The sequence below is a fragment of the Bidens hawaiensis genome, unplaced genomic scaffold (genome assembly GCF_021521415.1).
Source record: "Bidens hawaiensis isolate Kalapana, Puna unplaced genomic scaffold, B.hawaiensis_p1.1 tig00001433_1, whole genome shotgun sequence".
Lineage (NCBI taxonomy): Eukaryota > Viridiplantae > Streptophyta > Magnoliopsida > Asterales > Asteraceae > Bidens > Bidens hawaiensis.
In genome coordinates, this window is record NW_027491080.1 from 258,911 (window position 1) to 403,089 (window position 144,179).

At 35.4% G+C, this 144,179-nt stretch overlaps 9 protein-coding genes and 3 pseudogenes across 11 annotated transcripts; 5 read left to right on the forward strand and 7 right to left on the reverse strand.

Moving 5' to 3' along the window:
* Positions 1–23,463: 23,463 nt before the first annotated feature.
* Positions 23,464–26,612, forward strand: LOC143576082 (heat shock cognate 70 kDa protein 2-like). Its single transcript, XM_077060276.1, has 2 exons — positions 23,464–23,709; positions 24,758–26,612. The coding sequence occupies exons 1-2, from the start codon at positions 23,496–23,498 to the stop codon at positions 26,485–26,487; spliced, it is 1,944 nt and encodes a 647-aa protein (XP_076916391.1). The 5' UTR covers positions 23,464–23,495; the 3' UTR covers positions 26,488–26,612.
* A 7,999-nt stretch (positions 26,613–34,611) lies between these two features.
* LOC143576003 (uncharacterized) lies at positions 34,612–36,589 on the reverse strand (annotated as a pseudogene). The gene is made up of 3 exons (XR_013142873.1): positions 36,271–36,589; positions 34,745–35,320; positions 34,612–34,699 (listed from the first exon to the last, which is right to left on the reverse strand). The product of XR_013142873.1 is annotated as an uncharacterized LOC143576003 (transcript).
* Positions 36,590–40,902: 4,313 nt separating this feature from the next.
* LOC143576015 (protein FAR1-RELATED SEQUENCE 5-like) lies at positions 40,903–44,003 on the forward strand. The gene is made up of 3 exons (XM_077060224.1): positions 40,903–40,935; positions 42,165–42,226; positions 43,022–44,003. Exons 1-3 carry the CDS (start codon positions 40,903–40,905, stop codon positions 44,001–44,003), a joined length of 1,077 nt encoding a protein of 358 aa, XP_076916339.1.
* Positions 44,004–46,488: 2,485 nt separating this feature from the next.
* On the forward strand, positions 46,489–47,269 carry LOC143575869 (osmotin-like protein). The gene is given in 2 exon segments (XM_077060129.1): positions 46,489–46,771; positions 46,774–47,269. Coding segments are annotated over 2 exon segments (714 nt in total). The 5' UTR covers positions 46,489–46,503; the 3' UTR covers positions 47,220–47,269.
* A 10,591-nt stretch (positions 47,270–57,860) lies between these two features.
* Positions 57,861–58,492, reverse strand: LOC143575879 (uncharacterized). Its single transcript, XM_077060135.1, has 3 exons — positions 58,364–58,492; positions 58,090–58,252; positions 57,861–58,017 (listed from the first exon to the last, which is right to left on the reverse strand). Exons 1-3 carry the CDS (start codon positions 58,486–58,488, stop codon positions 57,889–57,891), a joined length of 417 nt encoding a protein of 138 aa, XP_076916250.1. The 5' UTR covers positions 58,489–58,492; the 3' UTR covers positions 57,861–57,888.
* A 1,935-nt stretch (positions 58,493–60,427) lies between these two features.
* On the reverse strand, positions 60,428–60,856 carry LOC143576023 (uncharacterized). Its single transcript, XM_077060232.1, has one exon. It carries the CDS (start codon positions 60,854–60,856, stop codon positions 60,428–60,430), a length of 429 nt encoding a protein of 142 aa, XP_076916347.1.
* A 4,293-nt stretch (positions 60,857–65,149) lies between these two features.
* LOC143575887 (uncharacterized) lies at positions 65,150–67,823 on the forward strand. The gene has a single exon (XM_077060143.1). The coding sequence runs from the start codon at positions 65,150–65,152 to the stop codon at positions 67,808–67,810; it is 2,661 nt and encodes an 886-aa protein (XP_076916258.1). The 3' UTR covers positions 67,811–67,823.
* A 6,799-nt stretch (positions 67,824–74,622) lies between these two features.
* On the reverse strand, positions 74,623–75,107 carry LOC143575907 (putative histone H2A.1; annotated as a pseudogene). The gene is made up of 2 exons (XR_013142856.1): positions 74,918–75,107; positions 74,623–74,844 (listed from the first exon to the last, which is right to left on the reverse strand). The product of XR_013142856.1 is annotated as a putative histone H2A.1 (transcript).
* Positions 75,108–81,469: 6,362 nt separating this feature from the next.
* LOC143575924 (putative histone H2B.1) lies at positions 81,470–120,762 on the reverse strand (annotated as a pseudogene).
* Positions 86,548–90,653, reverse strand: LOC143575914 (premnaspirodiene oxygenase-like). Its single transcript, XM_077060157.1, has 2 exons — positions 89,766–90,653; positions 86,548–87,186 (listed from the first exon to the last, which is right to left on the reverse strand). Exons 1-2 carry the CDS (start codon positions 90,651–90,653, stop codon positions 86,572–86,574), a joined length of 1,503 nt encoding a protein of 500 aa, XP_076916272.1. The 3' UTR covers positions 86,548–86,571.
* A 12,133-nt stretch (positions 120,763–132,895) lies between the features above and the next one.
* Positions 132,896–135,864, forward strand: LOC143575935 (ras-related protein RABE1c-like). Its single transcript, XM_077060169.1, has 8 exons — positions 132,896–132,980; positions 133,514–133,586; positions 133,677–133,777; positions 134,567–134,632; positions 134,720–134,817; positions 134,913–134,975; positions 135,046–135,138; positions 135,623–135,864. The coding sequence occupies exons 1-8, from the start codon at positions 132,908–132,910 to the stop codon at positions 135,704–135,706; spliced, it is 651 nt and encodes a 216-aa protein (XP_076916284.1). The 5' UTR covers positions 132,896–132,907; the 3' UTR covers positions 135,707–135,864.
* Positions 135,865–136,106: 242 nt separating this feature from the next.
* Positions 136,107–137,887, reverse strand: LOC143575946 (uncharacterized). The gene is made up of 4 exons (XM_077060179.1): positions 137,056–137,887; positions 136,909–136,974; positions 136,289–136,487; positions 136,107–136,207 (listed from the first exon to the last, which is right to left on the reverse strand). Exons 1-4 carry the CDS (start codon positions 137,857–137,859, stop codon positions 136,143–136,145), a joined length of 1,134 nt encoding a protein of 377 aa, XP_076916294.1. The 5' UTR covers positions 137,860–137,887; the 3' UTR covers positions 136,107–136,142.
* Positions 137,888–144,179: the final 6,292 nt, after the last annotated feature.

Below are 144,179 nucleotides of genomic sequence, written 5' to 3' on the forward strand. Positions count from 1 at the left end.
GTTAATATGAATCAAAACATCTATATTAATAAACGAAATTATTTTTATGGCAGCTTTATTTCAAAAGCTTAGATAACTCATTTGGATGTCAACCAAAATGGATTGCATGACCACATTTAAAAAGCCAGAGACGCTTGTGTTGTTCGTATGTTGTTATGTATGAATCAAAATATATACTTTTAAATTACGTGCTTCTATTTTTTAAACAACTAGGATGCTATTTTTAATATTTTGTAATTTTAAAGTAATCTTAAAAAAAACAACCTATACGAACCAAACAGACTCTATATGAGTCGTGTAGCCCTATACGGCTCGTATAAGGGCTATACGATACAAATAAATAAAAACCGACACTCAAAAATGACTTGACTCTAAACCCATGTAAGTCGTATAGACCCTATATGACTCGTATAGGCTCTCCCAGTGTTTGAATAACCTCCTTGGTGTTTGAAAGATGGAGGACTGCAATGAGATATATTTTTTATCTGTGGAACTTTAACAACGTGGATGCATGCTGAACATTGGGAGAAGGTTCGTGCGCTGTTAGAATCTAATTCCCCCTTATCAATTATCATCTGACATTTTACATATGACTACCTTTCACTTTTTCTTTTCTCTTTTCTTCACAACTCTTTTATTATTTTTTTTCATTTAGCTACAACATGAATCTTCTTTACTCTCTTATTTTAGTTTTGCTTCCTAAAAACAAATCATTTTTAGGCTTTACCTTCTGCCTATTTTAAGGTATTGGTTTGTTAAACTAAAAACGAAATAATGGCATAGTATGCTCTTATTTTCTTAATTCGAAGCCCATATTATACTATTAGATAGGTGTCCGTGCAATACGATATGTAATTAACACCACACATAAGTTGATGATTACTAAATGAAATTATTTTACAATAAATTAAATAAATTGCTACGTTACAGGTATAACCTGTATAAAAAAGATAACCAAAATCGCATGGAAAAAATATATAAAAAAAAAGTAATTTTTAATATAAAAAAACACAAATTAGATTACATGCATGTCAAGTATTCATTATCCATTGATTAAATTTTAGCAAAATACAGTAATGTTTGAAAGAAAAATTATAAAATTAAAGATAAAAAACAAAACTATAAAATTTTTAACCAAATAGTCTTTGGCCTATTGGTATAAGGTGTTGGATAAAGATTTGTCGCTCTAAATAATGAGGTAACATGCTCCATATGTGAACAAAATGAAAACAATGCCGTTCAAAAAATAAAGAAAACATACTCTAATTTTTATTACCGCTAAGTAAACTTGAATGTCATGTAGTAGAAGATGATCGTAAAGATTATATAATTCTAATTTCTAAATATAATTCTCGTAAAGATTATATAATTCTAACTATAATTCTAAGTATGAGTAAAGTTTACACTAATTATTACTAAATAAGTATAAAGAAGTACATATATCATTTATTATTTATAATTTATTTCTTAGTGCGTCACCCATGTAGCTTCCTTCCCAAATATTTCAACGAACATTTGTTTTTACTAAAACACTCGATTTATATGTTATTCATATTTTAATAGCCTAGTGTAATTGGATATTCTCACAAGGTGGCACCTATAAAAAAACTAAATATCACAATTCAACATAATTTTATTTTTTTTAAATCAAAAAATATAGTAATCTCATAGTAAATCAAAGAAAATAAAATGTTTGTTTTTATCATGTAATTTTTTTGTAGATATACATTAACGTATGAAATAGTTATGATTGTTTAAAAATCACAGGAGTAGTTGGTTACGATTAAGGGGAAAATGTAAAAGGTTGTAAAATTGATGGGGGCAAATATGTAAATTTGTTCAAAAGACATTTTTAACTCTAGAAATTAATTAGCACATGCATTGGGTGTTGTGTGTTGAACGCTCATACTTATAATACTTAAAGCTTTAGAGGTTTTTGCCTATGTTATTATGTATATTATATAGATATAAATAGCACTACTACTACTTTGGGGCGAAACTTGGACGAGTTCGTCGGAGGGCTTAAATTTTAAGTTGAAAACATGTAAATTTACACTACGTATAAGGTAAATTTACACCACTGTGCAAAGAAAATGGGGTGGGCCCACCCCAAACCCTCATTAAACTTCGCCCCTGCTATTACTACTAACATTAAGGGTGTTGATGAGTCAAACCTGACAATAACCAAAAAGTTTAACAGAAACTTGAACACAACTTAGAATTAAAAACTTCGTCAGGCGCCTGTGTACTTGAGGTTGGCATAAACGCGATTTGTCTAATTTTTTTTCTTGCGTAACTTTAAAACTTGATTCTCATTTCTAACTTTTAATTGGGAAAATACTCAGGAGCTGCTCTATAAGGTTAGCAGGGGTAGCATTCGTTAGCCCTCAACTTTTCGTTGGTAGTGTAAAAAAAAATTTTATGTCAATTTTTGTATTTCGTTACCCTGAAAAAATATAATGTTACCCATATTTATTTAAAGTCCAACAAAATTAAAAATTCAAACTAATTAAAGGCTATATTAATTAAAGCCCAATAACCCATTAACCCTATTTGTATATGTTCATCATTATTATAGTTTAATTTTGTTTCAGCAGGTCGGGGTCAAGGCTCTGATGGTGCAGGCAACATGCGAGGAGAGTTTAATGGATTAAAGCTTTGATTTGAGAGATAATCCATCAGCACGTTACGTTATTACATACATTGTTTTGCTCATCAACGTCAGTTTGTAATTGTGGTTGTTGCAAAAAAAAAAGAAAACTTACCGGTGTCAAAGAACATAATGAATTTCTTGACATTGTTGTTAATACGGTTTGTGCTTCTTGAAAAAGAAAAGATATGATGTTGGGGGTAAGAGAGAGAGAGTGAAAAAAGAAATTCTATCCTTGTGAAAATAAGACAGAAAAAAGATTAAATCAAGAGATTTCCCTTGTACGAGCCGAAGACACACGATAGGGTTCTCATCATAGAACAATCATAAGTTTGTTAAAATTATTCCCGGAAGTTGTTGAGGTATTTGATTTTATTAAAAATGATGTGGAGAGCGTGTAACAATGATCTAATGCGAAAGGTATTCTATCATATTTTAAGAGTCTTAAATTTGTGTTTTATATATACTTGTTGGACGATATTTTAGGCCTCATAATGCTCTATCAAAACATCTTCAAAAAAATGAGTCAAGACTTATTAAAAGTGTTTGTTAAAGTAAAAGAAAAGGATATAATAGTTTGATTTCAAGTTTTCAAAAACCGAAGAGGATAAATTTATAACCCATGTGTTTAAACTTATTTATTATCTTCTTTCTGTTTTTGTTTCGTTTACATTGTATAAAATACGATAAAAAAAATTTTGACAGTTACCCCTAAAATGTTGGTCTAGATCCGTACCGAAAATACTTAACCAACTTAATAAACACCTTTTGATTTATAAAACAAACGGATCAACCCTGAACCCATTAATGTTTACCCAACCCACCTATTTAACTAAATGTGTTAAGTGTGCTTGACACTTCGACCAAAAACTTATCCAAAGTTCCAAACCCATATGAACCAAAACCAAATCCATAAAGTTCGTGTTGGGCACTTGGTGGGCACTATCATAATTTCAGACACCTATATTGTACCATTTGGTTATGTACTTAACTAAGGTTTAGTGTGTTGTTAGTTTTCGACTTTAGGAGTTTAGGTGGGCCAGAACTGTCAAGAAGGCAGGAAGGCCTGATAGGCAGAAACTTAGTTTAACTTTTAACAAACATAAATTTAGGCCTAGGAGATCTGTAATGATAAGTCCATTAAAAGCCTATGCAAACTGGGCCAAATTGCGAATCTGCGATTAGTCATAGTAGGCTACTGTTACGTAAACTGTTAGGTCCGGCCCAGACAGTGTGAACGAAAAAAACACGGTTTGGGCTTAGGGTAACAACTAAGAAGGACGTGTTCTGGGCCCAAGCTTTGCACTATTTTTCCCTCTTTATTATTTTGATTTTAGTAATAACTAATTATTGAATTAAAATCTTAAATTTCTGTTTTTTCAATTAAGGACCCGTGGACCAAATCAAGTAGCCACCCAATTTAAAACTAGAAGTTGTTTCTTTATTACATAGAGAAGGGTTAGTTTCAAATAAGAAGTTTGATTTTCCTAAGAAGACTAGGAATGAGGGTATTTTAGACACTTTAATCTCAAAACCCACTAAAATTAATTTCAAAAATCCACTTACATAAAACCCAATTGCATCTTCACTCATCTCCTACAACCATCACCACTCCACCGCCCACCGCCACCACCTCGCCGGAAAAGTCCGAAAAAATAAAATGGAAAACACCATGAAAAACACTATGAAAAAAAACACAATAAAAAACACAATTGTATGACACAGTGTAAAAAAACACAATGGAAAAAACACAATGAAAAAAAAAACACAATGATGTATAACACAATTTTGTAAAACACAATTCGGTAAAACACAATTTGTAAAAAACCCACTAATTTTTTTTTTAATTTTTATATTACAATATGGTACTCATATAAAAGATAAAAAGACACTCGTTATTATGATGAATTTGTTTTTCAATAAAAACATCGTATAAAAAAGTTATGGACGTTTAAAAATAATAGGGGAATTTGACATGTGTCTTGCATGTGGAGAGAGAAAGTCAACAAATGTGTTATTCCTTTTATACCCTTCCCCTTATGTTCATACTTGATTTCCCCCTAAACTAATCTCAACCCTTCATGTTTAAAATAAATGGACAATATCACTTCTTATCATTCCTACAAAAAGTATACTTTCTATTATAACCTAACCCATATAGAGAAAAAAAAGTTACAGAAAACGTCTCTAAAATAACTAAAAGACATTTAAAGAAACCCTTTTATAGTATAGATCTATTATAATATATACAATTTCGAAATGTCTCTAAAATAACTAAAAGTCGTTTATTTAAAACCTCAAATCTATCTACTTATTCTAATAAAGTAAAATAAATATGGATATTTGTCATGTTTTGGTTAATTCTCACAATTTTTTTCCTCCAAAACTAATATACCCTAATATATGTAATAAATCAATAATGATTCACTTTCCTTTTACACTATATTTTTATAATATCTATATATTTTTATTAATATAAATATCCACATATTATTTTACTATATATTTTAAAATACTTTGTGAATTTCAAAAATCAACAACAAATCATGTTTCTCAAATGAAAATTGTTTCGGGTTTTTTGTGAAACTTAAATTTGATTTTATGGGTCAAAAGTTGGTAAAATGATTGTTTGGTACAAGTTAACTGTATTTAGGTTAAAATTTGTAATTGGTCAAAAATGAAAATTTTGAGTATTTTTAAAAGTTTGAGAATGCAATATAGATTTATCGTCAAATTTGTTATGGGTTCAAAGTGTTGACTTTAAAATGTCAAAAGTATGAAAGTTAGAAGTTTAAACATGATTCGGGTTTCAAATTTATTTTTAAGAGCATTTTTTGAAATAATCAAAAGGTTCGGGATTTGGCAAACTAACTATTTTTCCCTCAACTATTAAAATATAAGAAAATATTGCGAGCACTTTCGATGTGTCACCCCCATGCCTATCAATGCTTCTAACTTTTATCAAATTTGAAATATTTATGTCAACATTAATTTTTCCTTCAATGGTGATCATAACGTTGTATGGGAAGCATGTCATGCAAAACTATGCTGAAATGAATATTCACAAAATTGAATGGGTTAACATGTTATTTTTTATGTTGTCATTATGACAAAGTCGAGAAGCCCTCTGAAACTTATCAAAATCTTTTTTATGTTGTAGCTCAGAAAAACATAGCTCTTGAAGAACATCCATTGTTACAATTTAATGTTTTACTTTCCTTTGATGGGTGGTAAATTGATAAATATATCAATAAAAGTAACGCTCCTTTTGTATTTAGGCTGAGTGGTTAGAACTACTATCGTATGAGAAGCTTTATTTCCGAAATTGGTTCATAACCAAAAGTCTTTCAATTATACATATATGACACCGAGAATGAATTTTTCAATAGAAAGAAGCATTCTCGGGTACGTTTTTGCACGGGCATTTTTTTTATTAAGTTTATTTAAAAAAATCATTTTGTGATATATATAAATAAACTCAATTTATGTACACATTGTATAGATACAAGCATAGATGTAATACATTTTTTTTTCATATACGCTATGTAATTGTTTTTTTACTTATAATTTTATAATTTGAATTATCTCGTGTATGACACGGACTCTAAAACTAGTATAGTATATATGTTAAAAATATACAATTTCAAAAATGGCAAAGATAAATGTTTCATATTTAGTTTTCCTGTTTTATAATGTTTGACGTTTGGTTGTGTTTGTGCATAATGGAATTTTTTGGAGTTTTAAATATATATTTTTATTTATAAGAGAAGTGAATAAATAGAAATTTCACTTATAATTGTTACTTTATGATTTGGAATATACGAAATATTCCAGCTATCAGCATCAACATTAATTCTTAATGTTTCAAATTGTATAGAAACTTGGAAAATGCTGTAGATAAGGAAATAAAACAATTCAGGTACAGAGAAAGAAATTGAAAAGCTCATTGAGCTAGTTATATAAGCATCAAAATCCAAAACTCAAGCTAATCATCCCTCCTCGCTTCCATCCCAGCATGTCCGCGATTCTCTCAACAATCTCCTCCCTCTCCCACAAAACACCAAGGAGGGCACACTTCTCAAATTATGGTTGAAATGTGCTTAATAACGTTATTGGGAATGTTTTGATAGATTTCACCGTGGAGTACTGATTAACATATAGTTTAAAGCAAGTTATAACTTTTAATGCATGATCAAGCATCAGGTTTAATACTTAATGTCATGTTCATTGAAGAAAATTATAAGATGTTATTTTGCTGCGCATGTTTATTGAATAGGCATCCTTAATGTCATGTTGATGATAGGTGAAGGGCATAGGTAACCATGATATATATGAATGACTGAATTTCAGTCACCCAGGTCTCTTTATAGCAAACTCTCTATTCAGCAGAGTATAGAGGAAGTAACATGTAACATTTAGGAAAAATCCATATTTATTTTGTACTAAAGTTGTCAACTTTGAAAATTTAAGGAGTAAAATCTCAAAAACTAGTAATAGGAAAAATGAGATAAGGAAAAATTAAGCATATTATATTAAGGAAACAAGAAAAATCCATCCCCCATGGAAATGTGGAATAAAGTGAAAGCATTCCACATGGGTATAAATAACAAAAAGATACTCTCATCCCACAAGGAAACAAACAAAGAAATGGAAGCTCTTTATAAAGAAGCAAGTTTCCATAGAAATGTTTTAATGTGGCTAACCACTCTCCATAGTCCTAGGCGGAGGGTGCGAAGCACCCGAGGCGCACGGACACGAACACGGACTCTGGTGATGGCGTAATGTGGCGTTTTGATGGCGTATTTGGAGCATCTTCGCGATACGCGAAGAAGCAAAACCAGACATCTTCGCGATACGCGAACTGACATTTCTGCATGCGTGACACGTGGCAGCACCTGGTGACACGTGGCAACCCTACTGATGACTCAGCGAAGCTAGTGCACCTTCGCGATACGCGAAGCAGCAAAATTTCAGCTGTAAATAGAGGGGTGTTCGGCACATTCCAACTCACACCAACCAATTCACTTTTCATACGTTTTGCATTGTTTTGCGTGCCGACCTCGAAAGGCGTACTGACCTCGTGAAGCCTGCCAAGCTCCGAAGCTCTGACGGTGTAAGCTCTATTACGCGATATAGAGTAGAAGTGCCGCTCGATCAATCATAAGCATTAAACTCCAAATACCCGTACGAGACAGAGGTTCTTATTAAGTTATTATTTTAATAGCTTAGACCATAGTCGGGAGGTATAGCCCAAACCTTTATCACTGTTAAATATAATATAGCTTTTTATAAGCAAAAATGTTATGGTTAATTATAGTTTCTTCATGATTAAGAAACGTAATCATTTTCATGCAAAAGGTATAATTAAATAGTATTTCTTAATGATTAAGAAATATACTATTCATTCACAGATTATAGACAAAGTAATGTTTCTTCCTGAAGAAGAAACCTGATATATAATTAATAAATAAACAAAGGGACTAAAGGTCCACATGTTTTGTACAAACAGACGATTTGTCAAGGTTACAGCTATACAAAACATACTACGGGGTCTGAAGCTAGATCATTGATCTAGACATTTATATAAATGTTATACTCGTACGATAGGTCCGAGATAACAGCCAATCAATCAAACAGAAAGCTAAAAACAGAAACAGGAATCAGTAACAGAAACTGATTTACAGACAGGGGTCAGTAACCGAAACTGATCAAATATACAGGAATCAGTGTCAGAAACTGATTACAATCATAAAAGGTGAATACACCCTAAACTTTTACAACTCTTTTAGAGTCTGAACTGTTTACATAGGATTTACGAATCCTTAAAACTTTGTGTTACAATAATGAGAAATGGGCATACTCAAATTAAGAGTATACATGTGTCTGGATCCATGCATATCATCAAACATGCCTCTGGTGGTCTACAGGACTGATCAGAGAAATAATATTGTGTATATGATTAATTGTACACGTACTTAGGGTAATTGTAACCCAATTGAGTTGGGTGCCTAATGAGTATTGTCACAAAGGTATTATTATTGATTCACACACTGGTATTATTGAGTCAGCGTCATTCATCGGCTGTGTGCTGACGTATTTTTCCCCCATATTTCAGGGAAAACTGTAAAGAATAGAACTGACAGGCAAGACTGGATAGAAGATTGGAGACAAAGTCATTAGAGGTGATCTGATGACTCAGATATTTTATTCAGAATATTATAAAGAATAATATTTTCAAAAGATATGTATTTAAATTTTCAAACGGGTGTTCAACTCCCAAAATTTCAATATAATAATGTTTTTCTGAAAAGACTTCCGCTGATATGATATTTTACAATATCCAAACGGGTATTCTAAACCGACATTTTATAAATAAATAATATATTTTAAAGACTTCCGCTAATAACCCGCAACTCTGATATATTTTCAAAACAGATACCAACTAACGGGCGTCGCACCCAGGCCCTGAGTCAGGGTGTGACAGTAATAATTGCCTCTTTATTACCGATTAAGATTAGGTCCTAAGAACACACAAATATGTACATGATGCAAAGAATCACGTTTGAAGACAAATAAAGATGTGTCCGTCTCGTTGTAAGAGAACCCCTTCTCAATAAGAAAAACAATTTGACAATGAAACCAAGCACGCGATGCTTGTTTAAGACCAAACAACGGTTTGTGCAATTTACGCACTTGATGAGAAAAATGAGATTCAACAAATCCTAGTGGTTACTCCGTATAAATAGTCTTATTTAGACGTCCATGCAAAAATGCATTTTTGACTTCTAGTTGATGAAATTTCTTGTTATTGACGACTAATGAAGGAACAATGCATATCGTTGTAGCCTTATCCATCAGACTATTTGTGATGCAAAGTGAATAGTTTCTCATGTAGAGCTAATATACATTTAGGAATTTAGGCTGCAGTTTTAAAAGCCTTAGGATCATGTGAGGCAAATAGAGTACTTGTAAGAAACGTTAGATATGAATAAACCGATGTAGTAAGTAGATGTAGAATCTCCAAGAAAACTTGTATGGGACATTAGTGATGGATCTATTGAAGATATAACGCCGGGAATAAGAAATGATAATTTATCAAAATGAGCACGTCGAGTGACATAAATCATTTTTGTTGTTAGATCAAGGAAACGCTACCCCTTGTAACTGAAAACTATAACCAACGAAGATACATGGAAGACTTCTTGGTGCAAGTTTGTTACTTGCATAATCTCTAAGATAAGGATAAATTTGACAACCAAGAGTTTTAAGATTGTTATATTTCGACATATAAGGAAAAAAACAATTCAATCGGGCAGCTTTCGTTCTCCTTTGCACTGCTCAATCTTCCTTTTCTAATTGAAAATAGCAAGCCACTTTGCCCAAAAGTGTTTTGGCAATTTATTAATAATGTAAACTGTGGGGCTGAAAGCATCAACCCGGTCGGATGGTGGAACACAGGCATTAAAGAGCATTGCAAGCCCCAATTTAACAATACTGCGATGCTTTATTTCAGCTCATCCATTTTGCTGAGGTATATATGGGGAAAACTAATGAAAGGTGTTATTCTCTTCAAGTAATTTTCTTACATTGACAAATTTTGTACCACCAACACTTTGAATAACTTAATCTTTATGGAGAATCGTGTTTAAACAAAATACATAAAAACCTTCAACGCATAATAGAACCCAGATTTTGCTTTTAACGGCAGAACCAAGTAAACCTTTAATAGCCATTGGTAAAAAGTAAAAAACCACATAATAATAAGGTTTGTTGGTTGTTATTAATTCAAATTATCATCTTTTGGTCGTTTGCGGTCCCAACTAACGAATTGGCTTCTAATGGTCCCATCTTTTAACATATTTGTTCATAACGGTTCGCGACTAACAGAACGTCGTTACTTGCAAGGTGCCGGAAAAATGCTGTTAGCCGGAAAAAGTCACATTTTTTGCCGAAAAACTCAACATGAGCACCACTAAACATCGTGACCACCACCAACTGACTCACCACCAACCAAACACCACCACTTGAGCGTCACCAACCAATTCCGACAATGGTTCTAGAGTTCTGACGACCTCAGTAATTGAGTTTTTTACTAGAAAAAGTTTTCTGAAGGTCCGATTCAATGTTACAAATATGTTTAGGACGAAAATGCCAAGTTTTCTAAAAAATGTCAGTTTTCCAGCCAAAAACGTTTTTCCAGCGACCTGCAATTAACGACTTTAGAATTCTGCTAGTCGCGAGCTGTTGCAAATATAACAAAAGGTGGAATCGTTGCTAACCAATTTATTAGTTGGAACCGCCAGCGGCCAAAAGATGACGGTTGGAATTAATAAAAACCAGCTTATCTAATAATCATGATAATGCTCAACCGAGGCCAGAAGTGTTGAACCCCACAATAAGTGATATTCTTTCGATAAGTGACAATAAGAACAAATAATTGGTTTAGGCAAAACAGAAGTAACAGATAAACAACTACGTTTATTCAATAGATTTAATAATATCAAAAATCAGTATGCCTTAAACGTTTATGCCAAAGTTCAAAAGAAGAATGTGCACCTGATTGATAACCCGCCACCATAGCCTAATGCCAACCATGTAAATCATATAGCCCCTTTTCACATTTGCCTTGAACAAATACTATTTGAAGAAACACTAACCGGACCCCGGGCAGATTACGGATAACCTGGGGGTTAGATAGATGTTTCCCACGAGGGGTTAGACCCGGTAAAGATGGTTCTTCTGATAACCTGCAAAACAGACACCGTGAGCTTGTCACTGAGAAGGGGGGGAGGTTCCTCCGTGTGACCACCCTCCGGCGTGAGAATCAGACTAGATTGCTCTTTAAATATAAATGTATATTAAGAGATTGCTAGAGCAGATATCAGGTATAATATGATAAGATATGTTAAGATGAGATGATCATACCATTTGTGGTATTTATAGCCGAAGGTAGGTTTCCAAGGAGGTGTGGCCGGCTGCAATAGTATTCCTGTTCAACCAACAGTGGCCTACGCACATGCCCTGCTGGTAGTTGGTGGGTAGGCAGCGGCTGATAGTGACCAGGCCTGCTGTGTACTATTCCTTTTCCACCAACTGCCGGCTATGCACGTGGTATGTCAGTAGTTGGTGAGTAGGCAGCGGCTAATAGTGATACAGTACAGGAGCATGCTGCTCGCCATACTGTTGTCAATAAGCTGTCGTATCTTTAGTCAGATCTTTTGCCCATACCTCGTCAGGTACAGTACAGAAGATCTTCCCGTATCGTACGGACTGGCTTATTTGGGAGGGAGTATTCCCCCTCCCGCCCTTGTGCGGGATTGTTCCCGGCTTTGCTCATTCCTTCAGGTGACACTGAGTGATTGAGAGCTAAGTGCCTTGTGCGTGTAGCCTTGCTGCGCGGGTGGCCTTCCCTGATGGCTTGTATCCGAAGCTGCGGGAACAGGCGGAGTCCTTCACCATTGGGAGGCATTTCCTGCGGGAACAGCTTGCGTACTGCGCGTAAGGACGTCACGTCTCTGAGCATGGTGGGTCCTGCGGATCCAGTTGGTTTCTGCGCAGACGTCCCTCTTCAAGGTGAGTCTTGCGGGTCCAACTGGGCTCTGCTGGGACCTACCTCTCTGAGCATGGGGGGACTTGAAGAGGTAGGTCCCAGCAGAGCCCAGTTGGACCCGCAAGACTCACCTTGAAGAGGGACGTCTGCGCAGAAACCAACTGGATCCGCAGGACCCACCATGCTCAGAGACGTGACGTCCTTACGCGCAGTACGCAAGCTGTTCCCGCAGGAAATGCCTCCCAATGGTGAAGGACTCCGCCTGTTCCCGCGGCTTCGGATACAAGCCATCAGGGAAGGCCACCCGCGCAGCAAGGCTACACGCACAAGGCACTTAGCTCTCAATCACCCAGTGTCACCTGAAGGAATGAGCAAAGCCGGGAACAATCCCGCACAAGGGCGGGAGGGGGAATACTCCCGCCCAAATAAGCCAGTCCGTACGATACGGGAAGATCTTCTGTACTGTACCTGACGAGGTATGGGCAAAAGATCTGACTAAAGATACGACAGCTTATTGACAACAGTATGGCGAGCAGCATGCTCCTGTACTGTATCACTATTAGCCGCTGCCTACTCACCAACTACTGCCATACCACGTGCATAGCCGGCAGTTGGTGGAAAAGGAATAGTACACAGCAGGCCTGGTCACTATCAGCCGCTGCCTACCCACCAACTACCAGCAGGGCACGTGCGTAGGCCACTGTTGGTTGAACAGGAATACTATTGCAGCCGGCCACACCTCCTTGGAAACCTACCTTCGGCTATAAATACCACAAATGGTATGATCATCTCATCTTAACATATCTTATCATATTATACCTGATATCTGCTCTAGCAATCTCTTAATATACATTTATATTTAAAGAGCAATCTAGTCTGATTCTCACGCCGGAGGGTGGTCACAAGGAGGAACCCCCCCCCCTTCTCAGTGACAAGCTCACGGTGTCTGTTTTGCAGGTTATCAGAAGAACCATTTTTACCGGGTCTAACCCCTCGTGGGAAACATCTATCTAACCCCCAGGTTATCCGTAATCTGCCCGGGGTCCGGTTAGTGTTTCTTCATTGGCGCCATCCGTGCATAAAGCTAGAACTTCATTTTTCTCCAGTTTTTTCAAACTTCTGGAAAGATGGTTAAAGAAACTCCGGTAACCACAACCCCAGCTACTGGGGGGAATACTGGCTACACAGTCTTTACGAACACTACCCCGGTTACCCAAGCCGGGGCAAGTGAAGTAAATTTTACGAACACTACCCCAGTTACCCAAGCTGGGGCAAGTGCAGTAAATAATCGCTCACTGGGATTCACCGATACCCAGTTAGAGAAACGAACAAGACTCCCCCGCCAAACACTCGATGAAGTTAAGGCATGGGCGGAGGCACGTCAGAAGGAATTCCAAGCTGAGTTGGACGAACGCTTGCGTTCCGTCCAACAGGCTGACGAATTCGAAGAATACTTGGACGATGACTCGGAGGAATCCGACTCCGACGCGAACCCTCGCCATAGGGCAAAAGGGAAGCGTAAGGAAACGGACTCCCAACCGAGAAGGCATTTTGGAGAAGCCTTCAAACCAAAAAACACAGGTGGAAGTCCACGTGACTTCTCCAAAACATTCAGACCAAACGTTGCAAATGCGGGAACGTCCAAATTTGCAAGGGACATTGCAGAAGCAATTGCCCCAAAAAGTGCCAAACAAATGTCCAGCATAGGCACATATGATGGTATATCCGACCCAGATGATCATTTGAACAGATTCATAGCGGGGGCAACCGTCAGTAGTTGGACGGAACCTACGTGGTGTTACATGTTCCAAATGACGCTTGTCGGGGCTGCTAGAGCGTGGTTCGATCGTCTACCGGTCAACCACATCTACGACTGGGCAGACTTCCAACAGAAGTTTAGCCAACACTTCAGCCAGCAAAGAAAGTATACCGAGGAGCAATGGACAATCCTCAAATGCATTCGAGAGGAAGATGAATCTTTGCTAGACTTCATCACTCGCTTCAACTCGAAGAAGCTAAGTCTGGGTAACATTAGCGAAGATCTTGTTCGCGCTGCTTTTATTCAGGGCGCGAACGACCCAGAGCTCATCCGCACCTTAACGGGTAAAGATGGCATGCCATCCACATGGGATGCCATCATGACAGCAGCTAAACGCTTTGCGGAAACGAAGAAGCAACTGGGTAGAGATCTCCCACAGAGCACAAACCTCTACACCCAGAAAACAAGAGAAGACAACGTCCTTACCGCCCGATTAAACAAAAAGCGGAAGCTAGGCATTTGGCAGTCAAGGGTAAACTTTGACACCTCATCCGGCTTGCAGCATCGGTTAGGCGGAAGGGGTAACGTACAGTCGAACCAGAACTCCAGATGGACGCCGCTCACCAAAAGCGTCACCGAGATATTCGCTACTGAGGAGCTCCCATGGCCAAAGCCTCCAATAATCCGACATCGTCCCAATGCCGATCGGAGCAAATACTGTGACTTTCACAGGACAAAAGGCCACAACACTGAAGAATGCACAGACGTAAAAGACATGGTCGAAGCATTTGTCAGAGATGGGACGCTCGCGCACCTCGTGGCGCAATGAACGCTGAGCAGGCTGATGCGTGTAGAACCCCAGCTGGGGAAAACACGAATAAAATTGCAGCTTCAATATGGAGACTACATGCTGCGTAAAGAACGAGATCCCGAACCAGGTATCGGCTCGATGGCACTCCCATCCCAACATGTAAGGGAGCTTAATTACACAGTTTGCATGTAAATCAATTCCAAATTTGTAAAGAAAAGGCCCAGAGCCACTTCTAATGGAAATGATTCTCCTTAGAACATCGACGCTGATGATTTTACATTTATACTTTTAACACTGATGCCGGTTTTCACCGCATACATAAGTGTGAGTCGTTGCGTGGGGAAGGCGGCAAAACCTGCATAAACCCAAAAAATGGCAAACCTTCACGCAGGTCAGTTGAAGGGGAAAAGTTCAGTCATCCCACTAAATGAAAGTGCCGGTCTATCCGCATGAATCATGATAGAGGAAACTGAACACTAACCTATTAACAACCGCGCGTCGAACGGTTAATTTATTCAACACGGATATGCCGGTTTTCACCGCATAAATACGTGGGAAGTCGTTGCGTGGGGAAGGCGGCAAAACCCGCATAAACCCAAAAAACGGCAAACCTTCACGCAGGTCAGTTGAAGGGGAAAAGTTCAGTCATCCCACTAAATGAAAGTGCCGGTCTATCCGCATGAATCATGAGAGGAAACTGAACACTAACCTATTGACAAAAGGATGAGGAAAACCTACACGCAGGTCAGATATAGGTAAAGTTTAGCCATCCTACTAAGTGCAAGTGACGGTCATACCCGCACAATCACGAAAGAGGAAGCAAAACTTCACACCTATTATCTACCACGTTCAAAGGTTAACTTATCCTCAAAAAAGATGAGGAAAACCTCCACGCAGGTCGGATATAGGTAAAGTTTAGCCATCCTACTAAGTGCAAATGACGGTCATACCCGCACAATCACGAAAGAGGAAGCAAAACTTCAACCCATTATCTACCACGTTCAAAGGTTAACTTATTCTACACTTGGAAAATTGCTAATTTAAACTAAAGTATGCAAGTCATATAACGTTTATAAAGCAAGGAATCCAAAGAAAGTAGCGGTCTTACCCGCACAAAGATTTATATTTCACAATGATTCATTACAAGAATGGCCGGGTAACTACCCGCCTACAAGAAAGTAAATCTATACAAGCTAAATCTATCCTAGCAGTGGGAAGGGATCTTCAGGATCAGGCTTCAGGGCCACTTCCACTTGGACCAGCACCAACAGTAGAGCGTGGCAGTTCAAGGAAAGCTTTAAGGATAGCTAGCCCATCATCAGCAGCAGCAACTTGGTTCACCTTCTCCACTACCGGATGCGGGAAGGCGGCATACTGATTCACTGCTTGGTCGTAAACAGCTTCAGTATCAACATTGTACAAAGGGAAGTTGGAAGGCGGGATGCCTTTCTCAACGAACCCTAGACCAAGCAGGAAGCCGGCCTTTTCCCCATCCTCGTGAGAAGCGTTGAGGACTGCGCTCATAGCATCGTCATAAGACGTCTCTGAGAAGACCCGATGCACAACCTACAAGAAAATATACAAGTATCAGAACCTTTTCTATTTACAAAGAAAAGCGTAAAGACATGAAAAACATACCTGAGACAACGCTTCTCGAATAAGCCATTCCTTGGCAACCAGAGCTTCTTGGAGGGCAGCTTGAGCTTCGTTACGGGCGCGTTCGGCTTCACTCTTGTTGAGGTTGGCAAGCAACACTTCTTTAGCCGCAGCCTCTTCGACGCCCTTTAGCTTCCGCTCAGTATGGTCAAGCACCCCCCTCTGGTCCAAGATCTCCTGGAGCTTTTTGGCGTCTTCCATCGCCAAGGCATCATGAGCTTGCTGGAGAGCCTCTAATTTGGCTTTAAGCTCTTCATTCTCCACGCGTAGAGGCTCAGCAACAGCTTCAGCCTTGGTGGCCCTCTCGGTTGCGTTCCTTACAGTTTCCTTAGCCAGCCGAAGCTGTTCATTAACAGCTTGGGCAGCCTTGGAACGGGCCTCGAGCCGAGCCTGAACTTCAACCTCGAGGGCCATGAAGGCCTTCTCCTTTCCCGCAGCCACTGCGGAAAGCCTTTGGTTCTCCTCCCGGACAGCCCGCGCCTGAGCCACTTCTTTAATGCGAGCTGCTTTTAACTTGTCGTTTTCACGACAAAGCAGCTCGACGCGCGGCTGCATCCGGGCCAGGAGAACCCGAAGCTCATTGGTTAGCCTACCCTCCTGGTAGCTAGCCATGGCTTCCCCCAACGCACCACTGGGAGCAGCGTGACGAGCCCATTCCACGCACTCCACAGGGGTGCGAAGGGTTGTTCCTCGGCGAATGTTCCATCGTGGAACATACACTTCATTGGAATCCGACACTGCAAAAAACATAAAGCAGTTAGGAAAAGATGATAAAAAAATATATATAAAATGGGCCAAAAGAACCCTACGCACCTGTAGGGTCAATAACAGGCCGATAGCCGCCAAACCCATCACCTGAACCCAACGGAAATCCATCCAAGAGGTCAGGCAGATGGGAAGGAGGCAGAGGTTGGCGATAAGCCCCATGCATACCTAAAGGTTCGGCCGTCGTTGCCGATGACGGAGGCATGGTAGAAGCCGCCGCGGTCGCAGCCGCGGAATCCGCAGCAAAAGTAACCGCCGGCTCGGTGAAAGATGCGGTAAAAATAGCACTCACAGCCGGCGGTGACGTCATCACAGCTGGAACAGTCGGCTCAAAGGAGTGAGCAACTGAACCAGCGGAAGCAGGCGCAGGCGCCTGGGTCGTCGCCTCAGGTAGGCTGACCAAGCCTACCGTCATGGGCGGAGTACTCTGCGCTCCACCCTGGAATGCGTCAACATCCACGCCTGCACAAAGAAGAAAAGTGTTAATGATAGAAAACTATGAAGTTAAAGACAGGAAGTTTGTACTTACGGGTTTTCTTGAGCCTGAAAGTGCGGACGGGCGGGGATGAACCCGATGGAGCCGGCCTCTTCACGCCGGTCACCATTGTCATCCTGGGCTCTTTGGTGACAGTTGTCACAGCCTCCGGAATGGTGGTCTTATCACCACCGGGATTCCCCGCCACCTCTTCGCTCTCGGTCTCCGAATCAGACCGAGGCGCCGGATCGGCAGTGGAGGCCACCTTCTCCTTCCCCTTCCCCTTCCCGCCGGCAGCCTTCTTCTTCCGCACCAACGGAGGACCATCTGCGGATTCCTCATCAGAACATACGATTAGAGGAATTCCAGCAGAGGTTTCAACATTGAGGGGTCGAGGGTCGAATAGCGCCTTACCTGGCCGCCTGGCGCTAAGGATCTCGTGGCCTAACGGGTAGACCTCCACGAACCGATCCGTCGTTTGTTCTAGGATGGGCAACTCGTTCTCGTCTAGAGCGCGAGTACCCATCCGAGCGGGACCGTCAGCCTCCCGCGGGTACATGAGCGACTGCAAGTCGTTCCCCTCTGAAATAAACAGGAAAGAAGTTAGAAGAAATTCTAAATCAACAAAGGGAAACAGAGCATACCGTAAGGAACAGAGTTCGAACCGTATTCAAGGACGATTGGGATCTTTTGCGCATCCGCAGCCTTCCACACCCGGCTCATCCCCAGCATCACCATCCCGGACTCCGCAAACCGGTAAACCGGAGATTGGACTCGGGATATCTTCGAAAACCATTCCGCCTCCTCGTAGTTGGAGGCGTGAAGGCTGGGAAGTGCTTGCCCGTTCTTGAATTTCATGGCAAGGGGGATGGCGCGAGCGGAGATGTAGAAGAACTCCCGCTTCCACGAGCGAAGACTGCGCTCGGTTGCGCAAATCTTCAAACCCTTAATCCGGGTTATCAACGTATACCACCCCTGGATGCACCTCCAAGTGTAGAAGGTCATCAGGCGGTCAACATAGGGCTCAATGCCCAGAATCCGGCACACCCACTCGAAGTGGCGAACCTTGGCAATCGCCATCGGGTGCACCTCAGTCAGGTGCACACCGTGCCTCTCAAGGACACGGTAAACAAACTTTGTCAATGGGAACCTAAGATTCCCATAAACAAAGAATGCAGCATATACCCCGATCTTGCCTCTGGGGGCATCGTACACCGTCTGATGGGGTTCAGGAAACTCAGGCTCGAGAGACTCGAGCATGAACTTCCTGACGACGTACCGATACAGATCGACAGGCAGAGCACACTGGAACTCGCCAGCAGTACTCTTGTCATCGGCTGTAGATTCGAGATCACGAGACGACATCTTGCAAAAAGAAAGAAGAAAACGATTTCAAGAGAATGCTCGACTGAAAGATGAGTATTCGCCGGAAATTGTTCTGAAGATGAAGAGAAGAGTGAAAGTGTGGATTACAAAGAACCATCTCCCCCTTTATATACTAATCGCAATTAATGCGATGAATTTAATGCGGAAGAGAGAGAAATCAAAGGTGCAATGAAACTATGACACGTGGCAAAAAGCAAGCTGGCAACAGCTGTTGAAAGGACGCGTACCATTAATTTCGAGGCCACGCGCCCGAAAAATCGCGCCCACGCGCCTGAAAAAGCGTCTGGAATGACCATGTACTGTCACGTCACCATAACTTCCTGCACGTCCTGACACAGTCAGAAGAAACCGTCGCACGACGTTTCAGAGGTTTGGACTGTTCTTATCCTTTCACCAACTCTTCGAATTTCAAAATTCAAAAAGATTCAAAAGTAAGCGGGAAAATACCCCTTACCTTGGCAACCAAGTAACCGTAAGACGGATGCGGGTACAGTGTTAAGGCAAAACCCTTCACATACCTAGCACCCGCAGGGAATTGAAGCCAAGAATAACTTGGCAACCAAGTAACCGTAAGACGGATGCGGGTACAGTGTTAAGGCAAAACCCTTCACATACCTAGCACCCGCAGGGAATTGAAGCCAAGAATAACTTGGCAACCAAGTAACCGTAAGACGGATGCGGGTACAGTGTTAAGGCAAAACCCTTCACATACCTAGCACCCGCAGGGAATTGAAGCCAAGAATACCTTGGCAATCAAGTAACCGTAAGACGGATGCGGGTACAGTGTTAAGGCAAAACCCTTCACATACCTAGCACCCGCAGGGAATTGAAGCCAAGAATAACTTGGCAACCAAGTAACCGTAAGACGGATGCGGGTACAGTGTTAAGGCAAAACCCTTCACATACCTAGCACCCGCAGGGAATTGAAGCCAAGAATACCTTGGCAATCAAGTAACCGTAAGACGGATGCGGGTACAGTGTTAAGGCAAAACCCTTCACATACCTAGCACCCGCAGGGAATTGAAGCCAAGAATACCTCGGCAACCAAGTAACTATAAGACGGGTGCGGGTACAGTGTTAAGGCAAAACCCTTCACATACCTAGCACCCGCAGGGAATTGACGCCAGGAATACCTTGGAAGTAAAGTAACCGTAAGACGAGCGCAGGTACAGTGTCAAGGCAAAACCCTTCACATACCTAGCGCTCCGCTGGGAATTGAAACCAAGAAGGATCTTCTGGGCAATGCTTGCGGAAACGGAAATAACATCCCCGCATAGCGGGAACGTCGAGAACTACATTGTTTGAAGCTCCAGGATTGAATTGGTGGTTTTAACATAATTGATCACTATGTTCAAAACTACCAAAACCTCATGGAGAATCCACACAAGTGGGACTCAACGCTCCTGACTTGCGAGGAGGTTACAGACCTACCCGCATCATACCCAAAGATCAAGCAGGAAACTCGGGAATTCCTGCAAGTGACAAGGACTTCCGCGGGAAGAATCCCCATGGAAAACCTTAAAAAACCCTTTTCAAAACCCTTTGCTTAAGTCCAAAAGTTCACCTCACTTTATTAAACACTCATGAGAAGAACATTGGACTGGGGGGACTTGAAGAGGTAGGTCCCAGCAGAGCCCAGTTGGACCCGCAAGACTCACCTTGAAGAGGGACGTCTGCGCAGAAACCAACTGGATCCGCAGGACCCACCATGCTCAGAGACGTGACGTCCTTACGCGCAGTACGCAAGCTGTTCCCGCAGGAAATGCCTCCCAATGGTGAAGGACTCCGCATGTTCCCGCCGCTTCGGATACAAGCCATCAGGGAAGGCCACCCGCGCAGCAAGGCTACACGCACAAGGCACTTAGCTCTCAATCACCCAGTGTCACCTGAAGGAATGAGCAAAGCCGGGAACAATCCCGCACAAGGGCGGGAGGGGGAATACTCCCGCCCAAATAAGCCAGTCCGTACGATACGGGAAGATCTTCTGTACTGTACCTGACGAGGTATGGGCAAAAGATCTGACTAAAGATACGACAGCTTATTGACAACAGTATGGCGAGCAGCATGCTCCTGTACTGTATCACTATTAGCCGCTGCCTACTCACAAACTACTGCCATACCACGTGCATAGCCGGCAGTTGGTGGAAAAGGAATAGTACACAGCAGGCCTGGTCACTATCAGCCGCTGCCTACCCACCAACTACCAGCAGGGCACGTGCGTAGGCCACTGTTGGTTGAACAGGAATACTATTGCAGCCGGCCACACCTCCTTGGAAACCTACCTTCGGCTATAAATACCACAAATGGTATGATCATCTCATCTTAACATATCTTATCATATTATACCTGATATCTGCTCTAGCAATCTCTTAATATACATTTATATTTAAAGAGAAATCTAGTCTGATTCTCACGCCGGAGGGTGGTCACAAGGAGGAACCCCCCCTTCTCAGTGACAAGCTCACGGTGTCTGTTTTGCAGGTTATCAGAAGAACCATCTTTACCGGGTCTAACCCCTCGTGGGAAACATCTATCTAACCCCCAGGTTATCCGTAATCTGCCCGGGGTCCGGTTAGTGTTTTCTTCACTATTTTTATTACTCGATTCTAAATATAAAAAATGGTTGAGAAAAGAGACTATCAACCGAATTATCACTTGTAAGCTTGCTAATCCATAACAAATTCTCTATGACACTAGGAGTAATAAAAAATTCACGCAACTGAGTATCATTAGTAACTATAGAGTGACTCATGTTAGAAATAGAGAGAACATTATCATTTCCAAAAGTGACGTTATTGTTGCTCATAAATGGATATGCATGAGAGAGATTATTTGATGAAGCTGTTAAATGATAAGTGGCACCAAAATCAGCATACCAATCAGGATATCTCGAGTTGACATGACATTATGCATGAAAGGCTTAAGCCAAATTAGCATTGGCGCCTGAAGGCAAAGACTTTGTAACATAACTTACGATATTAGGCCAATGATTAACATAATGGACGTGCTAGCAACACAACTGACAGTGATGTGAACATCGGCCGGGCTTTGATAAGAAAGAGGAATCGTTTGATTCTTTCATATAATAAATAGTTTTTGAAGGAGAATTTAATGGTGTTAATTTGTTGAATAACAACTACATGAAGGGTTCCATCGATTGATGTAGAAGTTGCCATAGTTGATTAGGATTAGAAGAATAAGAAGAAAAACATGTGAAGAATGTCGACAATTGGCAATTGACGAGAAGGAGAGAGGAGCGGCGTACTATGGGCTCGTGTCAGAAGGAATTTTTAAGTACTGGAGTAAATGGTTGATACCATGTGAACATTGAACTCTCTTCATTTGAACCTTTTTTTTTTTACAAAATAATTCGTGTTAATTCGAACCTATTTTATTACAAAAAGGAAATAACAATTTATAATTTGTACCACACAAATATTTAGTTAACCTTAGCATCTATCATCCATGTCATAAAATACAGTTCTACAAAATAATTCGTCTTAATTCGAACCTATTTTGTTCATAACTTGTATCGATCACATACGTTTTGTTCTATCATCCAAACTCGTTCGACCTGCCTAGTTACCCAGATTAGTAAGAAATAATATTTCTAAAAGACCATAATTCAACAAGTAATTTTGAATCTTAGTTAATGGTGAGTTTCAAGTTAATAAAAGAGATGAAACTCCCAATCTTTAAAGGCCATTTATTACAATATATCCTTTTTTTTGTGTGTATAACAACGAATCATTAAAATGTGCTATTGGCTACATTTCATCACATCGGGATAAACGTGTCTTCCGATCAGGGGTAAACCCTCACATAAGGTTAGCACCCGTGGACACTCGGCCGAAGGCACGACTGTGCAGTGAGATAAAAACTCGTTCAGTTCAAGGATCCAACTAGTAAACGCCACCTGCTTGTCTAATCTCCCATCATCACCTGGTACCGCCAAAACTAAATGATGTGGGTAAAATCAAACCTGAGTCATATGAAACACCAAGTTTCTTCCTTACCACAACAAATATTTATACAACAATTAAAAACACAATATTAAAGTTTTAATTTCACATAAACAGTTACAAAATAAATTACTTGTTCTTTTTTTCTTTTGATTAATTTAGCTTTTTTCTTCTTCCACAATAAAAAAACAAATTAAATAAATAAATAAGAAAAAAGAAAAAAGCTTACGCTCCCACAAATTAGGTTTAAAAGGAGCCGCGATTGACCAAAGAAAAACAAGCTCTCCCTCCATCAATAAAATCCAGCCGTCCATTTAACTTATTAGAACCAATCTGAACGGTTGAAGAACATTCTAGAACCCAAATACCCCTCTTCCCACACTCCATATAAACCACCTCTTCCTCCTATTCTTAACCCCTCACGCCTCTCTCTCAAACCCTAATTACGCCGAGAGAGAATAATAACCAACACAACACAGCAATGGCCGGCAAAGGTGAAGGTCCAGCTATCGGTATCGATCTCGGTACCACATACTCTTGCGTTGGTGTATGGCAACACGACCGTGTTGAGATCATTGCCAATGACCAAGGGAACAGGACCACCCCGTCTTACGTGGCGTTTACTGACTCCGAGCGGTTGATTGGTGATGCCGCCAAGAATCAGGTCGCCATGAACCCTATCAACACCGTTTTCGGTAAGTTTTATACGATTTTTATGCTGTTTTTATTATAGATCTGAGTTTTATATGCTTATAGATCTGCGTTTTATATGCTTAATAAGTTTAGATATTGCTAGTTTGATTTTTAGTTGTATGTTGCTGTTAGACCTTTTAACATGCGGCCTGTATTCGTTTATTTTAGTGTAAATGCATCATTAACTGTTGATTTTGCTAAACTTCGATGCTTATGCGTCTAGTAATTATAGATCTGAATCAAATTAGTTGCCTATTGACGGATCTGAATATAGGAGGTTAAACGTGATGCTTTAGATTTAACATGTAGGAGATATTTTGATTGTAAGCTATAGTTTGAATATGTATTGAACCTATTCTTTGTATCTGAGTGTTTATATTTGCTTCTGTTGATCGTTAGTTATCAGAAGTTAGCTTGCTTGTGAGAATAAGTTTTATGTATTGAATTTAGTTTATTAGAACGCTTATTTTTGCACCTGCTGGTTGTTAGTAATGAGATGTTTGCTTACTTGTATTGAAGGCTGTGTTTGTTTTTACTGAATATATGCTTAGATTTGAATGCTTGTTTCTGCATTCATAAGTTTGTTTGTATATTGGTTGTAGTGTTTGTGCTTGTTGAATGTTTGTTTAGATTTGAATGCCTCAGCTTGTTTTTTTTAACATAAATCTTTAGGTGTATTAAAAGTTTTGTATGCTCTTATTGAATGTATCATTAGATCTGACTGCTTAGTTTTGTTATTGTTTGCTAGTAGTAAGACTGCTTAGTTTTGTTATTGCTTGATTAGTAGTAATAATCAGTTAGCTTGCATTTGAGCATAAGCCGTTTTATAGTGAAACTAGTGTGTGTGGTTGTTGCAACTTGTTGGGGTGTGTTTATTTTAACACCTGTTGATTAGTATATCGATTAACTTGTTTGTAACTTGTGTGCATAATGGTTTTCTATCTAAATATAGATCTTAATATATAATCGATTAACTTGTGTATAACTTGTTCCTGTAGGTTTTATAATATAAATCTGAACTTGTGCTAACTATGTTGATTACGTTTACAGATGCCAAGCGTCTTATTGGAAGAAGATTTTCTGACGCTTCAGTCCAAAGCGACATCAAATTGTGGCCGTTCAAGGTTCTATCAGGACCTGCTGAAAAGCCTATGATTTCTGTCAACTACAAGGGCGAAGAGAAAACTTTTGCTGCCGAAGAAATCTCATCTATGGTTCTTATTAAGATGAAGGAAATTGCTGAAGCCTTCCTTGGTACCACCGTTAAGAACGCAGTTGTCACAGTCCCTGCTTATTTCAACGACTCACAAAGACAAGCCACAAAGGATGCCGGTGTTATTTCTGGTCTTAATGTTATGCGTATTATCAACGAGCCAACTGCTGCTGCCATTGCTTACGGTCTTGACAAGAAGGCCTCAAGCGTTGGTGAGAAGAATGTGCTTATCTTTGATCTCGGTGGTGGTACTTTTGATGTGTCTTTGTTGACCATTGAAGAGGGTATCTTTGAAGTCAAGGCTACTGCTGGTGACACTCATCTTGGTGGTGAAGATTTTGACAACAGAATGGTTAACCACTTTGTTCAAGAGTTCAAGAGGAAGCACAAGAAAGATATTACTGGAAACCCGAGAGCCTTGAGAAGGTTGAGGACATCTTGTGAAAGGGCAAAGAGAACCCTCTCATCAACTGCTCAAACCACCATTGAGATTGACTCGTTGTACGAGGGTGTTGACTTCTACTCTACCATCACCCGTGCCAGATTTGAGGAGCTCAACATGGATCTATTCAGAAAGTGTATGGAGCCTGTTGAGAAGTGTTTGAGAGACGCCAAGATGGACAAGAGCTCAATCCATGATGTTGTGCTTGTTGGTGGTTCTACCCGTATCCCGAAGGTGCAACAATTGCTTCAAGATTTCTTTAATGGTAAGGAGCTTTGCAAGAGCATCAACCCTGATGAGGCTGTCGCTTACGGTGCCGCTGTCCAAGCCGCCATCTTGAGCGGTGAGGGTAACGAGAAGGTGCAAGACTTGCTTCTTTTGGATGTCACTCCATTGTCCCTTGGTCTTGAAACCGCTGGAGGTGTGATGACTGTTCTTATCCCAAGAAACACCACCATCCCGACCAAGAAGGAGCAAGTTTTCTCCACCTATTCTGACAACCAGCCCGGTGTGTTGATCCAGGTGTACGAGGGTGAAAGAACCCGAACCCGTGACAACAACTTGTTGGGTAAGTTTGAACTCTCCGGGATCCCACCGGCTCCCCGTGGTGTCCCTCAGATTACTGTCTGCTTCGACATCGATGCAAACGGTATCTTAAACGTCTCAGCTGAAGACAAGACAACTGGACAGAAGAACAAGATTACCATCACAAACGACAAGGGTAGACTCTCAAAGGAGGAGATTGAAAAGATGGTTCAAGAGGCTGAGAAATATAAGTCTGAGGACGAGGAGCACAAGAAGAAGGTTGAGGCCAAGAACGCTTTGGAAAACTATGCCTACAACATGAGGAACACGGTCAAGGATGAGAAGATCGGTGAGAAGTTGACTCCGGGTGACAAGAAGAAGATTGAGGACGCCATTGATGAGGCGATTTCATGGTTGGACAGCAACCAATTGGCTGAGGCTGATGAGTTTGAGGACAAGATGAAGGAGCTCGAGAATGTGTGCAACCCGATTATTGCCAAGATGTACCAGGGTGGAGCAGGTGATGCGGGTGCGGGCATGGATGATGAGCCAGCTCATTCAAGTGGCGGTGCTGGACCCAAGATTGAGGAAGTCGACTAAATGTTGTGATGCTGTTGGTTGGTTTATCTGTTTTTTTATGGTTTATTTTGTTTGAGCAAGTGTGCTCGTGATACATTGTTATGTTAGTTGGCCCTGTTTTTATGGGGTGAATTTTGTTTGGCTTTTGGATTTTATGAATTTTCTCTTTTATGTTATTTTGTGGGTTTTGTTTTTTTCTCGAACAAGCAGGATAAGGGCTGATTGACATATTGTCACTTGGGTCTTGCTACAGTTTTCCTAATGGAAAACTTTGTAAGGAAACAAGGTTCGAACAACTTGGCAAATACGTGTCTATCTACATGCGGACGTTTTAATTTGGCCTGTTTAGTCTAGATACCAAGGCTAGGTAAAAGGCTTGTATCAGAATTATGCTAAAAGGCTAGGTAATAAAGCTTTTGATTATATCTTAAAGCCGAGCCAATAAACTGCAAACCTGTTTGACGCTAAATAAAGCATGCCAACTTCCATTATGATAAAAACATACAAGACTTTAGTATACAAATTTTATGATTAGGTTTTTACATGATACTAACACCTCAATTTTATAACATTTTATGTGTTACTAGTTAATAAGTATTGTTTTATGTGTTACCTAATTATTTTAGTGTTACTTGTTCATAAGTATTATTTTATAACATGATACTAACACCTCAATTTTATAACATTAAGTAATAATAATAATAATAAATATTACCTTAATTACATGATACCATAGCTTTGCTATTGGTGGGATATACTGAGTACGATGATGATGATGATGACCTTAATTACATGATACTAACACCTCAATTTTATAACATTAAGTAATAATAATAATAAATATTACCTTAATTATTTGTGTTACTAGTTAATAAGTATTGTTTTATGTGTTACCTAATTATTTTATGTGTTACTTGTTCATAAGTATTATTTTATGTTTAAGAAAGAGATTAAAAGAAAAGAAGGTTCTGTATGTCAGTGGCTTGAATCATTGCATGGTAATAGTTTCATAAACAGTTTAACTCTTTAATTTAAAATTCAAACTACATAATATTATAAACACACATGCTCCGGTTTACAACTTAAGTTTACAATTGTAGTTGTTAAGTTGAGATGGTTTGAACGTAATACATTGTATTTTTATGTATTGCATAAAAATAATCAAAATTAGTGGCAGAGGAAAACAAGGTGACTATGTACCTATCGATTAGTATATCACATTCAAATTAATAGATACATATAAATTATGTGGTTTTCAATAATAATAGGTATTATTGTTTATAAAACAAAAGTATGTATATATGTGTGTTTTAGTTTGTTCACATGTCTTCATGTAACACTCTATTAGAAAAACAAATTGGTTAGTCAAAGTATGATGACAAAAGAATCCAAAAACCTAACGTGAAAACTCAAAATAAATGGAACGAGTATTTGAATATGAGAGTAGGCATGAGACTAGGTTAATAAGATTTCATGGGTTTAGGGTGGGTATTAGCCTATTAGGTGATACCCGCATGATTACCTAACATGTTTACTTAAATATATTATCATTTTACACAATTTAAAAGGTACAATAAATAGTTCTTTGACTTACTAGAAACTCAAAATTATTAAAATTATAAAACTATTAGAATTGTAGTTGAATATTCAATACCCTAAACTGTATTGCTATGAGATGGGTTCAAGAACACGAATGAGATACAGTTATATAAACAAATGTGAGAAACGGATTATCATAACTTGTCTTATATTCGACCTGTTGGCATCCTTATGACATTAAGTCCCTTTTGTTGCATCCTTGGTCCTGTTTCATATTTATTGATAGTTTGAAACCAAGTTGTCAAACATATTTAAATGTGACATTTTATTATTGTGCAGTATGGACCAACAAATTTATTAGCTGCTGTGGCCCAAGACGGCTAACTCTATTCCTCTTAGGCCCAAAATTATTTAATGCTAAGTTCCTTGGGGCCTTGGGCTCATGATCATATAATACAAGTGCACCAGTGACCTGCAGTCTGCACTACCACTTGACCAGGGTCTGGACTCTTGCGTACCGCGTACTTCGTTGGCTGATGACCATTTTTTAATAGGAATTTTCTTTACATTAAAAAAGTTCAATTGTTATTGTATTATTTCAAAATTAAAGTATTAATGAAGGATTTAAGCTAGGCCTTGTACAAGGTTGTTAGTTTGGATTCATAGTCCATCCGGGTTTTCGTCCAACCGTGTGTTTCGCCAGAGAGTTCTGCTCTTGTAACGGCATAATGACTGTCAAGTGACAGCTAGCGGTATGGTTTCCCGTGGGAACACCCAAGCCAAACTTTGAAGCCACCATGGACCTGGTTAAGACAATATAGTCTCGTCAGAGTGGGCATCGGGCTCTCTAAAGAGAGTGCGGGAACCTAAATACAAGAAAGTCCCCGCTCTAAAAAAAAATTAGACATGAATTTTTGTACAATTGCTTAGCGGCATAACAGGATTTTTCCAAACCGGACATGACAAGTGACCGAATGATGTTATAAATAAGATAAATTATGAAAAGAAGATTTTAAAGTAAAAAAAAATGAAATCTGGACCCAATAATAACTCTTCAATTTAAATGCAAATGGTTCGGAAAGGCATAACCAATGCGACTAAGTACCTAGTTTTAGATATGGCCGGTACGACACTGAGATGATCTGAAACAATAATGTTTTGTTATAGTTAATTTTAAATGGCATAACGTACTACACGATGTAAACAATATATATTGGTCATTAAAAGAACCACCTATTCATTACCTCACAAAAATAGTTCAAATTTTTTCAAGTGTGAAGTTACTTTAAGTAAAAATTAAAAAGAAGAGTGATACAAAATGCAAAGAGTAATTACATTTGAACTTTCTTAACATTCGAAAAATTCAATTTAATAAGTTTTTTTGATTAATTAAAAATGTATATTAATGTTATTTCTTGAAATTATAAATACCCGAGTGGTGCCGCGTCCTCCCTTGGATGACCACATTGTGGACCATACACCATGGTTGGAACCCCACCTCACGCCACCCACAACAACCGTGAAACGTCCTTCACCTTGCACCACCCATAACCACCAATCACCTTCCATGGTAGAAGAAAACGGAATGTTAACACTTGTTTGGCCTTTTAAGGCTTTAATCGGTTGCACAATATGATGCAGTTTGAAATGATATTATTTCAGTTTTATTTATTAATAAGTTATGAACTATTATTAGTGCATTTCAAATTAAAAGATAATGAATTGTTAGCTGGTAAAAAACAAATATATGTTGCTCAAAAATAAACAAGAATAGCGTCAAAAAATATAGAACAACACATGTGCTCACAATTAAAGTAATTATGACAAGACTTCATATAGAGTAACATGTTCCATAGAATGGCTTGGATTATTAAGAGCATGTTTGGGATTGAGTTTGAAAAACGCTTATTGGCTCATTGGTGTTTTTAAAAAGCCAATAAATTAAAATGTGTTTGGCAATCACAAAAAGCTTTTTTATTTTAGCTTTTTGAAAGGGTTGAAAAACATTTTTCCAAAAACCCTAAATCCTGGCTTTTTAAAATGACTTTTTAAAAAAGCCAATAAACATTTTTCAAACTCAATCCCAAACATGCCCTAAATAATAATGCACACAACATTAGAATTAAACTAGGATCTAAACATATGACAAGAGGTATTGTTACTAACTAAGAGCATTCCCAACCCATTTTCTACCCTATATCCATATATATCATATAATTACACTAATAATCACTATTTTTTTCCCTCTCTCTTGTTTAATTAAATAATACTTTTTATACCTTTATCATTATCTTTTCTCTTTCCTCAACTCACAACCACTTTTGAAAAATATTAAAAAATTATACGGTATGAACAGTAAATCTCTAAATTTAACTTTCCCCTACAACATTATCTCTATCCTCTACTCACAACCACTCATAACCATACCATATAATTTACAAATCCCACTCACAAAAATATAGAGAATGGGCTGAGAATGCTCTAACATGGTTGAAAAATATAACCGTTTAAATAATACTCAACCAAAACAACATTTTCTCTTTTGTTGTTATTGTTTGTAAAATAATAATAATAATAACAATGATAAATAAATAACATGTAATTTTATTCAACTTTATTGGTTAGTGGGATATTTGCATTTTGTAGATCTCATATATTGGTAACGATCTAAAGGTTAACAAAATAATTAGTCGTTGTAACGGGATGCAAAAATAGAAAGAGGATTATTGGATCAATACTAAGGTTGGCGTGTTGCTGCATTATGAAAGCACAGAATAACGGAATTTCCAATAACAAAGAGGCGAGACGTAGAGCATACGATCCATCTCACACTAAGTATAAATGATGTAACTTTCAATTTTCATAATTTCTACACGTAAAAGTGCAAATTGTTTGTAGGTCTTTTTGACATTTTGTTCATAGGTCTTTTTGGCATTTTGCTTTAAAACTTTGTTTATATATATTACAGAAAATTCAAGGTGTTATGTTTAAAAATATTTGTGTTTAATTGAATAGTGGGCTCGTCAACCCTTGAAGTTAGAATAAATAACAAGAAAATTTATTTTATAAAATCGACCAGCTAACTCATTTACGACCTGCTTCATCAATTCAGTATAATGTGTTTACAACTCCCAACATGTTTTACAAACCATCATTCAGTTTACAAGCCGTCATCCCATTTGACTTGTTTACGTAATAAAAAACAACGGTTGAGTGTTTTAAAATGAATTATATTATCGTATCCTTCAACTAGTTAATACAAAACATATCAACCTGTTAACCCGGTATGATTATCATCTGTAGGGAAAGGAAGATAGATTTGAAGGAGAATGGATTTTGGACACACCTAAGTCACCGCACATTGCTATTGTTCCATGAGATACTATCAATGTTTTAGTAGAGTCCATATGAATCATAATTGACAATGCCTTTGCACTAGATCGGTTTTGACAGAGAAAATTTTAGGTTATCTGTAGGAACTTTTAAGGAGGTTCATAGGAATCATAATTGACAATAATATTTCAAATGGCTTTTGCTATAAATGATTTTTTACGGTATATTTATCTGTTTCAGAATAATATAATGTGTAAATGTACAAGTGTTCATACTTCATACTCCTAAAGTGCTTTCTGCCTACTATCCCATTATTTATTCATACAAGTTACTTCCACTATTGAAGGTTCAAACTTTAAGGGTAAGTTGCCTGCACCCATCGAAATAAATAAATAATATAACTTACGAATTGGCCCATGCCAATTTTTTTATTTTTATTTTTACTTTTTATAGATATTAAAATATAAGCGTTACCTGACTATTATATTTATTTAATATAATACTTATTGTTGTCTTTTAACTGTTATCCACCCATTCAGTTTTCAACTTCTAGAAAATAATTTTAGTAATTTTAAAAAGAAATGGAAGCTATATAGGTACTTAGCTGTGTAGCAAAAAGGAAATTAGTAAACAATTAGTTGTATATTGGAAGAAGTTAATACCTACCATGCTGACATAAGTAAACCATGATCGTGAATTACAATTTGAAAGACCGAAACATGAATTAATCACAAATTGAGTTACATTCTATGTTTGTGTTTTTCATATAAAAAGTTAACATTTCATAAACAAAAAAACCGTTCTAACAAAGCATTTTATATTTGTGATGATCATATGAACTGACGTTAATTCAGATGGTATTTGATGTCTATATCAAAACACTGAACAAACTTGGCTAACGTAAACAAAATAATAACCGATTGTCTAAGCTAACAATATTTAGATGAGACTAATGACATTAGATTAATAGTTTTCTTTAGGCTGAGTCTCTCAGATCAGGTCATCAATGGTTTGGCCGTGTGCTACCCCTGAATACACATGTTTAAATTCTTTTTAGAAGCATTTAATGAAATGAATACAAATTTGCAAAACTCATAAAAATTTCATATCGATAACAATCATGTCATTCATAATTTTTTTTTAATTATTCTTAGATAGTCTAACTCTAGCCTTTAGTAGTTATTCAGTGATTTGCATTTTCCGGGTCTTCCTCACAGAAAGAGCAGATGGTCGTGTTGACCGGAATGTTTCTAAAAGCAAGAACTTCCCGAGTCGGTATCCGGTCCATCTCAGCTTTCCACATAAAAATATTTATTTTTTTGGAACCCAATTGTTCCATCCCATTACAAATTAACCATTCAAACCAAAAGTATTAAACAAAACCTTTTTCATAGACGCCACCGAAAAATCTCCCGAAGAGTCAGCGGTCCAAACCCATTTCTCTAGTTGATCCGAAAGATTTACATGTTGTAGTAAATTTTTTAAATCAACTAATTCATTTCTTTCATCCCCACTCAAAGACTTTCTTTTCCATTTCCACTTCCAAGAACGAATCCTCTCATCAAAGCAATCCACAACATAACAATTTTTATAGCCCACATTTGCAAAAAGGTTTGGAAAAGCATCCTTGAGAGGTTCTAATATCAACCACGTGTCAATCCAGAACCTTATTCTTCTACCATTACCAAGATTACCTTTAACAAGATTACCAAGTTTTAGACTTGAAATAGCCAAATGGTTCTCCAACTTTGCAATTGCCTTCCAAACCCCGGTGAAGCGCTTAGCATGAGGAATAATTGGCCAAGATCTAATTGAGCTATGAATTGACATGATCACTTTTCGCCATAAGGAATCCTCTTCGAGTTTATATCGCCAATACCATTTTGATAATAAAGCAATGTTTGAGTCTCGGAGAGGAGATAGACCAAGACCACCAGCTTCAATTGGCGTAGTAACCCGGTCCCAACTTACCCAACATATCTTATTTCTGCCCGAGTTACAACCCTAAAAAAAATTCCTCCTTTTTGGTTCGAGTTGGTCAATGATCTTTTGTGGAGCTCTATATAAAGAAAAGAAATACGTAGGTAGAGATTTCATTACCGATTTTAAGAGAGTAAGCCTTCCACCTACAGAAAGCGAGGTTGATTTCCGTTTTCGCATTTGGCAGTATATTGACTCTTGGTGTAAGATCCCTCCCATTTTCGCATTCGTGGTTCGTGATCTTCTTACAATTCATAAAACAGCTCCTCTTTGCAACATAAAGAAAAAGGTTCTACAAGGTATTATTATGACTACATGTTGGTGCATATGGAAAGTAAGGAACCAAACTATCTTTGAAAATAAGGAGAGCTCGGTTGATAAGGTGATTGATGACGTTAAATCTTTGGCGTTTCTTTGGATAAAGAACAGATTGTCGTTCAAAAACTTATCTTGGAGAGAGTGGTGTTTCTAAGTGTTTCCTTTTGTTGTGTTGTATTGTCAACCTTAGCTTCTTGCTAGTTTGGTTTGTTTAATGAAAGTTGCCGTTCAAAAAAAATAGTTATTTAGTATATGGTGGTTGGTACCAACGTTGTTCAAACAAATATTATTTGTAGATTGGTACAAACATGGAAATTTCCAATGGGGACTTTATACCCATTTCCATCATAAGTTCTTTTGTATAATAATAATAAACATGTCTATTTCAACAAATAAGTTTATAGCCTATAATAGAAGATTATATGTTAAAATATTAAAAACCATTATATTTTTTAAATTATGCAATTTTAATTAACTTAAAAGATTTTAATAGCTCGTCACAAAGCAAAATTCCAAACATCATGCTCGAGGCCATTTGTCACAAATATTTAGGTGACCAGATGGGTTTCAGTGTTATTTGTAAATTGAATTATTAATACAAATATGAATTGTAACTAGAATACAGATTTGAATTAAAAAATTCAAACCCGAATTGGCTCTGAGTGCTTGCTCGATTAAAATAATATATTAAAAACCCGGACACAAACTCGTAGTTGAATATGATGCTAATCTAATTTCGGTTTTTTAAATTCGATTGTAACATTAAAACCCTAATGTTGTTCACATGATCACACATCTATGCTTTTGGTTAAGACAGATTTCAAATAAACTCTATGCTTCAATGATTTCTTTGAACAAATAACAAAAGCAAGTCCTACCAAGTACCATCTCATTTAAATTCATATGTTACACCAAAAGTTAAAAAAAAAAAACAAATAACCAAAAAAATTAATCTTTTTTTCTTTTTCTAGTTACAAACCGTCATGCAATTCTCAATTTGATGGAGAAAAAGCCAATGGAAGTACCTGTGAAGGTGTAGACATTTGATGATGATGAATCCTACCTTCACTTTTCGCCTTATTATCTTTCTCCTCTATTTTCATTGAACAATCTGCCATTGCATCTTGATTCTTCTTTAATTGCATCAATCTTTTCAACAACTTCTCCTCTGCATCCCTCAAGAACTTGAATGTGGGAGGTGGTGAGGATCTAATCTTGTTAATATCAAACTCATTAGCCTCATAACAATCAAACAATGGGTTCAAATAACCTTCCAAGTTGGAAGTCTTTAAAGGGTGATGGTGAAGATATTGGTGTTTCTGGTTGGCAAAGAAGCTCACTTAAACTCATTGATCTTGAACCACCTTTTCTACTTTCTAACTCCAAATCCTCCTTTGTTTCTTCATTGATTGTAAAAAGAAACCTTGGTGGCCCACACAAATTATGAAGCCTCATGAGTTCAAGATCCAAACTTTCTTCTCCAAAACCCTTAGTTGGCAAATCTTTTGAGGTGGGCTCTTGTTGTTTTTCAATATTATTAATCCCATCTTCACAATTTTGCAAATCTTCTTGGTGGGCTTGTGGGTTTCTTGAAGAATTATGGTTCTTGAAACAAGAAAGATGAGTAAGGGTAAGGGTATATTTGGAATAAGAAGTAGAAGATGATGAATCTTGGTTTTCAATATCTTCTCACGGATGGCGCCAATGAAGAAGCGTGGATCTACTCACTGGTAGCAGATCTACTTTCCTCGGGTTTTGATTGTACTATTTCACCGATGGTTCTTCTGGATCTGTGTTCTTCCACCTACAAAATGAACAACGCCGTTAACTTACCCCTCAGAAAGGGACAGAGGGGTCCTCTTTGGGGTAACCCTCCGGCGTGAGAATAAGTATATGGTGGAGAAGATAATAATGTGAGAGTAAGGGAATCTCAAGAGTATTGCTTAATAGCTGAATACTGTATGATTGTGAGACTGTGTGTTTGTCTGTAACTGACTGTGAGTGAATGTAATTCAATATGATTGAATGTGATATCACTGCCTGTAACTGTCAATGATTGAGTATGAATGTGTCCATCAAAGTGGAGTTGATGCTGTATTTATAGTGATAGGGTTTCCACTGATTGGGCTCAACCTCGTTGGCCTCCTCCAATCGCACTGCGCCACGTGTCCTCTGGGACACCTGGCGCTTTCTCGTTGGTTGTAATCGCGTGGTAGCACATGTGTCATGCTGAGTTGTTGACCTTTCATTTGGCAGCTGTCAACATCAGCATATTCTTACTCCTTAAAAAGATGCCTTCTGGAAGGTTGTCTGACGTGCACAATCAAGGTTGCCCTAATCCTGATTTGGATAAGGACGAGGTCGATTATGTGCATGTGTGATATGCGCCAATCCTGAGGATGCGCGAGGTCTTCTATTTATTCTCACGCGCAGATATTTCATGCGCAGATGTGATATGCGCGAGCATGTGATATGCGCCGCGCGCTGATGCGCCGCGAGCATATGTGTGCCTGGGCATATGATGCCTGAGCATGTTTTGTATGCGCCATGCGCATAGGTTTTGGCTTTGTGCCTTCATAATTTCTTTATCTTGTGGGTTGACCCGCCTTGCTCGGTGTTGAGGCGGGTACATACCTCTTCAGAAGATAACAAACCTCAGCAACAGAAGCTATGAGTACAAACCCAAAGAGAAGACTCAAGCGAATTGCTAAGCCACTAAAAGATGCCATTGTTTTTACCCTCCAAAAAGATTGAACTTTTTTTCAAGATTTTTGAAACTAAACTGAAACATATGAGGTAAACTCATAAGAAACTTAATAATGGGTTTTTGGATTTCTAATTTGTTAAGGAAATCCCATTACTAAAATTATAAAATTTAGAATCTTTTTTAATTTATAAAAACTAGAAAGAGCCAAGGAAGGTGACCTTTCACCCGTAGTTCACATGCGCAGAAAACAAGTGAAACCATAAAAGAAGAAGCTTTGATAGATACCCTTTTTTTGAAGTAAAAGACTTTGGCTGAAAAAAGAAAATAATAAAAAAAGAGGGTTGTTTAAGGATGAAAATTTATATTTTTTTTGGCTTTATTGAAATTAAATGGTAAAAGGAAATTGGAAAAGATTTGAAGAAATAAGCAAATTCTTTATTTTTTGGCTTATAAATTGGAATTGAATTGTAATAAAAGGAATTGGAATATATTTGATTAAAAAAGATTAAAATTCCATATTTTTTTGGCTTTTAAAATTGAATCTGAATGTAAATACCAAATTTAAAATATTTGAAGGGTGAGAGGAGAAAAGAATTAGAAGAAGTAGAAGGGGATTTAAATTTATTAAAAAAAAAGATTTGGCAAATGTGGGTGACAGAGCTCACATGGACCGGCAAAATTGTATTGTAGTAGGTAAAAATAATGATAATTTTGGAGGCAAATATTTACCAAAAATGAAACTGGAAATTAAATATATGGAAAAGAAAACGGACAAAGGAATATATTAATTTCAAATTTTGGATTGTTTGTTAATTTGGAAGTTGGCAAATGTTTGGGTGGATGGTATATTTGTGTCTACATGGTAGGGTTAGTTATTTGTTTTTATATTCATTATTCCATGAAAAAGATTTGTAAAAAAGTGACATGATGTTTATTGACATGTTCAAACAAAACATTTTTACGTAGTGTACCAAGAATTTCAAATTTTATGTGACTATTTAAACACTAATATCAAATACATGAACTGATGTAGAGTATTTTATTTTAAGGTGATTTTTATATTATAAAATTTAGTTTTTATATGATGTGTAATTCAATCACCCGATATAACTTTATATGATGTCTGAAAAAACTTTAATGATGTATAATTCAATCACTCAAAGGAGAGACGATTATTCAGCAAGGTTAGGTGCATTGAGCATTCTCAGCTAGTCCTTCATCCCCATCTCTATAATTATACTATATAATACATCTCTTTCTACAGTTTAATTAAATAATATTTTTTTTATACTTTTATCATTACAGTTTTCTCTCTCCATCCTGTAATTTACAAAAAATCACTACATTTTCTCCAAATTTACAAAAAATCACTACATTTTCTCTACCCACCCTATAATTTACACTCACAACCCACCCTATAATTTACAAATTCCCCTCACAAAATCATAAGGGATGGGTTGAGAATGCTCAGTATTCATAGAGGCGTGTGAACCGAACTTGATTGACACATAAAAATAAATAAATAAATAAACCTGATTAAAGATTGAGTTGGTTTAGTCTTGGCCGAGACCGGCAATATTTCAAGGATATTCTTACATAATAAATGTATATCAAATGATACAATGGATCGTCACGGACAACTAATAATAACAAATTTTCTTTTGGAATTAATATTACTTTTAGACTGAAGCAGTATCGAACCATACTTTGAGTAATCGAAATCGAACCAATATCTACGTACACACATAATTCAATCTAGTCTCATATCAAGCGTCTGGTATTTACTGGTTATTACTCAACCTCAGCAGCAATAATAAAAATAATTTATATTTTAAATAGGTATATTGATTTTTATTAATCCTAACTATCGCCTTTTGGTTATTGTCGGTCCCAACTAACGAATTGGTTGCTGACGACTCTCACTTTTAACGTATTTGTTACCAACGGTCCGTGACTAACATAATCCTAACGCCATTAGTTGCAGGTCGCCGGAAAAACGTTTTTGGCTGTAAAACTCAACATTTTTATCCTAAGCATCTTTGTAACTTTGTATCGGACCTTTAATAACATTTTTCTAGTAAAAGCCCCAATTATTGAGGTCACCGGAACCTTTGAACCATAGTCGGAATCGATTGGTAGTGCTCAAGTGGTGGTGGTTGGTTGGTGGTGAGTCAATTAACGGTGGTGGCAGTGATCGGATGCTGTTTTCTAGAAAAAAAAATGCGACTTTTCCGACAAAAACGTTTTTTCCGGCAACCTGCAACTAACGATGTTAGTTTTCCGTTAGTCACGGACCGTTGGGAACAAAATACGTTAAAAGTTGGGGCCGCCAGCAACCAATTCATTAGTTGAGACCGACATCGACTAAAAAGAGAATCAAACCAATATACGTTTTAAATATTACAACCTTTTGGGTGTTATTTTAATGGGTATGTGCTATTGATTGATAATTTGGGGGGTGTTTGGGATTGCTTATTTTTACCAACTTATAACTTATTAACTTTAGTAAAAGATGTTTGGGATTGCTTATATTATGAGAGGAAAAGTTTCATAAGTTACACTGTTGTAACTTATTAACTTAATGAAAATTTATAAGGAGGTAAAATATGGAATCCCAAACACCCACTTGATATACAACTTCATGCAATGACGAAATACCCTCATAATTAAACCAAAGCCCAACGTGTTAAAACTAATTTTAGCGAGCGCAAGTTGAAGTTGGCCCATTCTAGTTAAGCCTACCAACTAGAAGGTTCTATACATGGTCTAAACAGCTATCTTGAGTAGAGGTGTACAAATAAGTTTTTGGCCCAATTTGGTTATGGTTAGATCAAACGCGGTCAACGTCAGGTTTTGGCTTTACCTGGTTCAGATGACTTGGAACCGGTTTACAAGGGGAGAAGGAACAATTCGGTTTCAAACCGATTCGGGTCTTAAAACAGTTTGTATGCAATTTAGTTTGGGCTTAAACGGTTAACATAAATTTTCTTAACCCGATTTCAATCCAACAGGTCGGTTTCCAACCTGCTCTTTTCACCTCTTATTAATACGAGCTCAATTGTAGTCCACTACCTTTTTTAACGTGTTACACCTTATGGTGTTTTGCAGAATACACACAGATTTGTATTATTGTATATGGGTCACAGTGTCACACTAGTCATAATTTATTCTGTTTGGATGAAAGTTTAAAGATCGGCCCATCTTTGTTATAAAGCCCAATTTGAGCATTAACGGGGTTTAATCCAAATTAGTGAATTACTGACTTCGCTGGCTTAAACATAACTTATGGGACTTATGGCGTAGTCACTTGTTTGACATATCAAAGAATGGGTATTATCAAGTATGAATGAATACTATATCACTATATTAATTAACTAGATTTAGAACCCGTGTATAACACGGGATTTTTTACAGTTTTTTTATCATTTTAATAAAATTATAATCTTGACCCATTCACAAATTAAATAAATATTATATTTGACTTGTTCATTATTATATATAATATAATGAGGGTGACCCATCCATAAATTGCTCAATCCTACACACTTTTTCCAATCTTAAGTACGAATTTTAAAGATGCATATCTTAATTTCCCAACACAGTTGCATTAACAAAGTACTACATGAGATGAAAACTCAAAAAAAAAAGCAATATTTCATCCACCAGCTGCACAATGGATTACTGCATATTATTAAACCTTTATTTCCATTATTACAACTCACCATTAAAAGTGAGCAAACATCAGAAGATGGTAATATAATACCTTTGTGACTGCTAAGATAAGCGTGTGAAGACATTAGAAATATTGACCTCGTTTCCCCAACAACATATTCCTGTTGTACTGCATAATGAAACATGTTCTATTAAAACACTTTAATTATATTTATTCATATGGAGTTCAGTATTTATAAAAAGATTTAATAATGAACAAAAAAATTAAGTGAGTCAACTGAAACACAACCACACCCGTGTTGACCGATATTAAACCAAATTTGTATTGACCACTCGTTCTTTTTGTCACCTCTAGTTTTCAAATGTTGCGGTATTATTTACATATTAAGTAAACTTATATAGGTTTTGAGTGACCCATGGTTGCATTTGTAACAATTATGTAAGTCCAGCTCCAAACATGCTACCATTACCTCCCAAAACACTAAGATCAAATCAAGGGAACCGTGAAACACCAAAATGTGCTCCATATGTGGACCTTTAACTGAGCCACATTCCCCTCAGCCAGTGAAGTAGTATTTGCTCTGAAAGGGACCCCATGCTCTGCCTGAACCTATAAATCACATATATAAATTAAATAGCACAACAATCTTTTACATCTTATTAATACCATATGATAGCAAATAACAATTAACAAAAGTGCCTTTGAAATCATTCACTTACTTACAAAAACCATAACAGTCATTATAGTAATTAGCCTCTTCAGCATTGTGCAACACTTTCAACCGATGCATTGCGTGATAATTTCTCTTTGGTATTGGAGAGGGGAAATATTTTATATATATATAATTGAATTAAAGGTTTTGCCTCTAATTCAACAATTCGAAAAAATGGATGTTATTGAAATGATGAAACACCTACAAGTGAACAGCACACCTGCTATGAAATCAGCTTGCAAATTTTTATAATCAACTTCACTGCCTCCAAGTGGTTTTAATCTAAATCATATATAACTATTAGCATGAATGTGAACTCTGTAATGAAATTTACATCAAATATGTGTCTGAATAATATCATAATATCAAATTAAAATCGGCTTTCCAAAAATTAAACAATTATTGAGTTCATTCATCTCAAAAGCATAACAAAACACAATATGGTTATCATGAAGCAAACATGCTGAATTACAAAGAAAAGTAAGCATAGAAATAACATCTCAATTATGAATGAACATCTCATTTAAAACAGCGGTTAACAAACATATCATGTAATGTTTTCATTTTAGGAAGACCAAAACAATTAAAGATTTCCGTACAATTTAAAAACCGAATCCAAAATAGAATACCAATAACAAAGATAAACAAAACATACCTCGTTAATTCAAAATACCAGATTAAAGGTAGATGCGATAGATGCAATTCTTGAGCATAAATACACACGTAACCGATTACATATGAATAATAAAGATGTCCAATAGATGTATGAAACGATTACAGATACAAAAGATAGCAAGATATGATACCTTAAAGATCGATTAGGGTTCGGGTGCTGACAATGGTGTTGGACTACCGTAAATGGAATATAATTAGCCGATTAGGGTTCTGATGTTGTCGATGGGTTAGAAGAGTTAGAATGAGAAACGGGTATGGGTTTAAAAGGATCCGCATTGTTTTTTGTTAACGTGGGTCAATGGTTTTAGTGGGAAAACACCTCCAGAATGAATAGGTAGATGCACTTGGCTTTTTGGTTCAATGGTATGAGATGATGGTTGAGACTTGAAATCTTTATGGTCTCAGGTTTTAAACTTAACTCGGGGAGGCTTTCGTCTAGTGATGTGTTTCTTTTTTGATGAGGGTTCTTGTGTGTCTCAGGCAAAGAACGTCAAAATCAGTATGTACGGTTAGCATCCCGTCTCAGAAAGGCTTACTCGGGCAGTGACGGATCCAGGAATTTTTTTTTTGTGGTGCACTACTTTTATATGCTTCAATTTCATAGAATCGGGTATAAAAAATTCCGGGTTGGTTCGATGGCTCGGGCAAAGTTTATTTACAAACTAACAAAACTATTAAAACTAAAATTTAACAAATAACTTAACAATTAACATCAAGAACAATTAAATATTTAACAAATGAATCTAAATTTACATTTACAGTGGGAGGACTATAGAAAGAGTAGCAAGGGTGAGTATGAGGAAGGGAGAGAGATAGCCGCTACGTAAGTGTGTGTTTTATAAAGCCCTAATTGATATGAGGCCGACTTAAAAAAAGTGTGTGTTTTATAAAACCCTAATTGATATAAGACTGACTTAAAAAATATTTAAAAATTTGCATGCTGCACAAAATCAAACCCATGGATTGTTCTTGGGGAAAGTGAATACGGTGCTGTGAGACGCCTAGCCTTACACGGTAAACCTATCAAAACTACGTAGTTTTGATAAAAACTTAAAAAATTCCTAAAAACTAATCCCAAAACACAGCAACGCCTGCCTTCTCTTCTTCTCTCTGATGTTCCAGCAAACCCTAGGCCCTCAGTTCACCGCCGATCGACAAGTAAGAAGGAACCCTAGGTTCCCGATCAAGTTCATATAGCAAGACGAAGATTAATCATTCAAGAGCTATTTCTCTCCATTTACTTAATCAAAAGGTGATAACATATAACATCGGCAAAGTTGTTAATCGGTCAATCTTAAGAAGTTCTTGTACCAATGTTCTAATACTTTCTTTCGCTTTTTGATTATCAGTTTTCGTCTTCTAATATTCTATTGTTGTTGATGCAGGACATCCAAACCATAATGGATTTAGAAGTTCAATAAGAGAAGGAGGTTTTTGAAACAAGTCTTATTGAACATATTAATGCAAACGCGCATTTGATCACAAATAACGGTTACGGTGTTGAAATAGAGAAAACAACAGATATGGACCCGGAGTTTGCGGTTGAAAAAGAAGTGACAAATTAAGTAATTGGACAAGTTTTTGATACTCCTGATGACGCATATAAATTCTATAATAGTTTTGCGTTTTTACATGGATTTGGAATACGTAAACGTTCGACTTTTAAAAATAAGACAACAAATGAGGCTTACCGAAAGAAATATGTATGCAACAAAGAGGGGTTTAAAGATTTGAAGCGTGATGGATCTGAGGGAAACGCTAAGAAACGTCGTAGGGCTTTAAGGACGGGATGTGAAGCATTTCTTCGGATTTCAATGGGTAATGATGGGAAATGGTCAGTCGGTGAATTTAGCAATGCACACAACCATGAGCTAACCGTTACTCCGACCAAATTCATGAAACATAGATCTCATGGGAAGTTTCACCGCTCAATGGCTTGCAAATCTCTAATGTTGAAACTTGGTCAATCTGGGTTGAGACCTTGTCAAATCAAGAAGGTCGTAAATACCATGAAAAATCCAAGTGAAAATGATGTTACAGCAAAACAATGTGCCGATATCTTAGGTGAACAACGAAAACAACACAAGGGTAAGGAGTTTTATGACCTTATTAAACATTTCCAGGATAAATTAATAGAAGACCCCGGCCTTTATTTTGTTGTGGACTTATTTGAATATGGGTCTCCTATAAATATTTTTTGGGCAGATGGGAGATCAAGAGACTCATATATAAAATTTGCATATGTTGTTGTGTTTGATGTCACATATATGACCAACAAGTTTATGATGCTATTTGCTCCATTTGTCGGGGTGAATCATCACCGTCAGTCCATACTTTTTGCCAGTGCATTGTTGGAGAACGAGAAGCAAGAGACTTTTGAATGGTTATTTCAAAATTTCTTAAAGTGCATGTTTGATAAGCATCCATTGGCAATAATTGCTGATCAAGACAAGACTATTGGAAATGCACTTAAAAGAGTTTTTCCAAAAACCCGGCATCGCTTCTATTCATGGCATATAAAGAAACATCAAATTGAACATCTTCAATCACTTACAGTTCGTTATAGTGAACGACCTAATCTTCGTCATCTTCACTGTTAATCTTCGTCATCTTCCCTGTTAATCTTCGTATTCACTGTTAGATAGAACAACCTAGGGTTTAATGAGCACGATTAATAGCTTTGTGTCCTACTGCATCAATCTACGTCCTTCTTACTTGTCGATTGGCGGGAACTGAGCACCTAGGGTTTGCTGGAACATCAGAGAGAAGAAGAGCAGACAGGCATGGTTGTGTTTTGGGATTAGTTTTTTAGGAATTTTTTAAGTTTTTATCAAAACTACGTAGTTTTGATAGTTTTTATCAGATGTTTGCTTTAGTTTAATTGTAACTCTCAAAAACACCCTCTACTCTTATAAATCTAAAAAAGGTCCATTGTTGTCGTAACATTGAACCCATACCTAAAAGTCACCGGTATGAAACTTTACTTGAAATTACATGTGGATTTGCTAGATGAAGACATCAATTTTGCAACAAACACTACAATAACTTTTAACAATTATTTAAAAAATATGTTTAACTTGTGTCTAACAAAATAAGGTTTAACAATACTAGTATACATGAGTCAGTGTCTTCGGCGTCAAGTAGCAGTAGTAGAAATCCAATACTTATTTTATACAATACTTCAAGAAACTAACATAGTAAATGGGCTTAGGATAGCACCCCAAGTATCGAACTGGGGAGGTGTATTTGAATAGATTTATCAAAATTTTGAAAACTTTAATAATTTGGCTTGGTGGAAACACAAAGAATCCCAATTTCAAGTTCTATATGATATGGTCCATAATCTACTAACCATCCAAAGTTCTAAGGTCGTTTCGAAATATGCTTTTTCTGGTAGTAGCAAACATATCTTTTTATAAAAAACACAGCTCAATCCTAGATCCGTGAAAATGTGCATTTGTTTGGAAGACCACTTGGTCGCGGCGAAACATAACATATGTCTTCATTCGAAGCCAAAAATGCCGAAGAAGCACACATATATGAGAACGAGATTCACAAGGTAAGGCTTGAAGAACGAGTTCAAATTCCAGCATTGACAATTAAACTAGAACGATAGACAACACACTAACGATTACACGTTGTGATTGTGGTTCCGAAACTAACCGGTTCCAATAGTTTTCATTGTTCATGATTGAAATGGTTCCATATTTATTTTATTGTAACCATAACCAGAATCGGTTTAGATCCAGAACTTTCTATTAAACCAGGATTTTGTACACCTTTAGTATCCGTAACTTAAAGAGTAAAGTGCCAAAATCGTCTCTGAGGTTTAGTAAATTATGCGACTTTCGTTCAAAAAGTTTATTTTTTGCAACTGGACCATCGAGGTTTCCCTATTCTTGCCAACTACGTCCAAATCATTAACTTCATTTATTTTCAACGTTAACTCAAGGGTAAAATTGTCATTTCATTTTTTAAATAATTTTTGTACCCAAGACACAGACAAACCAATCCACCCACCACCCCTTCCCTGTTTTCTTTCTTTCTTTCTTTCTTCCGCTATGTCAATAATTTGCAACTACCGACATCACCCACCGAAGCCGGCCACCACACAAAATCTTCTCAACCACCATCTCCGACCACCTGCTAAACCTGCCTCGTGCATCACCACCGTCCCTATCCCTATCTTTCTTCAGATCCGACTCACCGGAACGAGTTCTTCTGCCTCTGTTCGGGTCTGAGGTCTCGCATTAACAGATCTAATTTCATATCTTTCTTTGGTTCTTTATGAGCATCAGATATCGATTTTGGTTAATTAATGGCTGTCGATTTGGTTCTTCACAGAGCTCACTCCCGATTTTCGAGTCTATAGACCCTAATCGGTCGGACACATCATCCCCCTCCCCCTGATTGTCTGCCTCTTTAACTGAACCTTCATCGGCCGATGAGACTTGCAGGTAATGGTTTGTGGTGGTGGGTATTCAACAGATAGAAGTGGTGAAACAGTTGGGTAGCAACGTGGGTGGTGAGGTCGGAAGTGGTGGAGTGGTGGCCGGAATCGGGATAGCAGGATTTGGAGATGACGAAGTGATTTGATTAGATGAAGTATGATGTGTTTTTTGAATTCAAGGGGGTGTTTTACTTTGAAAAGACGAAAATGCCCTTTTTATCTAAGTGAAAAGTCAATTGTACCCTAGAGTTAACAGGGACAATTAACTGAGCTAACGTTTTCGACATAATTGACAATAAATGGAAAACCTCAATGGTCCAGTTGCAAAAAATAAACTTTTTGGATTAAAGTCGCATAATTTATCAAAACTCAGGGACGATTTTAACACTTTACTCTAACTTAAATTATCTTTTATATTTTCATGGTTTTTTAAAAAATATAAGCCATTTTATAAATAACAAATTCAGGTTCGTACAACACGAAAACCACGAGAACCGCAAGGACCCACGAGCCAAGAACCAGAGCGGCAGGCATACTGTTTCACGTCTTTTCCTTTTCACCAAAAAATAAACAAATGAATAGTACTCACACTCCACACTCTCCACGCCTATATATACAACCCCTGTCTCTACACCCACCACACCACCACCATGGCTTCCCTTTACTCCCTCTCTCTCCTCCTCCTCCTTATCCTACCACTCTCCTCCGCCTCCATGATCCTCACCGTCAACAACTGCCGCTACCCCATTTGGCCCGCCATCCAACCCAACGTCGGCCACCCCGTCCTCGAACGCGGTGGCTTCGCCCTCCCCGCCCTCTCCCACCGCTCCTTCCCCGCCCCCACCACCCACTGGTCTGGCCGCATATGGGCACGAACCAACTGCGCCCATAAAAACGGCCATTTCACCTATGCAACGGGTGAAAGCTCTAATGCAACGGGCTAGGAGGCGCCGCCCCCGCCACCCTAGCCCAGTTCAGCCTCCACCATAGTCACACCGACCAGTCCTCATACGCCGTAAGCCTGGTCGATGGGTTTAACATCCCCATGACGGTTACGCCGCACGAGGGCAAGGGCACGTGCCCAGTGGTCGGGTGCAAGGCGGATCTGATGGCCACGTGCCCTTGGTCGCTGCAGAAACACGCGGATGGGCGCGTGGTGGCGTGTAAGAGCGGGTGTGAGGCGTTTAATACTGATGAGTTCTGTTGCAGGGGGCATTTTAACAGCGTGCATACGTGTAAGCCGTCCAAGTGGTCCGAGTTTTATAAGCACGCGTGTCCGGCGACGTTTACGTACGCGCATGATAGTCCGTCGCTAACGCATGAGTGTATGTCACCACGGGAGCTCAAAGTGATTTTCTGTCACTAATTAGTTTTTAGCGACGGAGGAGATTTTAAGGAGTTGGAATAAAGTAGTTTGGTACTTTAGTTTAAGACTGAGGGGTGTGGGGCTCTGCTCGCGCCCTCAGGCGTTAACACCACACCATCAGGGCGCTAACGGGGCGTTAACGCTAAAAACAATGCAGGCGTGAGCCGGTTAGCGGGAGAAGAGAGAGGGCTGCACAACTTTTGATGGGTTTTTGACCGTTGGGAGCCGAACAAACCAAAAAAAAAATATTTTACCTATATAATTATACCTCATTTCATCCATTTTTATACCAAAACTTCAAACCTTCACCCAAAATCAATTCATCTTCTCAACTTTTTTTAAAAAAAATGGCTGGAAATTGGTTCCCAAACCTTAATTCAGATTATCTTGACGATGATTTATGGTCGTCACCGCACCAACCGATGTTTTATTCGGAGCCGCAAGAATCATCCGGCTTTCAACCATCCAACACACAACCGTCTCCTAACTTTGTTGTTCCGCAGACACAAGAATCACACGGTGAAGCTACGGGACCAAAAAGACGCTTCCACCGGGAAAAACAAGTTGCAACGGACGGGTCGGGACCGGCTTCGACTCCGAGGACGAAACGGAAAGTCACTCCGTGGTCATCGGATGAGAAGGAAGCCTTGTGTCGGGCTTGGATAGTCATTTCTGAGGATCGGCGTTGCGGTAATTGTTTTAACGTTTTTAAAAATGATTTTTAATAAAAAAGTTAAATAAAAAAGTTAAATGCAAATCTAATTTATTTAGTCATTTTGCAGCCGACTACCAAAAGAGCAAGATTTTTTGGACAAAGGTTAGGGAGACGTTCTACATGCTCGTTGGGAGTACAGAGCGGAACGCCGATATGATTTCGGGTCGGTGGTCCGAAATCAGAAAATTTGTCGGCTTGTTTACTAATCTTTTCAACAGGAACAGCGGTCGTATGAGACCAATTGGTAGTGATGATTTGGCGGTTTACAATTTCACGGTCGAAGAGTGGAAGCAGGAGTGTTTGCGGAGGTATGGGATGGTGAAGACGTGGGACGATTTAAAGTTGTGGGAGAGGTTGAAAAGGTATTCCAAGTGGGTTGAGCTGGTGGCGCCGGACTTTGATGCGGAAGTAAGGCCGAAACGGACTAAAACTAGTTCGTCTAGAGCGTATAGCACTTCAACCGGGTCGGATTGTCGCGTTGGATTCTACCTAAATATTGCGGAGGAGGAAACGTCTTCACCGCCGAGGAGGTGGCCATTGGGAAGGGACGCCAAGAGGAAAAAACCGGCTGAGGGGGAAGCCGTAAACATCGCCAATCTTGTTGAATCCCTCAATAAATTCAACAAAACCATGGAGGTGGTCTCTTGTGACAAAAAGAAAAAAAGTCGAATGAGAGATTTGGACTTTCTTACTAGAGACTTCAGTAACATAAATCCGGTCGATCAAATGCTAATGGAAAAGCAAAAGGAACGTATCCGAAAGAGGTTGATCAAAGAAGACCAAGCCGAAGAATAAGAAGAATGTTTTTTTTAGTACTTTAATTTTTATTTTATTTTTAGATATTAATGTGTTTTTTTATTAATGTGTTTTTTTTAATAATTTATGAGTTTTTTTAATAATACGTTGTTTGAATATATTTATAAAAAAAATTAAAAAAATAATCGCTGGAGCCCCTGCTGGAGCCCCTCCACACCAGGGCCAGGGGCTCCAACGGTGGCTCCAACACCCCCCTTATCCAATTTCTCTCTCTGCCACACGTCATAATATTATTAGTTGGAGTGTGACACCCGGTAAATCCCCAATCCCTTAAACTAAGTAATCACCTAATAATTAGGTGATTGTAAATATTATGCGCGCCATATAGAGTCAGCGCGTGCATTTGTTATGTGCGCCCTGCGCGAGCGCGCCATGTTAGTCAGCGCGTGCATTTGTTATGTGCAACCTGCGCGAGCGCACCATGTTAAGAACCAGCGTGAGCATGTTATATGCGCCATGCGCGAATGTTTTGGCTTTATGTTTTCATGTAACTTAACGTTATGTTGTCTATGGGTTGACCATCCCGCATGATGCTAAGGCGGGTGCATCCTAAATCGTTTATGCGCGTGCGGAAGGGAACTAACCTCCCCGCATGGCGGGAACATTGAGAGCTAGTTTGTCTGAAGCTCCAAGATGGAATTGACTTCAACATGACTGATCACTATGTTGAAATACCAAGACCACCTGGAGAATCTACAAATGAAACTCAATATCCCTAACTGCGAGAAGGTTACGCACCTACCCGCAGCAAAGAAATGTCCTTCACGCAGAAAGCTATGCGCACAAAGTGATGCGCACAGAACACTTAGTCTATTCTCCAGACATAAGGAGATTACTCCCGCCCAAAAGGAAACAGTAGCGTGTTTCAGAGATTTTCCACTTTTTACTGTACACTGACAAAAGTACCTGAAAAAGCACACTGTAACATGAAAAGTCAACTGTCAGCCACCCTATTCTCACCAACCCCAGACCTGCATGTCCTGTCCAAATCAAATCAAGATCTTTTATCCACTCCTCCACTTTTAAATAAACAATAAACAATAATAATTTCCATACTTTATCATCATTACACCTAGATATGAAAAGATTACAATCCCCTAAAGCAAGGGATTGTGTTCCCTTGAGTTTGCCTATAAATATGTAACCTAAATTATCACTCAAAACACACTTCAAAGAACTGCAAACTTGCACTAATCATCTCCCAAAGCATCCATTATTTTCGATTCCGTTCCAGTTACTAGACCTTCGATTCCGAGGCCAACACCAAGAAAACCCGAATCTCGATTAATCCCTTAACAAGAACCACAGGTGAGTCTCACAGCCCCTATTTTCACTGTTTTCACTATTTTTTTAAAAATGTTTTCGGGGCGAGGGACACGTACTTAAATAATGTTTTATCATGGTATACTTACAAGCTATGCAAGCGATTATGTGTTTAAGTTATGTTTCATGATGAGCAATGCAAACGGTTATCTAAGGTTTTCGATGTATGTGCGCTAGAACTCGAGTAAGTGATCACTTTACCATTGGAACTCTAAGGGTAGGGACTGCTGGTTTGATCCACCCACTCGTAGGGGTCGCACCTCTTTGCATGGACGAGTGCCTAGTATGGTCATGGGGCAGCACTATGGGTTTGAGCCCGCTCGTAGGGGTCGCACCTCTTTGCATGGACGAGCGCCTTGTTTTCCGGCACAACGTCCGCGCGTAACCCGCGGGACGGAATTATTTTAGCTCGTAGTGGCAGTGCCACTTTGCATGGACGAGCACATTTTCCTGAAACGTTCGCGCGTAACCCGCGGGACGGTATTACTTATTTTTAGCTCGTAGTGGCAGCGCCACTTTGCATAGACGAGCACAGTTCCCAGAAATGTTCGCGCGTAACCCGCGGAACGATTTTATCAGAATATGTTGATAGGACTATGTTTTACCAAGCAGGTGTTTTAATGATGCTATCAGAATTATGTTTCAGAATGATTTGTATCAAGATTATGATGCAACACGATTTATCAAGTTACTAAAACTTGTGAACTCACTCAGTTTATACTGATTCAAATGTTTTTACGTGTCTTTCAGGAGATAACTAGGTAGCGCATGGAGTCACACTTAGAGCACCTCACGCTGAACATCTAAAACTAGCTTTTTGGAAGATTTTAGTTCTATCCCTTCGATGCGCGTGGTTGTTCCCGCCGCGCAAGGGGATATGGCGTGGAAATCTTCAACAGTTTTTATACTTGGATGTTTTTATGTAATTTTTAATCAATGTAATGTATTTGTATTAAACTTTTCATGCGCAATGAAAATCTTTGAATGTTTGCAATGGCCCGTGCTTAATTATCAATCCCCACTCGTGCGCGCCCGGCTGTTTCCGCCGCTCAGGGCCGGGTGTGACATGGAGCCCCCATTAAAGCCCCCCAGCCTAATGGAATAGCAGTTTCTAACAAAAGATAATAAGGTGTTTCATTACAAATGACATAAAGAAGAGAACATCATATATAAAATTAGCATGACTAACACATGATTTTGCATTATAGATTTAAAAAATATGAATTAGAACTCCATAGATCTATGGAGGTTGAATGAATACTTGAGAATAAAATTATTATTCATTCATAATTTCTTATTGTTTTTATATTCTTAGACCTATAAATATCATTCATTAATTTTTACCACGTTCATCTCCTACAATAAAAAGTGTGTATAAATTGATTTAATAAAAAGAATGTACATATGATTTCATTAAAGATATAAATAATTTTATTAATACTTACATAAATACCCGCATATTTTTAATCTTTATAATTTATGTAATTAGTTATTTGATAAAATTGTATATTGATATGTTTTGATTACACTGGACATAAATAGTTTTCATTAAAATAGAAAAATAGTTTGAGCGGGAAATTTTGGCTAGGAATGAATCTGCAAATGACACGTGTCCCAGTTATTTTACTTTATTATAATAGGTAGATATATTAAACCAAACCTAAATTGCTATAGTAAAGTTTGATTTTTTGTAATTTTAGTCTCTCAACTTTTAAGATGTTGCAAATTAGCCCCCTTAAAGTTCTAAACCGTTTTAATTTGATCCCAAACATTCTCTTTTGCAAATTTTATTTAATTTTGCCCTCCTAAAGTATTCATAGTTTTAATATGTTTCCTAATTTGCTATTATTTATTTATATTTAAGTTACTGATATTTGATCACCATACGAAGTATTTTTAGATTTTTAAGTATGTCGTTACGACATGTAGCACCGTTAAAACGAATTTGTTTTCACAATAAAGTATATAAATTTTCATGGAAAACGAAATCGTATTCGCGATAAAATATATATTTTTGTTGCAAGTTATATATTGAGTGCAGTATCACGTCGATGCCGTAATGAGCCGAACCCGGTACCAACCAAGTTTTCTTTTATATTTATATTAATATATTTTGCGTAGAAGTAATAACCGTTATGACGTATTTGTATATATTTATTTAGAAACTCGAGCCTGTTACCAAATTCCTTGAGCAATGCGACGAAGGGAACACGCTAGTTATTATGAAATTCAGTACAACATCGTTATAGCATCATAGGGAGGGATATTTTGAGAACCTTGTTGAATTGTAAAAACTTAAGAACTTGATTCTGGACCACACATTTAATTAAATTGATAGGAATATGTGGTTTGGATTAAATCTGACAAAAAGTCAAAGTATGAGAGAGAATAACTATGTACAATGATTACATAACTTTAAATGTTCGTTACACATATGTAATAAGTCGACTCGGTGCGTAAAAAATTATGTAATTTTGTTTATGTATATGTAACCTACATATATTACGTATATGTAAAAAATTTAGAAAAAAAAATTTGTTACACTGAGTTCTTTCGAGTTCTTAAAACTCAAAAGGGTTCTCATTTGAAATCTTCCCATATCTTTATATATTTATTTTGCATGTGTTGGGCACAATAAAAATGGAAAGAAAAACTTGAAAAGAATAAAAGAGCGCAAGAATCGAAAACGTTCAGATGTTCTGTAAAACACACAAGCGGTCCCCGCCTTTTATTTTGCTTTTTATCATGACCCACAACAAAGGAGTAGTTACCTGCAGACTCCCGTGTCACACGATGGTCTCACGTGCCACGTTTCAAATTTGATCCTATTCACTTTTTTTTCTCTTTTTCTTAATGATCTCTCTTTTATACGTGAGATCTATTTTATTAAGGAGTGTTTGGGATTGCTTATTTTCATCAACTTATAACTTATTAATTTTTTGAAAAGTAATAAGGTGTTTGGGATTGCTTATATTGTAAGAGAAAAAATTTTATAAGTTACAATGTTGTAACTTATTAACTTAATGAAAAGTTGTAAGAAGGTAAAATAAAGAATCTTAAACACCCCCTTAATAGTTAATCACTTAATCTTGCAGTAATACTTGATATGAGGACATGTGGAGCTCCACTTTTGATTGTTTAACTTTACACATTATTGTTCAGACCTGTTTACAATGTTACCTTTTAAAGCCCAAGTGTGACTCGCATGTAATTTGTCAAGTTTAAACTCGGTTTCACTTGATCGTTTGTTACTATTATTATTATTATTATTATTATTATTATTATTATTTAACTAACTGTATTACTGTATATATGGGCATATATAACTATAAAGTTTATACTTTGTATATAAGGCGTGCAAATAATGTTTCAACTTGTTCTAGCACTTCACAACCTTTGTTATCATTATCAACCTCACGTCAACTGTTTATATTTCTCGTCCATCACCAATTATCTTTCAACCCGTTAATACTTATACTTCTCATTCCTCTCATCCTTAAACATTTTTAAAAGTAAACATATAGAATTTGAATATAATATATAACTTCCACCATCAAAAAAAGGTAAATAATAAATAGAAATAAGAATTATAAATAGATTGAAGCTAAAACCAGTCGAGTTTAGGTATGTGCAACATGTTGTACGAAATCCACTCGTAGGTTGTAGTGTGATGTTGGCTATGCAATTACAAATATGTATATGTATCTTTATTCAACACGATGCCACGTCACTTTCCCCCTCACATGATTACGCTAATGTCACGAACTTACCCTACCTGATTTTTTACGTAGTAGATTTAGTTAATTGAAGTAAACATTATATGTAAGTTATTTCTTTTTTTGTAAAGTTTTATTATATTTTTTACCTTTTATTTTCTTTTCTTATTTTATGAGTGTAGGAATCCAAAAAATTTTCCAACAGAGAGTGAGCCAAAAAATAGTTTTTATTAAAGTTTGTAGCATTTATTATTTATTTTAAACGTTTTCTTTTCAGTAAGTAAGCAGGTGACAATGTTTAGTCACCGTCATAGGGGTAAGATTTGTGTGTTTTTATTTCATTTTATTTTTTACTATTAATTAGTTATTAAACCAATTATTTAGCTATCAATGATCAATCTCACAAACTCATTTAGCATTTTATCCTATCATAACATACCCAGTTACCCACATTTCATTACATACCCACCTTAAGGATTTGGCCAACTTTAGTTTTGGTTATTAATCGAAACAAGCCAAAATTTGACATACTAACCAAAATAAGTGAACCAATTTTGTTTATCGGTTTCTAATTATCGGTTTTTTAAATACTGATAATTAGTTTTGATTCTTAGTTTGACTTATATAATTAAATAAAAAAAAACAAATAAAATCCATTGAAATGAGTTAAACAAAGAGCATTCAAGGCGTGCTTGGTTCGCGAAATTTAAAGGAATTCGATAGAAATAAAATTCCTTATTCAAACTAAGGTTGGTGTGCTTGGTTCACAAACTAAGGTTGAATTGGATTTCACTTTCATTTTCAAAGTGTGTTGGTCGCCAAATAAATTAGAACCGGACCTCTAGTTTGAATTTAATTCATCAAATTCCCCTACATGAAGGATTTACAAACCCTTCCAACACTGTGAAGTATTTCATCCAAAGTAAATGGAATCTTTGACCCGGCTACTTGTCCAGCTTCGTAAATTTCGAGTCACTCTGGTTTCGCATCAAGCACAGGTTTCGCGTCAGATGCCGATTACGCATCTGGTAACAATTAACGTGTATGGCACCCTTGAAGTGTTTAGTGTTGGTTTCGCGCCAGGTAAATGTTAATACGCATGGAGCCGGTTGACGCATTTTAACGCGTCAAGTTTTGATAATGGGCATGACACCGGTTAACGTGTCCAGCGTCCAACATCGGTTACACGCCCGACCTAGGTTAACACATCACGTGCACATTTTGATCGATTACGCGTTCGAAGCAACCTTTGCATTCATGTAAATGGGCGTCATTAAAGATAAATTTATTCGGTTGAGAGGCGGATAGGCCTGCAAACGAACCAAACGTTCAATGATCTATTCGTGAACCGTTCGATGGGGAAGTTCGTTTATGTTCGTTAATTTAATAAACGAACGAACATGAACAAAAAAATTGTTTTGGTTTAATTAAATGAACGGACATGAACACATGCTCCGCTTGTTCATTTATGTTCATGAACATTCGTTTATTTATGTTCGTTTATGTCTGTTTATTTATGTTCGTTTATGTATTAATAGAAAATAATTATATATTATCTAGATAAGTTATCTAGTTAAAAATTTTATATTTGTTAATTTGTGTTCATTTAAGTGTTTCATTTATATTTGATTGTGTTCATTCACATTTGTTCATATATGTTCGTTTATCTTTATTCAATTATCTTCGTTTAGATTTTAAATAAACGAACACAAATGTTCATTTTTTAAATAAAAGAACATGAACATGAATATTTGTTTGATTAAGTGTTCATATTCATTTAAAGTTAAATGAACGAACACGAGCATGCTCTTGTTGGTGTTCGTTCGATTCGTTCACAAACTTTCGTTATTCACATTGATGAATGCATCAGGCTCAATCTCTAGGCTCTTTCGATTTTATTTGTGTTTGTGAACCCATTCATTTCCTTTATGAACAAACACGAACATAAAATTTCGCTTGGTTAGTGTTTGCCAACACCTAATTTCCTGACAAACGAACATGGACAAGGCCTTGTTCGTATTCGTTTGATTCGTTTACAGCATTAGAGGCGGAGATTGGAAGGGTTGCAACATCGATGCCCTATGCAAAAGAAAACTCCCCGACAAGAAAGTGGTATATGTTATTTGAGGATTCTTGAGCCGGTGGATCATATTTTAATATCTTGTTAAAATGTCTCAGTTATTTGATAATTTATTAGTAGTTGGTGTGACATCCCATCGATCTATGGGTTCAAGGTGAAGAAATTGCTAAAGGTACTTCCAAATCCCATCGATCTATGGGTTAAAGGTACATCCAAATATTAGTGTGCTTGAAGGCAAAAGATGAGCTACTTAATTCATCATACTCATAATAACATGTTGGTGTCTTTGAAAGACACTAAATGAAACTATCTTTAAAGACACAAGAATATCAATCAATAGAAGTAAGAGGACACAAAACATTTTAAAAGACACAAGAATATCGATCAATAGAAGTAAAGAGGATCAATAGAAGTAAGAGGACACAAAACATCTTTAAAGACATAAGAATATCGATCAATAGAAGTAAAGAGGACACAAAACGTCTGTCGTATTTTGTGAAGAATAAAGGAAAAATACTCGCTTTAAAGCGGGAGTAGTGGTGCTCTTTCTCAATTTGGATCAATTGTTATGTAATTTGGTGTATTGGTACTCAGTATGGTTCAATTGTTATGTAATTTTGTGTATTGGTAGGTATTCGGGTGTAACAAAAATGTAACCTTTTGAGTTTAGCCACTTGCTAGTCTCTCGCTCTTCTCGTTTCTAATAAAATTGGCCGTTAAAAGAAACTTGCTAATAAGTCATTTCATTCTTTCTATTACTGTACATGTATTAAGGCTTCGGTTAAAGGGGTGTTTGGGATTCCTTATTTTACATCCTTATAACTTTTCATTAAGTTAATAAGTTACGAAAGTGTAACTTATTTAACTTTTCTCTCTCACATCAAAAGCAATCCCAAACACTTTATTCTTTTTTAAAAAGTTAATAAGTTATAAATTGGTATAAATAAGCAATCTTAAACACCCTCTAAATCTAGCTTAAAATTTTCTCTTCTAGTCAGAAGAGTGGTACTAAGAGCATCCACACCCATAAACCAATTCAAACCTCCACCTAATCGTCACATCATACTCTATTCATTTCTTTAAAAAACCCTCACTTTTTACTCTACTCATAAAGCAATAAAAACCTCCACCTCATCTTCCACATCATTACCTACTTTTACTATTATTAAATATTTAATAAATTACTTTTACAATAAATTAATTTTATATTATTATTATTTAAAACATAATACTAAAATATAAACATGTTAATGTGAGTTAATTGCTAATTGTTACTAAAATATAAACATATAAATAAACATACTAAAATATATATATAAACATATAACAATTGAGCCTTCCCCACCCCTCGTCTGCCTTGAGTCTTCCCCAGCCCATCGTCGGTTTCCTCCGTTCCCACCGCCTCGTCTTCCTCCGAAAAACCGCCGCTCCTCCGTCTTCCTCAAAAACCCACCTACGCACCGCTCCTCCGTCTTCCTCAAAAACCCACCTACGCACCGCCTCCATCTTCCCCAAAAACCCACCGCCTCCGGCTTCCTTCGTGGAGCGAGGTTTTGATTGCCGCCGGTTGGGTGACCCAACAACGCCGGGACGGTGATTGCCGCCGGCACCGCCCGCGGCCATGTCATCAATCTATTTTATTTTATTTGATAGTGGGCCCATTTCAAACCTCATCATAAAGGTTTGTATTCTCAAACAAACCACCGTCCCTCCGTTTTCCTCCACCGGTAAAAACCTCCGCTCGTCCGTTTGCTCCGGTCCACGTCAACACAAACCTCTCCTTGCTATGCCCGTGGAGATGCTCTAATGAAGATGTGCATTTAATAATTTGTTCTTATAAAGGGGTTCACCAACAAATATTTCATGGTATTTGAAAACATATATTTCATATATCATCATAATTTCTTAAAACACATCACTTCAAAAGGAAACAACTAAAAACAACAAAAACATGGTAAAATAGTAACAAACATACCAAAATAAAAATATTTAACTTAACACAACAAAGTGTAACATCCTTCAACGCGACTTAACGTGACTTCCCATCCTCACAACGATCCCGTCGATATCACGAACGTACCCGACCTTTTGGCCCCACTCTTTCTCCTCCGGCTTGCTCACCGCCTCCGCCCCGTTCTCCACCGCCCTCTGCAACAACAATTCGTCGCAAATTAATACCTATATTAATTAATTAACTTAATTTCCAAATCAATTGAACACCTTATACGCATCGTCAACATCCGCATAAGCAAAGCAAATCTCCAACTGATTCCTCTGGCCTTTTGATTTATGTTCCTCAACCTTGCCGGTCAGATCATCGGTCTCGCGTTGATGCACTGGCGTAAATGCTATCGTAGTCCGCCCGCTTTCTAATTCACCCCATCTAACATGTACAACAACAATCAGGATTTCAATTTAAAAAAAAAACGTACAATCAAAACATTGCCAAATAACAAAGTTTGTAGGAATCATGAGATTGAATTGATTAATTTACCTATGGGAATCGTCTAGGCGACGAACGGATGCACCGAACGCCTTACCGTAAAACTCGAGGGATTTGGCTACATCTTTCACGTAAACCACCGTGTATGCGTACGCCGGATTCAATTTTGACGCCATCACGATCGAACTCTTTAGGTTTTTGTTGATTTGAATATTTGAATTGGAGAAGGTGGATTGGATTGGCATTAATGGAGGAGGAAGACTGGTATTGAGGATGTGTCGGAGGACAGGTGGCGAGCTGTGCGCTTGTTTCTTGTATACGTGGCACTTTTCATGTGATGAGCTGTCGATACTGGGCTGAATCATACTTGGGCTTCAGCCGGTGGCTACGTTTGGGCTAGCTAATTGATGTCAAGTTTTGGTCCGTCAGATTTGGCCATCTTAATTCAAACATTAGAATCCACTATTCAGAAACTAGTCATCTCTGACTTTTGTATAGATTTCAGAGGGCATAAGACTGTATTATAATTTATGTCAGGTTATAAATCGTATAGGGGTATATAAATCTTACATGGCATTTCAAAAAAATTATTTTCTGCCTATACGACTCGTAGCGAGTAGTATCGTCTGCCTGATTTCTTTCTTTGTATATACCAGTTGTTTTTTTATTCTTTTTTGTAATAACGAATGACTTTATTTGTTGTTGCTAACTTTTATAATACAAGATAAACACCTATATAAGTAATAAACAAACAGTAAACAAATAAGATCAACAAAAAAAACCCAACTAAGTAAATAAGTTTACACATCAAAAAAGGAAAAATTACAAAAGTACATAAATCAAAATACATCTACCACTAACACCAGTTTTTATGATTTGGAGTTGACTGTGGATGACCTGGATACTGTTGTGGCACCGGAGATGGAGGAACGTCATAACCGACTAACCGTCAACATAGTCAGGATTCACAATGAGCATTTTTTTGAGTACCAATATTATACCGAAATGTATGAAATCGATAACGCCCAAACACAATCAATACTAGTTTTGATATTCAGTTTTCATGCTTTAGGCTTTGGTATTTTAAGTGATATTTGTACCAATCGCTACTGAACACCGATCTCATTTCGTGTTGTCCTCACCCCCCACCCCCCAGCTAATCTATTAATTTCGTATATCATCGAGTGAAACATGGAATATACTAAGGGCATGTTTAGGATTGAGTTTGAAAAATGCTTATTGGCTTATTGGTTTTTTCAAAAAGTTATTTTGAAAAGCCAGGATTTGAGACTTTTAGATAACTTTTTTTTAACCGTTCCAAAAAGCTAAAATAAAAAAAAAATTTGTGATTGTCAAACACATTTCAACTTATTGGATTTTTAAAAACAACAATAAACATTTTTCAAACTCAATCCCACTCTAGTTAGCAGATGACCCAATCCCCTCAAATAAGGTTTTAATAATTGCAAATGACTCTTACACGTTTTTTTGTTTCTCTCGAAAGGCACAAGAGATAGAGATGCCCGACTTTGAAAACCAACATGTGTGAACGCATCTCCAAATAAACATAAGAGGTGCAAGACTTAAATCACAATCACCATTTAATTTTACAAAGTAACTTGATGATTAGTTGATGATTAAGTGAACATTTTCCTCATTAATCCATGCTTCTAATTTATGAGCATTTTCAACAAACAAGGATTCAATCATTCAAAGGATATTAAACATTAACTAATCGCTCCAACAACTAATTTGCTTATTTTCTTTTTTAATAACAAATAAGTCAACAAGGCATTTGGGAAAGCTTCACACAAATTCACCAACAAATTCGAAATCACACCACAAAATATCTAAAAATACTTAACATTTAATATAATAGGGTTTGTTTTATTTTTTAGTTCGCATTAACGGGCGTTACCGGACATAATCAAGCGGACGAAACCGAACGCTCACGAACACTATTGAATGAACGTGACATCTGTCTGTGTTCGTTCGTTAAGCTTACCGAACTAAATATTTTTTGTTTATGTCCGGTTCGTTTATTAAATGAAACGAATATAAACGAAATTCCCGTCAAACGACGGCCGGCCGACATCTGGTTTGCTTACACTAAATTCACTGTACAAATACAAGACGCCCATTACCACCACCCCAAACCTCCCTCTCATCATCAACCACCCCTCGATAACCACTCCAGCCACCCTTGGGCACCGTCACAACAAGCTCTCCGCCTCTAACAACCGCGGTCGCCAACTCCGGCCGCGTAGTCACCGGAAGCCTAAACCTCCACACATCAACTTCCAATTTCTCCAACAACTCCACCTCTTGACAATCTCCTCCCCTCACGACCACCTTTGTCACGCCGGGAATAATCTTCACCACGTAAGCCTTAACCTCGCCGGAAAAGACGTTGTTATTAATACTCGCTGTGAAGCGAATACAATCGGGTCTGTCTTGGATTAAAACATCGGCTTGTGATCGGAGCGGAAGCTCGAGAACCCTGCTGAAGACGTGTGGGAGCCTTTGAAGGTATTTTTCAGGCATCGGAGATGCGATTGACGTGGAATTGCGATGAGGAATTGATCCGTTTTGTAGAGATGAAGGTGAAATGAAGAATAATAATGCGAGGAGAATCAATACTTTGAAAGCGGTTGGTGGATTGCAAAAAGGGAATGGAATCATTGAGTTTGAATGAATGAATGAATGAATGGAAGTCGGTGTCGGTAATATTCTCCGTCAATAGGTTAAAGAAGTTAGTGGTGGTTAAATAATACATATGAACATAGTTGGTGATTGTGATGAAATTAAAATTAACATGATTTTTAGAAAAGTGTGTTTTAATTTTTAAAAGACAAAATGGCAAAAGACGTCATTTACGTTTGACCCGATTTTCATCAGACGTCATTTAATGAAAGAAATAGCAAAAGACATACATCATGTTTCAAATTCTTTTCATGTTACGTCCTTTAGCACTAACCCAGTTAATCTTTTTGTTAAATCTAGTCATGTGCCTTGCACATGAGGGCAGTGTGATCATTTTACCCCTTTAAGGACTATTTATGTAATTAGACTAAAGAGTTCCATTTTTTCTTTTTTTTCTCCCTCTTATTCTTTTCTTCTCCCTCACCATCGAACTACCACCACAAACGACCAACATTTGACACACATCTCTCTCTCTCTATTAACCTCTGCCAACACACCCCTACCCCCACCGCAACTTTGTTTCTTCACCAATCGTCGTCATCACCACCACTACGACTGCCACCGGCCGTTTATTAACCAACCGTTTCTTCACTAACAGCCGCTGTCTTTCCTCCCATATTCATCAAACCTTAAACAACAAAAATCTAAAAAACAAAATCCTAATTTCTGATTTTCCCCAAATCGAGGTGAATCTGGATCTGCGTTGGATATTTTCTTGTGGATTTTGACCGCACCAATGGAAATCGGGTGGTAGAGTTTTGGGTGTGAAGTTGCCAGCTACCGCCTCCAACGGTCCCTCCGCCGGCTACCTTCGGCTGTCACATACGGCGAGTTCAGATATGGTATCGGTGCCTGTCTTTTCATGCGTGTGATGAAACCCTAAACCAAATTTCAAATACACTTTTATATGGGGTTGGCCGGATTTCGATTTGAATAGAAATTGATAGTTTATAGGATTTTAATCGGAAGTTGCAGGTGGAGTGGTAGGCAAAGAAGGTAATTTTAATCGACTATCGCAGAGATCGTGGTTACCGGGGGACTGAACTTGGGGTTAGGGTTCCGGCATAGACTAAATTTGGGGTTGGGATTCCGATGGAAGGGAAGGGGTGGCGGCGGCGGCTGATAGAGAGGGTCTGGTGGTGGTGGGAACACGGTGGTGATGGTGGTTTTATGTGGCTGTGCGCTTCTCGAGGTCTCCGGAGGGGTGTCAGCGGCGATGGTAGTGGCGGCCGGAGGTGGTGGTGGCTGCTGCTGGTAGTGGCAACCGGTGGTCGTGGTGGTGGCACAACGACCACAGCCACTGTGGTAGTTGTAGAGTGTGAGAGAGAGGGAGGAGAGAGAGAGAAAAATATATATATATATATATATATTAGGTATTTATTATTTTTTATTTTCTTTAATATTTTCATGTTGCCCAAACTTTAAGTAATCCACACAAATACTTCTTTAAGGAGTAGAAAGACGAATTTACCCTCGTGTGCCTTGCACATGACTAGATTTAACAAAAAATATTAACTGGGTTAGTGCCAAAGGACGTAACGTGAAAGGAATTTGAAACATGATGTATGCCTTTTGCTATTTCTTTCATTAAAGAACGTCTAATAAAAATCGGGTCAAACGTAAAAGATGTTTTTTTGTCATTTTGTCTTTTTAAAATTGAAATGAAATCGTTTTTTAGGCATGACAAGAAATTAGATCGGATAACGTATCACCGTGTTTTATCGATTGACTTTAATTGATCAAGCGAGTCAAAAATGATGTTTACAAGTTTATATCTAGCATGTCGCGTCACCCGAGCTTCGACTTGATTTTATCGCCCCACACGATCAGTTTTCAATCCCGTTTGAACCAATCAAAGGTTCAAGGTTTTGCTTTGTTTTGGTGGCATGTTTTCTTTCATTGATCGCCCTCCTAAGATACCTGTAGTTGGAATAATTAGATCAAAAACACAATATTTTGTGAGAAACTCTCCCACAACCATTTTTAATATAATATAACTATATAACTATACTATTAAAGCAACACAAGTTGTCCACATGACATTTTACTAGGCATTTCACATAGAACGCCAAGTAGATGTCATGTCACTATTCCTATTATATTATGATATATGACCCCGTTTTCTTATTATAACGCATGACCCTTAAGGCTTTATAAAATTTTGAAAAATTTATGTGATACGGGTTTTGAACCCAAGGCCTTATGTTTCAAACCAAATATGCTTACTAACTCCACTAAAATGGTACTTGTGTTTGATTTCTTGACTTAACATATATAAATGTGATTTCTCTTCAAGTATAAAACCAAAATTATATTTAATTTTTAACATGTCCATAATTCACAATATCACACTGTCTTCTCATTAGGATTGTTCTACCCTTTTATCAAATACCCTACCTGGACCCTTAACCCTTTTAGAAAGAAATGTGGACCCGAGGCTCTACCCTCTAAACATAAAAGGGTCGGGTATAAATAAGGGTTTCAAGGGTCCAACCCTTTACCCTTTAAAGCAGTAATCGCAGTTCCTTTTCTGCATTTACTAGTTGAATATCTCATATATGACTTTTATATGAATCCTATAACAGTTATACTTTCATTTAATAACACAATAAACTCTAACTTTGAAAGTTTATCAACCATTTGAACCGATGCAAATAATATTCACATTCACAAATTACATGTAGAGAACAATTCAATGATTTTCATACATATATGTTTCTAGTCAGCAATATGGCCTTTTATTTTTATTTTTCTTAGTAGTTGGGAAATTTATGATGAATCATATATAAAATACAAACCTCTCATACATTTCAGATTAATCGCGAATCTGATGTATATTCATCTAGAAACTAGTAAACGGGTCAAGGGTTGGAAAAAGGGTGGGATCCTTGAAACCCTTTTACCCTTTAAGGTGAAATTTAAATACCCTTTACCCGACCCATATTATACATTCGGGTCTAATTAAGGGTTTTACGAGTCGGGTAAAAGGGATTCAAGGGTCTGACCCTTATCTTGCTCACCCATGCTTCTCATATATCTTTAACACAACCATTTAAAATTATTCATCATTTCTCTCTTTATTTTGAAATATAATATATTTTTATTTATTTTCTTTTACAACAAAACCTTAGTCTATGTAAATTTAGTTTTTAAATATGTGACAACCTTTTGTCATAAATATCATTTCTCTCATGTATCTATGACTCGGCTCACCATGGCATAGGAAATAACTAAGTTAAATCATTTTATGTAAACCTTTAGTTCATGAAAACCGAGGTAAAGTGTGTGTGGGATTTGAGTTGGAATGCTTGAAAACACCCATTCCTAACATTGTTACTACTACCACTACATTTTTGCCATATGTATCTAAACTAATTGTGTTATATAAATAGAATGGTGAATGTCGGCTTAAATAAGCAGATGTCAGGTGCTTTGACTCGTGGCGTTTAGGCTAAATACGTGGAGAAGCTTTGTTTTGTGGGTAAAGTTATTTTTCAAAGGGAAACAAAAGTAAGAAGGATGAGAAGGATTTATAGCCACACACAAAAACCTTTCAAAAATAAAAAATAAATAAATAAAAATCATAACTCAAATTTTAATTAAAAAACAAAAAAAGGAAAAACACAAAAATGTTTCCACCGTCTTCCTCATTCTTAAAAAAAAAAACAAAATGTTGAGGGAAAGAGATCATTGTTTATTATTGTGTTTTGTGTTCATTTTCGTCATTGATTGTGTCTTTTTTCCTTGACATTGTGTTTTTTTCTTGATATTATGTTATATTAGTCAACATTGTGTTATATCTTGTTCGACATTGTGTTATATTTTGCGATTTATTATGTCTTTTTTTAGTTATAATTGTGTCTTTTGTTCATTTTGTCCTTGTGTCTTTTGTCACTGCATTGTGTCTTTTCATATTTTTTATTTTTATTTTTTTTGGAACAAGAATGACAAAGGAAAAAATTTTGTTTTTTTTAATTTTTTAACTTTTTATTTATATTTTGAGTAACCTAACCTGTATTATCAAAACAAAAAATATAACTTGTTTCATATTATAACAAAAGGACTATATTTACAACATCCTTATTTTCAGTCCACTTCTTCTTCTTCTTCTTCTCCTCCATCACTTTCCCCCAAATGAGAAACATCACCAAACACCGTCCTCGTTCCCTCCTCCGGCCACTCACCCACCCAAATCCACCCACCAAACACCATAACGACGAAAGCTTCATATCCACACTAACCACCATCGTCCGATGCAACCAACCAAGCTGGGCATCTATCTTCAACAACCCTTCCATTTCCCACAACTTACAACCACACCACGTGGAACACGTCATCCTCCGCACCCTAGACGACCCACGTCTAGCCTTACGCTTCTTCAATTTCCTGGGCCTCCACAAAAACTTCAACCACTCCACGACGTCGTTTTGCATCCTCGTTCACGCCCTCGTGGAGTCCAATTTCCTGTGGCCCGCGTCTTCGTTGATTCAAACTTTGTTAGTTAGAACGTCTGACCCGCGTGTTGTCTTTGAACATTGTCACAATGCTTTTGTTAGTTTTAAGTTTTCGAGAATGGTAGGGTTTGATTTGCTAATTAACGCGTATGTTCAAAATAAGAGGGTTTTGGATTCGTTTGAGATTGTGAATTTGATGAAGGAGAGGGGTTTAATGCCGGAGATTCGGACGGTGAGTGATGTGTTTAATGGGTTGGCTCGGATTAGACGGTTCGATTTGGTTTTGAGGTTTTATTATGAGATGGTTGAGATTGGGATTAGAGGTAATGCTTATGTACATAGTGCGGTTATTAGGTGTTTTTGTGAGTTGAAGGATTACGATAAAGCTAAGGAAATGATACGGTGGTTGGAGTGTAACGGGTATGAGGTAAATGTTGTTATGTATAATGTGTTGATTCATGGCCTCTGCAAAGGCCAAAAGATGGAGGATGCGATGGATGTGAAGAATGTGTTGAGTTTAAAGGGTTTGAAACCGGACGTGGTGACTTATTGTAGTGTAATTATGGGTTGTTGTAGGTTACAGCAGTTTAAAACGGGTAGGGATCTTTTGTATGAAATGGTGGATTTGGGATTTGTTTCGAGTGAGGCGGTTGTTTCGGGAGTCGTTGATGGGTTGAGAAGAAATGGAGATGGGGTTGATGCTTATAATTTGGTTCAAGATTTGAAGCGTGTTGGAGTGGTGCCGAGTTTGTATGTTTATAACGCATTGATTAGTTCGTTATGCAAAGAGGGGCATACGGTTGAGGCGGATAATCTTTTTAGAAACATGGGTGCTAAAGGTTTAAAACCAAATGATATTACTTACTCTATTATTATTGATTCATTATGCAAAAGAGGTAAACTTAATTCTGCTTGTGTTTTACTTGCTGAAATGAATAAATCATCAATCCAAACGTCTATTTATCCTTATAGTGCTTTAATAAATGGATGTTGTAAGTTAGGTAAACTTACAATAGCAGAATCTCTTTTTGAAGACATGGTTTCTAATGGTGTTAATCCAACGGTTGTAACATATACATGTTTAATAGACGGGCATTGCAAACACAAAGATGTGCGTAAGGCATTGAGGCTTTATCATGAAATGACTGGAAAAAGGATTGTTCCAAACGTATATACGTTTACATCATTGATTTCTGGTTTTTGTAATGAAAACATGATGTCACAAGCAAGTGATTTGTTTCATGAAATGATGGATAAAAATGTTACGCCTAATGAGATAACCTACAATGTTATGATCGAAGGGTATTGTCGAGAGGGCAATATGGTAAAAGCCTTTGAATTGCTCTATGACATGGAGAAAAAGGGTCTTAAACCAGATACATATACTTTCAGATCTTTAATTACGGGTCTTTGTGATATTGACAAGGTTTATGAAGCTAAAGAATTTGTAAATAACCTTAATAAGCAACAGTATAAGTTGAATGAAATGTGTTATAGTGCTCTCTTGCAAGGTTACTGCCAGGCTGGACATTTTGATGATGCCATTAACGCTTGCAATGAGATGGAAATAAACGGGATCGCCATGGATGTCGTTTGTTATTCTGTTCTTATAAACGCAGCCGCTAAACAAGGTGGTGTTGGTAAAATAATATCTTTATTGAAACAAATGCACGAACGAGGATTAACTCCTGATAACGTTTTATACACAAACTTAATCGATGCGTTTGGTAAACGAGGAGATCTTGAGAAAGCAATGGGATATTGGGATATTATGATTACTGAAAGTTGCAAACCGAATGTTGTGACATACACTGTGATTATAAACTGTTTGTGTAGATTAGGGTTTGTAGATAAAGCTGAAATTTTATGCAAAGAAATGCTTGCTAATCGCATCATTCCAAATCATGTGACATATGGTTGCTTTCTCGATTGCCTTGTTAATTTAGGGCAAATGCAAAAAGCAGTTGGTCTTCACAATGTTATGATTGAAGGGTGTTTTGCAAACACTATAACATACAATATTTTGATTCGGGGTTTTTGCAAAATGGATAGAATTCAAGAAGCTGTGAAGGTTTTATTTGAGATGAATAATAATAATGGGATCTCATCGGATCTTATGAGTTATTCGACTGTTATTTATGAGTATTGTAGAATCGGTGAGCTACAAGAAGCGATAAAGTTATGGGATTTGATGATTGATAAGGGGTTGAAACCGGATACAGTGGCGTATAATATTATAATACATGGTTGTCGTGTTGCTGGTGAATTGACCAAAGCCGCTGACTTTCGTGATGATATGATTAAACGAGGATTGAAGCCTGATGAAGCTGATGTGATTTAGTTTGGGCGTTTATTTTATTGAACAATCAATGTAAGTAGGCCTGTAATTCTGTAAACGAACCGAACAAAGTTTGTTTGTTTTAACACAACTTTTTGTTCATATAATTAAACGAACTAACATGAGCACGTGTTCATTTACGTCCGTTCATTTACGCTTGTTTATATTTGTTCACTTATGCCCGTTCCTTTACACTTTTTTAAATGTTATTCAAAATTATTTACTATTAAAATCATCCTTATTTACGCTTGAAATCAAATTGATTTGATATTTTTTTAACCCTTAAATCCAATTTAGAATCAGTTTGATGATTTCTTTGTTTCGCTTTAAAATGTTGGATGTAATTGTAAAGCTGATGGTATTTTAGATTTTAAATTGGATATTAACCATTACTTTTAAATGGTGTTCGCTTGTGTTCCTTTATGTTAAATTATGTTTGTGAATTGTTTGTTTAGATTTTATCGAGCGAACACAAATGAACATGAACATGAAAATTCGTTTCTGTAAGTGTATGTGTTCGTTCATTAGTTCAGCTAAAGTTAAACGAACAAGCTACGCTCGTATTCATTCGGTTTAATTACAAGCCTATGTGTGACATACGAAGCTTAATAATCATTGAGATAGTTACCATATTTCCATATGAAGCATTCATTGTTAAACATTAAACTTTTTGTTGCAGGGTAACTTCTTCTGGTGGTCCGATGACACCAACAAAAGCTGTTTATTATGGAGACTGGGTTACTTCCCTTGGTGAGTCAACTTTACAAATGCTTCTAGAAAGTTCAATTTTACTGAAAATTGTAAATCTTTGGACTTTATAAGCTATAATGCTCCTTGTTTACAAAGAATTATTAAATTTGTATATGGTTGGCTATCATTGTGGTTTGAGTTTTGCGGTTAGTAATCATCTTGTTATTCAGATGCTGTTTTCTCTTTGCTAATAGCTATTCTTCACTGTTTTAATTATTTCTGCTATTTATAAATGATTTAAAAGTATAACCTGTATTGTTTTTTCTGTACAGGGCATCCAGTTCTATTGGTGGGCTCCTTTTTGAGAGTTTTTGATTAAGCATTAGAGGGGGCAATCCTGACCCAAAGCCATTCATACGTGTTAGTTTGGGCAAGGCAAGTCAATTAATTGGGTCAGAATGGGTCATGTTAAAATTTCATAATATTAATTTGGGTGGAATTTGGTTGATATTTTAATGTGAACGAGTTGTTTGGTTTACGCTGGTTGGTGTTTCACTAAACCGCGGGTCGGTGTCGTTGTCTCCACCGCCGGTGATTGGATTTGCCCACTTCTCTCGCATGCCGTGACTTGATCGTCCACTGCTCGTTGATCTACTCTGGTGAGTTCTTATATACGTTGCGTATGGTTAATTGGTTCGATTAGGGTTGTTTCCTAGTAATACTAATCAAAATTACATTCTAATTTACGAATCTTGATTGGTTTGCATTTAGGTCAAATGAGTTTTGGGGATTTGGGGTTTTTGAATTAGGTTCGACTTTGTCGGTTAAGTTAAGGGATTAATGAAATTTCTTTGTAGGCTGATTAATGATTGCTTAGATGTTTTAAGTTGTTTGCAATTTGTTTTGATGCTAATATAGAATAGGGTGTGTTAGAATGTTGTTCAGATTCAAATTATTAGATATTTTATGAAGATATTTGTTCATATTTAGTTTACATTGTTTATGATTGCTTATTGTTTGGGGTGTAAACGAGCCAAGCCGAGCCCAAGCTCCGATTGTTTTGACTTACAAAAGCTCGAGCTCAAGCTCAGATTGTTTCGAGCTCTTTTTCTAAAGCTCAAGCTTGCATCATGAGTTGTTTTTTCAGCTTGGGCTCGGCTCGTTTATTATTTATTTATTAATTTATATAAGTTTTTAATTAATTTTATTCATTTTTGAGGAAAACCTTAAACAAGCCAAAGCTTGGCTTGAGCTCGGATGCACAGTCTGAATTCTGAAATCAATGCATGTCCAAAAGATGTAAAATTTAAAAATACCCAAGGCTCGTTAAGGCCTGGCGAGCCAAAACGAGCTTTCTATACAAGGCTCGAGCTCCATATCTAAACGAGCTTTATTTAAGGAAAAAGCTTGGCTCATTTCGAGCGTATTATTGATCCGAGATTGAGTAGCTTGCTAGCGACTCGGCTCGTTTGCACCCCTAGATATCACTAAAATTTTGTAGAAAACCCATAACCAGTCATGGAAGATATATTCAATCAATCAATCAATCAATCAATCATACCCAGTGAAAAAAATCCCACCAATAGCAAAGCTATAAGTAGGGTCTGGGGAGGGTGGGATGTAGGCACACCGTACCTCTATCCAATAGTATAGAGAGATGGCTTCCAGAGAGACCCTCAGCTCTAAAAATCATATGTATGTGAGGATATAATAGGCAATCAAAGTTCAACAGTGATATAATTATTGATAACACTTAGTAATTATAATGATAATAGTATATAGATATATTGGGATAAGGGATAATAATAATAATAGTAGTAGTAGTAGTAGTAATAATAATAATAATAAGCATAGTATACAAAAAGAAAACTACATAGTGACGTGGAAGATATTGATTCGGCATATTTTCCATGACTGGTTATGGTTTTCACTAAATTTTTCAAGATTGGTTACGGATTCTTAGCTGTTCACATGTTCACTAGAGTAGATTTAAGTATATGTCTACATATACTTTGGCTTGACTTGTCTATTAATTAGTCAATTTCAAATGAGTTAGAACCACGAGTCACAAAACATTTTGAACTATAACATATATTAAGTGCTAGATGGTAAAAGACCCTAAGGAGGACAAGCCCAATGCTATTAAAAAAATGAATTTTCAAAAACAGAATAATAATCATGAGTGTTGACAATCAGTTCTTCATTGTTAGTCAAGTAAAATATAAGTTGATTGTTGGGACTTGAGTGGTGATTATTGGAATACAGATCGTAATTAAAACAGTAGAACACACACTTGTGAGTATTAGGAGTGATTTATTATAGAAACTACTGATGTTATCTGTTATAAATAATTATTATAGACACTCCTGAAGAATTATTGAGTTAGTCTTAGAATTCACAGGATGATACATTAACTTATGGTACATTGAATTGAATTGGTTTTTATATTGAACTAGTAGTCATGACCCTCACATTGCACCGGATCCGTTGTCTGTGTTTTGTTACATGTTTATATTGTGTTTGACCATACAGTAATTGCACGTATTCTTGTCCAGAGCAACATTCCATATTGGCTACAATGTATAAGTCCATACCTAAATTACAGATTAGTTTGCGTAAGTTTACCTAGTGTTGAACTGCTATTTTAAAGTTTACATATCACAAACATAAAATGTTAGCAGTTATGAATTTTTGGTGATGTATTGTAATATTGAACGTTGTAAAGTTTATGGTTTGCTGTTTTGCTTACAGTCTTTTTTTTGGGCATATTTTGCAGATAGAACGCTACGAATTTTTGGTGACAACTGACAAGCATACTTCTTTTGGATGTTGAGATGGTTACTGATATGGCTATTAATTGGTATGATATTAGATTAGTCTTTATACTTGAAGTGGTTTATGATCTTGACTTTAGTATTTCTAGTGTTTACGTCATCGAAAGACTTTTTAGATGATCATATTATATTATACTTGCCTTTCAATTTTCATGCTCTATTTTCTTTCAAGATTGGCTAAAAAAAGTAAACCAACCTGTTTCGACCCGAAACTTGTTCCAACCCATTTTGGCCCGGACCCGGTTTGGACCCATTCCGACCTGAACTAAACCAATCCTTTTTTTATTTGACCCATTTCGACCCTACCTGTTCTGACCCGTGACCCACTCCAACCCGACCCGTTTGCCAGCCCTGTTAGCATAATTAATATATTTCAAGAAAGTGTCATCTTATCCTCCAATTAAAGGTATTGCTAAATTGTGTTCTTAATCTATGTTAACTGCGAATATTTAATTAAAGCTCAGTATCTAATGCTCGAGCATAGCTCGCTCTTTATTTGATAATTATTTTGCACAAATCATCATTTGCCTACTTTCGCAACAAGGTGAAGTTGTGTAACATAAAGATAAAAATTAACTTAAAATTACTTTTGCTGTGGTCATTTTGTTGGCTTAATTTGGATCGGGTCTAGAATGGATTAAGAGTTGAAAGTGGGTTTTTAGTTTATTTATTACTGGCTTATTGTTTTTTGTTATTATTTACTTTTATTTGGTAACGTTTTAAGTATACTAGGACAAGTAGAAAATTGTTTTGGTTTCCTAGTTAGAGTTTATTTATTCTCCAGTGTTATGTTACTATGTTTTAGTATAAACAAGAACTTATGTATTAGGTTTTTCTGTGGTTATTTTTCTCGGATTATTGTAATAAAAGAATCGAACCTTGTTTATCCATATCATGCCCTCCTTTGTTTTAGAAGAGCAAATGCTTGACCAGTTCTTCTTTCATGATGACCCGTCGACCCCTTTATTTCATATTAAATCTAAAAAATATTTAGTTACATGGACGGTTGGATAATTTGTCAAATTGTGTTTAAATTAGGCATCGGGTTGGCACATCAACACATTTTGTTTTTAAAATTTTTATAAATAATTAATATTGTTAAGTTGTGATTACAAAAAACTCTATTGCCATGATAAAGGGATATTTAATGCATACTAAATTGATTTAAGAGTTCGTAAGCATTTTTAATACACTTCATACTACTTTCAACTCGTTTGACCAGTTTTTTTGATCTGTTTGACCCGATAAGGTGTTAAAACATAAAAAAAAATCTCAACCCAAATTTACCATATTTTTATAATTTCGACTAGTTTAGATAAAAACATAATAATAATTACGTAGCATGCATATTGGCTTCAGGTCTGAACCTGATAATAGCAATCCAGCTGGGACTATTAGGTATGTTGCATGGGTTTCATTTTGCTGCGAGTAATATATCTGAAATTTGTAAGTCTTTTGAAAGATGAATTTATTGTTGTTTTTTATTTTAAATTGTCCTTTTAATGTTACAGCAAAAGCGGTACGGGCAACATCAAAAGAATGTATAACGTGTTATCTGTGGTGGGGTACGCCTTTGTCTCTGAGTTGAGTAGACATGAGCTCTATGTGATCTTCGACCAAAAGGTTTGTTCGATTTATTGATTGACCTGAAATGTATAGCGTGTGACCAGAAGGTTCATTTAATCGATTTATTCATTGGCCTAAAATGTATAGAGCGTGACCAAAATGATCATTAATCGAGTTATTCATTAAAATGTATAAGCTCTAAAGCTTATCTTGTTATGATTTAAGAATCTGCTTTCTTCAAATGAAGTCAGTTTGATCACTCAAAAAGCTCAACTTTTTTTGTTGTATTAACATTTATTGTTAATGTTAATAGTGGTCTCACTTTGGTGAAGCAAGTTTGATCACCAAATCTTAGTTGAAAGATAGCGTAGCTCTATGCGAAAAATAAATAAAAAAAGTGGAAGGGTTCAGAGTAAGAATGAAAATAACCAGACCCAAATGCACAATCACATTTTTAGTTGAATATATTACAAAAACAACATTTTTGTGAGCGCAATGGCACTTACAATGAAGTCCATGTCCCCTTCCTCGTACTGAAATTATAGATAAAATATTAAATTTTGTTTACTTTGGCTGTTCGAGATAGGGAAAACTAAACTCCTAAATTTGAACTTGAACATATATAGTCATGGTATTTAGGGCTTGTGTATCAAGCCCACATGCCCAGTTTATATCTATATATTATAATCGTTTATTAAATGAAATGATAAATTTTCCTTTTAACCATGATATTAGAACCACCTGAGGCTCTATGCCACCTCCGCCGCCTCACACAAACAAACACTAGCTGTCACCGATTGAGAAAAACCTTATAAGGATAGGAAGACATGTTGCCACTGCTGCTGCCCTTTATGGCCACCCGTTAGTTTCCCATTTACTTATTTGTAAAATTCCAAGTTGTTTTTATGATAAGGCTATTGAGACTTTATAAAGAAATGGAGAGCTTTTGGAATGAATATTATAAGAACATTGTGAAATTTTGGAGTTCTGTTGAAGATTGAAATGTGTGGAATGAGGGTATGGATGGATTTATACTTTTTGGGAAGATATCGGATTGATTTGGTTATGGTATATGCTTGTTAATAGTTTGTTTAATCTTAGCTGGATCCAAAATGGGTATTCACAAGAGTTGTCAAAATGGTTATGTTGGTTGATATCCGGTTATATTCAATGAATATTGGGGTATTATTTCATCAAGAAAAAGTGTTGGCACACCCCTACATCTTGCTTAGTAGTTCAAGTTAAATTCGGGCTTGTGGTTCTTCCTATATTTTAAATAGAGGTGTGTTGGAATGGTGATTCAAACAAAGGGTTAAGATTGGCTGGCAATCTTAAAATTTTACACCAACAGTTTCTCATGGTGGTGTGCTTCTGAATATCAACCCGGACAAGTCACAAGTTGGTTAAAATTGGCAATCTTAAAAAATGGGCCTGCTTTGGTTGAGATTTGGCCATAGACAACTATTTATTTAATTAACATTACCATTTTTAACTTACTTCTCAAATATTGACATTACACAACTTTTAACAATGTTATTAAATACTTCCATAATCTCCAATCACCCAACATGTCCAATCGCAACACAATCTGAAATCAAAATTACTGAACATAAACAAAAACTACCATACATTTTCAACCAAACCAGAAACAATTCTCTAGATAAAATCCATTAACAAACAAATAACACAACAACACAATAACATCCTACAACAATTCAAATCTAACTACGCTTTAGCCTTCTTAGGAGACTTGGTCGCTTTTGCAGCCGCAGTCTTCTTAGGCAAAAGCACCGGGTTGATATTCAGCAGCACACCACCATGAGCAATGGTTACTCCAGCCAAAAGCTTTCCAAGCTCCTCATCGTTCCTAATCGCCAACAAAACATGCCTCGGGATTATTCTGTTCTTCTTATTATCCCTAGCCGCATTTCCAGCCAACTCCAACACCTGCATAACAATAATAAATTAACAATAATTAAAATTAAAATTTCCCAAATTATTTTAAAAAAATCAAACTTACTTCAGCCGCAAGATACTCAAGAACCGCAGTGAGATACACCGGGGCGCCTGTACCCACACGTTGGGCGTACCGTCCTTTCTTCAAAAACCGGCCGATTCTTCCGACCAGGAACTGTAAACCGGCTCTGATTGAGCGGGTCACCGCCTTTCCTACCTCCGGCTCCCTTCTTTGCCTTTGCAGGTGAATCCATTTGCTTCTTTAACTGAAAAGATTTGAAGAAATGAGAAATGATTTGTTTGAAAGTGTGGTGGTGAAGAAACAATGTTGAGGTTGTTTATATATAGTGATTGGTAACGAGGTACGTTGGATTACGATCCGCGTGAAAGGAAATGGACCAATCAGAATGCGACTTTGATTTTTTAATTTATTTATATTTTTTATTGGGGAAGTGAAAATTTTCTTTACGTTTTGGTATTCAAATTTCATCCACTATTGCGCCTTTTGAAAATTTCGTTTTTAAACGGTTAAATAACAATATTTTTTAAAATATAATTAAACTATGATAGAGTCCGTGTGATACACGGGTGGTTAAAAAAAATAAAAAACTGAGCCACGGGTTATAACATAACTAAAAGGGTTCGTGTCTCATATTGTGTTTAGAAGAAGAGATGATAAAATAAGAAGCTACTCACATGATATGTACGTGACATCTTATGTAGAAGCCCTAGAATGATGCCATGTGGAAAACTCATCTTGCTTTAATATAAAATTATACACTTTTGACCCGTAAACTAGTAATACCTCTGAAAAAAAAATTTAGCAAATTGATCAAAATGTGGAAACCAGTATAATTTCTTAGATAATAACTAACTTGAGATAATTAGAAATTGTTAATAATATAATTTTAAGAAAGTCATAAACGGTTTATTTGAAGTACTTAATAAATATTAAATATTAATAATACGTTAATTGTCAAATGATTTAACATAAAAATATATTAAATTGAAGGAGTGGTAATTAAAAAGTTAGTCAATTAGGTGGAATATGTATAAATGAAAATTGATTAGTTGGCATCCTATATGGATGACATATTTGAAGGACATGTGTAACATGTATTGCTTTAATATATTAGTTAGATTAGATGAATATATTTTCATTATTAGTCGAATTTTACTGACGGTTATTTTTTATATTTATTTTTAAAAGAAAAAGGTAGAATGTCTAGGTAAAGTTTATGATTTTAAAAATTGCATTATTTCATAATGCTGGACAAAATGATCTAATTATAACAGAGAGACAGGCAAACGAGTAACAAACTATGTCGTCATCCTCTTTATGAGTGGAGTTATAATGAATCGTTTGCACCTTTACATAAAAGGGAGGGTTGCGGTGTTCCAATCCCACCATTATCACCATTCACATGCTACATATGACTATTCTTTCTTATCATTTGAGTATACTGTAGAGGTTAAGTGGATAATATCAATAAATCATACAAAAGTTAATAGATATATCATTCCTATACGAGGTAAATTGTTATGCTATCTTATCATTAAGTATGTAGCATCATAAATTTTGGGAAGAGAGCAAACATGGTGCATAGATCTCCCGTGTATGTGTGTGTTTTGAAAGTAAAAGGACGAAAGGCGTCACATTGTCAAACTTTGTTTACGTAAAAGGATTTGGGGTATTTTCATAAGTATTATCATCTAGGGGAAAAAAGGTATCAACTATGAGTGTGTGTGATAATTAAATGGCTAATTTTATGTGCATAATAAGGCTTTCAATTCTATGAACTATATATGGTTCCAATATGAATTCAAAGACTTGATCTTTATGTATATGAGTTAAAATAACCTTCTTGTATTGAAGAAGTTGTTATTGGTCTTAAATCACTTGGGTCAAAATGTGAACAATGCCAATTTGGGGGAAATCAACCTAAGACAATAAACTTAAAGCTTTTGATTAACATTGACGGGATCATTAATAACGTGTAAATATAGTATTGATTCAGTTATGATGAAACTGAAGTAACTAGAATGAGTTAGTACGACAAGATCATTTGATGAAATTGAATTTAAAATCGGTTTGCCGGTTTAAACCGGTATTTTTAAAAAAATCGACGGTACGATGTTCTAACAAACGCCCAAAAATACAGGGTTCTAAATACCGGTTGCCTTACGAAAATCCAGTATAACCGGTTCAACTGGCTGGTACATACCAGTTTTTAAAACATTGGTTTTAGCAGAAAACAAAATGATTAGTATTCTCGATAATATTTATCAAATTTATGATTTATGAATTGAATTCCAAACAATTGCGAGTTTATGAGGTGTGAAAAAAAAATGGTTGATCTGAAAACCCATTCTATCCTTATACATGGTATGATGTCACATATCTCATGGCTAGATGAATGATTTGTTTACACCTATCTTTGCACATACCCAAAATAGTGAATTTAATTTTTTAGGCCAATGCCTTTGTTAATCACTCAATAGATACATGCATTTAACTTTGACCCAAAATAAAGAGTTTGTGCTATAAATCTGGTAACACGCATTCCAAATAAGTTTGGTGGTTTAGTTTCCAAATAATTTCGGGGTTCTATCAGCTAGATTGCATCTTTGCGATTAACTCGTTTTAAAAACTCTGAAAACGCTCATCATCTTTGCAATAGCAGCAAATAAAACATGACATTGATATGCTAATTATTTATACAATCATTTTAATATTTTATGTGTAACATCACGAAAAATTTGGTCCAATTTTGACAAACTAATAAAGATGATGGACTAACTTATGTTAAGGGAATGAAGTAAGGAGACTTCATCCTACATGGAAAGTGATAAAGAAAATAAAGCACTTTATAATGAGAGAACTTTTCATGATAATGTTCTTATGTGGCTAACCACTCTCCCTAGTCCTAGCGGAGGGTGCGAAGCACCCGACGCGCACCGGCTCGGGCCCGGGCTCAGGTGAAGGGCGATGGGCGCAATATGGCGCTTTGATGACGCACTTTGCACTTCGCATGCTTGAGAGCCGCGTTAGTATTTTTGAACAACGGAAGTGAGACCAAGACGTAACAAGCTACCAAAAGATCAGGGATTTTAAAATAAAAAGATTTGAAATTATGCATCTTCGCGCGATGCGAAGTAGTAACGTCACCTTTGAGCGACACGTGGCGACACGTCACAAGACACGTGTCACCACGAGGTGACACGTGGCAGGCCGAGGTGACACATGGCAGCCTACTTGGCGACTTACCGAGCCTACTGCATCTTCGCGCGACGCGAAGTTGCCACTTTTTGCCTATAAATAGGCCGGCCAGGGGGCGGGGTTCTCATTCATCCCTCACACCTCAAAATCACTCACACAACCTCGGTTTTCGTGCCACAACCCTGACATGCCGATATCCCGACGATTATGGTCTCGAAGTGCGTGCTAGAATTCTACCTAGTAGTTCTCTCGACTTTCCACCGTCAAGTAGGAGTACTGCCAGAGTAAAGCTTAGGCATTTCGTATATCAAGCTATACAAGGTAGGGGTTCGACCCAATTATTATATTATTAATGGCTTAGACCCTAGTCGGGGATATAGCCCGTACCTTGATCATATAAAAATGCGAAATATAGATTTTATAAGTCCAGATTATAGTTGAAATATTAATTCTCTATTATATACAAAAAAATTATAAATATGTCTTATGATATAAGAAACTTGAAATATACGTTTCTTCATAAAGAAGAAACGTAGTTTATAAATGATTAATAAAAGAAAGGATTAAAGGTCATTATGTTTTATAAAGAGATAAATGTCAAGGTAAAGGTTATGCAAATGGACTAAAGGTCTGAAGCTAGATCGTTGATCTGGTATTTATAAAACGTTATTCTCGTACTATAGGTCCGGGGTAACAAGATAATACAAGTCAGTGAGAAAAACCGAACAAGAAGAAAGGTGAATATGTCCAACTTTTATAAAACGAGTCTTTAAATATTTGCATGGGAATTATGTATCCCTAAAACTTTATAAACAAAAGTAATCGCTGGCCCTCAGGCTATTGTATACGTTTGTTTGGATCCTTACATATGTGGGTAGACGGTGGGCACACCGCACCACACTTGCTAATGCCTCCGCCACGTTGGGCCGGACCTAAGTAATGTCCGAGAGGGGATTATCTTGTGTATATTAGTAGTTGCTAAGTCCTCGATGCTGCGGTATCGCTGAGTGGTTTCGAGTAGAACTGGATGTTTATAATAGTAAATTTGACTTTGTTTCCTAAGCCACGATGGGTCGGGTCATATGATACCCGAGGGGATAACTAAGTATTAAAATATTTTGTGTCAGCGTGTTCACCAGCATGTGTTGCTGACGTTTTCTTATAACTGTTTTACAGGTAATGAGGAATAGGTGATTGGAGATGGTAACTAGCCATTAGACGATCTGATGGCTCGTATGAAGATTTTGATATTTAAATAATGTAAAATTATGGTTTTCTCATCCAAACACTTTTGTACCAACCAACGGGTGTTTAAATCCCGTCTTTTGAATATAATAATATAATTATATTTTAATCAAGTCTTCCGCTTTACAACCTTAAACTCTATATATTTACAAAATATGTACCAACTTGTGTGTCACACGCCTAGGCCCTAGAATGGGGTGTGACATTATATCTCTGCCTTCTGCATCAAGTATATTATATCTTATCGTGCTTGAAGCTGTGGAGTTACTTAGCCGAGTTCAACGGTTATGCATATAATGTTATGACTCCAAGATCAGTTAATAGCTTTTAAAAGATTGGGTTTTGCAATTAAAAGAGGTAGCGGCGGCGTAGCTTGTTATCCGTTTGCCTTTTGTTTTGATGTAATCAATATTTTTTAAATAGACTTAAATTATGGTATATGTAGATGTTTTAAATTGACATAAAAAAGATGAGCAGAAAAGATTATATAAAAGTGCAGATGTTTAGTGTTTTGTTATGATTAAAAGCTAATAATTAGCCTCTTTATCTTGAGATGATGTAAATACAAAATTCCAACAAATACTAACTGCATAGGAAGTGCATAATATTAGCTGCTCTAACAGAAGCAAGCAGATGCAATCATATAAATTATACTTACTATTTTCCTCCACCAACACGTCAAACTCAAAGATTCAGTTCTCTACAAATCAAACACAAAAACCCTTCTCATTTCAAATTGAATTTTTGGGAAGGGCTTATTATGTAATAAGTAATAGCCGGCCTGCGGGCAAAATATTCCGTATCAATATTAAGCATGCACTCAACTTGATCGTCCATCCAATCCCGGCCATTGATATTTTTATGCCAATGTTGGCTGCATCAGCAAGCATATTTTGGACAAGGCCTAATAAAATCTGCAAATTCCAACTAAGCCATTTATTACCACTGTTAAAGCCTTTGATTACCCACCCCAATTTCAATACCACAACTTTACTACAGCATTTCAACTATCTTGAAATTTGATAAAGCCCAAAACAAACAGTTGACGAAATGGTTGCATTTGTGATCCGACTTTACAGACATGAAATGTATTAAGATCTACAAAAGTTGAAGGTAATTCATGCCAATGCTACAAAAGTCTAAATGTTTACTCGTTATCAACCCAAAATAACTTAACATAAATTAAACGAAAACATGCTTAGGGATTGGGTGATACAAGAGTCTCAACATAGGTAACTAGCTTGCAAGTCAATTTACATCATTTATCATTAGTCCAAAACATCACACACGTTGAATGTGTATAAATGAATGATCATGTGATTACGGGTCACGTCGATACTGCGTTGCACGCCACATTTTTGTCCAAATAAGTGCCATGTTAAAAACCTCAAGTCAACAATCTGGACCGTGTGTCCATGATATTAGATGTTTCAAACCTTGTTTATCAATTTGGTTAACTGATTAGCCAGATGTTCTTAAATTAGCTATAGATCCATTTAATAACATTTCTTGTCGAAAAACGAATACTAGTTTAAAATGGGTTAATTATTAGGTATTCAATCAACTATTGGGCAAGAACTAATCTAATCGTATCCTAACTTGCTAAGGGACTGCTTAAATAATTCAGTATACACTTAAATTGTCCACTTTTAAGATTAATTTATTCAACTGGTAAGCAAATATACATTTGAGTAGTTTGTTGGAATAAATAAGCTTACTTGGACTACTTTTTGGCTGTTGCTGCTGCTTAACCTCTTTTGGACTATTTTAAGTAACTATTTAAGTAACTACATGGTCAATAGTGTCGAATTGACAGAATAAATTGTTCAACCCTAACCAAAACCGTATGTTAATCCTTTCGGTGTCAATAGCATCAGTCGGTGAAACCCAAACACGAGTGATTTAACCTAATAATCTAACAATGTGATACGAGTTGGCTTGCAATGAGAAAGATGGTTAAAAGAGGTAAACAAAAACAAGTCAGACGGTTAAACAGGTCGCGCAGATTCAAGTCTAATTTCATTGCCAATTCATGATCAAGAACAAGCAAACCACATTAACATATTCTTAAAAACAAAATATATAAAGCAATGGTAAACTGATTCAATCATTAACAGAATAAAACAGCCAACATTTCATCCTAACAAACTTCTAAGAGCTAGTAAATTTGGTAACGGCCTTGGTGCCTTTGGAAACAGCATGCTTGGCCAATTCACCAGGAAGCACGAGACGAACCACGGTCTGAATCTCCCTGGACGTGATGGTGGGCTTCTTATCAAGCCTGGAACTCTCCTGGGCCAGCTTCTCAAAGATGTCATTATATATATTATATTATTGTTCCCCCTAAAAGAAACTGTAATTAAAATGGGTTAATCTTGACCATCTAAAGTATCTAACTTATAATCTTAGCCATCTAAAATCCTAATTTTCCTTCTAGAAGCAGCAGTTGATCTCCTACCACACTACAGTTATTATGTTTCCAACCCACGTCTTATTTCCTCACCCCATTATAAACTCCTACCATCACCAAAGCTCTCACAGCGACTTCATAATCCCCAATCGAATATTAGTGAACAGAGGAATTGGGAAAGCAACACAAACCAACCACGGTAAGAAACTTACTTTTGTTGGTTTGATTTTGGATTTCATAATTACTTGTATTCAATCATTTATTTTTCCCCAGCTGAACCTCCGATTCCTTCAATTCCGTCATCATTGGATGCTTCTCTCAAGGTTCTTCTGTCACTTTTGGTGGTTATAATGTATTATTATAGCGTCATATGCTATATTAGATTATTCTGAATGTTTAACCAAGTAATATTTGCTTGATGATAGTTATAAATCTTAATTGATGCAGTCTAATGATCTCCATCAGTCAAAACAATTGTCTGCACGATGGTCTTCATCAGTTCTCTCATTTTGGTGTAATTTCTTCTCTTTGAATTTATTCATAACCACATAAGGATATAATTTACTATGCTAATTTGGATAATTTGTTTTTATCTATGTTATTTAGGCTTTGAGGATGTGAAAACTTCTGGAGGAATTAGAAATAATGTTGATGCTGAGGTGTTTTTTTAATTAACTTATATAAAAAAAACTTAATTGATTTATTTTTGTATATGCATACAAAAATGACATTAAGCCATTTGGAGTACCTTAGCTCCTTAACCCACCTATGGGCTGCAATTCCAGCCCCGAAGGAAAATGCAGGGAACTCGGAACCATCGGTGGCCCGTGTAGGAGAAATAATGAAAGGGAACGATCACTGACAATATCATCTCGTAAGTTCATACGGGCCTTTTTTCGACTTCTATTAGTCTATATATGGATCTTTGGGGTTAAACTCGCGACCCTATTTAGCTGAGCGGGTTGTGTTAACCTGATCAGCTCATGGGTTGACCCGTTTAACCCATTTGTTTTTTACTTTAATTTATTAAAATGTGTTATTTGTTACAAATTAAACTGTCAAGTATTCCATGTCAAATTCTAAAGCTAAAAAGTAAAATTAGTTGATTTAAAATTAAGGTATCAAAATGAACCATGGTGATATAGTTTTTGAAATGCAAAAATAAGTTTTTTCTAATGCTTTAAGTCTAAAAAAAAGAGTCTTTTGTTTACAATATTACCAGGTGGATTTATGCCCGAATGACAGTTCTATTGTTCATATTCACAAGCACCATTTTAAGGCGAAGTTCTCTAAAACAATGGGATTTTTCTGTTTTTTTTTAAATGAATATAGTAATTATTGCTAATTATGTTAGTAATTGTAGAACGAAAATTTTTTCCTGCTTGCGGTACTCAATGGCCATATATAAGCCTGGCAAAACGAGCAGGTTAGGTTGGACGGGGTAACAGGTCAAAACGGGTTATGAGAAATGGGTTGTTTTAAATGAAGCTATTTTGTTTGGGTTAAAACAAGTTGTTTTTCAATCATTGTGTGCAGGGTATTTTTGAATCATGTTGATGGCATAAATTGGGGTCACGCTCAGAATAGTAAATCAGTTTTGGTCTGAGCCTTGGATGCTGTTGACTGCAAAGTCCAAAATGAGGTCATATGATGAATAAGGAGAATATTCATGAAGCACAACTGAATACTATATTTGGCTAAAGAATGTGAAGAGAGTTATATTAGGAGTTGGGCATAATAGAGTTGTCAATATGATTCGTAATGAGTGTGAATTTAGGGTATATATGAGATGGATAGGGTATTTTATGTTTGTTTAGGATCCCTTTTTAGTGATTCGGAGGTTGTTGATTTTACTTGGGGACATGTCCTGACAGGATTAAGTAACCCTTTTATTTGTAGTTTTTGATGTTTAAATTATAATTTTTCTAGGTTCTTTCTCTTTACCGAAAAAGAAAGATAGTACCATTTGGTTGTGAGTCATTTTCGAGTGTATACAGATTTTATTGGGTTGGATTATCATGAAAAGGGGGAAGTAAATGCATTTATAATAGATTTTGGGTGTTCAATCTTTGTATTAATTGTTTCGTGGCTATTTGCCATCTTCAAGTATATTACTTTTTGAATGGTTATCAAGTTAGATGTATGTTAAAATCATTTTGACTAACAAGAACTGAGCAGTGGTGTGGTATTGGGGTAATAACAAGTTACAAACACCATATTTTGTTCTCTTTGATTTTAAAGTATAAACATAATGCAGTCCAGTTGCTATATTGAAATGAAATATGTGAGCTGATGTTAACAATTTGTATCTATTTGGTGCTAAATTGATGATTATATTTAAACCACCTAATGCAACATACTTACTATTCAAGAACCAGTCCTATAAAAGAACATTATTCTTCAACAATTAATATATGTTTGAGTTTTCAGACAGCTACATTTTCATATAATTGTACGGTTGTGTTAGTGTAGGTGCTATATTCTACTTTGATCTTTTTGTTTATTTTTTATGTGTGTTTGTTAGAATAAATAAAAGAGTTTATAATTTATAACAATAAATTGCCCGTCCAACATACGGGTATAAAACTAGTTAATAAAGCTGTTCATGATCCCCATGGCCTTGCTCGAGATACCGATGTCCGGATGCACCTGCTTCAACACCTTAAATATATAAATCTTGTACGTCTCCACGCTCTTCTTCGACCTCTTCTTCTTCTTAACAATGGCACCGGCACCGGCACCGGATTCCTTCGGCAGTTTCTTTCCGGCCTTGGGTTTCTTCTCCGCTGGGGCACCGGCACCGTAAACACAATTAAGCCCTCTTAACAATATTGGCCATATTGATCTCCGACTGATTTTCCATGACATCATCCGCATAGAATAAATGCGACAAGGTAACCTAATCATTCCCAATGAAAACTCCCCACCAACCAATATATCGAAGACTTAATGCAATCCTTACACCACTGAAATGAGAAGAAAATGAGACAAGTGGTCTCCTTGTCGCAAGCTACCTTGCAATTGAGATCATGACTTCAGGCTATCATTGATTAAACTGGCCTTCGCATCAACACCATTCAAGCTCGAATCAAATAAATCCATTTAGACCAAATACCCTTTGGGCCCAAGTATCGAACAGTACTTACATGACTTTTGCATACGCAGCCTGATTATAACTAAATTATTAATATAACGTTAGATACAAATGATCAGAATAGTATTACAAAATATGATATATTTTTTTACTTTTTGTACTACTAGCAACACCGTGCCCACAAAATAGGGGATGTGGATGTCGTATGGGCTCAAAATGAATCACCACTAGAACGGAAAATCGGTTGGTTTTGGATTTTTGTATAGACTTCGTTTGGTTATATAAATTGTTTTTTCATCTTTATATTCGGATTGGAATTTGTGGACCGAACAAAAGTTGACCCAAAATAGAGATTAAGTAATGAGTAAACTGTGGTTTTCGTCCCTGTGGTTTGTCTAAATCTGCAGTTTTAGTCGAATAGTTTCAAATTTGCGATTTTCGTCCCTGTGGTTTCATTTCACTTGCAATTAAACCTGAATTCACTAATCCCGTTAAGTCTGGTCGGTTAAACCCATCAGCGTGTCCTTCACGTGAGGGACAGTTTTGTTCTTCATCTTCCCAAATAAACCCCAGTCCTAATTTGCAAGCCCCCTCATGTGAGGGGCTGGGTGTATTTGGGGGAAAAAAGGACAAAACTGCCCCTTACATGAAGGGCATGCTGATGGGTTTAACGACCAGACTTAACGGGATTAGTGAAATTGGGTTTAATTGCAAGTGAAATGAAACCACATGGACGAAAATCGCAAATTTGAAACTATTGGACCAAAACTGCAGATTTGGACAAACCACAGGGACGAAAACCGCAGTTTACTCTTAAGTAATTTTTTAGGACAATCATCATCATCATCATCATCATCATCATCATCATCGTACTCAGTATATCCCACCAATAGCAAAGCTATAGTAGGGTCTGAGGAGGGTAAGATGTAGACAGCCTTACATCTACCCCATAAGGATATAGAGGCTGCTTCCGGTGAGACCCCCGACTCGATAGTAGTTTTGCATCAAGCCTTGGACATAAGGCACATAGCACTCAATCATCGGGACACCGGCTGATCGGTGCATGTACCCTTGTCTTTCGGCTATCAACGCCACTACATGATGCCTGATTAACCGTCCGTCACTTTTAACGTTATTTTCACGAGATTAGTAAAATAACGTCAAAATTAGTGCAATTTCACTTTTGTCCACCCAAGGGTTCACACATATGTCCTAATTTTTTAGGACAATGCCTTTGTTAATCACTTAATAGATGCATGCATTTAACTTTGACCCAATATTAAGAATTTGTGCTATAAATCCGGTAGCATGATAAGTTTTGTGGTTTACTTTCATTTTGGAGCGAGTCTGAAGAAAACCAAACCGAACCACCGGTTATCAGTCTGTGTCGCGCATTTCATTTTCCTCTTTTTTGCTCACCTCTAATTTATTTTGGGTGGGATGGGTTATCATAGTAAAGCTTGAGCATGTTCTATTTACTTACTATATGTGATATTTCTAAGTTATTGGATGACCTATATACGATAAACCAATATTCACAAACATACTGCAACTTCTAAAATGAGAAATTTTATGAATGATTACAAGTCATTTAAGTAGATACAACTTTTATCATGTCCCTTATTTGTTGTGTTACAAGTTCGCTATTACATTAACAGAACTTATATATATTAAGGTACAAAGTATTTTGATATCATACATAAAACACACTTTATTTTGATATCATACATAAAACACACTTGTCAGTGACTAATTTGTGTTGAAAACACTTGGAACCAAGTACAAGTCATCTTTTCGTTTTAGATTGGCTCCAAAAGACTCACTCCTATCAAGATCCTTTGGGTTTACTCCATTCGGGAGCTCCCAATTGAAATGATATAGTAGTCTTGTAAGAAGAAGCTCTACATTAGCCAACCCCATAGTTAATCCTGGGCATATTCTTCTTCCGGCACCAAACGGGATATATTCAAAATGTGTTCCCTTAAAGTCAATCAAACACTCGCTAAATCTTTCTGGTATGAAACTCTCAGGATCTGTCCAGTAGTCTGGATCGCATCCTACTTTCCAGGAATTGATAATAACTTTTGTATTAACAGGAATGTTATACCCACCAATCTCACACTTTGTCCGACACTCTCTAGGGAGTAACAATGGAAAAGGTGGGTGCATCCTTAAGGTTTCCTTGATCACTAGTTTTAAGTAATCAAGTTCTTTAATATCCGACTCGTAAACCTTTTTCTTACCCTTGAGAACGCGCCTAACCTCCACTTGTAGCTTATTCATTACCCTTGGGTTTGTCATTAGTTCGAACATTGTCCATTCAATTATCACCGAAGAAGTATCTGTTCCAGCTACAAGCATATCCTGTATTTACATTACCTCATTAACACTTAAACTTGTACCATAGGCTTAAATAAGAGGTTGTTTGACAATCTTGTGCTATACAATTAAGAGTCTTGACTGATTAAGAGGTAACTTATAAATAGGTTAGCATGTTTCTGAACTTACACATTAAAGTGTTAATCATGTCATTCCTAACAGGTTTCAGGTTAATTGGGTCAAGATAGTTAGATTTTTTTTTTAAAGAAAAAGGAAAAAAAAAACTAAAACGCAACCCAACCCTGTTAAGGTTGGGTTTTGCCATGTTCGTGTTAATCCGGTTTTGTATTAATCAGGTCAGGTTACTCTATAATTTTTACACATTTGTTAAAGTTACTTTAAGATTTTTTATTTACTTTTATTCACAAGGACACTCTCCAACTTTTGGATCGGGAAATGAGTTTCTAATGTTTTTCACAACTAGAAATGTTTTAATCAAAGAGTCATCATGCATCAAAATCAAAGAGATCCAACTCATATAATCTAGAAAACTATACATATATAGGGTAAGGTTAAAATGAAAACCCACTTGAGTTGTGAAAACCCGCAAAAACCCTATGTAACATCGTTTTTTTTGTTACATGTAATATATGTTGTAACATTTAATACAAAACATCGAAACATAAAAAAAAATGTTTTGCTATTTTTTAACATTTTTTTACTAATTTTTATATATGTTTTCAGGAGAGAGAAAAAGTTATATTTATATTTATATTTTTTATTCACTTTAATTGTGGACCATAAGATTTAAACATTAATTAAAACATGTGGTTGAGAATGGGTTTCTAGAGTTTTTACAACTAAAGTGGGTTTTCATTTTATACTTAGCCTATATATATATATATATATATGTATATATATATATATATATGGGGAAGTATAGAATGAAAACCCACTTGAGTTGTGAAAACCCTATGTAACATCGTTTTTTTTTTTTTTTGCACACGTAATATATGTTGATAACATTTAATACAAAACATCGAAAAATAAAAAAAAATTGTTTTGCTATTTTTTAACATTTTTTTATAAATTTTTATATATGTTTTCAGGAGGGAGAAAATGTTATATTTATATTTTTTATTAATTTTAATTGTGGACCACAAGATTTAAATTTTAATTAAAAACATGTGGTTGAGAATGAGTTTTTAGAGTTTTCACAACTCAAATGGGTTTTTATTTTAACCTAACCCATATATATATATATATATATATATATATATATTAGTTTTTATCCCCCCGTATACAGGGGTTGTTCAAATTTGTGGTTTCTAATATTGTGAATGTATTTTTTTGGATTTTAGTTTATTTGTTATAAGAACTTAATAATATACTTGAACCTATTTTGATCAATTATGTTGGGCCATGTTCATTTTTTTAATGAAATATTAAATGAATTATCTACTTAATTTTTATATTTATTCGTTTATGTTCATTTGCTATAATTTGGATATTATTTTGTGAAACTTTTCATTTAAGTTAAAATTAAAAGAAAAAAGAACCGCTAATGTAACTAAATTCATATTGAGAAATTAAATTAGGGTTTGATTACAGGGTTTGTTTTACATTTACGTTTCTGATATTTATATATTTTTTTGTATTTTAATTTTATCTATTGTAAGGAAATTAATAATATACTTAGAGTTTGATGATGAAATAGTTTCACAAATAAATGATATGCTATTACCCGTTTCAAAGCTATATGGGTTTGACGAGACCCATGATCCGCTTATTTTTTTACTATAAAATTGTTTCATAATTATAAATAATATATTTTTTAAACCAGATATTAATTTTTAGTATATTTCTATTTTATAGAATTTTCATATCAAATATCTGGTGAGATTAATTTTTAATATAATGGGATGTTATCACCCGTTTAATGGCTATCTGGGTTTGGTGAGACCCATACCCGTGAATTCGGGTCAAATGCATGAGAAACCACTATTTACAAATAAAACAATCTGATGACTTGAGAGAAAATATGAAGTTTTCGTTTATATATATTAAGACTAGGTTTTATCCTCCGTATTACGAGGGTTGTTTTACATTTTTTGTTTTTTAATATTTATGTTTTGGATTTTAATTTTCTTTATTGTAAGAAAATTAATAATATACTTAGGGTTTGATGATGAAAGGGTTTCATAAATAAATGATATGTTATAACCCATTTAAAAACTATCTAGATTTGGTGACCCATGACCCGCTTATTTTTTTAGTATAAAATTAATTATTAATTATAAATAATATATTTTTAAAAAAAAATCGGATATTAATTTGTAATATATCCCTTTTTTATATTATTTTCATATCACACATATTTGGTAAGATTAATTTTTAATTTAATAAGATGTTATAACCCTTCTAAGAGCTATCTGGATATGGTGGAGACTCATACCCGTGAATTCGGGTCAAATGCATGAGAAGTCTCCATTTACAAATAAAACAATCTGATAGTTTGAGAGAATTTTAGAAGCAACCATAGAGCTTTTAAAGTTTTCGTTTATATATATTATATTATAGATTATAGATTAAGATTAAGATATATATAATAACGAAAAGCTAACCACGATGACTGCTTTGATGTTATCGTATGTTAACGGAAACTGAAGCCCGCCATCGTTTTTGAGCCTCAACAAAACATCAAGAAGGTCTTCGTTTAGGTCCGTCTCTCCACCACCACCATGACGGCTTTCTTGGTGGTCGAAGATTATGCCGTCCAATATCTTATCGATCTTGCTATGTATCTTCGTTAACTCTCGCCTCATCCCCGTGACCAAATGCAACAATTTAAAAGACGGAAACAAATCAGACACGTCGAAACCACCAGATAACGAAACCGCCTGTTCGATCAACTCAAGAAGTGTCGTCTGATCCTTGCATCGACTTCCAACCGCCACCCGACATGCGACCACATTCATCATGGTAAAAATCTTCTTGGTGAGATTAATCTTCACAGGACCTTCGTTGAGCATGGACTCCACAAGGCTCCATGACTCCTGTTCACGTACCGATCCAAACGACCTCACTTTTTTAGCACTTAGAAGCTCCAAGATGCAGATTTTACGCATTTGTCTCCAGTATTCGCCATACGGGGCGAAGGCGATGTTTGTGTAGTTGTATCCAATGATTTCGGCACCGAGAAGCTTGGGTCTGTTTACAAAACACAGGTCGTTGGTTTGCATGACTTGTTTGGCTAACTCGGGAGATGAGATCACGACCGCGTTGATTTCACCAAGTTGTAGACGAATGACTGGTCCTAGGGTTTTGGCTAGGTTAGCAAGAGCACGGTGTGGAAGTGATCCTGAGAGATGGTGTAAGTGGCCAATTAGAGGCAGCTTCCATGGCTGTGGAGGAAGGTTATCGGTTTTTGTACCGGAGTTTCTGAATTTGGTGAACAAGTAGAAGGAGGTGAGGAACAAGGCGAGGAGTGAAAAAGGGATCTGAAGATCCATAGTTGCTTGATTAATTCATAGGTTTTAACGTTTAAGCTTTTATTTATAGAATTGACATGCAATTGGGAAGTTTGATTCGTTAACTATTTTATTTACCATTAAAAGTTCAGTGGGGTCCCCTCGTCCCCAGAGATGAGATGTACTTAAATAATTATCATTTATTTAATTTAATAGTTTGCAATCCTACCGAATCCTCATACATAAAAATGGCAAAGCAACAAGAAGAAGATGCCATATTACCATATGGACAAATTTTGCTTGGACTACGTAAATTTATTTATATTAAATAGCTTAAATTTATTTATATTAAATAGCTGAATATCTCAAAAATAATAACCAACTTTTAGAAGTGTCTAAATTAAATCACTGGTTTAATTGTTTGTTTTATTTAGGTCACTAAGTTTTATTTTATGTTTCAATTCTAAGTTTTTTACCCACATAAGAGGTAATCTAAGTTTTTTTTTCAAATTAATAAAAAAAGCGTCGATCCTTATACCACCGATGATCCTTAAGAAAAACCCTACCATCGATCCTTAAACCACCGATTCGTCAAACTCATAATCGATTCAATTCACCCTCTTCATCGTCCAATCAAGAACACATCAAACTCAACCATTGATGTATACCGAATAACTAGATTTTAATTTACCACCTGTTGAGGATGTCGACCTCGTTTCATTACCAATCCATAACAGTAGGAGAGAGGTTTGTTATTTAACTTTTCTTCATATATAAATTATAGTTTTGCCGTCAAAGTTGAAGAGTGGTTTTGTTGAGTAGTGTGGGTTGTTCTAGAAGTACAGTTTCTTTCATAACATTAAAAGGATTGCTTTGTTGAATGGTGTGGGTTTTAATAGAAGTACAGTTCCTTTCACAATATTAAAAGGATTGTTTGTGGTTTTCCTTTTGTATTCTCTGTTTTAAAACAATATTAAAATAATAAAGTATATGCAATTAGGTAGTTTAGATATATTGAGATTTTAAAATTATGGGTAGTTTTGAAATATTAATAGTATATGCCCATAGGTGACATGACTTGGAAATTTCATATTTTTGATATAACAATATTTAATCACCTTAATTAAGTGACCATCTTTATAATATTTAGTTATCTTTATGTGTTTTTATAACTTTATATCTATTGGTATGCAACACTTTTTAGTTAAACGACCATGCTAGGTTGTTAGTAAGATGCGGGACAGAAGAACTTGAAGACGATGGGAATGGGTGAAAAAAGAAAGTGTGAAAGTGTCCGTTTTGGCTTTGGGCCTCTAGGATTAAAGGTGATGATTCTTTTCAAATAAAATCATTAAACGATAAGCATACATGCTCAAGGAAGTTTCATTTGGGTTCGCTTGTTACATATTTTTGGATTGCAACAAGATATTTCAAGAAAATAATTAAAAATCCAAAAATTAGTTTACGGGAAATGCAAAAAGATATCATGAAAAAATATCAATGCAGAGTGAGTACCGGTCAATGTGACAGAGCAAGCAAAAGGTATTGAATGACTATGAGGGAGGGTTGAAAGAGCATTATGCAAGACTTTCATATTATCAAGCTGAGCTATTGGAAACAAATCCGGGGAGTACTGTAAAGATGCTCGTGGAAACAATGCCAAATGGTGAGATTTATTTTGGTAGCTACTATATTTGTTTTAAAGCTGTCAAAGATGGATGGATTAGCGGCTGCATGAAAGTTATTTGTTTAGATGGATGTTTTCTGAAAAATAGTGGTCAATTACTCCCGCCTGTTGGAAGAGACGCCAATAATCATATTTTTCCTTTAACATGGGCAGTTGTGTCTGTTGAGAACAAGGAAAACTGGACATGGTTTCTAAACCTATTGCGGGATGACATTGAAATGGAAGGTGTACATGGACTAACTTTAATTTCTGATCAACATAAGATATTATGCACTTATTACACATCTATTTATTTGTTGTTATTTATAACTTATATGTTTTATTTTCGTTATTGATTAGGGAATTATCGAGGCCGTAAATGATGTATTTCCAAATGCTTAGCCCAGCCAGTGTACAAGACATATTTATGCTAACTTTATAAAGAAATTTCGTGGGCTTCAATCTAAAAATTTGTTTTGGAAAGCTGCAAATTCTACTAGTAAGCAATGGTTTGAAAGACATATGGAAGAGTTGAAAACTAGTAGCAAAGGTGCGTATGATCATCTTATGGAAAGAAATCCAATTACTTGGTCAAGAGCTTTTTTTGAAGTTGGTAGAGCATGCGATGCGTTCGAGAATGGAATGAGTGAAAGTGATGTCCGAATATATATATATATAAATACTAAACACGATTCACAACTAAGCTTTAAAAACCAAACAACCTAACCTAGTTCACACAATCGGCAAGGGTACCAATCGCGTGCAGCAAAGAGAAAGAAAGTCCGGGTATCGAACTCAAGGACACGTGAGGTGGCTCGAATACTAAACCCCTAATTAAGTACTGCCTAATAACAATATTTGATTAATTATTATTTTATTATTATTTTATTTTAATTAATTTAAACTAATTTAACTAACTTACTTAACTTAACGATACTAACAAACTTTTGACAGTTCAACGGGACAACGGCTAACGGGATTAACTAATCACACGACACCGGGATCTTAAAAATAAATCAACTAAGACTCACTAAAGTTCACTAGATCACCTCTCGGTCTCACCAACTAATCGTCACGAATATAAGAAGATTGAATTATTCTACCGGGTTAAAGATTACTAAGGTACCCTAATGGCGCATCTCCTCTCGGACTAAACGACACAAAACCCACTAAAAATTGGTACTAGCAACTCTACGGATAAAGGGGGTAACATTATCTGACTTGATCTAGGACGCCTATTCGCACGCAAATCTAAACCGCACAACACCAAAACTCGCTCTCGCGCAATTTTAACCTAGCCAAATAAAGAAACGAGACAAACCGACTCCCTATTACCTCTAAATCACAAAGAAGGTGAACCTACTAACCAAAACAAGGCCAAAAACACCAAGTTTATGACATAAACATAGAACCTTAACCGAATGACACACAAACAATCAATCAAAATCATACGCGGAATCAAAAACAATAATTATAGAAAAACAATATTTTAACACATCAAAGATCAAATTATATAAAGCTCTTCAATAATAATCACGTCGTGTAACAAGTTAAATCCAAAGAAGCCGTCAAATAAAATCAATATTCATCTCAACCTAGATAGTTCAAGAAATTTAGCCAATAATCATAACCAACGACATAAAAATATAATAAGTATTACGGTTCATCGCAAAACAAAATAGTATTAAGTTTCTTGTTATGGGACACACCCCAACAAGAAAATAATAATAATAAAATGTTTCTACCTCAATTACCTTTCTTTTCCTCCACCTTTAACTATCGCTGCCAACCCCCCAAAAAATATTCTTTTTCTGCTAATCGGTTCTGCCTACTTGCTTGCTTGCTTGCTTGCTTCGCCTTAACGTAGACCTGCCTCCTTAATTTTTTTTCACCAATAATTCTTTTGCCAGCCTCCAATCAAGGGCCCAAACACTAACAATAATAATATTATTGCTGTCAAGTTTTTCTTTTTATATTTTTCTTCAGGCAGACGTAGACCAAAAAATATATATATGTATATATATATAGGAGAGATTTTAATTAAGAACCCCTTTGAGTTTTAAGAACTCGAAAGAACTCAGTGTAACGATTTTTTTTTTCGATTTTTTTACACATGCGTAATATATGTAAGTTACATACACGTAAAAAAATTACATAATTTTTTACGCACCGAGTCGACTTTTACACATGTGTAACGGACGTAAAAGTTAGTGTAACCACTTACATATTTATTCTCTCTCATACTTTGACTTTTTTGCCAGATTTAATCTCGACCACATATTCCAATCCATTTAATTAAATGTGTGGTATAGAATGAAGTTCTTAAGTTTTTAAAACTCAACATGGTTCTCAAAATATCCCTCCCCTATTCATATATAGGGGAGATTTCAAATGAGAACCCCTTTGAGTTTTAAGAACTCGAAAGAACTCAGTGTAACGATTTTTTTTCGAATTTTTTTACACATGCGTAATATATGTAAGTTACATACACGTAAAAAAATTACAGAATTTTTTACCCACTGAGCCGACTTTTTACACATGTGTAACGGACGTAAAAGTTAGTGTAACAACTTACATCTTTATTCTCTCTCCTACTTTGACTTTTTTACCAGATTTAATCTTCACCATATATTTCAATCCACCTAATTAAATGTGTGGCATAAAATGAAGTTCTTAAGTTCTTACAACTCAACATGGTTCTCAAAAAATCCCCCCTATATATATATCTTCTGTTTTCAGCCGCCGCCACTTATGAATATATCTCTGACCACTGCCACCTGATCTTTTAATATATTCCACCCACCTAGTCTTTCTTTTATTTGACCTAAAATCACATGTCATGTGACGGGCCCACATTGATGCCTTAAAATTTCATTATTGGGGCCACCCACTCAACGTTAGAGGTGCACAAATCGGGTTTTTTAAATACCTGGGTTCGGGTATGGAACCGGGTTCGGGTATGACCGGGTATTGGAAAATGTAACGTCCGTAAATTTTGGTAAAAGGGGTATGCTTAACAAAGCTTGTATATTCTCGGGATTTATCCGGCATTCCTCGGAGACCTTCTCGTCATTCCCGTAACCTAAATTTATTAATTTCTATTCCAAGTTGTTGCACCTTTCATAGTTGATGGGCTAAAATGTTAATTATTATATCATAACAAGAAAAACCCTAGCCCCCCACCATAATTCCGATCGGCAGCAGCTAGGGGAGGCTCCTCCTTGATTTCCGTGCAGGTTCCAGCCATTCTCCGGCCTCCCGAGTCTAATTCAAGGTCGGTTCTATCTTAGTATAACTCTTTTTCATCATTAAACCCTTTGTTGAACACGTTAGCGTTGAGTTTTGATTATAGTAATTTGTGACAGATTCGTACTCGTTTATTGCTCGGTCTGTAACTCGATGAAAATATATTGTTTTTGATCGATTCTTGTTTCTATGATGTTCTACTTTGAGTCTAGTTTCCAGAAAGGTATAATACGTAATTTTTGGACGAGATTTGAATACTCTTTATAATTTTATAAGATCGAGTGTCAAAGCTGATGTGGGATGACGGATTCTGGCTTGTCTTCCCGACATCATAACCCTTTTTCGACAAGTCTAAATTGGTCAGTTCCACTTCTGGAAGTTAATATTTTGAGTTAAGAACCAAACCCAATTGGAATCTTTTAATTTGGCTGGGTAATGATTTTTATAAAAATAAAACCATTTTGTTGCGCACTGAAATAGCTGCACATACCTTTCTGTGTTGGAAGAATTTTTATGCTTTTTGTGTCCACTAGAAAACTATAATAAAAATATTTTTATAAACCTAATACTTTTATTAAAGTCTGGTAAAAATTTAATAATTTATTTCAAAGGTTATCCTATGTAATTAAATGCATATTCGCATGCTAAAATCTGCATGTTTTACTTGTTATTGATCGATAAGTTCGTTTTAGGCTTAACCGGTGGATGTTCAATTGTGATCGTGTCGGGGCTGTTTGAAGTGAGTTTTTGCACCAACATCTTCCTAGGTATGTCTAGTATTACATACTTTAAAATCATGTCCTTTGGTGTTCGTTTGATTGGTCAACTAGTTGTAGTTTGAAAGATTGTTTTCGGTTGGCTAGAATAGTGTTTTGTTGTGTTTAACGCGAGGGATGAAGTAAGTGATGACCAATTCAGTTCGGATAGTTTCGGGTTAATGTACGGGCTGTTGGAAAATGATTTTTATGGGTATTGGGGCTGAATTGGTTGTCGGTTACTCAAACGGGTCGGTACAACTCGCAATCGCCTTTATTGATTAGTTGGTGCGTTGTGCTTCGAGTTACCGACCCATTTGACTCGTGTAGCATCGTGTGGACTTTTTGGCTGTGAAATAATCATAACGGGTCCACACGGGGCTGAGTTGGATGTTAATTGCCTAAACAACTCTTAAACGTGCATACTAGTCTCACCTAGTGCTTCCGGGGGTAATTTGGGAATTCTTTATTCCCGGGAGTATCTAAGGGTTGTTTTGGCGTATACAATGCCTCGGGGGCTGTTATAATTGAACTTATTGAGGTCGAGGCTTTAGGTGACTCAAACCATGTTTGAACGCCTCGTAGGATAAACGAGTCATTTCGGTGTCGTTAGTGATGTTGTATGTAAACTGACAGGCATTTGAGTTGTGGGGATACTTAGGTGTTCTCTAGCTCGTGGTGATTTCGTGTCTTGTGCCAGGTGAGTTCATGATGCCCCCTTTTAACTTTTTTTACGTTTTGGGCTGGCATACACACTCAATTACAGTTTTACCCGATTTTACTCGTTAAAATAATTTGAAGGTCATTGTATTGTTTTGATAATGTTTGTGCAATTATGAAAATCCAGTGTGAGTTACATTTTGTACCTTAGGATATTTTAGACTCGTTTGGTCATAAATTCCTTAAGGTCATATACCTAGTTATGGACTAGACTCGAGAATGTTAATAGGCTTGGTAGTAATTGAATATGAGTTGACCTATTTACTTAGTTCATATATTGGACTGATTATTATATATTACCTTATGGCCCATAGGCTTACTTGTAATATGGTATATTTTGGCATGATATATATATATATGTATGTATGTATGTATGTATGTAGGTATGTATGTATGTGCATGTGTTACCCTATGGCCGATGATTAGTGATGTTAGTTAGCCATTCGTGACTAAGGATGATTTACTTACGATATGGTATATTTTGGGATTATATGTATGTATGAGTATGTGTTACCTTATAGCCTACGGTTGTGTGATGACATTTAGTTCCTTGTGACTAAGAATGATGTGAGTAGGCTTATCGATGTGTGTGTGCATGGTGATTACGGCTGGCTCAAATATATTACTCGGGTTTTCAAATCCCGTGTTGGAGAGGCCCGTGTGGCGTGATCATCATTTTGGCGGGTCAAATATATTATTCGGGTTTTAAAATCCCGTGGTGAAGAGGCCCGTTGTATGTTAAACCGTGATCGGGTCAAATATATTACTCGGGTTGTACTCGTGGTGGAGAGGCCCGTATCACGTGTTTGGATGTGTAAGCTGTGACCGAGTCAAATATATTACTCGGGTTTGACTCGTGGTGGAGAGGCTCGTGTCACGTGCTTAGGTCTTACCGCGTCCGGATCAAATATATTACTCGAGTCTTGACTCGTGGTGGAGAGGCCCGTGTACGTGTGTTCGACGATGTATGTATTATTTGGTGAACTAAATTTATGTATTTTATTATTATCTCTCTTCTGTTTCGAGCTATAACTTTGAAATAAAGTATGAATATTGTTTATGAAAACTTTAACTCACTCAGCTATAGCTGACTTTGTGTGTATGTTATATTGACTTTTAGGTTACGGAGTGGAGGTTACCGCTTGGACGTGCTGGATGCTACTCAGAGTTGAAGGCATTTCTAGACGAGGACTTTAAAATAAAACAAACACTTCACTTTATATTCAGTTTTGGGATTTTAGATACTTAACTTTTTCTCATTGTTTATCATTTGGTATTTTTCCGGTTTTGGTAATTTTTGATGCTTATGAATTTCCGCTGTTAAATTACTCTGAAATTGTTTTAAATAAAATGAAACGTTTGGTTTTAAATTTTTGGGGAAATTGTGGATGTGATTACCAACTGTAGGATTCCCGAGATTCGGGGTCTTACAGAAAATCGGGTATTGGCAATACCCAGGTCGGGTTCGGGTCCGGGTATTCTCTCTAAAAACCATACCCTATGCATCGGGTTCGGGTCGGGTATAGAACCGGGTATTCTAAAACTGGGTATTTGAATACCCTATTTTCGGTTATTGAAAAAACCCTATTTTTGGGTTTTTGGGGCTTTTTCCGGGTGTTTTTCGGGTATTTTTAAGGGGTTACAATTTTTTTTCGGGTATTTTTAAGGGGTTACAATTTTTAGGGGTATTTTTCGGGTAATTTCGGGTATAGATTGGGTATTTGAAAAACCCGATTTTGGGTATTGGAAAAAATGGGTTCCGGGTATGAAATCGGTATAAATCGGGCCCGGTTCCGGGTACGGGTATTACCGGGTATAAATCGGGCCCGGTTCCGGGTACGAGTTTTTGTACCAAAATGCATACCCTATCCGTACCCTACGGGTAGGGTCGGGTTCGGGTAAAAAAAATCTGGGTATAAAAAAACCGGTTCCGGGTATTGTTTTCGGGTTCAGTTCCGGATTCGGGTTTTTTGTGCACCTCTACTCAACGTAGCTACTGCATGAATGAAGCATAAGACAAATGTTAGTTATTATTCTTTATTTAAGAGTTAATTTGATATATTAACATAGTTCGTTTTATTAAATAAAATTGAATACTAATAATAACAATAATAATAAGCATCAACGAGAACTTGTGTAAAATATAAATAAAATTTATTTATGGTTTTACTCATTGGTCTTAAGTTTATAAAAAAATGCTTTATTTAGCTCGTTGATAGTCGAGAACTTTAAGAACTAAATATAAGCTACTTTGGAGTGATATAATATAAAAATTTAGCTTAAAATTATTAAAAAGTGTATGAAATATTATCATAAAAATATATATGTATAATTCAGACCACATCAGAAAGCTTTAATTCGCGCATACGAACCGCATGAAGGAAACCCATTATTAGCATGTTAGAAGATATTAGAAGATATGAGAAGATTTGTGATGCGTAGAATGTTCTTAATGGCGAAACAATCAGAAAGCTTTGAACATGAAGTATGCCTTGCAATCAGAAAAAACTAGAAGTTCTTAAAAAGAAACAAAGGTAATGGTTATATCTTAAAATTTTTGTTATCTTGTTATGAATTTTCATATATTTTTTTGTTTATTGTGTAGGCATTATGATGTTATTCCAAGTGGTAACAATATATTTGAAGTAAGGAGTGAAAAAGTGCATATGTAGTGAAGATACAAGAGCAAACTTGCACTTGTGGATTATGGCAATTGTCAGGCATCCCTTGTGTTCATACGATAGCAGCTTTAGCATTCCTCAACATAAACCCACAAACTTATGTCAGCCGTGGTTTAAAAAGGGCATGTTTAAGGAAGCATATAAATATTGTATAAAACCGGTGAAGGGAAGTATTCATTGGCCTAAAACAAATAATATTAAACCCCTACCTCCAAAAGAAAGGCGAATGCCCAGTAGACCGCTGGTAAAAAGGAAAAGAGACCCTTTGGAGAAAGAGAATAAAAACAAAAAAGTTGAAACTAGAAGAAAAATGACTTGTCAAAACTGCCTAGGAGTTGGACATAACATCAGGTCTTGCACAAAAGAGAAAAAAACCCACAACCAAAGGTGGCAAGACCAAGAGGAAGAAATAAAAAGGTAGAGTCAACAAGTGTGACTCGCGAGATGGTAGATTAGGTATTTTACTCGTTTGGGTGTATTTTGGTGTATTTTGACCCGTTTATTTTGGTGTATTTTGGCTCGTTTAGGCCTATGTTAACTAGTTTATTTTGGACTAGTTTCATACATTTGGGTGTATCTTGGTGTTTTTTTGACTCGTTTGGGCCTATGTTGACCCGTTTGGTTTTTTTTATTCTGACACGTTAGAAATTTTGGTGTATTTTGATCCAGTTTGAGCATTCTATTGAGCATTACATAAATAAAATATTTTTTTGGTGTAGTATGTTATAAATATATACTTAAAATACGATTTTATGAATATCACCTAAGTATTTTTTTTAGTTTTTATAAAAAAATTTAGTAGTTTTTTACAATATTTTTTATGTTTTTTTGCCATTTTTAAAATTTTTTGGCAAATCTTCAAAATTTCTTTGCAATTTTTTAAAATTCGTTTAAATTTTTTGCTGTTAAATTTTTTTTTGGCAAAATTTGAAATTTTGTTTGCAGCTTTTTAAAATTCGTATTAATAAAGAAACAAATTGAATAAAATAACATATAGAATCGATGACCTATTGTTCACGTAAAAAACCTATGATTGAAACATAAAATAAAACTTAGTGACCTATATAGAACAAACAATTACACTACTGATCAAATTGGGACACATTCAAAAGTTGGTTACTATTATATGAAATAACCCATATATAATTACACTAAGCTCGATTATAATAATTTTAACGGTGATCACAAATTATATTAAAAATACTTAAATCATTTATAAATCAAATTGAAACACAAAAAACCCTTCTCATTCAAATTGAATATTTGGGAAGGGCTTAACAGAGCATCCACAACAGGCACCATTTCCGAGGTCTGGATGATGTGACACTGCAGCAGACAACAACATCACAAACCTCACCGTTGTGGAGCTAAATCTGCATTGGGAAGTTTGTTGCTGCAAACTTGCAACAAACTGATGATGTGGCAATCTCCCTCACATACAGATATATTGTAACACCAGCAAAATTTTGGTTCAAATTTGACAAGTTTATAAAGTAAAAGGACTAAAAATATTTATGAGATAAGTAATAGGAAAAATAAAGTAAAGAAATAAAGGCATGTTTATGTTAAAGGAATAAATAAGGAAAACTCCATCCCACATGGAAAGTATGAAAGAAATGAAAGCACTTTATAAGGAAGGAGTTTTCCATGGTAATGTTCTTATGTGGCTAACCACTCTCACTAGTCTTAGCGGAGGGTGCGAAGCACCCGACGGGCACGCACACGGACATGGACTCGGACACGGACTCGGGCGATGGGCGTAATTTGGCGTTTTGATGGAGATATGGAAGATAGATCAAGAAGTAAGAGTAACAAAGTACAAGGACTGAAAATAAACATTTTGGATTTCTAGACCCATAGCGCTACGCGATGAGTAGATCATGTTGATCATCGCGCTACGCGATGGTGTTTCCCATGAATTTAGAAAAAGGGGCGTCGCGCTACGCGATGATCCAGAAGAAAGAGGGTATCGCGCTACGCGATGACCCGGTTAAGTAACCGGATCAACCACGTGTCAACACGTGGCAAGATCTCGTGAATTGCGGCGTCGCGCTACGCGATGGCCTATGTAAAGGCCCATCGCGCTACGCGACGGTGGGCAAAACTTTGCCTATAAAAGGGGGCTACGGGTTTGAAGCATTCTCATCCCAATTTCACACTCATTTTCACACACATAACCTTGGGAGGCGTGCCCGACCATTGTGAGGTTCCGAGGCCCTGATTTCTCGTAATTCGCACAAGAACGGGAGTTTTAACGATCGGTAGATGTGTTAAGCAAGCCGGAAGCGAGGTTCTGGCGGTTTAACTTTCAATACTTGATAAGGAAGTAAAAGTGCTGCCCGTTTAAAGCATAGACAAATAAGAATACCCGCATAAGGTAGAGATTCTGCCTAAGTTGTTATTTTATTATTATTTTATGGCTTAGACCCTAGTCAGGGGTATAGTCTATACCTTGATCAAGTAAGTAAGTGAAATATAAGCTTTCATAAGATAAGATTATTGATGAAATATTATTCTTTATATTATTAAAATATTACTTATGAAAGAAGAAACTTGATATACACGTTTCTTCATGAAGAAGAAATGTAGTCTATAAATATTTAACATATGTTTTATAAATGAAATGATTATCAAGGTAAAGGTTATGCAAGTAGACTAAAGGTCTGGAGCTAGATTATAGATCTAGTTATTTATGAAATATTATTCTCGTACTATAAGTCCGAGATAAAGAACAGGCATTTGTCGGTGAGATACATTGATATACCAAAAGGTGAATACGTCCAACCTTTTTATAGTGTGAAATGTTTTATGACATGAATACGTCTATACACTGTCTTTTTGAAAAGATATTTACTCCTTAAACTATGGACTTTTATCCATATGTAAAGATTTATGAAAGTATTTGCATGAGGGTTGGTTCAAATCCTCTAAAACGTTTTGATACAAGGTAGTACTAAACACTCAGGCTAAAATACACATGTGTCTGGATCTTTACATATATGTACTATAGTGGGCACACTATAGGCATACTAACCATGAGGCAAGTGACTGTCTCTAGAGCGAGTGAAGTCCGATTATGTGGTTTGTGGGTATATTTAGTTCCGATGAGATGGGATTGAGACCCATTGAGTCGTTGAACGCTATTGGTGTTGTGTCTCAACGAATTGTAAAAACGTTTTATTGAGTCAGCGTGTTCACCAGCATATAGCTGACGTATTTTCAAATTGTTTTCAGGTAACAAAAAGTAAGGTATAGAGATGGATATGCCAGTGAAGATAGAAGATCACTAGGCATAGAATGTAGCTGGTGGCTCAGCTGATTTTGTAATGATGCATATGTAAAAACTTGTTTTTAAACAAGTAATTTTGTAAACCAAACAAGGGTATTTAATTCCCTATGTTATGAAAGTAAATATTTTAAATTAACATTTTTCGCTGCAACCTTTGATAAATTGACAAAAGTGATACCAACTGTGAGTCACACGCCTAGGCCCGAAGGCGGGGTGTGACATATATATATATATATATATATATATATATATATATATATATATATATATATATATATATATATATATGATTTGGTTCATTTCAGAAGTGTTTTTAGTGTGATAAGTGCGAGAAGAGATTCTCGCCAATCATAAGTTTTTTTTTAATTTCAGATTATTTAATTGTAGAAGTATATTATTAAAAAGTTTAGGAGTTTCTTTTAGTAATTAATACTAATTAATGTTAAGTTATAAACGATTATACATTTATTTTTATTTTTTAATTTGAATTAATCTTTAAATAATTCATAAAACAAAATCATTTTACTCACACTATAAAAAATATAATATATTAACCATCATAAAAACAAATACCTACACAAATCATAATATATTAATCTACACATACAAAAACTTGTTAATGTTATCACCTACACAGATCACAATATTTATATACGTGTACATAACTAGTTCATGTTAACCTACACAAATCACAATAATAACCTACATATACAAATTTACTTTATTTTATAGCCTACCCATTTGTATTTACCTACACATATCAGAATATTAACCTACACAAACAAACCTTGTTCATGATATCACATACAATTAATAAATTAATAGTATTAACCTAAACTTGTAAAATATTCGCAATGTAGGAACACATCATATTTTTTTTATAATTTTAATTATTTTATAATCTATCTTTTATATGTAGGCAAATACGAGTTATGTGTAGGATATTATTTATATGTAGGTGAAAATAAAATGAACTAGCAAACTGTGTAGGTGAATACGATATATGTATAGGTAAATATTAGTTATGTGTTGGTGAAAAATAAAAGAAACAAAATTAGTGTAGGAGAAAATAAGTTGCGTTGGTAAATACGAGTTCCATAAAATAAAAATAACTAACAATTTGTATAATTGAATATGAGCTATGTGTATATTATTATGTTACTTGTGTAGGTGATCAATTTAATACAATTCACCTACATATACATTTTTTTATATGCATGTAATAAATAATTCAAATATGTAACTTTCTACTATAATTAATGTGGAGAATATTTTAACTATCTTGAAATTTGATAAAGCCCAAAACAAACAGTTGACGATTGTGATCCGACTTTACATACATAAAATGCATTAAGATCTACAGAAGTTAAAGGTAATTCATGCCAATGCTACAAAAGTCTAAATGTTTGCTCTTCATCAACCCAAAATAACTTAACATAAATTAAACGAAAACATGCTTAGGGATTGGGTGATACAAGAGTCTCAACATAGGTAGCTAGCTTGCAAGTCAATTTACAACATTTATAATTAGTACAAAATGTCACACCCGACACGTTGAATTTGTATAAATGAATGATCATGTGATTACGGGTCACATCGATACTGCGTTGCACGCCACATTTTTGTACAAATAAGTGCCATGTTAAAAACCTCAAGTCAACATTCTGGACCGTGTGTCCACTATACATAAAAACGCTTGTTAAGTAGTACTCAAAATATATATATCCGCCAGACTTCTTGTTATATACATATATAGGGGAAGGTTAACGTACTATAATCGCTTAACGTACGTGAAATACGTTTAAGGTTAAAAACACTAAAACGTTCAAGCCAAAATCCCAACCCTAAAACGTTCAAGATTAAAATTTTAAACGTTCAGGAAAAAAATTTAAACGTTCAAGGTTAAAAGTTTAAACGCTCAGGCAAAAACTTTACGTTCAGGCAAGAAATGTAAACGTTCAAGGTTAAAAGTTTAAACATTCAGGTAAAAAACTTAAATGTTTAGGCTTAAATCCTGATACATTCAAGGTCAAAACCCATCACTCAAAACTCAAATTTGACTGATTGAAGCTTCAAATTGATGATTAATTGAATCGATAAACCTTTAAACATTCAAGACAAAATCTAAAACGTTCAGGCAAAAAAACTTTAAACGTTCAAGCCAAAATCTTAAACGTTCAAGGTCAAAACCCATCATTTAAAACTCAAAATTGATCGATTAAAGCTTCAAATTGATGATTAATTGAATCGATTTCAAAGATTAACTGCTCAATTGGCTTCAATTTCAATTTCAATTCTTATAAAAAACCTAAACAAACCTATGACGAGTTCTGCGCTTTCCGACGAGTTCGTTGTCGACGGCGATGATGGTGACGAAGAGTGCTGATGGTGCCGGAGAGCAGTGGAGATGGATTGAGCGGAGATCGTTTTTTCGGTGACGGTTCACACATAGGAGATCGTTGGACAGAAGAGGTGATTTAGGGTTTCGTAAAATCAAGAGTAAAGGAAGTCGCGTACCTATTGTACGATAAGGGATTAATGTATCGGATCCTTTATCTATATATATATATATATATATATATATATATATATATATATATATATATATATATAGGGGATGGATCTTGCGAGAAGTCAAGTTACAGCGAGAAGTGCGAGAAATCAATGTGGACCATTGATTTGTGTAATCAATGGATTAGAAAAGTTGTGGCAAACTTGTAATTATGAATATATTAATTTACCAAAATTTTAATGAAAAATGGTAGTTTGGTATCTCTTTTTAGACTTTTCAAAGTGAAACTTAAGTCATTAATAACATTTATTATTATTATTATTATTATTATTATTATTATTATCACTAACTAATTGTTTAATTGTCATTTTTGAATTGATGTTATTAATCAAACTAATTTTAAACAAATATAATTTTAATCAAATACTGTAATATCTTCAACCATATTTCTTCAAATGCGTTAAATATTATATATTGCCTACACAAATTTATGTATTATATACACATGCATAGTATTATGTAGGTGGAATCACGAATGCGTATGTGAAAATTTACAATTGTAGGCTATTAACATGATTTGTTATTTATATATGTAGTTTAATGTGAAAAATAAAAAAATAATTTATTTTGTATTGTGTAGGGTATATATATGTATTATTTAAGTGGTATTACGAATGTGTATGTGAAAATTTTACAAGTACATGTTATTATTATTATCCGTTATTTATTATATACAGTTTAATGTAATAAAAAAGTTTATTTTGTACTGTGTAGGTTAATTTATGTACTGTGTAGGTACGTATGTATTGTGTATATAGTATTTCAAATTGTGTATTTGTATTTTTATCATGTAGGTTCATTTATATACTGTGTAGGTTCGTATATGCACTGTGTATATAGTATTTTGTATTGTGTATGTGTTATTTTTATCGTGTGTATGTTCATTTATGTGACATTTGAGCCAAAACAAGATACACCTTAGTACGTATTTACCGATTAAGCAAATAAACGCCTTTTGCGTAACAAACGAACGATTAACCGGACGGGTCGGGTTATGACCTAGATATCTCAGGGGGTCATCTATAAGTGATATACGATCTATAAAAGCTAAAATATTATAAATATGGTCTTAGTTTGATAGCAAACAAGTTAAACGAAAACATGCTCGTTTAACTAACCACTATAGATTTAAACGCGAAATATTGTTACAAACCAAGCATTGTACCATCCATTAAGCCGAAAAAGACTTACCAAACACTTACTTGAAATGTTTTAAGCGATACATGAAAATATTTTTGATTTTTACAAACATATAGTATGTTTTTATAATTTTACACAAAACTAGCAGAAAAACACTTGTTTTCGCGCTGTTTAACGCACTTTTTCGCGCCAAAAACCGAGCCCGAACTAAATTTGGACTGGGCTTTTCGTATTTGGGCTTGTAAAAACAGATTGTTGGGCCAAAATGGGCCCAAGGGGGGCCAAAACCATCCTTCCGATCGGACCAGCCCACCCCACCCCCCATTCTTTTTATAAAACTTGTTTTACAAGCTTGGTTATTCATTTTGGTTTATAAAAGTTGAGGTCCAAGCAGCTGCAAGCTGAATTTCCAGAAATCCTTCAAACCCTAAGGTAAGGAGCTTAAATAAGTAGCTTTTGTACTTGTTTAACCTTGATTAATACCACAAAAACATGTCTTGGTTACTAAAAATCATTCCTAACCGTGTAAAAATCCTAAAAATGGTCCATAAACATGTTTTGATCATACACATGGTAAGGAACCTGTTTGATAGTTTTTTTGGCCATAAACACGGATTAAAGGGTTGAAACGGCGTTTTTACGGTTCAAAAGTTCGTTTTTCTACACTAGCCGAAATCCTAAGTTAAGGGTTGTTTTGTTGATGAAAAATTGCTTGGTTTGTGATATAGGACTTGTACCTAGCTTGCTTAGAAGCACAAGAACCTGAAAACTTGATTAAAAAGTCGGAAACGAGCCAAACCCGCTAAGGTAATGCCGAAACACTCGCTTACGGGCTATTTAGGTTAAGGTTGTGATGTGCATATTATTAGGCCTTGAAATTTTTCAGGGACATCAGGGACTATGTCAATGAGTCCCTGTTCAAATTTGGTAATTTTTCGACCATCCGAGAATATTTAGCGAATTTATTACCGAATTGGAACGTTTATTTGGGAAAAATAGCTAAAATACCTCAAAAATTATGAAAATTTTCTGAGAACTGATTTGATGTATTTTGATCACATAAGAATTTTGGGATCATTTGGAGAAGTTTAAAGGTGTTTTGTTTATATGCGTTCGTGTGAATTTTTATAGCCGAATTTGGGCCGAAAAGAATATCGCACGAACTTTTTACATTTTGAAATTGATACAGATTGATTTGGGACATGATTTTAGCATTCATAAATTTTTGTGGAATTTTTGGAAATTGTTTGGGGTAAACGGAAGATTTTCAGGCGAAATATAGCTGATAAAATGAATTTTTATAAATTAATAAATCAGTAAATAAATTACAGAAATATTTTTATAAAAATCTAAATATTTTAATTGATAAGTGGTTAAATTTTCATAATTTAATGATTAACGGTTAATTAATTATGCTAATCTGAATATTAAACAAATTCAGTTTTTATAAAAACCGGCAAGTTTGCGACTAACGAACCTGCGGGAATATCAAAACACCAAGAGTGATCAAAAATCATATTTTTGGACTAATTAAGTGAAAATGAACTTTTCTTTGAGAAACCTGGACAATCCGGGTGGATTGTGCTCGTTTTTTTTTCTCAAATCAAACTGAATAAACGGAAACGGGCCCCGTGGCTAATCCGGGACCCTAATAGGTGATCCTTCTTTATAACTTAATCATTTTGTTAACCAATACATTTACCCAAGCTTATTTCCCCATAACTGTTTTCTGAACGCGTAAACGAACAACTTGGCCCAGCTGGGAAAATGGGAATCTGAGCCAAGTTCGGTTTTAAGTATTAGACATTGAACAACATCACAACCTAAGCCTATTGCCACTTTCTGGACGTTCCAACTATACCCAGATTAGTTATACAGCCCAGTTTAGTATTGAGATTATAATAATATTAAAATATTAATATTATTATAATATTGATTATAGGAACTACTGATAGCGGACCGAACAAACCACGAGCTGATACAGTACTGATTATCGACTAAACCGTGAGTTTCATGACCCCACTCTTTAAACAGTTTTACGAACTTTTGGGGTGAAAAGCATGTTTGATTACATATACATACCTGAAACGTGTATTAATGTGAATTATCTAAGTGCTAACACACGAAAGTCCCCATGATCACAGTGATTAACTTCGAGCCGGTGGCTTGTGAACAGAACTATTGGTTTGACAAACCCAAACGGAATCGGCCCGGTTGCCGTGTCACATAGCGCCGTTTGCACATGACCATATTTATACAAACAGGCTATGTAGTGTTAGACATAGCTACCGGGGCATGTTGTGGGCGGAAAGGGGCCACAGTGGTTGATTGAGCGTGGGAAATGGATGCACGCAGCACATACAGTCAAGGCTTCACTGTTACATCATTTACATACATACATACTTATTTCATGATTACAAGTGTTGACTTGTGAATACTCATTACTGTTTTCTTGAAACTCGTGAAACTCACCAACTCTAGTAGTTGACCCGTTTTAAACTGCTTTTCAGGTTTACCTAAATCGGAATGATTTGGTGATCTGTTACTTGCCCAAGGTGTGTGGTTGATGCTATGTGAATAGAGGAAGGGTGTTAGTAGTAAGAACGTATAGTTAACGAACCAGTTTTGTTTGTATCGCCTAGACTGTAAAACAATGATAGAACAAAGAGATGTAATATATTGTAAATTAGTTGTAATGTTTCTTTATAAACAATGTGTTGATACCAGAGGTGTCTGTTACATTCCCGTTTTACGCTTCCGCATTATGCTAGTCGGGGTGTGACAATTTATGTACGGTGTAGGTTCATATATTATTGTGTAGGTTCATATATGTACTGTGTAGATGGTATTTCCAATGGTGTATGTGTAATTTTTATCGTGCATTGGTTCAGTTAGTACTGTGTAGGTTCGTACGTGTACTATGTAGGTGGTATTTCGAATTGTGTATTTGTAATTTTATTTATGTGAATGTTCATTAAGAACTATTATCTGGATAAATGTATGAAATTCAAATTACGAGAATAAAAAAATAATATTAATAAATCAACAAAAATGAATTTGATAAATTAAAAAAAAACAAGAATTCAATATAGGTTGATTTGACTAAATTTTTAAAAAATAATAAAACAAATTAAATGTAACTTCTCCATACATTATGACCTACCAAATATGAAAAAATGCATATTTTACTATAGCACCATTGTCATTAAATAAATGATAAAATAAAATAAAAAATGTGATTGGTTGGATTAATTTCTCGCACTTCTCGCAATAAGAAACACTTCTGAAATGAACCAAATCCTATATATATATATATATATATATATATATATATATATAGGGGAGGGTTATCCTAAAAACAAGTAGTTTTATAGAAAGACTAGAAATTAATCATAACCATTGGATCATGTCAATCAATGGTTGAGATTTAAAATTACCAAAAACCGATATAGTTTCCTAGAATTACTCTTTCACCGTTATAAGCAACATAGTTTCTTATAATTGTTCTTTCACCATATGTTGTAATATCACATGTCAAACATTTATTGGTTTTTACCATTACTAAGAACTCCTTATTTTTATTTGATCTCTTTTCTATATATATATATATAAGATAGATAAATGATCCAATACAATAATCCTTTATCGTACATTACGTACACGACACTTCGAATCGTTGATTTTCATAAACCCAAAATCACAATTACACTCATCTGCTCGTCCCTCTCCCTCAATCCGTCTCAACCACCACTCGCCGGCATCAGCACACCTCCTTCACCATCACCACTTCAATTGAATTAAACTAAAATACACCATTTGCAGAACTTTAAATACGTTTCAGATTTGTTCATATGATGAAATCGATGATTAAATCAATGGTCGATTGATGATTTCTTGATGATTACGAGATTATATGAAGTGATTTTAGCGTTCAATTTCATGTTACATATAGTTTAATTTCATATATGAGCTTCTGAACATTTAAAGGTTTGTCTAGAACGTTTAATTTCATAAATGAGCTCTGATTAGGGTTCTGAACTTCTAAACAGAACTTCTAAACTTTTTTGTTCTGAACTTCTAAACTTTTTTGTTCTGAACTTTCGTTTTTGGTCAGAACGTTTAATTTGAACGTTTAAAGGTGTTTGTTTTTTGTCATAACGTTTAACTTGAACGTTTAAAGGTGTTCGTTTTTGGTCAGAACATTTAACTTGAACGTTTAAATGTGTTCGTTTTTGGTCAGAACGTTTTAATGTCTTCAATTTTGTTTAGAACGTTTAAACGTGATATTTTGAACCGTAATCAGAGCTCAATTGAGTATGGTATTATTCAATTTCATAATCGATTGGTGAATCAAAATCCTTCTACACATCAATTTGATTGATTAAATCATCATTTTTTGATCAATTTTGAAGATTATTAATGTTCAACGATGTTTTATTTTGATTTTAGTTTTTGACTTTAGAGATTTCATACTTTAAGCTCTGATTAGGATTTAGAAATTGGATGAGATAGAGCGATGAGTTCAGAATGGATTTGTAATCGACGAATTTGATCATGAACTAGTTTGGGTTTGATGTGCTAAAAGTAGTATAATAAAAACACACTAATCTAGACACTAAGTAATAAATTCTAGACTCTTAACTTAACTAAAACTACTAACTGGCAAGTGAACCGGTCGACTCTAGTACAGCTAAGTAAGTCTGGATATCGAACCAACAAGACTCTTTAAATTACGTAAACTAGCTAATTAGACTCAACTAATACTGACACGACTATTTGTTTGTTAAAGATGGGGGGGGGGGTTGTTTAAAATACTAAATTAAAACTAATTAAGAAAAACAAGTAAAATAAAAGAAAACACAAGTTTGATTAAATCAGATGATGATGAGAAAACTACCTAGGCTAGAATCCCCTAAATTTCAGTTGTTAATTAACCAGGAAAATATGTAGTTATGGACTGGCATCGTAAAATAGACACTTAAGAGAAAACTCAAACAGGACCCCTGACCTTTCTCAAGAAGCCACCTAAGGGTTTCTAATAAGTTTTAACCCACACCAGCATTTAAAATCAAGTTTCCTTACGGTCACCTAATTAACTATGACTTAGTTCCTTTATACAAAATCCTACCTTACAGCGCGGAAATCAAAGGCAATTTAATATATTTAATTGATTCAATAGACAATAATAAATAATCAAACCTAGACAGACTCCTTACGAATAACTAAATCTAGCAAGATTAAATAATAAAGATCTATCGATAACCTAGCACTTTACAGATTTTAGGTTAGCAGCACACTTAGGTTTAATTAATTAATAATTATTATTCCTATGATCTTATTGCAAATCAATAACAAAATAATCAAAAACACAAAGTAATTGACCTAATAGCAACCTATCATAATGACAAACAATAATCAAGGCAACTATGGAATAATAACAATCAATCAAACAATCCTAAATATCCATATGCATCAATTTAATATAATTAAACCTTTTACTAAATCATAAAATCATAACGATAAATAAATCCCGAGTCAAATCACAACGTCAAAATAGGTTCATCATAAGCCTAGGCAGTATAATGTTTAGCCTAGCATCATAAAATAAAACAATGATAAAGGGATTCATGGCGAAAATAAATAAGAACGAAAGATTAAAGGCGATAAAACCCGTGGTCTTCGTCCTTGGATGATAAGCTCGTCACCGGCTGATTCCTTGTCTTCAAAACCTCCAAAAGATCCTCACTTGAGCTCCCAAATTCGTCCAAGCCGGTTAGGGTATTCAGGTTGTCCTTAGGGTTAAGTTTAGAGGTGTTTAAATAGGTTCTCTGAGCCCAAAACAGGTAAAAATCGAAGTTTTTGGAATCTGATCCACGTCGCGCTGCGTGACGGGCTTCCCCATCCTGGTCGCGCGGTGTCACACCCCGACTTAGGGCCTAGGCGTGTGACCAATAGTTGGTACCTGTTTTGTAAATATATCAGAGTTGCGGGTTATTAGCGGAAGTATTTGATTATAAAATAATATTTTATTTTGAAAATCTCTTGGATAATAAATATCCAAGTATTTGGTTTACAAACCTTATTTATGCTTGTTTACAATATTTTATTTATTTAAAACTGAGTCATCTCCATTTTCGAGTATCTAACTCCATCAATGGCTCTTATGTCTTGCTATCTGTACTATGCTAGCTTTCCTGTAATATGGGGAAAAATACGTCAGCGATATGTTGGTGAACCATTGACTCTAAAAGCATTTAAATAACATTTATAATACAAATATAAATTTCTTGACATCTCTCAGCAGAAATATTTCTATTTCCGGTATTTGGAACACTGCCCTACACACACACAAGTCTCCGAGCCACGTAGCCCATATTGGAGAAACTCGAAATGACTGTTAGCCCGCGGCCACGTAGCCTTTGACTGTTTAGGCTGAACAGTTATGTTTGGATCCAAACACATGTGTATTCGGTCTGAGTTGCTATTACTCTTTAATTTGTATTATAACGTTTTAGAGATCACGTAATCTCATGCAACGTTTGACTGACTCTTTAAGACAAACAACCCGTTTATCTTATAGAGTATAAATTTATTTTGACTGTTTGTAAAGGTTTAACGTATTCACGTTATATAGAAGGTTGAACGTATTCATCTGTACGGTCGGTGTGATTGTCAGATAAACCTTCTTGATTGTAAATGATTGTCAACCTATAACAAAATAGGTTTGAATGATCACCTTGTTGGTGTGTTTTATTTAGACTGCAGACTATAAGTCTGGTTTTAACCTTGTTTAGGTTTGTGAATGTTTAAAAATTATGATTGTATTTTGTATGACGTTTGATATAGCATGCTTTGGCCTAATAGAGTCTATCACGTTGGTAAACTTCTCCATGTAAGTAAACAGGTCCCGCGGTTGATTGGGATTTGTACGAATTACTTACCTTAGGCAAGAAGAGTCTACTAATGATACCCCTCTTCCAGTAGTACATGCCCGTCAAAATATAATTTTGTATAACATTATCTTTATAAAAGTAATGTTTGTTTGAAAACCTTTTGTGAATGCTTTTGAAAATACTTTCAAGGTTAAAGGTCATAGCCTTGACTGAGTCTAAGCTATCTATAATGCGATTGAAATAACTTAAACTTAGATCCTACCTTAGTGAATTGTTCATGATACTAGTACTAAGGCAGAGTGATTGTTTAGATTGGCAGAGCTTCTCTTCAAACTCGCTTATCCTGATCAACAGAACGTCAGAGCTTCGTTTCTTGCACGTTTTACGAGAAAACTGGACCTCGGAACTTCACAGCACGTACTCCAACGCTAAGTGTGTGTTTGTGATGGTGAATGTGGGATGAATGGGGTTCAAACCCGTAGCTCTCCTTTTATAGGCAAAGTTTTGGGACCGTTGCGTAGCGCGACGCCCTTTTCCTTAGGCCGTCGCGTAGCGCGATGCCGCAATTTGTAAGGTGATGCCACGTGTGGACACGTGGTTGGCCACGTGGCACTGGTTACTTAACCTAGTCATCGCGTAGCGCGATGCCCCATTCTTTCTACATCATCGCGTAGCGCGGAGCCCCCTTTTTCTGGTTTCTTGGGAAGCTACATCGCGTAGCGCGATGATAAACTCCTTACCCTCATCGCGTAGCGCGACGGATCTGAAGAATCAAAAGTTTTATTTTTAACCCCTTGAATTTCAGAGTTGTCACTTTTGGCCCAAAATTTGAACAGGGTATTTTCGAGATGTTACACACGGCGCTCCGGCAAAGTGGGAGGGGCCGGTCTGACCAGCCCGGTTCAATTCTAATGCGGTCCGGTTCGATTCTGATGCCCCGGTTCACCGGTTTGGCTTGTTTTAGCTTGTTTTGCACCCTTTTTAACCACGATCAACCTCCGGAAACTACATTATTCAAATATGTTAGTATTATACAAATTCTAATAAAAACCGAACAAAAACTAATAAAATATTATATAAAATATACAAGGGAATTATATATATCTAGCATTATATTAGGGTTATTTACGAAACTGCAAACGCGTGTTTTTTAATCCAACGCTCTGGAAGGTCGCGTACGTGGTGTACGATAAGATATTATTATATAATAACCCACCCCTATATATATATATATATATATATATATATATATAATCCCTAGGTTTGACTTTGACCAAATATATGTTTAGACGGGTTGTCATAAGTTTAGACGTGTTGTCTGATATTTGACGTTTCAAACCTTGCTTATCTATTTGCTTAACTGATTCGCCAGATGTTCTAAAATTGGCTATAGATCCATTTAATAACATTTCTTGTTGAAAAACGAAGGTTAATTATTAGGTATTCAATCAACTTTTGGGCAAGAACTAATCTAATTTTATCCTAACTTGCTAAGGGACTGGTTAAGGGTTTTCAAAATTCAGTATACACTTAAATTGTCCACTTTTAAGATTAATTTATTCAACTGGTAAGCAAATATACATTTGAGTAGTTTGTTGGAATAAATAAGCTTACTTGGACTACTTTTTGGCTGTTGCTGCTGCTTAACCTCTTTTGGACTATTTTAAGTAACTACATAGTCAGTAGTGTTGAATTAACAGATTAAATTGTTCAACCCTAATCAAACCCGTATGTGAATCGTTTCGGTGTCAATAACATCAGACAGGAAAACCCATCGTTTCGGTGTCAATAACATCAGACAGGAAAACCCAAACACGAGTAATCTACTTATTATATTAAAGCAACATTTTTTTATTCAACATGGCACTTTCCTATTAGATGAAATTTCTATTTTCTATAAATAACAACGTCTGTAATTTATTTATAAGTAATAAAATAATTAAAAAATAAAAACCTTAATTTATACATCACAATTGGGTTTCGCCCGTTTTTGACATAATAACATCCATAACCGTTTTCTTATTCCTACACCTAAGGAAAAAACAACGGCGCATCATATTCATCTAACCAATCGATTTTGCAGACCTTTTTCTCCTTTTCGATCTTCAATTCGAATCATCAACTGGAATTGTATGTATTATTAGTCTCCTGTTTCAGTTTTTTGTTTTTTTACTTTTGATTTTAGGTACAGATTTGTAAATTGATTATATGATAGAATCATACATTGGCTTAATTAGGTTTTTTCGTTATTTGTGTGATTAGTTGTGATTTAACCAAATAGGCTTGTTTGATTGAATCAATTTTGTCCGTGAGTTTATGATTTTACTTATTTAAGGTTTTTTTATAGTTGTTTGTTTGATTGAATCGATTTCAATTGAATATATGATTTGACTAATTAGGTTTCTTTCGTTAATTGTTTGATTGAATCAATTTCGTCAGTGAATTTATGAGTTTAATAGTTTTCACTTTTAAGAATTTTGGTTGGTCAACGATAACTAGGTTGTGAGGTTTGTGGTGTTGACTTTTAAGAACTTGCTTTTAAAAGGATCTTTTGGAGCTCAGATGGTAGATATTGGGCTTCCACAAATTGTTAGAAGTTTGAAAGCACAAGCCTGGAGTGATGAGGTCAGAAATTAAAATTAATCTATTTTTATTATTTGGCCATTAATTTTTTTTTTTTTTTTGTATTTCTTTGTTTCATAGGACCCTTTGGATGCTTTAAATCATCGGGAAGAGGGGTTGAGAGAGAAAATCAAGAAGTTAAGTTCTTTTGATAAGTACAAGCAGGAAGTCCTTATCGGCTGTCTTGATTGGTCTCAGATGCATAAAGATCTCATTTTCTGGAGAGACAATATTACGAGTTTTGAAGAGAATGATTTCCAGGTATTAATAAAAACTCAAGGTGCCAATTTCTTTCACAACATGAACCTAAACGGAATTCGTAGGTTAGTCACGTATACTACTTTATACAATGTTATACAATGCACTCTCACTCCACCTGTTCGATCTAGTGTTCAAACTGTTTTTCACTTTATATAAGATGAGTTTTGCTTAATTCAAGAATATTCATTTTTTGGTTCATGTTTGGTTTTAGCTTTTTTTGCATCATTTCGGTTTTGATTTTTCCTGGTTTTCATTTAAGATTTTTTTTTTTTTTTGAGTTCGTTTCAGTTAGATTTTTTTCGTTGTTTTCTTTTTAGTTTTTTTTTTTTTTTTGGTTTGTGTTTTTAAGTTTCATTTTGGTTTGGTTTCAGTTTATTTGTTTTTTGTTTCAGTTTGTTTTCATTTTTTTTAGTCTCATTTCAGTTAATTTCGCTTTATTCGGTTGTTTGGATTTGATTTGGTTTGGTTTCGATTTTTGGTTTCCTTTAGGTTTTAGTTTTTATTTGTTTTGGTTTCAATGTTTGTTTCAGTCAGTTCAAGAAGAAAGGGCATTTGCATTCCCTCCATGTTTTTCTATGAGCAACACATGTTTTAGTTTGTTTCGTTCGGTTTATCTTCACATACTTGTGCTTGATTTATATCGAACTTGAATCGATTGATTTGTAAATTATATTGATATGAAATTAACAAGACGGAATCGATTGAAATCAGTTTTCACAAGTCAACCGGAGGTACTTAACATCTTACTAATGAAGTTATGCAAGAAAAATAATTATTTGATCATGTATGTGTGTAACTATCAAACTTATATTTCAAAACATTAGGCGGGTAATATGGTGATTACAAGTGGATCACCCCTGCTAGGTATCTAACTTATTATTTGATCATGTATGTGTGTAACTATCAAATTCGGCTCGCTTTTGTATCAGTTTGGTTTAGTTGTATCCGTTTTTGGTTCTGGTTTGGTCTTGGCTTTTTTTTTTTGGTTTTTTGTTAAATTTTGGTTTTGATTTTTCCCCGTTTTTGTTTTATTTCGATTTATGATTTTTTATTTTTTTTTTGAGTTTGTTTCGATAAGATTTTTTGTTGTTGGTTTTGTTTCAGTTTTTTGGTTTGTGTTTTTTAGTTTCATTTTGGTTTTGTTTCAGTTTATTCGCTTTTGGTTTTGTTTTGTACTTCATTTTTTTAGTCTCATTTCAGTTCGTTTCAGTTTATTGTGTTGTTTAGATTTGTTTCGATTTGGTTTCGGTTAGTTTTCAGTTTTTTTTGGTTTCGTTTAGGTTTCAGGTTTTTTGGTTTCGGATCGGTTTTTTGTTTAGGTTTTGGTTCGATTTCTGTAGGACTTTAAAACTTTTATTTTTAGATTAGGAATAGCATTCTGTAATATGATTTTGCATTTTGCTTTTCTGAGTTTTTAACATTTGAGTTTGCCTATATTATTTATGCTCTATTATTATTATTATTATTATTATTATTATTATTATTAGTTTAATTTTACATTATAGTTTTCAGTATCTGATTAATGAGATCACTGAACACAGTCTGAACAACAAGCTGCAATGTGGATGGGTATCTGTTATTGTTGGTCCATCTCATATTTTAAAAGTGAAGATAATAAATGATGTTGAACATTATGAGTTTACAGATGGATGGGTATAAGTATTCAATTTGTGATTTTTATTTATTTTTGAATTTTATGGTATTTTCAGGAACGAGTTCGGCTTGCATAAATGCTGTAATGTTAGCTCTTGCATATGCTGGTATTCTGATGTGTGATCTTTTTGTTCATGTGGTGTTGGTTATCTTAATACTCTTCTTGGTAAGGGAAAATATGTCAGTTAACAAAATCATATGTAATTTTTGTGTTGTGACAAATGTTAACACGTTTTAAATTAACATATTTAAATTATGTAGAAGATAGTGTTGGCGGCCCTGATGTTACCGTGGCTTGATGGTATGAAGTGTATTTACTGTGGCTTTTGTCCGAAACTTACCGGTTGAACCCTACAAACTATAAGGAATCTCTTACTGAATTGCGTGCAAACGAGTAAAGGGGCCGACATCCTTCTGGTCAGTATTTTTTTTAAGTTCGATTATTTTACCAATAAAGTAATATCTTAACCATGATCACCTCTGATTGGTGGCGGTTAAAACCAAGCTTCGTTATAATGTCAAGGCAAAAGTTTTTTATAATTTACCATTGTTCCCTTAGTAGTTCTTATCACTAACTTTTGTAGGTTTTTCAAACTCAATTAATTGTTCGTTACGGGTAGGTTGGTTAATTTGGTTATGGCTTGGTTAATTTAGTTATTTGTTCATCCCGAATAAGTAAAGATCGTATCAGTAATGTGTTAATCTTTACCGTTGGTATGCTAACTTTTTACTTTTTTTACATTGATCTGGTCCTTTTTTTTTTTAATATATAGCTTAGCTTCAAGTATGTCTTAAATTCATAACTGTTATTTAACATTTTAATTTGCATGTTATTGTAGGCCACAGGATCTTCGGAGACCATTTTTGGCGTTTTGTTTTTACTCGAATACTACATCTGGCCTGAATTAATCCGAATATGATTAAGATGAAACCCAAATGTAGTATTCAGTTCGGTTACCGGGTTAAAGAAAGTTTAATCAGGTTAATCTGATTACCTCGAATTTACATAAAGAATGTTAATTATACATACACATACATAATTGATTTGGTTGGTTTGACCTCATAAGTCAAAGTAAGAAGCATGATTAATTTCAACCATTTATGGGAAAGTATGCCACGATGTTTTTTATTCTAACTAGCTGCTTATCTTGGAATTGGAAACATGACTTCTACTCCCGTCGATGAGTTGACTTTATTATTTGTCAAAGTTGTAATAGATTTTGAATTGTAGTTGTCACTATCGTTTAAAGACCGTGTAAAATATCTATCAAACCTGTTTTTAGAGATCTGTGAATTGTAAATGTAAAATATAACTTATCATTATTATATGGAATACATTTTGTTTCCTATATAACATGAACGTGATGATTAAAGAAATTTATTTGTTCATATTTTTCATCCAGTGTAATACATAATGAGATATGTGAACTCAAATCAAACTCTTTTAAGTACACATTTGTAAGAGTAAGAACATGATATTTATGTAAAACCATTTATTAATACTACGTTCAAATTTACAGGTTTTCAGTTTCTTTCAAAATCTCAAACCTTGAATTGGATGTGTTTATTGAAAGGGTTGTATGACAACTTGACTAGACTTATTATGGAAAAGGGAAATTGGTTAGGCCAGCTATAATCTAACCTTGTTGATAAACCAAGTAGATGTGTCGATCCGTTAACTATGCGTGTGCATGAAACTAAAAAGCGGATCCATTAACTAAAAAATGAAAAAGAAAACAAACCAAACCCAAATAAAATCTGACAGTTTGGTTTAATTGTTTTGTAAAAAAACAAATTTTCTGTCCGGTTTTGCTTGTGAATATAATGGAAAAAATTGAATGAATTTTATGGGTTTTCATTTTTAGTTTTGAATTTTAAGGAGCTTGTAAGTAGTTGATGCAAGTTGAGAAAGATGGTTAAAAGATTCAAGTCTAATTTCATCACCAATTCATGATCAAGAACAAGCAAACCACATTAACATATATAAAGCAATGGGAAACTGATTCAATCATTAACAGAATAAAACAACCAACATTTCATCCTAACAAACTTCTAAGAGCTGGTAAATTTGGTAACCGCCTTGGTGCCTTCGGAAACCGCATGTTTAGCCAATTCACCAGGAAGCACGAGCCTAACCGCGGTCTGAATCTCCCTTGACGTGATGGTGGGCTTCTTATTGTACCTGGCAAGCCTAGAACTCTCCTGAGCAAGTTTCTCAAAGATGTCGTTAATAAAGCTGTTCATGATCCCCATCGCCTTGCTCGATATACCGATGTCCGGATGCACCTGCTTCAACACCTTAAATATGTAGATCTTGTACGTCTCCACGCTCTTCTTCGATCTCTTCTTCTTCTTATCAACGCCACCGGCGCCGGATTCCTTTGGCAGTTTCTTTCCGGCCTTTGGTTTCTTCTCCGCCGGTACTTTCTCGGCCGCTGGTTTCTTCTCGGCGGGCTTCTTCTCTGCCTTTGGCGCCATTGGTACGGTAATTGAAATTGAAATTGAAATTCTAGGGTTTGGAATAATTTGGGGATTTGATTGATTGTGTTGGAGGTTATGAGATTTGGGATTGGTTATATATATAAGAGATGAATGGGTTTTAATTGGATGGTTTGGGTGCTACGCGGATCGGTGACATGGCGCGATATGGACGGTTGTTATTGAGATTTATTGTGAAGCGTTGATCAGATATTTTCTTTTTGAAAATCAGTCAACCGCCCCTTTCCTTTACATTTTTCTTTTTCTTTGAACGGTAGCAATTGTATACGTAATATGTATCGTTTAAGGTAGGGCCGCACACGAGCCGAGTCGAACTGAGCGAAGCTGAATCGAACGGTTAAAATTCGAACTTAGCGAAAATCAAAACAAGTCAAAATCGAATCTAACATTTTTTATCGAGCATCGAGCGATTTTTAAACATTATTTATTTCTTTTTCACTCTAAAATTTTCAATATCAATAAAAAACAATAAATGATATATTTTGTAAACAAATTAGTAGTTTTTAGACAAACGTTAATAGGTTGTAAATTTTTAAAAGAAAGAAGTTTGAAGTGAGATATAATAAATATCTAATCAAGCTTCTAGTGATATGAAAAACTTAAATCCAACTAATGAAACTATAAAATTGTCGAAATTGAAAAAAATTTAAAAGGGTTTAAAAAATTGTGTACTTATATTGTGTGTGTTGTCTATATATTTATATATATGTTCATATATAATTATATATAAAATAAATTACAAATATTCGAAGCGGGTTGATGTTCCTTCTGACACATGTGGCTTTGGTTCGAAGGCAAAACTCGATGACAGGTTTTTCGAAGACGGAGAGTATTAAAACTTTTTAATGCTATTATTTTTATTTGGGCCAGGGTGGGCCTGGTTACAGGTTTTCAATTTCTTTCAAAATCTCAAACCCTGAACATGATGTGTTTATTAAGCGGATTGTATGACTACTTGACTAACCAATATTATGGAAAAGTGAAATTGGTCAATTTCTTTCAAAATCTCAAAATCTCAAACCCTTTTAACCAATTTATTAAGCGGATTGTACGCCCTGCTTGCGGTGCGCGCATATAATGTATATATGTGTGAACCCTCGGGTGGGCAAAAGTAAAAGTGCACTAATTTTGACGTTATTTTACTAATCTCGTGAAAATAACGTTAAAAGTGGCGGAAGGTTAATCAGGCATCATGTGGTGGCGTTGATAGCCGAAAGACAAGGGCACATGCACCAATCAGCCGGTGTCCCTGATGATTGAGTGCTATGTGCCTTATGTCCAAGGTTTGATGCAAAACTACTATCGAGCCGGGGGTCTCACCGAAAGCAGCCTCTCTATCCCTATGGGATAGAGGTAAGACTGTCTACATCTTACCCTCCTCAGACCCTACCATAGCATTGCTATTGGTGGGATATACTGAGTACGATGATGATGATGATGATGAAATTGGTTAGGCCGACTATAATCTGACCTTTTTGATAACCAAGTAGATGTGTCGATGTGTTAACTATTTGTGTGCATGAAACTAAAAAACTGATCCATTAACTAAAAAATGGAAAAAGAAAACGAGCAGAAAGAACCAAACCCAAACAAAATTTGACAGTTTGGATTAATTGTTTTGTAAAAATCAAATTTTCCGTTCGGTTTGCCTGTGAATATAATGGAAAAAACTGAATGGATTTTATGGGTTTTCATTTTTAGTTTTGAATTTTATGTAGTTTATAAGTATTTAATTTAATATATAGCGCTACTCAACCATTTTAGTCTAATTTTATAATAATCAGTTAATTGTTAACAAAATGATCTAGACCCAATTTCATATTTTGGGCCTGCCCTGAACCCAAATGATAGATCTAAATTAAAACCCAAATAAATAAATAAATAAATAACCCTCGGAAAGGAACGATTTTCAAAAAGCAATTTTTTGGTCTTAATATTATATTTGTTAACGATTGAAAAAACTTGCAGTTTGAGTACGTTGTGTTGACAACATCGGCTAGAATTAACAACCATTAAAGTATTAAAATAGTTTCACAACAACATTAGCAACTATTAAACTTGATCACCCATTTACCATCACCTTCAGCTGTGCTGCATCACCGTCACGACTGATAAAGCGATAATGGTGTTGAATTCAACAGGAGCCTCAATTTAGTGATAAGAAGTGTGACAGAGTTTAAAAATTATAGCTATTTGGTTTGTGCCAAGATTGTTTGCTCACCCGTTATGCTTTTATTCCCTGAAACTAACGGTATTTTTGCACTAGTGTTTCGCAACTCCAAGAACCAAAATGCTTAGCATATAACTTAGATCATACATGTACTTCAATTGATAAGACCAAAGCTAAGTTGTAGTTATACCATCTTATAATTTTATCAATTATCATATTAACTTTTTTAGATAGACTAACTACCACAACCTCTAAACTGAGTCGTAAATCATGCATTTGTTTATCATGAGACTAAAATCATCAACCACTTAGGTATAATACATTGACGAACTGTCAATAAGAATACATTGACGACAAAAATGAAATCGTCAATAAGAATACATTAACGACACCTTTCTATATGGGGATACCATATATACTCGGATTTAACGTATGATCATACTTTGATGAGGCTACCCGCCTTAGCATTCAAGAATTTGCACATAATCATGTAAAGCATATAACACCAAATCGAGCATTTATTTAAGTAAACATATATAATAAGTGTTGTGGTTTAAGACTCAAGTATAAATCATTTGAATTTGAATAAGTATGCAATGCCACCCCAAAACGAAAGATGAAAACGGGGAATGAAAAAGTACTCACATTAACAAGTAACTTGAAAAATAGTGTCGTGAATAATTGGAGAGATCGGTTTAACGAGCAAGGCCTATATTAAACGAGTCTTGTGTTAGTAGGTAGTCTTGGAAGAGTTTAAAATAAAATACATGACAAATAAAGTAAATAAATAAAGTTTAGGGTTTAAAATATAAATATTTGAGAAATTAAATAAACGAGTTTTGTAAAATAAGTTTACTCGAAACCGGGTCTCGGTATTCTATTCATTAGTTTTTTTTACTCAACCTATGTTAAGTAATAATGTGGGTTAAAATGCAATATTGCAAACCCTTGGTTATAAGAATACCAAAATGAGGTTTAAACGAGTGTTCGGGTTTGTCGGTTCGATACTTGATAATTGACCAAGCTCAAAGTTAACTTCCCAAAATAATAAATGTTATGAGATAACTCAATAAAATCAAAATAGACTTAACCAAGTATGTAGTTCTATTGTGAAGAACCTTAACGTTCGTTAAGCGAGTAGACGACTTTATCGGTCCGAACTTGTTATAAGATCAAGTTGGTTACCGACATGCCAAGTATGTTTAGAAATTAACTAAAATTGATTTAAAATATAATCTTGAAGAAAAATATTAGTTTTGGTGGCTAAAAACACACTTGTGTGTCTTAAGCGAGTGAACTCGGTTTAGTTCGGTTTTTGGTTCGGTCCTTGACTCGGAATAAGACCGAGGATGGTTACCACATACCCAATTACCATGGAACTTGTAAAATAACTTATAAGTAATAAAACTCAAGTTTTACATTCAAAAAGTTAACAATAAAGCTTTTAAACGAAAGTTCGGTTTTTGGTTCGGTTCTCAACTCAGGATGAAACCGAGGCTAGTCACCACATACCCAATACCATGGAACTTGAAAATATGAACAATAAACTAAAATATGTAGAATTTAAGCAAGTATAACAAGTTATATGGTTACATTTGTTAAATATATAAACAAGGAGTACAAAGTCCTCCATGTAACCTTGCCTTACTAGCCCGACATTTCAACCGGCCGAGACCGGAGAAATGAAAGACCGAAGGTAAACAAGGAGTGTATATTATATATATGTTGTATATGTTGTAACATCAAGCTTTAAGTATCAAGAAGTTAGTTAAAATGAAAGATTAGCTTAGTTTGACCTTGAGAGTCAAACTATGAAGAACAACCTTAGAATTCAAGAATTTGAGAGAGAAATTAGGAAATGAGCAAGCACAAATAAAGAAGATGGGTGTATATATAGGGTAAGCTGAATGGGTCTTTCATAAAGGGTGTTGCATGAAAATGGGTTGGTTATAGACCCAAGAAAGCACAAAACTACAAATGGGTCTTTCAAGTCTCCATTTTGGTAGTTTTAGTCCCTGGAGTTCGTTTTGAGCGTTTTCGGGGCATTTTAAGAACCGAAAAGGGTGTTTTTTTTATCCGACAACTATAAAACAAATATGTAACATAAAATTCACCATTTTGATAATATTGAAAGGTTCGGGATACGAAACGGGTCGGGTTTACATTAAGAATACAAGTATAAAATAACCCGAAATTGACGAATGTCACATTACACGATGGCACACAGTCTCATCTTGTTCAGGCTGAGACTTGGATTCGTATAATAAAGTTTCGATCAATGGAACTGATGTATATAAATTTATACATCTTTTCAACACTAAAATATCTCCAAATAAGTGTAATATAGGCAAGTATAATAGAATAAATAACAAAGAATGTTTATAATTTCTATTTCTAGGTAAATATAACTTTAAAGAATAAAACGAGCTGATATACTAAAAAAGCGGAGAAATACTGTGAAAACAGACTCAACACACCCTATGGTGAAGCAAAGCACGACCATGTCAATAACATACGAAGAAAAGACAAAATTCAAAAGTCACAACATGGCCATGTTGACACCAACGCACTCCATGTTGAAAGTACAAGAGGAAAAGATAAAATATAAGATTCTGAAGCTCAGCATGGCCATGTTGACCCTCAACACGCCCATGTTGATAGTACAAGAGAAAAGACAAAAATGAACACTTCCAGGCTCACCACAACCGTGTCCAGAGGTCAATACGGCCGTGCTCTATCTCCTGTTGTACCATCTGACAACGAGCATTAAATACAATAAGACAAAATGATCAACACGATCATGCACAACTCAACACCGCCCGTGTTGAGATCCCCATATCAGCCTATAAATACCTTGCCATTCTTCATTGAATGCATACCATATACACCTTCAAGAACACTAAACTCTCTTCAACCACCTCCTTTCACAGCCATTAATAAGAGAATTATCCCATCCATCAACCTTTTGAAGATCAAGGATATTAAGCTCTTTGAAGAAGTCATTAATATCAAAGATTATTCATTCAAATTGGTTAGATTGTTCTAATTTGATCATGTTTGTTTCTATTTGTCACACCCTCAAAATCCACTAACGGAGTTTTACCGTCAGAGGGTGTGAACTAACAGGATCGGAATCATCAGTTATAATCAAACCATAAAACAAAGTTTCAAAACCATGAAAAACGTTTACGAGTAATTTAATGCGGAAGCGTAAAACCATAGAAAACAATGTTACGTCACGCATGACGATTTAAAACCAATGATAACAGTTAAAAGTAAGTTTGCATAGTTAAAAGTTTTTTTCAAGCAATGCATGTTCCTAAACCGCGCGCCCGCCTTGGCTACCTGAGAATAACATACTAAAAGTGTCAACACAAGGTTGGTGAGTTCACAAGTTATATAAAAATAAATGTTTAGCGTTTGCGTTCAGCGTGTTGCGTTAAGCGTTTTGCGTTACAGCGTTTTGCGTTACAGCGTTTTGCGTTACCAGATAGTGTTATGTCAATTATATATCTATAGGTAGCTAGCCTATAAAGCAAGTATTACTAAGTGTTCGACACCGAAGCTGACTGTTTATCAAGTGCCTTGTCACCAGGTCCTCCAGACCATGGTACGTGTTAGCCAAAATTACACCCGCTCGACTTCCAGTCGAGTTTAGCGTTGGGTGGGGTTTGTCAAACCCAGTAGTACTACTCAACAGTGACTCGCTATTCCAAATATTAACCGGTTCGATGTGTAGGACTTCAAATGTTTCGTTTGCCACTTAGCCTTTACAAGTGATATATAATTTACTAACAAAATCTTAAATGCGTTTATCGGAGTACGTTATCTCCCCCAAGTGAAAAGCGTTTAAAACAGTTTAAAAGGGGTAAGTGAAACTCACTGTTTGCGAAGAATTTCCCAAATTAAATCACCAAGATGCGCGTCACAGAAAAACTCTCTCTAGCGTTCTAAAACAACAAAGAGATTTTTCTAAGTGTCGGAATATTATCGAGTCTCTAGACCCGGCACATAATACCTATGCACATAACATGTTTCGTGTTTCGTTTGTGAATCGTGTGTGACTTTAACAAGTGTATTTGTGACACATTACATGTGTAAGCAATCATATACGTGTCATGTATTCATAAAGTACATCACTAGCAATTATTCCCCGTAAGGGCATTTTGGTCAAATCATGACAATTAACTAGCCATTATTCCCCATAAGGGCAATTTGGTCAAATTATGACAATCAATTAGCAGTTATTCCCCGCAAGGGCATTTTAGTCAAAACACGACAATTATCTTGCAATCATTCCCCTCAAGGGCAATTTGGTCAAAACACGATAATAAATTATCAAGTATCATATTTCATGCATTTTCACAAAACTCAGCAGCTAGTTTCACCGTGACAGAAATTCTACTTAAAAGATTGTACTATTCCACCGATCATAGCATCTCAATTAATTTACCAAAAATCATCACAGAAGCATATATGTCTTAGGTTTCCAGAACATATTTTATTATATTTTTATTCCACATAGTTTTCTCACAATCATCAAATCATTACAGCAAACTCATAACAGTCAAATTAATGCGCAACAGAATGTTATTTGCAATTCCCGTTAAACGAAAAATCCAATAAATGCAAGACCACTTGGGTTAGGTTCCTAACTCAATAAGTCAACTTCCAGAAGTGGAACCAACCCATGGTCTCGTAGATCATGAAATATAACATTTACAAAACAACCTAACAGCAGGTCTAACAGCTCAGCTTTGCACAACGTTTTTGTAAAATCATAAAAGTTAACTTCTACTTGTCCAAAAATTTCAAGTTTATATTCTTTAGAAACTAGACTCAACCTAGTTTACTGTAGTATCAATAATCTCAACCAATTTTCACATTTACACTTCGTTATAGTCACTTAAACATCAAATACACCTTCTGTCCAGAAACTGTTTGCATCCAAACTCAACATATTAACTATCTATGAACTATCATGCATTCATATAACAACCTAGACTCCATAAACACCATTCATGCACATCAATTACACACTACATACATGATTAGGGTTTTTGTTTGAACTCAAATCAAAGACACAACGATTAACGTGTAACAATATCAATACTAGTTATCATATCATTATCAAATCAACAATCATATTAACACAACATCATATAAAAATCAGCCCTTTAGGGTTTCCAATTAACCCAACAAACATCAAAATCAAGTAATAAGAATGTATAGGATAATCGATTATACCTTCCTAGCACCTAATTCTTCAATCAAACACTTGAATTGATGGTGTATGTGTGGTTATATGTGACGGCAGCCAAGGGAAGCCAAGGGGGGAGGAGACCGATCGGAAGTGTGTGGGGAAGAAAATAATAAGTTAGGGTTTGGTTAATGATGTATTTATAAACATAACATGTTACATTCAAGTCCCTCCACTTATAAGTATTACTTTTCTAGCCTAACTAACTTGTTTACATCTTGAGTTAACGTTTATAACCATGTTATCACATAACACATAAGTCTAACACATAATTATCACATAATTACTGTTTTGACGTTTTTCGTTTATTCATCAATCGTTTGCGTCAACTCGTTTGCGTTTCGGTGCAACTCCCGAAAGACTACACATGTAGTAAGTGTTAAGCGTCATTTAAACCCTAGTTTAAATGTAATGAAGTGTGCGTTATAGATTCAGTGATCTTAAGTTTGAATTGACGGAGTTGAGTTAACGGAGTTAACCTGAAATTGACGATTGTCACACTATTACTTTGATGTATAACATTGGCTAAACTTTCATAGTATCATCTTAGTTTATAATGAATCTTAACTAAGTTTAATAATATTGGTTAAACATGTGATTGGTTTATAAAAAGTAAAGGTTATGTTGTAATTATCACTTGACGAGGAATGTTAAAATACTCTTAAAAGATACACCAAGTGCCGAGCTTGACAATAAGCCGGGGAACTGCCACTCTTGTGAGGCCTTGGATAATAAACTTTTATGATAAGCCGAAAAACTGTCATTTTTGTAAATGCTTGGTTGAGAAAAAAAAATCTTAATATGAACATGGACCAAATGAAGTATTATTAGTAATTGACCATCTAAAAATGAGAATGTTGGCAATGTTGAGAGAACGGATTGTTGATGTTAATCGACTAAAATCGGTTAATTACTTGTTAAGTGAGTGTGCAACATAACCTATTTTAAAGAACTTTTGGACAGTTATTACATGAGTTCTATAATTGTTCAAGAGTTGTGTGGGTCATTCGCACTTAGCCTGTGCCCGTGCGCGTCGGGTGCTTCGCATCCTTGCTAAGAACATTGAGTGTATCTTGTCATACAAAAATATTATCATATGAGCTCTCTCCTTGTAAGGAGCTCACAAGTTTTGTGATCTATCAAGGTGAAATAATTCCATTTTATTCCTCCATCAACGTGGGATGAAAACTAACTTATTTTACCTATATGGGATAGGGATGATATCGGTACCGTACCGGTACCGAAAATCCCGATCCCGAAAATCGCAAATTCTTGGTACCAGTACCGGTATTTAAGGTAAATTTAGGGAAATACCGGTACCGTATCGATACCGAAACTCAAAACTTTGGTACTGATTCGGTACCGACGGTACCAAATCGGTGCCGATTTCGATGCAGAATCCGATACCGAATTTGCTCATCCCTAATGTGGGATACATTTATATCTCATATTAGTGTATATATATATATATATTTTTTAAAGAGAGGATTTTCTCTTTCTCCAAAAACACTATTCAATTTTATAGTATATTATTGTATTTTATCTTTTTTAAAGGTTTATTGGATTTTAATAATCCCTATTGACGGTTATTGGCAGATAATAATCCATATTTATTTTATCACCGTTGGCGGTCCCAAATTTAAAAAAGTTGGCCCCCAATGGTTCCCCGTTAAAAATGACTTAACGGCGTTATACTTTTTTTTGATTTTCAAACTATTGTTTTAGGGCTTTTGTTCAGAAATAAGATACGAGTCGATTAATGTAAAACTTAGCTCGAAACGGTGATCCAAACGACTTGATTTTTGTTAATTGTAAGTTCAGACAACCGAATTGAAGCATTGTTTCGTCGTTTTGGAATACCATTTCGAAAGAAGCTTTACATCAATCGACTCGTATCCTCCTTCCGATCAAAAACCCTAAAACATTAGTTTGAAATTCGGAAAAAAGTATAATGCCGTTAAGTCATTTTTAACGAGGGACCATTGGGGGCCAACTTTTTTAAATTTGGGACCGCCAGCGGTGATAAAATGAATATTATCGGCCAATACCAGTCAATAGGGATTATTAAAATCCAATAAACCTTTTTTAAATTAACTTTTATTATATATTTGTTATCTATATTTATATATATTTTAACTTTTTTAAAAATAAATTAGAGATCTATACACTATCACTTGGTTTTTATTCTCTTTACTTACTTTTTTTTTCACCTAATTATAAAATTTAACAAACTAAAATTTTAAACTTTAAACTTGGGCAAGTGTCAACTTTACATGTTTTATTTATCGGTTAAACTATTTTTTTTTAACTTTACTTTCGTATTTCTTATAGTTGGTCCGACAATAACCGAATTTTTTATCATGATTTAAAAATATCCCGTCATCACATGTTTTTATATTTACGCTTCGATGTTTGATACCCCGCCTTTAAAATATGTTTTTTGGGCTTACAAATTCATGTTTACGAATTTGTATTGGTGCCGCCGATACTAACGGAATTTGCATCGGTTCGTAACTATAACATGCTGGGTTTTTGGTTTTACATATGATAATTTGTTGTATTTTGATATTGACGGATTTATTTCATTTGTTTAGTTCTAATGTCGTAACCAGATACATGATGATTTCACGTCAACTCTCAGCACGTTCATGGTTTAACATTTTGTTTTTTGTTTTGTTCGGTTCAATGGTCCCGTCGCGAAGCGCGGGTCCTAAATCCTAGTTCTATTATCTTGACTTGTTTATTTATTCATTTGTAAATTGTTACACCCACAATGAATGTAACTGTTAGATTTTTTTCTAACTTCTTGATAGATTGTAAGTTAAAAAAGTCTAGCTATTAAAAAAACATGTAGCAAGGAAAGATTGAATTTAATGATGTTACATATGAAAACATGATTTTTCTTTTATTAAATTGATCAAATTTGACCTCTTTAAATTGTATTGAACGTGTGCATACCACATGCTTGATACATTCTTATAATGGGATTGTACATATTCTATAAGGTAATGATGACATATAAATATAACTTACTAGAAAAAACCGTATTAAATCATATCCCAAAGACCAACCAAACTCGAAAAGAATGAGACCAACATATTCTATATCAGTCTGGTCACGATTTCAACCTGACCACCCTAACTTGTAAGGGAAAGAAGAAACATGATTTTATATTTTCTAACCTTCAAATCAACTATGACTATCAGGTTTTTTATACATGTTCAATTGGTTCAACTTCAACATATAGACTCATAAGATGAACGCTTCGATCACTCATCACATTTACAAAAACCCTATAAATGTTCAAATATATAGTATGAAAGTATTGACTTCGCCTTATTAAATAAAAATCATTAGTCAACTCAATAAATACGTACCACAAGACTAATTGCTACAACTTAATCTGAAAAACACCCTCTTATTTTCACATTCAATTTTGGTTCATTGTGATACGTGGCTCTTGACCAAGTTGTTCTTTCTAGATTGGCAAATAGTTGCTAAAATGATTTGACCAAACATTGTAAAGAAAGTTTCTACGGGCATAAATACATATATTTCTTCATTACAACTACACTAAATGACATATTCAAATCCCTTTTTAGTTATAACAATACAACTACATTAAGGATTGAAATAGCATTGCTACATTCACATTATACTTCTAGAAGTTTATTAAGTTACTGATTTATAAAAACTTTAGTCTTGTCCTAATAAAATTGGTTGACCATTAGATTTTAGATGATTCTATAACCTCTTAACACTAATAAAACTAATGTTAAAAAATGTATACTCCCGTCACATTTTAAGTGAACTTACACTTCGAAACAATTTTCGTTTTATAAGAATACATTCACTTGCGAATACTTTGCATGGTGACAACATCTTCGTCCTGACACCCACAATTAAAAAAAAACAATTTAAACCGCAATCACAACCTGTATACGTGTCTTAACTGAAAATGTGTGCAAAAACATGTTAACATAACACAAAAACCAAACTATCCATCGAAAGGCAAAACCCTAACCCAAACAGAGAAGAATTCTACAAGTCATAAGTTCATTTGAGTAAACACAAATTACATAAGCTAATTCAGGTCTTTTGAAATTATAAATTGCCAACCTGTATAACTCTTAAAAAAATTGCTAACTTAAAACAAATCCAAATGAACCAACATCGCCCACGACCATTGTCTGTCGCCACCCCCTTCGACACCACCACCGCCCACTACATCTAAGAATAAAAACATCGAAATGTGTATTAATTTTTCTCTCCATCATCTCATTTTTAATCATACTATTATAAGAACAGTGATTAAACATAAAAGAAATAACATTTCTTTGCCTTTAAAAGGTTCATCAGTTTTTTAAGGTGTTTAATACAATATTTAAAGAAAAACAAATAAACTTAGGTGGCCAAATTGATTGTTTAATACAATAGTGTGTCAAGAAGAAAAACAAGCTCAATAATTTTAGTGCATAAACAAATAAATTAAATTTAGCTAAAACATCCAGCTCAGTTATGAGCCCCTGAAACGCGCACACGGTTATTACCGTGATCATCAGCCACTTGGTTTTCTTTATATATATATAAATTTAAGATTCATTCACCGGCTAATTGATCTTGTACGCGTCACCACCACCGGAAACCTTCTCATCGTTCATTCCTTTACTCCACATTTTTGCTATATTGCGCACAGAGGCGCATCTTAGCCAGCCGGCATCGTCGTCTTGATTAATATTATAATTTGTTTTTAAATTCATTTGAAGGTAATAATAATAATAATAATAGTCTCTCAATTTTTGGAGTTTGAATGGTGAATTTGTTGATTTGATTGTTGTAACAGGTATATTTTTGTTTGCAAATTCATCAATGGCTGCTCCACCCGCTAGGGCACGAGCAGATTATGATTACCTCATTAAGCTCCTTTTGATTGGAGATAGCGGTCAGTTCTCATTTCAGGACTTATTATTATTATTATTATTATTAGTTTTGTATTGACTTGTTTGCTTATATTGAAATGACAAAAGCAAATTGGAGGTGTTCTGTGCCCTTTGTTTATCATAATTAATTATTGTATAATTTGGTAGGGGAAATCAGCTGCTTTAGTGTAGAATCTGTGATTTCATCATCATTCTTCACAAATTTTATCGATAACTTGTTACCAAATCCTAATCTTCCATTGACCAATTGCTTGTTTCTTCTACGATCTCGAGAAAGCATAAATAGCAAATTGTTTTTTAAGATAGCAAGGTAGTACATGTATAAGATTACAGATGTAGAAATGAAGGATTTCCGTGCTTATGTGTGATTGAGATGAACTTGTTTTCTAACTGCAAGTCTTATACTTGCGTAGACTTTTAGGTTTTGCATTGATTGTATTGTAGGTTTCAAATTCACCACAATATATATGCTTAACCTGAGCGAGCTACTTCCAAGTGATGATCATTAATTTCTAGTTTTTTTTCTTACTTGTAGGTGTGGGGAAGAGTTGTCTTCTTTTGCGTTTTTCTGATGGTTCTTTTACTACAAGTTTTATCACTACCATTGGGTGACTTTATTTATCTTTTCTGTTTGTTTAAAAATGCTGTTACCTTTTTCACAACGAATTCAACTTTATGACATTTTATCTTTTCAACAGGATTGATTTCAAGATAAGAACGATTGAGCTTGACGGCAAACGGATTAAACTACAAATATGGGATACGGCTGGTCAGGAGCGGTTCCGCACAATCACAACTGGTATGTTTCAAGATCTATTCTATTCTAGTAGATAGTGCTATATTTATTCCACCAGTTTAGTTCCCATGTAATACACAGTTCTTGACTTCTTTCCAGTTTAAACCTATTTAATATACCTACCATATGTTAAACATGTTATTTTGCGTGTTATATTCTTTTATTTACTAGGATATTTAAAAGACTAAACAGCAATAACCCAACCCAACACTATTTGGTTCATTTTCAAGGTATTGAATAGATGTTAAAAGAAAAAAAACTTTGTCATACGTCATATTTTGTATGTGTATTTATATATTTAAAACTTCTATGAAAATTAATTAGTCATAATATAAGGGGTATAAATTTGAATCAATGGTATTTAATTTATATGTTTTTTTTCAAATACCTCATTATATAGGTATATATTAAAATTACTTAAAATGATATCTGTAAGTAGCAATCAAATTTTCAATTGGGTTCATTTTATCCATATCTTTTTTATGTTACAAAAGGTGTAAACACTAGTCACTGATTACACTTTATCTTTTGACCTCTAGCCTCCTAGATTTAAGAACAAAACAAGTGATTTGCATAAGGTTTATAAGTTTATTGCATATCTATCAAAAGGTCAATAATTACTTAAAATGGATTAAATGATCAGTGGCCCTTGGGGTGGTAAGGTGCCTCTCCTCTGTCCTAGAGGTGGAAGGTTCAAATCTTGTAAGGTGCATGTATAGGTGGTTTATAGGAGTAGGTTAATTTGCAGTTAATAAAATAGTTGTATAATCTTTTTCCCTCAAAAAACTGCAGCTTATTATAGGGGTGCAATGGGCATTTTGTTGGTGTATGATGTTACAGACGAATCATCTTTCAACAGTAAGAATTTCTTCCCTGTCTCATTAGTATTAGCTTATCAATTCCCCTTTATCTTTGATTTAATAATCGATTATCGTCCGTTGACAGACATAAGAAACTGGATTCGCAACATTGAACAACACGCCTCTGATAATGTCAACAAGATCCTTGTTGGCAATAAGGCTGACATGGATGAAAGCAAGAGGGCATGTTTTAATTTTTTATATTTATGCTTTTCATTTGCTTCTATTAAAGTTCCTGAGGGCCGAGACTTGAGGTAACTTATTGTGGTATTTTGCAGGCTGTTCCTACGGCAAATGGTCAGGCACTAGCTGATGAGTACGGCATCAAATTCTTTGAAACCGTAAGTAAATGATTCATATGTTTATGCTTTACTTGATGGCTGGAAATAACCTTTAGTGTTTTTTTTTCAGAGTGCAAAAACAAACCTTAATGTGGAGCAAGTTTTCTTTTCAATAGCGACAGACATAAAGCAAAGACTTTCAGAAACTGACACCAAGGCTGAGGTATTTGTATCAATATTTTTTATGTCATTGCATTTCACTAAATAAAACTTTAAAAGCAACCTAACGTTGAAATTAGAGCAAATTGGTAGGTTTACGATTTACTCGATTCAATTCACCTTTACAGTTTAGTTTAGTGGTTGGTGAACTGTTTGAAACTTGGAACCGGTTGTTTACCTTTATTATTTATTTATTTCTTTTAAAATATGATGTTATGCACATTATACATTTACATTAATTTAAGATTATTATACGAGCAAACAGCTTTTGAGAAAACGTTTTTTAAAGGATCGGTTAAAGCCATCCAAACAAACTGTTTTGGCCAATCTGATAGAGCCAGCTAACAGAGTAACAGTCAGTCTGGTTTGCTGTTTCCAAAAGACTAGTTAGTTATCTGGTCTAAAATTTCTACAAAAACCAGACTGTGTGAACATCCCTGCGTTTCACAATGATCTTATTTCAGATGTTTGTGTTTTGTTATTTACAGCCATCAACGATTAAGATTAATCAGCCAGAGAGTGGAGGTGCAGATGGTCAAGCTGCCCAGAAATCAAGTTGTTGTGGTTCTTAAACCACCATGGCTCATGACACTATGATGAGGCGTGTATGGCCGGACTTGTTTGTCATTCTTTTCAAACTTTGTGTTATGTGAAAACAATATATTTTTGGTTTTATTCTTTTGTTTTTCATTCTCCTTGTTTTATTTAAACTCAGGATATGAATACACCTTTTCTTTTGGCATTTCTTGTCCTCACAAAGTAAACCTTAGCAAAAACTGCTTATTATTTTAACTTAAATAATGTCATTCAATCACAAACCCTATACACCAACAAACTCATATACATATTCTTGTCAAAGTACATTACTAAAATCATTCACAAACACACCATTTTGAACTATTGAGATTTGAGAACCACATAAACAATTGTAACTTACAAATGCTTGTGCTGTTCTCACTGTTTTTATGGTTTTTGTATTGAACATGCCCTGAAACCTAATACCTACCACTATATATTCAATTCATCCTTCCCGTAAATACGTTGAAGTTCACGTGTAGCTGCTTGGAACGACTCTGAAAGAACAAAAATAAAAAACTGTACATAAATAACATTAAATTTATCTTAATCATTACTCGATGCAAAAATAAATTTACCTTTCCAACTTCGAAATGCTTTCTGATTGATCGGGGAACCCGTTACAGTCTGGATTGCATCAAATAGCAAACTCTCAGGTGTGTTTCTCAGCTCTTGTACTATTTGATATATTGTTTTCCCACTCTCAAAATATATGTGGTTGTTTGGGTGCTTTGTTTTGCAACCAGCATGACGTTCAAACTCATAAGCATTCAGCGCCTAACAAAAAAACAGTTAATTTAGTTAAATGAATCTGTAACCTTCAGTTAATTTAGTTTATATTAACCGAACAAACGATGAAACACGATTAATTGAATGAACATGTTTTTTTGTTCATGTTCGTTTGCTAAGAAAATGAGTGTGCTCATGTACGTTTATGTATGTTTGTTAATGGTATAAACGAACGGGCATAACTAAACAAACATAACCGAGCAAACAATGGTTAAAATTAAACGTGAACATCAATCAAGACTAAATAATTAATAGAAGTAGACCAAATTGTAGCGGGTCTAAAAAGTTTAATGAAATATATAAATGATCAAACTTAAAACACACGTAAACAAAGAACATAAGCGAACGTCACGAACATAAATTAACGAACGAGACATGTGCTCATATTATATCAATAAACACGTTTTACCTTAGTCTGATTACAGGATTGACAGCCACACATGTAACCAGAACCTTTTATAATTCCTCTGAGTTCCTGCTTATGTTGAAAAAACCACCCTGTATTAAAAAAATACATTTTATAAAAGAACTTAAAATAAATACAAACTTTGTTTACCTCTCTTGACACTGAAACATATTTCACCGGAACACCGTCTAATATACCAGTAGCCATCAAACTTCTAACATTTGAAGGAAAACTATTAGGTGCTTCTTTTTTAACCGCTTTAACTTCCGTTTTATTCTTTGATTTAACCGCCTGATTCGTATTTTCAACCGCAACCGCATCAAATTCCTTAATACCAGGAGTCTCCAACGTATTAACATCAAACGACAACCCATAATTGTTCATATCTTTCCCATAATAACCATTCGCTGACCTACTCAACGTGTCAATCTCAGATTCATCCTGAAAACCACCAAAAGAATGACCCATTAAAGTTACATTAGCATCTTCGTAGTTAGGCCCGATTGTTATGAAATTGGCCTCGTTTGATGCACCGGAACCATTGACACCATTATCAGCATCCTTGACCTGGTTGACTTTGACTTTTCTAATCCCACCATAGTTCACACTGATCTCAGGCTCTTCTATACCATAAGACATTGATAACCCGACTACCGACCCGGGAATTTGATCATGGGCTGTCTTTCTATTCACCGGCCCGTTATCAAGCCCAACAGGAGACCCTAGCAATCGGTCGATGAACTGATTTGGTGGCGATTGGAAGGCGGAAACATTGTCCCATGACAAGTGACTGGTTGGAATCCCGGATATTGATTTGCTGTTTGGGGATTCGATGGCTTGTCGTTTGTTGGGGAATAACTCGGTTTCGCTTGCATCAGTAAACCATTGGTGGTCTCGTTTTGATTCGACTTGTGATGAGTTGCCAAATAACGCGTCCCCGTCACCTTTTCCCATCCAAAATCCCTTGTCGTGGAACGACTGAATCATGAAAATCATAACAAAAAACGTGTAATTATTATTCAAATTACAGAATATTATTATTGAAAAACTTGTTTGATCAATTCACAACGCAATTAAGGTGTTCAAACATTTTGATAACACAATTAAAGCGTCCAAATGCTCATAGAGTAATTTGTCATGAAGTGACTGGATCATGAAAATGAGAATATCATTACTAAAAACTTTAACTATTAAGTATTAACCGAACTACAGAGTATAATTATCAAAAAATTTGTTTGACCAATTGACAATGCAATCACGGTGTTCAAATGCTCATACATTACTTATTTGTCGTGAAACGAGTGGATCATGAAAATCATAACAAAAAACTTATTCTTATTAATCAAACTAGAGACTATAATTATCAAAAAACTTTTTTGACCAATTGACAACACAATTAAGGTGTTCATATAATCATATAACCATAACAAAATAGTGTTAATTTTGAATCAAACTACAAAATATATATTTATCGAAAAGACGAAAAACTTATTTGACCAATTGGCAGCACAATTAAGGTGTTCAAATACTCAAACAGCATTAATATAAAAAATCTTACAAAGTACATAAGTTTAGTTCACCTACTGATAAAACAAATAACTAAACACCCAGAATGCATACACAGGATCACAAATTCACAATCACCACATACATAAAAAAAACAAAAGGATCAAACAGAGTAAATTAAACATACCATTATGCTGATTAATATTCTTCTTCAAGCTACAAAAGATAAAATTTATCTCTGTTAATGTTAGGAAAATAATAAATAAATTAAAGAGTCAAGTTTCAAACCCTAAATCGGAACTAAAAGTGTATTTTTTTTATAAATTAAAATTTACCTTCAAACGGACGGTGGTGATCTATGGGGTTAACTGTGAGTGAGATCCATTGCCGGCGGCGATTGAGAAGTTGGAAAAAAAAGTTAGGTTTTTTGGGGGTGCATAGTTAGGGTGGGTGGATGAGAAGCACAGGATTATTTTTTTCTCTTTATGGTGTTAGTCTAATATGACATTATTTCAATCTCAGCCGTTGGTGGGGTCTATGCTGAGTATGGAGAGGTGAACATTTTACTTTTAGACCTCCAAGTTTGCGATACTGTCTTTGAAGGTTTTATATTTTAATTTCACTATGAGAGGTCAACATTTTACTTTTATATTCATAGTCAAAATTCTTGAAATGTCCATTTCAAATATTTCTTAATTGTACCATCAAAGATAAAAAGGAAATACACGTCCCTTTTAAAATGTACAGTTTTCTCATCCTGTAATGTAAAAAGTGGGCGTCAGCATAAAAAAAAAGGGACATCGGATGAATAATTACTTTATAGACAAATTTTTAATAAAACTACTTGAATTAAATTAGATGGGTTTCCTGCTATTTTCATAAAATTATTAAAACAAAACAACACAAAATGTCTAGTCTCACGTTATAAAAATAACAAAATAATTTTAAATCTGTTTTACACAATTCAACTTTGAAAGTTTTTGAAATTATACCTAACTAATCTATTAAAGTAAAACATGTTTTTCACATAGCCTTTAAATATGTCATCTACATAGGATGCCAACTAATCAATTTTCATTTATACATATTCCATCTAATTAATTAATTTTTTTAATTACCATTCATTCACTTTAATAAATTTTGATGTTAGATGATATAGCAATTAATGCATTTATTACTATTTAATATTTATTAATTACGTCAATTAAACCAATTATGATTTTCTTAAAATTATATCATTAACAATTTCTAATTAACTCAATGTGAATTGCATATTTAAAGGTCATGTGAAAAATATGTTTTGCTTTAAATATATATTATAAATAGTATACTATTATAATTGTTGTTATGACATATATTTCATGTTTGATTTCACATATAACTTGTATCGAATATGCAAACATTTTTTTATTGGCATTATATCATTTTCAACTCGTGTAATACACGTATTACTAACCTAGTTTGGTAATATTTTAGAGCCGTATTTTGTATGAAAAGAAAAAATTCATATTTTGCAATTAACTTAAAGTTGGTCGCTAGTATTGCATATCATATTTGATGATTCAATTCAAAATAAAAAAACTGCATCACCAAATGACATGGACACAACTCCATATCGTCGGGTTCAACGGGGACATCATGTAGTTTATCATTGTTGGCGTCTGAACTGTTTGTTTTTCCATCGAGAGCTCGTTGAATGGGACCTGTGGCATGATACTAGGTATGAGAAAACGACGTCTAACAACATCTGGGGTGGTGGCGTTGGGGGGGGGGGGGTGCGCAAGTGGTGGAGTGGGACGAGATACCCAACTATTATATAAGATTTTTATATTTCAAAATATGAGAGTTCAAGTCTAATGATATAAAATAGCTAGAACTAGTTTAAAAAGGTGTGGGAGTTGTCTTAAAAAAAGTCATAATTTCCAAGTGGATTTAACGATAAACATTCTAGAGGTGTTTTCATTATAACCGGACAAGAAGTCAACTCATAGGCGGTTTAGTGGGTCGGATAATTTTAACTACTTTTTATTTGTGCAGAAGTTTTTAGAATGGTCTCATTTTTATCAGGATTTAAACAAAACAACTCAAGTTGGTGGCTAGAATTCTATTTTGGTGGAGATTATTAATTAATTTGAGCTGTCTTTTTTAATTTCATGGTAAGGTTGATAGTTTAATTTGAGTTTAGTTTGAGGCTTAAATAGCAAGTTAGGTTAGTATAAATAGTTGGTCTTTGTTTACTTTCCTTGGAACTTGTTTCAAGTTCCTATTAATAAGAAGAGTCATACGAAAGTTGTTCAAGTTTTTTGTGTTGTTCAATAACAAGAACAAGTGAATGTGTTAAAAGATGGTTCGACAAAGTTTACAAATTTGTATACGAGGTTGTGGATCAATGACGGATTTCAAGATATGGGGAGGGGTCAAGAAACTTAACAATCAAAATGACAACAGATGGTTTACTTGTAAGATTTCTTATTTACAAAGACAAGATTTGTGAGAGTTCCTAAATGGGGCAAACAACCCCAACCTAGGATCTATGCGAATGGTGCCATACGCAAGTGGAGGGTGAGAGTTGAAAAGGTCATGTTCGTGTTGAAGACTTCCATGGACAAAGATATTTGGAAACAGTTCAAGATTCAGAAGCACCCAAGTGACGGGATACCCTTGCAAAATTGTGTTATAAAATGAACGAGATCAATAATGATATGCCCATTTTCATCCCTAGTTGATTTTAAACTATAAGGTGGTGTAGTTCCAGTAGATTGCTATAAAGAAGAAGCATTATCTACAATGCATAAGATTGAAATAATCAAATAAGATGCATTTACGAATACATGGTATATATGTGTACGAAAACTATCAATATGTAACAACATTGATAGAATACGGTGTATCTATCTTCTATTGAGTGATTTGCCTCTTCTGAAGATACTTATTTGTGAACAATATTAACATCTATCACCAAAAGGAGCTTCATTTTTACCTTAGAAACTTCTAACAATTTATGACTTGGTTATTATTTGTTCCAATAGCATACAAACCCAACAAACAACAAAACACATCAAATTTCTAATCAACCGAAAAATCTTCCCAGCTGCAAACGGCAAGGGACGACAAACAAGTAAATGCTTGACGATTGATACATCCTTCAAACAAAAGCATGCAACCTTTACAATTCCACCATAACTTTTAGCCACTAAATGTTGTTAGGTTTCAGAAAAATCTCTTTAGTCTAACATTTATGTGTACATGATGGGGACTCAAATTACATTAATTAATCATCATTTAACGTTGATTTCTACATGGGATGTTAACATTCCGTCCAAAAAATTTGCCTTTTCCGGAGATACTTATGAGTGAACAACATTGACATCTATCACCAAAAGTAGCTTCTTTTATACCAAAATTTATCACATCGCGTTTAATTTGATAATAATCTCCAAAATATCCTTTGTTCTAATGGAAAACAACAAAACCCCCCCATAGAATCTCCGACCAACAGAACAATCTTCCCAGTTGCAAACGGCAAGGGGCAACAAACAAGTAAGCGTTTGACGATCGATACACACGTCAAACATAAGCATGCAACTTTTACGGTTCCACCATAATTTTTAACCACTAAATGTTGTTAGATTTCCGAAAAATCTCCTAAGCCTAACATTTACTTGTATATGATGGAACCCAAATTACATTAACTAATCGTTCAAAGTTGGATTAACACATTGGATGTTTCAACTTTCTAACCTAAACTTTTCCTTTTTTCTTTTTAGTCGGCCCAAGAAGAAATTTATTTAATGATCTTAAATCTTTTAAATTATAAAAGAGTTTAAAAAAAGTACGTTACGATTTATAAAGTACCTAGAATGTTCTAAAAAGCAATATTTGGGCTGGGCCCTAGGTTAACCATTTCTATAAATTATGTGCACTCTGAACACCTTAAGTAGCTTGTCACAAATGAAGTTGAAGTCTCGTAATCACCGTCGCATTATAAGTCATCAAACACACACACCAACATCTCAGGTGAACATTCGTTGATTCAATTTTTACTGTCATGTATTTCGTTTATTGGATCTGATATATATACTAATATACTCCGTATATGTTTATTTCATTTGGGTCGATCTCTGAATTTTTTTTGTGGTTATAAATATTCGAAATGCATACAAAACATGGAAATTATTTTGATAGGTTTTTTTTTTTGTGTAATTCCGAAGCTGGATCCGTTTGTGGATGCGACCCAACATGACGAGAAGCAGAAGATGCATCTTGAGAACTCATTTAAGAGGAAGCAACGGTAATTCAAATCTGCATTTCTATGATTCAACTTATTCATGTTAACATGATATTAACTTGTTTGTTTCTGGTGGTGGTGTTAGGGTGGTAACCGAAGCAAATATTCCCTGGGCTTGTGACGCGTTTGCAATGCAACATAGGGAAGAACCTGTCCCGAGTCCACAGTTGCTCGTGTATTATTATTATTATCAAAAACATAGATTAATATATTTATGTATGGTAGCTCGTTTTTTTCACCGGGGAATCATAGATCGGGTGATCCTTCAGTATATGGTAGTCGCCATGCCAAGCTTCAGACCATGAAGTTTGAAGCCGGTTCCTTCTTCACGTATGATGTGAGTCTTATATATATGATTCTTTTTATTTCAAGCTTGCAATTAGTTTAATTTGTGCTTAAGTTGTTTATGCGTATAGTTTCGTTGATTGATTGATTTCAGATAACCGCAATGAAAGATGAAGGGGTCGGCGAGCAAGAAAAGAAGAGAATTACATTTCTGCAATTTACAACAAATGATATGGTTAAAAGAATGCATTGGATAGCAAAAAGTTATTTGATGAGTATGGGATTAGATTATACCGAAATTATGTATCTATTTACTTTAATTATATACCAGAAAAAATGTAACTTTGTACTTTTCATTTTCCCTAAGCCTTGTCTAGAATGTTTCATTATATAGTAGCTTTGATACATTGAAATGAACTTTTTATTTGGAAATGTATTCTGATATTTGATCTATATCAGTTTTGAGATTTATAGCGTCATAAAATTTTGATATTCAGGCATTTTAAGGAGATAATGATATGTGTTTAGTTAATCAAATTCTAATATATTGTAGTCACAGAAAACATAAAGTTATACAGAATTCAGAATGGAAAGCTAACACAAAATACTTGAAAATCCAAACAGATGATTATTTTAGCAAACTCTTAAACTAGTTACTCTTCTAATGCACCCTTTTTTATTTTTATGGAAAAACTTAAAACTTTAAGAGGCCCTTTTTAGTATAAACTGAGGGTATACCCGGAATCTCGATGACGACTTTGTGTCTTTTCTGAAGTATTATGCTTTATTTTTCACTATGTTGAATTCAAAGAACAATTTAAACATAAGAAAACAGTTTCTTTATGCATATGGATTTGAATTTTAGCGCTTTATCACCAACATACTTTAAAAGTAATATTATATAAAAAATAATTGTTTTGCTCGTAGAAATATTCGACTACATTTCGCTTTTAGTCTCAGTGATTTGGTTAAAACGTATTTGGATCCGTCACAAGACAAATAAGGAAGTTATATTAATATGGACGGAGTGGAGCACGAGGAGACTTGCATGAATTGGTCCCACTGAGAACACCATTTCAGGGGCCAAAAGGTGAAGCCGCTCGGCTTCAACAATCCGAAAGCCAGATCTTAAAACTAATTTTACCATTCTATGATTTTGACAATTTCACAATTATATTATCATTAATGTAATTAT

Excerpts from the sequence above, each read along its gene's own strand:
- LOC143576023 (XM_077060232.1), bottom strand. The coding sequence starts at position 60,856 with ATGCCTGAAAAATACCTTCAAAGGCTCCCACACGTCTTCAGCAGGGTT.
- LOC143575946 (XM_077060179.1), bottom strand. The coding sequence starts at position 137,859 with ATGGGAAAAGGTGACGGGGACGCGTTATTTGGCAACTCATCACAAGTC. Across the intron at positions 136,975-137,055 it reads ATGTTTCAGTGTCAAGAGAG|GAACTCAGAGGAATTATAAA; the intron begins GTAAACAAAGTT and ends CAACATAAGCAG. Across the intron at positions 136,208-136,288 it reads AGCATTTCGAAGTTGGAAAG|AGTCGTTCCAAGCAGCTACA; the intron begins GTAAATTTATTT and ends TTGTTCTTTCAG.
- LOC143576015 (XM_077060224.1), top strand. The coding sequence starts at position 40,903 with ATGGATGTTATTGAAATGATGAAACACCTACAA. Across the intron at positions 40,936-42,164 it reads AAATGATGAAACACCTACAA|TGGGAGGACTATAGAAAGAG; the intron begins GTGAACAGCACA and ends TTACATTTACAG. Across the intron at positions 42,227-43,021 it reads GGGAGAGAGATAGCCGCTAC|TTTTGCGTTTTTACATGGAT; the intron begins GTAAGTGTGTGT and ends ATTCTATAATAG.
- LOC143575887 (XM_077060143.1), top strand. The coding sequence starts at position 65,150 with ATGAGAAACATCACCAAACACCGTCCTCGTTCCCTCCTCCGGCCACTC.
- LOC143575935 (XM_077060169.1), top strand. The coding sequence starts at position 132,908 with ATGGCTGCTCCACCCGCTAGGGCACGAGCAGATTATGATTACCTCATT. Across the intron at positions 133,778-134,566 it reads GTTCCGCACAATCACAACTG|CTTATTATAGGGGTGCAATG; the intron begins GTATGTTTCAAG and ends AAAAAACTGCAG. Across the intron at positions 134,976-135,045 it reads GCATCAAATTCTTTGAAACC|AGTGCAAAAACAAACCTTAA; the intron begins GTAAGTAAATGA and ends TTTTTTTTTCAG.
- LOC143576082 (XM_077060276.1), top strand. The coding sequence starts at position 23,496 with ATGGCCGGCAAAGGTGAAGGTCCAGCTATCGGTATCGATCTCGGTACC. Across the intron at positions 23,710-24,757 it reads CCCTATCAACACCGTTTTCG|ATGCCAAGCGTCTTATTGGA; the intron begins GTAAGTTTTATA and ends TTACGTTTACAG.
- LOC143575879 (XM_077060135.1), bottom strand. The coding sequence starts at position 58,488 with ATGGCGTCAAAATTGAATCCGGCGTACGCATACACGGTGGTTTACGTG. Across the intron at positions 58,253-58,363 it reads CGCCTAGACGATTCCCATAG|ATGGGGTGAATTAGAAAGCG; the intron begins GTAAATTAATCA and ends TGTACATGTTAG. Across the intron at positions 58,018-58,089 it reads ATGTTGACGATGCGTATAAG|AGGGCGGTGGAGAACGGGGC; the intron begins GTGTTCAATTGA and ends TTGTTGTTGCAG.
- LOC143575914 (XM_077060157.1), bottom strand. The coding sequence starts at position 90,653 with ATGGATCTTCAGATCCCTTTTTCACTCCTCGCCTTGTTCCTCACCTCC. Across the intron at positions 87,187-89,765 it reads ACATCAAAGCAGTCATCGTG|GATATGCTTGTAGCTGGAAC; the intron begins GTTAGCTTTTCG and ends ATGTAAATACAG.